The 144,179-nt window shown below is 42.6% G+C and overlaps 2 protein-coding genes across 2 annotated transcripts in view; one reads left to right on the forward strand and one right to left on the reverse strand.

Moving 5' to 3' along the window:
* The first annotated feature begins 12,383 nt into the window (after window positions 1–12,383).
* Window positions 12,384–119,173, forward strand: Ino80 (INO80 complex ATPase subunit). Its single transcript, XM_038330648.1, has 36 exons — window positions 12,384–12,418; window positions 24,561–24,746; window positions 25,261–25,430; window positions 25,528–25,595; window positions 27,369–27,527; window positions 30,626–30,746; window positions 31,869–32,083; window positions 34,942–34,995; window positions 36,466–36,669; window positions 37,720–37,915; window positions 38,892–38,959; window positions 40,886–41,095; window positions 41,766–41,846; window positions 42,765–42,860; window positions 52,030–52,089; window positions 53,073–53,215; window positions 54,468–54,552; window positions 55,869–55,986; window positions 57,522–57,607; window positions 58,786–58,953; window positions 59,134–59,267; window positions 60,244–60,311; window positions 61,923–62,016; window positions 62,952–63,123; window positions 69,596–69,736; window positions 75,569–75,794; window positions 80,970–81,097; window positions 91,568–91,662; window positions 100,899–100,971; window positions 109,064–109,222; window positions 110,068–110,170; window positions 110,869–110,957; window positions 113,276–113,431; window positions 113,677–113,836; window positions 115,607–115,822; window positions 118,479–119,173. The coding sequence occupies exons 2-36, from the start codon at window positions 24,604–24,606 to the stop codon at window positions 118,694–118,696; spliced, it is 4,677 nt and encodes a 1,558-aa protein (XP_038186576.1). The 5' UTR covers window positions 12,384–12,418; window positions 24,561–24,603; the 3' UTR covers window positions 118,697–119,173.
* A 22,280-nt stretch (window positions 119,174–141,453) lies between these two features.
* The window catches only part of Chac1 (ChaC glutathione specific gamma-glutamylcyclotransferase 1), a 3,814-nt gene continuing 1,088 nt past the window's right edge, over window positions 141,454–144,179 (reverse strand). Inside the window, exons 2-3 of the mRNA XM_038331111.2 lie at window positions 143,952–143,987; window positions 141,454–142,598 (exon numbers count right to left, since the gene is read on the reverse strand). Of these exons, the coding sequence (XP_038187039.1) occupies window positions 142,197–142,598; window positions 143,952–143,987 (438 nt within the window). The 3' untranslated portion in view covers window positions 141,454–142,196. The remainder of the gene's footprint in view (window positions 142,599–143,951; window positions 143,988–144,179) is intronic.

Below are 144,179 nucleotides of genomic sequence, written 5' to 3' on the forward strand. Positions count from 1 at the left end.
GGGAAGGCCAGTCCCACAAGGTGGTGGATGACCAGAGGCCTCGACGGGTCCTCCATGCCTCCGCAAGTCCCCTAAGGTCTTAGAGGGTCACCTTGGCAGGTTGGAGATCATGGCGGGTGAGAGACAGACAGATACATCATGCAGAGAGAGTTTAGGTATAGAGTTTATTTAGTGGGTTATGGAGGGAAAGGGAAAGGGGGAATGGGAGAAGGAGAGAGAGAGGCAGAGAAAGAGAGAAAGAGAGAGATAGAGGAGGGGAGAGAGAGAGAGAGGAGAGAGAGAGAGAGCAGAAACTACCTCTTCAGGAGAGAGATGAAAAGAAAGCACAGGCTGGAGGAGGCGGGATATCTACTTCTCTCAGCAGAAGGTGGGGTGGGATTGGGCAGTGCTTGTCTCTTAAAGGGACAGGTACCCAAGTGACAGACCAGGCCAGCAGATCATATCACTAATGTTTAGTGTGTTAGGGCTGACAGGTTCACAGAGGCTGCCTTGAGAGCCTAATAGGCAAGTTCTCCATCTTCTGCAGCTATTCAGTCATAGATATTCATGGGTTCTTCAAAGCTTCCCCAGCTTATCAGATATCCTACCAGAAACAGGGGAAGCCAAGAGGTCAGTATGGTGATGAAGTGTTGTAGGAGGGCCACTAGTTTGTTTTCCGGCCACCTGCAGCTCAGACCCAAAATAATCACACAGAAACTGTATTAATTAAATCACTGCTTGGCCTATCAGTTCTAGCTTCTTATTGACTAGCTCTTACATATTAATTTAACCCATTTCAATTAATCTGTGTATTGCCACGTGGCTGTGGCTTACTGGGTAACGTTCCATCCAGTGTCTGTCTGTGGCTACATGGCTTCTCCTTGACTCTGCCTTTTTTCTCCCAGCATTCAATTTAGTTTCCCCCACCTAACTCTGTTCCCCTATAGCTCTGCTATAGGCCCAAAGCAGTTCCTTTATTAACTAATGATATTCACAGCATACGGAGGGGAATCCCACATAAATGAAGCAACCAGTTTCAGAAAATACCATTAATTAGATGTCTTGTTTTAGGCAGGGTATAGATCACCCTTAGATTTATCTGTGTATACACAGGTTTAAGCAACAATGTAAATGTAAACAGAAACCATTAAGGCTAGTTTTCAAGAAAATGACAAATATGTAGCTAAGTACAATTAAGTACACATTCCCCCTCATGAGGCAAGTCAGTTGTCTTTTGCCTTTTAAAAATATTTTTTATTTATTTTTATTTACATGTATATAAGTATATGCCCTGTGGTGTCCTTGAAGGCTAGCTGGAGTTACAGGGAGTGTTGGCTGAGGAACCTGCCTGACTCTATTTTGAAAGCAGGAGTCATTATGCTGTACTGTTAAAATTAACTTTCTAGTTGCTGTTAAGAGCTGAGTTGCTGGTTTTCTTTCTTTTTTTTTTTTTTTTTGGTTTTTCGAGACAGGGTTTCCCTGTAGTTTCTAGAGCCTGTCCTGGAGCTAGCTCTTATAGACCAGGCTGGCCTCGAACTCAGAGATCCACCTGCCTCTGCCTCCCGAGTGCTGGGATTAAAGGCATGCGCCACCACCGCCCGGCCCTGAGTTGCTGTTTTTAAGTCTGTTTCCTGGAACCCAGCCTTCCACAACTCATGACCTTGACCTGTTTTGTTTGCCCTCCCTGAATCCTTGATAATCACATGGTGATCACATGATGCTTTCTGAGATTTTTCTTTTTTTTGCATCTTCTCATTGCCCCATTGTGTCTCTTCTTGAAACCTACTTGGCAACTACTTTTACTCCTTAAAAGGGGTCCAAGAAATGGATTCGCTGCTACTCTCTTTAAGCCAATTTAGGAGGCAGTCACTGGCCAGCTCTTAAGTGTACCCCAATAAAAATCAAGCTTGCTTCAAATTTGGTTTAAACTGTGGTAGTGGTCTTATTCTCGATTGCTTAAACTGTGGTAGTAGTCTTATTTGATTGGTGGGTTTAAAATTTTCTAGAGGCCCCTGAGAGATTCAGACCACTCACCCAAATTCTTTTTTCTAATCTATTTATTTATTATGTATACAGTATTCTCAGTATTCTGCCTCCATGTATGCCTGCAAGCCAGAAGAGGGCACCAGATTTCATTACAGATGGCTGTGAGCCACCATGTAGTTGCTGGGAACTGAACTCAGGACATTTGGAAGGGCAGGCAATGCTCTTAACCACTGAGCCATCTCTCCAGCCCTACCCAACCAAATTCTAAATCCAGACCTTTGCTCTAAAACTCCAGGTTGACTCAGGAGGTATGTACCTTGAGACGTTCCAAGGCTCCAGTTCTGAGGCTGCCTTTGGTTCAGGGCTATCTAAGTGAACTTCCATGCTGAGAAATGCAGCAAGCATCTACAGAGGACTCTCGGTGAGTCATAGTCTGGTTCTGTTTTATGAGATCCCGATCTGGGATGTGGAGGATGCTAAATATTCTCCCATCCAGAGCAAAAAAGAGAGGTGTCGCACTGGTTTTATGTTGTCTTTGTCTTGTCTTTGTATGCCTTGTCTTTGGCTTTGTTTTACTTTTTCTATTCTGTCTTTTGTACCTTCTATGCTAATTGGCTTATCTTAGGCTTGGGTGACTGAACTGATGGGCAGTATGGGTAATAAGACTAGCAAGCACAACAGCCCTCCAACCTGTGTTCTAAAGAATTTTGATAAACTTAACCCCTCATAGTTAAGGAGGATTATGATTATCCTGTCACCAAGAGTCACTCCCTCCCAGAGTTCTCTTGATTCTCAGAGAGCCTGGGCAGTGGTGAATGTCACCCTCGGTATGCCTGGCCACCCATATCAGATTGGATACATCTTATTTTGAGCTGAAGCAATGCTTAACCCATCCCCCTGGAGGAAGGTCCGTATGGTCCTCAATGGTTAAGGTGACCAAGCTCTGGTTGTTGACCCTTCCAGAGCCTGAAATAACAAGGCCCCTATGAAACCTGTTCTGTAGGACTCACAGGAGGAATACCTCTTCCCTCTGAACCATCTTTATCCCCTCTCCCTTCCTAGCTGCTCCAGTCCCCCACCACCACAGCCTCACTCTACCCCATCTGTCCCTACCCCTACTCCACTATCTTCCTTCTTTGTCTCCACCTCTCTTCTCCCTACATAGCTCTTCCCTACCTCCCCATCTTTTCCCCTCCCCACACCCACCAGGGAGTCCCTTATGGCCCTCCCAACTCCTCCTCCAATTTGGGTTCTAGGGTGGTTCCTCCTTCAGTCCTCACTCTCCTACACCTTTCTCCACCACAGATCTCTACAACTGGAAGAACCAGAAACCTCCTTTCCTAGGAAACACCCTGATATTGTCTTGCCATGCAAAAAAATTTCCTTATCCACCAGGGCCCATGGATTGGACAAAAGAAGTGCAACAAATAGTCTTTAGCTAGATGGATGGCGGGTACTTGGGATGAACTAACCTAACTGACCAATCCCTACATAATAACACAGACTTCAGCATAACCAAATATTCTTTAAAAGGTTCTGATAATGGAAATGACAGGTGTGCTAAAATGAGAAGGGGAAGGGAAATTTCATTAATCACTTCAACTGAACTTAACATACCCAGAGTAATCTCGTCTGTAATTAATAATGTGGAACATAACCTCTAGGTCCATGTAGCACCAAAAAGCCAACGAAAAAAACTCCTTCTGTGTCAGAGGAGATCCCTCTATTCCTTGGCTCTTAAAAAGACATTTGTATGGAATAGGGGTTTCTTATGAAAAGTATACAAGGATAATGGAAGAAAAAACTGGAATATGCCCCCACTATTGTTCTAAAAGCTGTGGTCGATGGTCCCATTGATAATGTCCTTTTCCTCCCCTGTCTATGTTTTGATTGCATTGATGTCCATTCTTATTGTAATTACATTTCTTATCACACCCTCCCCATTGGTAAACAATTGCCCTTATGATGTACTTTTTTTCTGTGTAACTAATACTCATTCTGCACCCCCAGCAGGACATAGAGTTTATGTTAGATAAGATATGTTACACCATTTTACTCAGAAAATCTTTACAATTTGTTAGTAGAATTACAAGAGCTCTTCTGAGAATTGTGAAGATGCCTTACATCTATTAGATCTCACTGTAGGGTGATATGACAGCCTTTCTGCTACTTGTCCCAGGACTTGTTGGACTAAAAGAAAGGTTTCTGAAGTAATCTTTCTAATTTCAAAAACTAATAGTATTATAGCAAAAACATAAAATAAATCAAGAAATGGGAGAAGATGTCACACAAATCTAATTTGTCTTCATAATAAAACAACTGGAGTCAGATATAAGGGAGAGCAGCTAGATACTAGTTCTTACCTCCATGAAATCCTCAGACTGAGCTCTGCCTGAGCTCCTATTTCCTCCTGCCTTATATTCCTTTCTCTGCCCTGCCATACCCTTCTCCATCTCCCTAGTGCCGGGATTAAAGGTGTGAGCCACCACTGCCTGGCCTGTATGACTAACTAGTGTGGTTAGCCCTGTACTCTGATCTTTAGGCAAGCTTCATTTGTTAAAGCACAAACAAAATGAACTGAGAACAACTGTTCTACAAAATAGAGCTACTAAAGAATTCCTGTTACTTAAACATACTCTTGGGTGTCAGCAATTTACTGGAATGTGCTGTTTTAATCTCTGATTTCTCTCCTACTATTGACAACCAAATTTATGACCAACATAAAAAATAGACAAATAGGCAAAATCTCTCAGACAAATTTTGACTGATCAATATGGCTAAGATGTCTTTCCTCCTTCATTGGCCTTCTAATACTATTTCTATTAGTTATCATAATTGGACCCTATGCCCTTCAATGTATCACCAAATTGATCACCCATCAGATAAACAATTTTAGAATCACAAATGCTTGATGATATTATTAAGACATCCCCTATCAAAGATTTGACAGGGAAACATAAGTCAAAGGGGGAATTAGGAACCTGCCTGACTCCATTTTGAAAGCAGATGTCATTATGCTGTGTTGTTAAAAATAAGTTACTTTATTTCCCTTTACTTTTCTTTCTGTTTTATTTTTTGTTTGTTTGTTTGTTTTGAGAGAGAGGGTTTCTCTGTGTAGCCTTGGCTGCTTAGCTGTACTGGAACTTGCTCTATAGACCAGACTGGCTTCAAACTCACAGAGATCGCCTGCCTCTGCCTTCTCAGTGCTGGGATTGAAGGCATGTGTCACCACTGCCCAGCAAAAATAAGTTCCTATTTACTGTAAGATCTGAGCTGTTTTGACTTGCTTTTCAGGCTTTATTTGGGGTGCCAGCCCCCAATAATGACACAGAGACTTATTATTTAATTATGAAAGGTTGGCCTTAGCTTAGGCTTGTTTCCAACTAGCTCTTATAACTTAAATTAACCTGTTTCTATTAATCTTTGTTTTGCTACGTGGATCTTTACCCTCCTCCAGTCTGTACTTCTGGCTCCGGCTGTGTCTAGATGGCTTCTCCATGGCTAAGTCCGGTCAGTTAGTTGCTGACTCTGTCCTGATTCAAGGTTAACTTTATTAACAGTCTCGGACAAATATTCCGCAACACGGAGTTGCTATTTTTAAGTTTGTTTCCTAGAACCTGGCATCTCCCAATTGTGGTAGTTTGAATGTAATTGGCCCCCATAAGCTCATAGGGAGTGGCACTATTAAGAAATGTGTGTACCACCATGCCCGATTTCACTTTGAAAAGTTTAAACAGAGACAGGAAACCTCAAGTCTGTCCACATGGACAGAAGAGAGCTTCAATACTGGAGATTTTCTCTTTTTCTCTCTCTTGTTTTTCCACCACACCTGACTAAATTATTCCTTAAATACACCAATATTGTTCTTTTTTAATAGTTGTTACCCAGGTTCATTTTTCCCATGAGGCAGGATTATGCCTTTGTTAATGAGGGTAGGCGAGGACTTGACGTTTTTGTGACTCTGTGCTGCCCCCTTTGAGTGACCTTTAGAGTTCCCCTCTTCTATGCGGATGAACCTAATGGCCAGCTGTAAATAATGGCAGTCTCTCTCTGTTATAGGAATGGAGCCCAACTGAGTCAGTCTTGCTGGATAGACATTAGCATCCATTTTAGCACCTAAAGCTCTGCAACAGGCCTGGTTAGTGCGCTATTTATCTATGGAGTATTTTGGACACAGTTTCCTTAATTAAATTTTATTTTGTGTGACTTAATATCCCCTAAGCAAATATAAATAACTTATAGCACCAATTCTGTCACTTTGATGGTGGCAAACCATGTTACTTATATCCCCAAATGGAACATTGCCACATAGTTCCTTTAAGAATACCTATGCAGGGCTGGAGAGATGGCTCAGAGGTTAAGAGCACTGCCTGCTCTTCCAAAGGTCCTGAGTTCAATTCCCAGCAACCACATGGTGGCTCACAACCATCTGTAATGGGGTCTGGTGCCCTCTTCTGGCCTGAAGGCATACACACAGATAGAATATTGTATACATAATAAATAAATAAATATTTTAAAAAAAAGAATACCTATGCATAGATTTTAACTATCAACTCTCAGTGCTAGTAGATTTTAGTTAACATTTTTTACAGGTTTTATAAACTTCAACCATATCCAACAAAATAAACTTATAAATCTTCAAGTACAGAATGTTCACATAAACCAAATCTAATTTTTGGCTGTTCTGCTTTGTGTTCTTCTCTCTGTCACAGAGTCAGGTGGCTCAGACTGACAGAGGAAACTTAAATAAGTATGCCTGGGTCTAAGGAAGGGAGAGCAATAACCCAAGTCTAGAGCTAGCTTTCCAATAAAATAGAACAGCAGAAAACTATTTTAATGTTCACACCAAAAAGACAACTTACCTCCTGCTAACCCAAATCTAGTGACCAGAGAACTTAGAGATAAATTCTGAGCCCTAGTCATAAAAGCAGGCTTGACAGTGTAGTGCCTGGTGGCTGGCAGAAAGAGAAAGTAAAACTATTTTAACAAACTTACAGACACACTAGAAAACACGGACAGACAACACTTTCCAACAGTGAGCAGAAACAACTTTCATGAGAAACAGACGAAACTTCAACCAGAACCAGGTGGGCGGGTGACATCTCCCTACATGCCTTAGACAGGAAAATAATGGGTTCACTTTGAACCCCCTCCACATTCCAGACGGGGATCCCACAAACAGAACCTGACTAAGACTCACTTGGAGGCCTCTGTATTTGCTTCCTTCATTTCTCAGCATGTAGTTTACTCCAATAGTCTGTGAAATGAAGGCAGCTTTGGAGCCTAGGAATGTCTGAAGGTATATGCCTCCTGTAGTAGCCTTAGCCTTGGAGTTCTGGAGTAAAGGCTCAGCTTTAGAATCTGTGTGGGTGGTCTGAATCTCACTGGGGCCTCCAGAAAAAGCTACCAATTGAGAATAAGACCATCACCACAATTTGAAGCAAGCTTTAATTAAATAGTGGCCAAGTTGATAGGTTCTCTGGACAGGTACCTCACTGGTTTCACAGAAAAATGACCGACTCAGGGTTTGCAGCAACTTAAGTATTTCTCATCAGGTCCAATTAGGGGCAAGCTTACATCCTGACATATTTCCTGCCTGGGAGTCTCCCACCCACATGTGATCAAGCATATCTGGTGCAAACAAACTTTAGAGGAGTGAAAACCTGTGACTTGTTTTCTCCCATAAGCAATAGCCTTCACTATTTCAGGAACTATCTGTTCTTGGGCAAGGGGCTGGTAGATCAGAGAGGCATTTTTTTTTTCTTTCATGGATCTCTTAGGCACAGCAATTAAAACTTAAAATGTACCTTTGGTATTCACACCAGGACTGTTACACAGAGAAAGCCTGTCTTGAAAAACCAAAGGAAAAAAAAAAGCATCCTTTAAGTCTAGCATAATATACCAATAGAAGTCTTCCAAAAGGGTGTTTAAGAGAATATAAGGTCTAGGGGTGGGAGGAATGGACAAGAATCCTTCACTATTCGACCTATATTCCTGACACAAACCTTTTTTCATAACTCAGCATTTGCACTAGAAAGATGGGGATGTTATATGAAAAATGGCTTGGTCTTATAACTTCTTTTAAACTTAAAAGACCACCAGGAGTGACTACATTCTTCTGAAGAGTATTGTGAGGCTATGTATTTCATGGCCTTCCTTTAGGATTACCCAAACAATCAAGGTAGTTTGGGTATTTCGTGACTTCCATCCACTTTATGGCCTCTCTTACCTGGTCCAAGTTGTCTCCTTGTCCCGCTCCCCATCCCTTATAGACTCAAGAGTTTTGTTTAGCAGTAATTTCTGCAGGGTAAAGGCAAGTTCAGGTCACACTCCTACCCCTACTCAGCCTGGTGAAATGTTACCTAAATTATTTTGAGAGCAAGTCAAGTAGAGGAACTGGGCATTCAGGCATATATCGAAAGTTATGCATCCCAGACACTACCGGAGGCTAGGTTAAGGCCTCCCCGTCTCCTCATAGTCATATAGTATTATTACTAACGTGTACGACTGTGTATGCATGCATGTCACAGCACACATATGAAAGTCAGAAGACAACTTTCAGAAGTCTGCTTTCTTCTTCTCTCGCCCATTCAGGCTTGCATGCCAAGTGTTTCTCCCACGGAAACACCTCACTTTTTGAAATTATGAGAAGAGTGTTTATGACAGAATTAGCCGTCTCATATTAACGTGTTCACCACTGTCATTTGTACCACAGCTCCTGTGGGGATAACGGAGACTATTTAAAATATCTAAACCTTTTTTTTTTCCTTTTTGAGACAGGGTTTCTCTGTTGCAGCCTTGGCTGTCCTGGAACTAGCTCTGTAGACCAGGCTGGCCTCGAACTCCGAGGTTCACTTGCCTCTGCCTTCCTGAGTGCTGGGATTAAAGTTGTGTGACACCACACCCAGCAACATTTTTTTAACTCAGCATCTCACTATATAGCCCTAACTGATTTAAAACTCAGAGAGCCTTTCACCTCCTGAGTGCTAGAATTAAATACATGCACCATCACACCTAATTACATTACTTGCGTGTGTAAAAGGGTGTTAAATACCATGGAGCTGGAGTAACAGGTGGTTTTGAGTTGTCTGATACTGGTTCTGGGAGTTGAATTCCAGTCTGCTTACAAAAGCAGCAAGTGCTCTTGACCACCGAGTCATCTTCGTAGCCCAATAGAGGGCAAATGATATCTAAGAGAACGGTTGGATTTCTCATTTTTCATCAGAAATTCCTCCTTCTATTGGTTTGAATAGCAGAGTTAACCTTGTTTTTCCAATTCTTTTAGATTCTTCAGCTTGACTTTGTTTTTGTTTGTATAGTGTATTGTATGTACGTGGATGCTTGAATCACATGGAGTGAACAAACATATCTCGATGATCCTCCATTTTGTGTGTATGACTTTTTGCATGCATGTATGTGTATTATACATGTCTAGTCCCCTGGAGGCCCAAAATACGCTGGAACTGGAGTTATAGATGATTGTGAGCCATCCTGTGGGTGCGGTGAACTCAGCCCATGTCCTCTTTAAGAGCTCTTTTACTGATGCGCCATCTCTCCAGCCCATAAACGCGCTCTTAAACCACCACCCACCTTTTGTAGTCTTCAGTTCATCATCAGGAGCACTCTGGCTGTTAAAACTGGTGTTTATCTTTTTTTGGGGGGGGGCGGAGAGACTCTCAAATTCGGCATCTAGACAGCACCAGTAGGTCAGACAGAATACTCCAATTTTTTTATTATTTTTTATTAATTAGTTAATTAATTCATTTTTTTTTGTTTTTCAAGACAGGGTTTCTCTGTGTAGCTTTGGGGCCTGTCCTGGAATGCACTCTGTAGATCAGGCTGGCCTCTGCCTCCCAAGTGCTGGGATTAAAGATGCGCGGCACCGTTGCCTGGCAATACTCCCAATTTTATATGAAGGATCATTCAGAGGCTTTTGATTAACTTCCAATGCTTTATCAAGACTCTGTAATTCAGCAATACCTCACCCCTCCCTTAAGTTTTATGAATAGGTATTTTCTGTACTTTTCAAAGGCCAATCCACAGGCAGCTATTGTAAAGTTTTTCCAGCCCGATAAGCCTCTCTGCCAGTTCAGTAATCCAAATCAGACCAAATCAAACTGAATTAGAAAAAGCCCAGGTCTCATACAGTATATGCACTGTGGGTACAGATTCATTTACCTCTGGTCTAGAACGATTCAGCTGACATACCCTTGGGCTTCCGTAGTAGCATAATGTTCAGGAGTGCTTGAATATTAGCCCAAATGTAGTGCTAGGCAGCTGAAATGGAGGCAAACATTTTTCATGTGGGATGAATTATCTTGACATGGGTATTCCTGTTACAATTAAATTGATCACAAGTAGGAAATAATAGCAATATCTATTTGTAGATATATCTATCCACACACGCGCATCGGCGGCACCGTGACAACTGGGAGGGACCATTCTTTCTAGTTTTCATGATCGATTCTCTCTGCAGTTGAGCTCGTGGCAGGGAAGCCACTGGCGGACTTTCAGCATTTGCGGTTAATTAATTTGGTTCCAAGCAGGGTAAGATCAGGATTTTTTTGCCTCTAGAAACACGATTTTTTTTTTTGCATCTGTACTGAGCAGGCTATTTCTTGCAGAACAAGTCTTCTTGGAGGTTTTTTTTCCACTTGTCTTTTTTTTCCAAAGATGATATATAGGCTTCCCTTTCTACTCACTTTGATTTTTACAGAATCATTCTTGTAATTTTTAAAAATTTCATGTGTGTGTGTGTGTGTGTGTGTGTGTATAGCACAAGCTCGTGCTACAGCATGTATGTGGAGGTCAAAAACCAATAAGGAGTCAGCTCGCTCCTTGTACCACGTGGATTCAGGAGTCGAGCTCAAGTTGTCAAAATTGGCACCAAGTGCTTTTATCCACTTCACTGTCTCGCTGGACCCTCTTACAAAATAACTGTTACTGTTACACTGTATAATTTAAAGTCTCATTCACGGGAAATGTTCTCCTGAATTTAAGGCAAACTGAGGTCAAGAAACATCCCAGCAGGGAAGGCAGAGGCAGGCGGTTCTCTATGCGTTCAAAGCCAGCCTGCTCTACAGACCTGTCCTGTCTCCCAGGACAGCCAGAGCTACACAGAGAAACCCTATCTTAAAAAAGACAAATTTCTTCCTTTTTCTAGTCTTTCATTTTATAAACAGCTCAGTCCCAAAGGATGCGCCCTGGGCCGAATTGGAGTCGCTCGATGTAGAGTACAAATAATATTAATTCAGTAACTTATTCTTGCAGAAAACCAAAGAGTGGAGTCCAACAATTCTTTAACGTCTCCAAACCGAGTGTCTATCAAATACAGATGGGAAGAGAGCTGGTCATGGTGGTGTAATTTCAGCGCTCGGGAGGCTGAGGCAGTAGACTCTCCCCGAGCCTGATGCCATCCTGGGCGACGGAGCGAGATTGTCTCAAATCAACCCAGAGAAAATAACAACGAAACACACACACACACACCCTCCCCCCAAAAAAACTCTGCGGCCGCTAGTGTGGTGGCGACTCACCCCACTAGGGAAATGGAAAGGGCATGGAAGGTTCAAGCGCCCCTGCGCCCAGGGTGAGCACTGCCGTCAGGAAGGCGACCCGGCGACGTCCCCAAGGCCAACAGCCTCTTGGCAACTACAAGGACACGCCCAAGCTAATTTCCAGGTCCGCCCACTACCTGGAGAAAACTTCCCGAGGAACGTCAGGTAGCCCCTCCCGGCGGCTGCCCGCAAGAACAAAATTATTCCCAGGATCTTGGGCGGGTTCCATTGACGTTACTTCCGGGAAAAGTAACCTTTCTTCGGCGGTTGCAGGGCCGCTGAGCTCTCGCGACATTTGCTCCCGCGAGATGTGCTTGCTCACTCCAGCGATGACATCCTCCTCCTCCCCGTCGCCTTTCGGCAATCTTCGCCAGTCCCAGCCCCGACCAATCTGCACTCAGATAGTATAGATGAGGGTCTCCCCCAGAACTTCGGTCCGCGAGGGGCGTCAGGCGGCAGCGGCGGGGTTCAAGCTGCACGAGGACGACCGTAGCGGCACTGTGGGTGGACACGGGCTGGCGACTAGCAGTGAGCGTGGGCGGGGCGGGGGTAAGCCGGCCGAGTAGCTGCTCGATTGTTCTGGCCTGGCTATGGCGCCTCTCCTCCCCCCCGCCATGGCTCCCCGTGTCCCTGCTCCGCTCCTCTCAGTGAGTGAAAGTGGCCGCCGCCGCCGCCGGCCCAGCGCCCGCAGCCGCCTCAGCGCCGCCGCCATCTTGGGGTCCCAGGAGCCGCCGAGGGAGCGAGCTAGGAGCGTTCCCGTCCAACGCAGTCACCGTCCCTCGGCCTCAGAGAGCGAACCGCAGCTCCACAGTCGGCGGGGCGACCCCCCCCCTCCGGACCCCGCCCGCACCCCGCCCCCCCTCCGCCGCCGCCGCGGCGGCGGGGCCCCTCGGCCCGAGGTGAGGTTTGAGTAGACGTGGGCGGGTGAACGGAGGGGGTGTAGTGTAGGCCCCTATGCGCCCCTCTCTGCGGGCGACGACTGGGCCGCGTCTTAAAGGGGCCGTCGCCCCCGGCCCTTGGATTTGTTGGGGTTAGTAGAGAGGATGGGTGTGGACACTCCCCATAGGGTTGGGACCTCAGGGACCTGGGGCCTCGACTTTTTTCTCGTACCTCTGGAGCCCTGGGGTCATGGGTGACCTCAGCTACTCGAGGAAGCCCGTGGAGCACCCACACGTGGGGAGTGTTAGACCAGGTGCACGTGGGACCCGGTGGGGCGGTGTCGGGCTAACACGTGTGTGGGTTTGGAGGTGGGGAGGGGCAGGGCGGAGGCTTGTTGGGCTGGCCTGTGAACCGGGTGAGGGTTCTACCTGTCAATTTAGATCAATGAGATCTATGGGCTTGATAGTATGAGTATCAGTTTGTGGGGAGCGAGCCGCGGTACGGGTGAATGGTGCAAGTTGCTGGCTCGTGTTAGATAGGGACAGGCTAACACGTGCACAGACTTAAGAAATGTGTCTGTGACATCCCCTCTTGGCTTTGGAGGCTTTGGCTGTGCGGCTAAGCAAGTGTCATCTTATTTTGACAATTCCTTCTTGAGCTTGCTGATGAAAAGTACTACTTCCGTAATCACGGAAGATGGAAGCCCCCTACAGTTTAGAAGTTGGATAGAACCGAAGAAGGCATTTAGCTATTTTAGTGAAGAGCCAACTGTGCTCAGGATTCTTTGATTTACGTTTTTGTGCATGTTAGGAATAGGGGAAGGAATTTGGAGGTTGAACTCTAAAACGTCGCTGGTGATGAGCCTAGTTTTTTCAGGTAGTAACTCCTTGATTTACGTTCCTAATTTTCGTTGTGGGTTACTGATGCTGGTTCCTCCCACTTCCCTTCCTTCCGGTCTTGTCTTTTTTTTTCTTATGTTTGTTTTTGATCAGTGTGGCCTGGATCTTGAGATCTTCCTGCCTCAGCCTCCATGGGACTGAGGTTGTACAACTTCCATACTCCTCCCATAATAACCTTTTTGAGATTTGATCGCAGTTTAGGTTAATTAGACACAGTTGAGATATTTTCAGTATACGTAACTGTTACCGCTCTTCAATCAGGCGCTTCAAAAGGAAGGTCTAGGAGCCTCTTAAGTATCTCTCCTTGTTTCCTCTTTCCACAGCACAACAGTCTGTTTCTGTCTTACTTTGTTTTTCCTTTTTGAGACAGCGTCTTACTATATAGCTCTGGCTGCTCTGCAACTCACAGATACCAGTCTGCCTAAGCCTCCTGAGTGCTGGGGTTAAAGGCATGCAACACTATGCCCGGCAGATTTGCCTATTTTATATAAAGGGATGCTAATGCATGTATCCACTTTTTACTAGCTGCTTTCATGTAACATTTTCAAGGTTCATATATGGTATAGCATGTAAATTCTGCTTTTTTATTGCTGTTAATCTTTTTTAAAAAAAGTTATATGTATATGTGTGTGAGCCTGAGTGTATGTGTATACCCATGTGTGTGCAGGAGCCCATGGAGGTCAGTTAGTAGAAAGTATCAGATCCTTTGGAACTGGAATTACAGGTGGTTGTGAGCCACATGTGGGTGCGGGGAACCAAACCTTGGTCCTGTGCAAGAGCTGTGAGCACTGTAACCTGCTGAGCCCTCTCAACTTTGTGTTCCGTCTCACTGTGTAGCCGAGGGTAGTCTTGAACTCACAATCCTCTTGCCTCTGTCTACCGATAAAGGCTTGGACTATCTGGTTTTGTTTTATGCTGGAAATTTCACAAGCTCCATTTTCCTATAAAACAACAATTTGAGATTGTTAAATTGGTTTTTCTTGGCCCTGGCTTCTGCATCATTGTATTTACCAACCTTAGGCTGACACCATCAAAAAGCAGAACTTGAATTTGCTTTGGACCCAGCGCTGTGATGAATCCAGGATAATGAAGTAGTGTGTAGGGACACTGTGTTGGGGGCTGCCTCACCCTCTCTCACAGACCCTGTTCTCTCCCACTGTCATCTGAGCTTGTTCACCTTTATCTGCTTCTGTGATCTGTAGTTGAGTCTTTCTTTGGTGGTCATGTTGTCCCAAGCACAAACAGAATTTTTCCCTTGTTACCCTTCCCTAAATAGCTGTTCACCTCCTACTTATATGTTACATTTATACATAACCTATGGTGACTTAAAGTATATGAAAATGTGAATGGGTTATGTTTGGTGTGGGAGAGCGCTGGAACCAGCCCCCAGGATACTGAATACACACTGCAATCATGAGTATTTTGGAACTGCATATACGACCATGCCTTTGCCACATAGCCGAGGAGTGTAGTTTATACCATTGTATACGAATAAGCCCATGTTTACACATGACAGAAATAGCTCAAGGTCTCACTTCCCAGAATGTTTCTTTGTCATTATGTGATACATGTATGTACCTAGTAAAATCTCCATATCTATTAGAATTCGTTGTTTTTTCTTTCTTTTTTTTGTGGAGGGTGAAACATGGTCTCCTACTGTTGTAGTGCAAGCCTAGCCTTGTTGTGTGGGCTGTGGCAGCCTCACGTTTTTAGCAGTCCCAGGAGTGAGCCACCCTGCCTGGCTTCTGTCTATATTCTAAAATAAATTTGTTTTTAAGAGATTGAATTCCATTGTTTTAGTTTACTGTGCTCCTTCTTCTACATCAGTGGTTTTCAGCCTTTGGAATGCTGCCACCCTTTCATGGGTGACCCCAACCATAAAACTATTTTCATTGCTTCTTCATAACTACTATTATGAATCATAATATGAGTATATGTGTTTTCCAATGGTCTCTGATGATCCTGAAGGGGTCCCAAATCACAGATCGAGAACTACTGTTCTACATCTTGAAGAATTCAAACCAAGTTATGTGTGTGTGTGTGTATAAACTTTTATTTAGTGTGTTTGTGTGCACATGCCACATCACACGTATGGAAGTCATGGAACAATTTGCACAACTTGTGGAGGTCATCCTCACTGCCAGTGTGAGTTCCAGAGATCACACTCAGGTCATCCAGTTTTGGAGACAAGTGTCTTCATCCATTTAACCATCTTGCCTGTTCTCATACTAGTTTTTGAACATTTTTTTAAAAATAAGGAATGTAACTAGAAAGAATTCTGTGACTGGGCTGGGCTGTACCTCAGCAGTAGAGTGCATGCTTTCAGGGCCTTCGACTTGATCGAAGTACCACCTCCTGCCACAATAGTTGTAATAATAATGACAAAATAACACACACTTACAATCCGTACACACACACACACACACACACACACACAAATATGAGCCTGAAGCTAAGAAAAAAACTTTTTAAATGATTTATTTATTCTTATTTAATGTGCATTGGTGTTTTGCCTGCATGTATATCTGTGTGAAGGTGTCAGATCCCCTGGAACTAGAGTTAGAAACAGTTGTGGGCTGCCATGTGGGTGCTGGGAATTGAATCTGGGTCCTCTGGAAGAGCAGTCCTCTTAACTGCTGAACAATCTCTCCAGCCCTGAGAATTAGAAGTTTTAATTTTAAGCTTGAAGTCATCCTGGGTTACGTAGGGAGTTCAGTAAGCACTTACACCCACTGAGCCATCTTTTATCCTGACGACAAGCCCTCACCCCCCCCCCCCCAAGGTTTCTCTGTAGCTTTGGTGCCTGTCCTGGAACTAGCTCTTGTAGACCAGGCTGGCCTTGAACTCACAGAGATCCACCTGCCTCTGCCTCTGCCTCTTGAGTGCTGGGATTAAAGGCGTGCGCCACCGCCGCCCAGCTCTGAAGGCAAGTCTTAAAGTTGGCTAGTAAGTCTCAGAATTTTGCTGCTAGAATTCAGAGGACAAGAAGAACTTAGGCATTACTATTAAAAACCTGTTAACCAGTTAGTGCTGGGAATGTGTGTAGTTTGGAAGGGTGCACAAAACCCTGGGTTTGATCCTCAGCAATCCCTGTACTGGGCATGGTACTGCTTGCTGTAAAGCAGCCAGATTGAGTTATTTCCAACCCTGTCTCTAAAATTAAGTAAATGAACTGGGTGTGTTGGCACATCCTTATAATCCAAGCACTTGGGAGGCAGAGGCAGGTAGATGTCTGAGTTTGAGGCCAATTTAGTCTGCAGAGCCAGTCCCAGTATAGCCAGGGCTACACAGAGAAACCCTGTCTCAAAAAAAAAAAAAAAAAAAAAGAAAGAAAGAAAGAAAGAAAGAAAGAAAGAAAGAAAGAAAGAAAAGAGAAGTAAATGAATGACTATATGAGCTAGTTAACATGATCAGTGCTTTATCTCAGTGTTTAGACTTGGTTGGTTTTTATCTGTTTTACAGATGCCAAAATAAAACTCAGTAAAATCAGTTAGCCAGTAAGTGGCAGTGTTCTCTTTCATTCCCAGAAACATTTGAAGAGCATTTTTGTTTGTTTGAAGTCAGTTCACTTGTAGGCCAGGCTGGCCCTGGAGACTAACCTTGAATTCTTGGTCCTCCTGCCACCACCTCTGAAGTGGTAAGATTACTGACATGTGCCACCACCCTCAAAACAAAAAAAGCAGTAAGAACTCACTGAAAACTTTTGGTTTCTTTATAAATACATTTCCATAAACTGGCTGTGGCGGCACACAGTTATAATCCCAGCTCTTGGCAGGTGGAGCGGGAGGAACAGAAATTGAAGGTCATCCTCTACTGAGAACCAGTAACAGTTTAGTGAGAACTTGATAGTGTGGTGTAGATAGGGCCTAGTGTTGTTTCTAGGTGGTAGGGTGCTTATCTAGCATCCATAAAGTTCTGGATTTGATCCATAGCAGCACATAAACTGGGTGTGGCAGTACACACCTGTAATCTCTTCACTTGGGAGGCAGCAGGTGGACTAAAATTTCAAGGTCATGGTGAGTTCAGGGCCAGCATGCCCCAAAATAAGTAAAAGTTTTTTCAATGGAAGACTTGGGTTTGACAGCTGGGTATAGCAATAAGTGCTCGTAATTCCAGTTCCTAGTGAGCTGAGGTGGGTGGGTGGGTGGGGAGTTGCTTAGAGTTGGAGGCTGACTTGGACTTCAAAATGAATTCAAGGCCAGCCAGGGTTGCACACTGAAACCTTGTAGAGGTCTCAGGTTCAAATCCCTGTAACCACACGACAGCTCATAGCTGTCTCAGAACTCTAGTTCCGGAGGATCTGACAGCCTCTTCTGGCCTCTACGGCCACCAGGCAGGCATGTGATGCAGACATACATGCAGGCACCAACATGCACGTAAATATAAATCTTAAAACAACAATATTAATTTCAGTACTTGGGAGGTAGTAGTAGGCTCTTCTGTTCCAGGCCATCATTTTTACGGCTGGTTGCGTGTTTTCATTTTGATGGCTTGGCTTGGATTCAGATTGTGGAGATCTTTTAAATGGCAGTATCAAGAGTCACCTTGATTAAATTCATTGTGCAAGTTTTATACAAAGTTCATCCTGAAAGGGCTTCTGTGGCAGCAGTGGATGTGCACCATACTGGTTAAAAGGCAGCTGGATGAGAACTCTGGGACAGAAGATTGATGCTTTACCACTGTAAAAATTGAAACAAATTTCTACTCTTCCAAAACAAGCAAACCACACAAAATAAAGCCGAAACTCAATAACAACAAAACCTGCTGGATATGATGATGAGCCTTATTCCAGGACATAGGCAGCCTGGTCTGTATAGCAAGCTTGGGGCCAGGCAGGATAAGTAAGAAACAGTCTCAAAAACAAAACAAAAAACAAACATAGGAACAAAACCAACCAAGCAAAATGAAATAAAGACTTCAGTATGTTCTCATTTACTGAGCAAGTTATTTAGCGACTTTGTATATGTATGACCAAGCCTCATGTTGTAGCCTATGCTTATTTGCAGACTGAGCATTGCACATTTCCCTCATGAATGCTGCTTGGGATTATAAACTGAGATTGCAAATGTATATCACCAAAGCCCAGCCACTATGAACATTTGAGCTTCTAATCTGTAAAATGGGAATTATAATTTCTACTTCTGAAACTAAATCATGTAGGAAGAGGGAACAACTGATACAGCATGGGATTTTCTGAGATATTTAGATTTAGAATGCCTCCCCCTTTCCTTGACAGAGTTTAGCTGTATAACGGCCTTGACTGTTCTGGAATTATCTCTGTAGACGAGGCTAGCCTCAGACTCAGAGAACCTCCTGAGTGCCGGAATTAAAGCCATCTGCCATTACTACCCAGTGAGACAGGGTTTCTTTGTGTAACATTGGCTGCCCTGGAACTAGCTCCATAGACCAAGTTGACTTTGAACTCATAGACATCTGCCTGCCTCTTCCTCCTAGTGCTGGGATTAAAGACCTGGGCCACCACTGCCCGCTATATTTTTTTAAAATTTCTTTCCCAGATATATTCTTTTTTTTTTTTTCCGAGACAGTGTTTCTCTGTGGCTTTGGAGCCTGTCCTGGAACTAGCTCTCGTAGACCAGGCTGGCCTCGAACCCAGATATATTCTTACTTCCTTTAAAAGAACAAGTGAATTGCTTCCAGTTTTGCATGTGATAACTTTTCTGCTCAGTAGTTAGTTACTGAGTAGAATAAAATGTAGATAAATCTTGGAAGTCTGTGTGTGGAAACAGAAAATAGATAATAAACATCTGTAGGATTAAAATAAAAGTATAGGCACAGTGATCAGTTTATCCCTAAGAATGTTGTACAGATATGTTGCCAAAAAGGCCAATAAAGGTAATTCCCTGCTGGGCAGTGGTGGCACACGCTTTAATCCCACCACTGGGGAGGCAAACACAGGTGGATGTCTGTGAGTTTGAGACTAACCTGCTCTACAGAGTGGGTTCCAGGACAGCCAGCGCTGTTACACCGAGAACCCGCCTTGGAGAAGAAAGGAGTTCCCAAGGAGAGTGTGAAAAGAGAAGCAGAGCCCGTGAGAGGCCTGGAGGCTATGCTCGCTGTGCAAGTCCGTCAGCATGAGCTCTAGTTCTAGTCTGCAGTAGGAGGAGAGAACCTATTCCCAGAAGTTGTGCTTTCACATCTGCATGTAGATGTGTGCACACACAATAAATAAAATTTAAGGAAGAACTGAGCGGTGATGGCACACACCTTTAATCCCAGCTCTTGGGAGGCAGAGGCCAATAGAGCTTTGTGAGTTTGAGGCCAGCCTGGTCTACAGAGCATTTCAGGACATGAGTGCAGGTGGAAGGAGAGACCAGCTTTGAAAGTTGCCCCTTGGCCTTCATACTCTTGCCGTGAGCACAGGAGCATGTACACACACATGAAATAGATGCCATAAAATTTAAAAAGCTGATAGTCCTTTAAACTTGCTAGAGTAGAAAGTTATTTAGGCTTAAAAATAGGCCTGATACAGTCTTAAGGATTATAAAGCCAGAGAATTGTTTTGGTTTGGTTTTTTGAGAGAGTTTTTCTAGCTTTGGAGCCTGTCCTGGAACTTCGCTCTGTAGACCAGGCTGGCCTGGAACTCACAGTGCTGGGATTAAAGGTGTGCACCACCACCGCCCGGCTAAAGCCAGAGATTTATGATCCAATCCTATTTCAGATCTGGTCAATTAACTATTTATTGATATTTTGTATCTAATGGTTTGTGGAAGTGTATTCCATTCACCCAGTCACTGTCTGCCTGTGAGTGTCTTTTCCTTTTCTCAGCAGCAGTTTGTGGAGCACTGCTGTACTCAAGGAGCACTACAGTCTGTTGTAATGTAAATTAGTCTATTGTATACCTATTCCTCCAGAATGCTTAATATATAAATACAGATTATTATACTTAGAAACATTAATAAGATACATAGTCTTTCTTGCCAGGTGGTGGTGGAGCTTGACTTTAATCCCAACACTCAGGAGGCAGAGGCAGGCAGATCTCTGTGAGTTTGAGACCAGCCTGGTTTTACAGAGTGAGTTCCAGGACAGCCAAGGCTGGTACACAGTGAAACCCTGTCTCACAAAAAAAACCCAAAAAACAAAACAACAACAAAAAAAGACAAAACCCAACCCCACAAAACATACTCTTGTTTTAATTAATATATATATATTTATATTAAAGAATGTTTATATATGATGCATGCTCTCTCTCACATCCATACTATTAGTTGAGAAAGTTACAAAAGACATTCATGTAGCACACCTAGTGCTTGATCTTATTTGTTTCCTGATTTTTTTGTTTTTCAAGACAGCATTTCTCTGTGTAATAGCCCTATCTCTCCTGGAACTAGCTCTGTAGACCAGGCTGGCCTTGAACTCACAGAGCTCTTCCTGCCTCTGCCTTCCTGGTGCTGGGATTAAAGACATGCACCACCACTGCCTGGCTGTTTTTGATTTTTAAAGACAGGGTTTCTCTGTATAGCTCTGGCTGCCCTGGAACTCACTCTGTAGACCAGGCTGGTCTTGAACTCAGAGATCCACCTGCCTCTGCCTCCTGAGTGCTGATATTAAAGTTGTGTGCCACCACTACCCAGCTATTGCCTAGATCTTTTATCTTCAGTAGAAATAAAAAGGTTTATGTGGTGTTTTAAATGAGACTGGTCCCCATAGCTTCATATTTATATTTGAATATTTAGTTCCCAGTTTGTGGACTATTTAGGGAGGATTAGAAGGTGTGACCTTGTTTGAGGATGTGTATACTGGTTGGGGCTTTAAGATTTCAAAAGCTCACTCTAGACCCAGTCTTAATCTCCTTCTGCTCCTGCCTGTGGGTCAGAATATAGGTGCTCAGTTACTGCTCTAGCAGTGTGCTTACTTCACTCTATGCTCCCTGCTATGCTGACTATGGACTAACCTGAAATTGTAAACGCCCAATTAAATGCTTGCTTTTATTAGTTGCTTTGGTCATTGTGTCTCTTTGTAGCAACAGAACAGCAACTAAGACTGCTTGGAGAAATGACACAGTATAGAGTTGACACAGGAAACGTATATAATAAAAGATAAGAGACCCATAGATAAGAAGGGGTAATAGCTATCAACAGTGAGTTGTTCCAGCTTTGGCTATTTTGAACTCTTTCCATTGGTTACTGTGCTCCTTTGATGTACCCTGTAAATTTGGACTTGTTGCAGCTGCCGTTTTTAGCTTGTTTTGTTTTTTCAATAGTGACATTCTTTAATTTTTTTTAAATTCACATTTATTTATTTGTGTGTGTGGAGTGCATATGTGGAAGACAAGACAACTGTGGAAGTTGGTTCTTGTCTGCTGTGTGGCTGCTGAGGATTGAACTCAAATCATCAGGCTTGTGGCAAACTTTTTTAATCAGCTGAGCCATCTGGCAAGTACTGGGTTTTAGTTTGTTTTTTTGAGGCAGGTTTCCATGTACCTTAGCCTGGCCTTTAACTCACTGTGTTGCTGAGTATAGCCTTACACTTTTCTTTTTATTACTTTTATTTTATGTACATTGATGTTTTAGCTGCATGTAAGTTTATGTGAAGATGTCATCCCCTGGAATGGGAATTATAGACAGTTGTGAGCTGCCATGTGGGTGCTGGGAATTGAACGCTAGTCCTTTAGAAGAGCAGCCAGCGCTCATAACTGCTGAGCCATCTCTCTCCAGACCCACCCTTGCACTTCTGATCCTCCTTTCTCTACTTTTCCGGTTCTGGGACTACAGGCATATGGTACTGTGCTTTGTTTTATGCAGTGCTGGGGACTGAGTAGAATTTGTATGTGCAAGGCAAACACGGTACCGCCTGAATATCTTGGCTGAGATGCTGGTGGTTTTAATGCTATTCCTTTCAGGCATGCCTGATGCTCAAGGTTTATTTTGACGATTCATCCAAATTAAAAAGTACTTGGAAAAGTCATGTCCTGTGTAGACATTTTTCTTGTTACATACTTTTTAAAACAGTGCAGTCTGCAAATATTTGTGTAGCATTTGTAGTATGTTATGTTAGATAACTAACTAACACAGTAAACAGGATATATGAGGATCATAACAGATTATGTGCCATTTTAATGTGAGCGCATCCATAGCTATGGTTTTTGCAGGGCTTCTAAAATCAATATCCTGTGTACCATTAGGACTGACTATATTTCATTTTGAGAAATAGCATGCAGGTTTCATTAAAGAAGAAAAAGGATTAAGGAAATATATAATCACAATATACTTATGGGGTGGCAGTATATTCTTTTCTTTGCCACTTTAGCAATTTGTGGAAGGGATGACCTTTTTTAGCCAAGACTTCCTTCAGTTCACTTTTAAAATGCAGGTATTATTTTTTAATCTCAGTAACCTTATGCTCTGAATAAACTTAACCTTGTTAAATTGCTGGACTGTTTCCATGTTATAGTGACCCCTTAGGCTGAGCAAAGTGTTTCTGGCCCTCATGGTTGAGTGCCCTACCTTTTTTTTTACTAGGGCAAGCTAGTTTTTCTCCTTGTACTTGCTCCTTAGTTTGGTGTGTAGTACATAATTATCTCTTCCTAATCAAGTGCTTTGTGACTTTATTTCCCAGAATAAGGTAGCCAAATAATTTATAGTTCAAACCTGAATGCTTTGGAAAGTGAAGAGAGAAGACATAAATCAAATTAGTGAGAGATAGATGAGCCTAGTGGTGGGACGTGTTGTTTTTGCTGTTTTGTAGGAGGGGCTAGAAGTAAAGAACTGGGGCTTTAGAGTCACTGATGAGATCCAAATTCTGTTTAACTTAGCTGTTTAAACTAAAATGAAAGTAACTTTCTTTAGTTTTGTTTTTAGAGACAGGTTTCTCTGTAGACTTGGCTGTCCTGGAACTTGATCTGTAGACCAGGCTGGCCTTGAACTCACAGTTGAACTCTATCTGCCTCTATATGCCACACTGTCTGGCTGAGAGTAACATTTTTTGTTGTTGTTGTTGGGATGTTTGAGTGTTAGAGAAAGAGTTTCCTGTAGCCTCCACTATGACATCGAACTAGCAATATACGCGAGTTTGACTTGAATTTTTGATCCTCCTTCCTGTACCTCCCTTCATGTGCTGTGCTGGGATTATAGGTACGCACTACTGTGAAATGACAGAATTTGTAGTATTATACAGATTTAATGAGCTAGTTTGTTTTGTTTATTTTAAATTGAGATGTGTGTGTGTGTGTGTCCCCACTTGTATATATACTACAAGTGCCATAAGGCGTTTGTGAAGTTACTTACAGACAGTTGTAACTAGTGCTGGAAACTGAACCCAGGTCCTCTGTAAGAGCAGCCAGTGCTCTTAAGTGCTGAGCTGTCTCCAGCCCGTTTTATTTTTCAAGTTTTTGATACTGGGTTCCAACCTAGGGCCTCTCACAGGCCAAGAAAGGTCTGTAACTCTGAACTAGCAATGCACATAAAAATTCACACAGTAGTAGACTTTTCTAAGTATGTATGTGTGCAATGCACATAAGTAGACTTAACATGGACATGGACTATTATGAGAAGCTGAAGTATAGTCAGAGTATAACCAGGATTATATAAAGCCTCAGAACAGGCCTGTCAGTGGTAAATTGCTAGTTTTTCCATCCTTAGAAATGGCAATGTAAGTCGATATAAACACTGAAGAGCTTGTCACTTTAAGATCGGAATGGATTTGATGGGATTTTTAGAAGGTATTCCTCCTTGGAGTCTTTCCACTTCTGGGAAGTTTACACTTTTCTTTAATCTGTGACCCCCTGCTTAAGAAGAAAGATGGCTGGGCATTAATTCTTGCTCTCAAGAGGTAGAGGCAGGTGGACCTACTTGAGTTGGAGGAGAGATTTTGTAGAGAACTCTAATAATATATATATTTCCCTGGCAGTTAGGATACCTCATATATATGAGTGAATATTAGTATAAGAAGAAGGTGATGTGGAAAACATTTACTGTGCTCTGCAAGGTCCTCACAAGTCAGCTCCCCATTTGGATACTTGGAATTCATTCTTGTAATTGTTAATGGAAGTGAGTGTACATGTAGGGATTGTTTGAGAAAGTGTTTATAAATTGTATTGCAGTTGATGATAGTGTTTCTACACTTCACCTTTGCACTAGAAGGCAGTGTCTAATGAACTTTCTATAATTTGTTGTGGTCTCCGGGTCTTGTGTTCGAGAGAGCTTGATTTCTGTTTATGGAAGGCAAGGGCAAGGACGCAGAAGGAGAAGAGGAATAGTCTTTCATTTTTTTCTTTTTCTTTTTTATACATATCTTTATTCTGCAGCTGTGCAGTCGGAGGTCCTCGTGCATGAAGACAGATTTGTTCTATGGCCTCGGAGTTGGGTGCCGGGGACGATGGCAGCTGCACTGAGCTGGCAAAGCCCCTATATCTTCAGTACCTGGAGAGGGCCTTGCGGTTGGACCATTTTCTGCGACAAACATCGGCCATCTTCAACAGGAATATCTCTAGGTTTGCTATTTTATCTTAGTGCTTTATTACAGTTCTGATTACTGTTTCTAAGATGTAAGGTTAAATTATGTATGATTTTTATTTTTAGTATTTTCTTTTTCTTTCAAATAAAACAGTCAACTTTTTCAAGACTATTTGTTTAAGTGTTCATTTATAATAACCTTAATTTAATGAGTTAGTCTTCCTTCAGTCCGTCCGTCCATCCATCCTTTCGGATCCCAGGCTGACCTAGAATTCACAGATCTCTCTGCCTCTACCGCTGGAGCACCAGCTTTTCTGACCACTTAGCTCTCTCTCACACATCACACACACACACACACACACACACTCGTGTGTGTGTATATATTTGAGATAGGGTCTCACATAGCCCATACTGGTCTCAAATGACCTTGAACTCATGATCCTCCTGACCCCACCAGGTTCTAGGTTTATAGGCATGTGCTACCACACTTGGCTCAAAATATGTTTTGTTGGATAATCTTTAATTAGAGACGTATTATTCTCCAATTTTTAGTGATGACAGTGAAGATGGATTGGATGACAATAATCCCTTATTGCCTGAGTCTGGGGATCCCTTAATACAAGTGAAAGAAGAACCTCCAAATTCATTGCTTGGTGAAACTTCTGGGGCAAGCAATTCTGGATTATTGAACCCATACTCACTGAATGGAGTTCTGCAGTCAGGTCAGTGTGGAGTGGGATTCCTCTGGACCTTGAGTTCTCTTGGGGGCAGTCATCCTTTCATTTTTTTTTTTTTTATTCTTTATGTTTCTTTATCCAGAATCAAAATCTGACAAGGGGAATTTATATAACTTCTCTAAGTTGAAGAAAAGCAGAAAGTGGCTAAAGGTAAGAGATAAGACAGAATATTTCCAGTCCAAATAACCTACTAAGATTACAATTATAAGGGAAGTCACCAGTCCATTTAGGCATATTAACAGATGTTTTCAGAGACAGTTTTTTTTTTTTTTATATTGGAGTTTCTTTTTTTGAGGAGAACTTGGTGAAAGAATTTTAGTAGACTTTTATTAAATATGAAACACTAAGAAAAGAAATTGATCAGAAAACTACTCCCTTCGTTGACTCACCTTGTAATTAGGAATGTCAGTTTACTTTTTGTGAATTTTTGAGTAGTTCATCAAACGTCCTGAGTGCATCCATGTGCCAAGTACTATTACTGGCATATGACGAGTCTCTTGCTCTGTGTCATTTACATTCTATGTGAGGGAGGTAGTGAGTAAGAGTGCAAACAAGTAAATAACTATAAATTCTTTAAAAGACAGCATTTCAGCAGAATTCTGACTAGTCAGAGTGAGCCATGAGAATGTCTAAGGTAAGAGCCATTGATCATATGAGACATACACAAGAATCTTTCACAAAGAAGCATTTGGTGTTTCTGGGAAAAGAGGCTAGTGTGGCACAGTGAATGGGATAGTGGAAGTGAGATTAGAACCTGCCGTGTGTGGACTGCATTCCGTTGTTAGTGATGCACTTACTCGGGTCACAGTCATAGGCAGTTAGAATGACATAGTGTTTATACCACTACTGGGAATGGCTAGAGTGAACAGAGGGCAATAATTCTATTCCTTACTTTTGCTATGACCTCAAAATAATGTAAATCCTTTAATATCACCACCATGTCCTTTAAAACTCAGGTGTTTAAAGTCTGACCTACTTTCTATCAGAAAGATTTTAGGAAGTCAGAAATACAGAAACCTTCATACTTAACTATCACATTTTAAAGAACTGAGATATGACTCTGGAGTTCAGAATGCTTGTTGCTCTTGCCAAGGACCTGGGTTCTGTCCCATATGGTGTCTCACTACCATCTATAACTCAAGTTGCAGGGGATCTGATCCCTTCTGACCTCTGCAGGCACCAAGTGTGCACAGAGTTCGTGTAAGTGCATGCAGACAAAACACACATAAATATATACAAAAGATAAAAATTGAGGTATAAGTCACTGACCATAAAATCTAAGCTTTTAAACTATGAAACTCAGTAACTTTTAATATGTTCACAAACTTCTTGGCAATTATCATTGTCTAGTTTCAGAACATTTCATCATTATGTGAAGAAACTCTTTGCTCATTAGCAGCTATTCCCATCCTTAGTCCCTGCTGGCTGCTAATCTTTTTCTTTCTCTGTTGATTTGCCCATTCTGGGCTTTTGTAGCTGGCTTTTCTTACTTTGTGTAAGAAGACTTTGATGGTTTATTATGTGGTGGTACATATAGTAATTTATGGTATGTTTTATTACTTTGTTTCTTCTTATGCCTCATCATCTGAATGTACCACATTTTGTTTACCCATTCATGAACTACTAGATATTTGAGTTGTTTCTCCCCTCCTAACTATCACACCTTGTTTTGTCCTTGTTCCCTTAAGTGCTGTATTCCTTTTCTTTATTTCTATACCCTAAATTTTTTTGTTTGCCTTGTTATATGCAACATTTAGGTGATTTGTTTTCTTTTTTTGTCAAATTGATAAAGAGTAGTGTAAGAATTCGAAATGACTGTACTCTGGCTGTTTTGGCCATTGTTCTAGCATCTGGGAAAAATGATTGGATTGCTTAAGAAATTGCTTCCAGCAAAAGTTATATTCAATTTTCACCCTTTTCTAGAGCATTCTTTTAAGTGATGAGTCCAGTGAGGCAGATTCTCAGAGTGAAGACGATGATGAAGAAGAAGAACTCAATCTCAGCAGAGAAGAACTTCACAACATGCTTCGATTACACAAATATAAGAAACTTCACCAAAATAAATATAGTAAAGATAAGGAGGTGAGAGCTTCAAGAGATCACTCACACCACATTAATTTATATGAAATAATAATTGTTAATAGCTTTATTGTGATAGGATTCACATAACAAAAATCTAGCTATTGAGTGTCTTTGGAATTTACTTACAGTGTTGTTTCTATCATCAGTGTCTCAGGTGTATGCCACTTTCCTCACTTTAGAAGGAACCCTTTACCTCTTAGCTTCTGCTCTTCCTTGGTGCCAGGCAGCCACCAGTCTACCTTCTTTTTTGATACTTATTTGTATTTTATGTTTATTTACATACATATTTTATTTATATTTATTGAGACTTGCTTAGAGGGGTGACCTTGAACTCCCATCTCCACCTTCCAAGTGGTGGCATGTGCCACTACATACAACTGTGGTGTTTTATTTTTGGTTCATGTTAGAGATTGAATCCAGGGCCTCATACATGCATGTTCTTTGTAAATGTGTCCATTCCAGATGTTTCATACAAATGGAATTAAATCAGATAACATGGTACTTTTTACCCAGCGTCTCACTTGGTGTAATGCTTACAAGGTTTGTTTCTATTTGTACCATGTATTACTACCCCATTCGTTTTTATTGCCAAATAGTTTTACTTATTTATAGAACATGGTGTTTTTGTTTTCCACTTGATGAGCTAATTTTTCCCATTTTGGGTACTTTTGTATACAACTATGAAGGTTTTGTGTGGGTATATTTTTTAATTTCTCTGGGTTATACTTAGAATAGGCGTTGCTAGGTCATGTGATAACTATGCTTAACTTTGTAAGATTATTAGTGTATCTTCACCAATATAATTACTTGTTGATATTTTCTGTCTGGAAAAAACTTTTCTTCATAGACCAATATTACTGTGATGATAGTTTCCACTCTACACTGTTTCCCCCAAAACAGTGTTTCTCTGTGTAGCCCTGGCTGTCTAGAAACTTGCTCTATAGACCAGGCTGGCCTTATATTTAGAGATTGAGCTGTGTCTGCTTCCCAAGTGCTGGGATTAAAGGTTTACACCACCACCACCTGGCTGATGATGTGGGGGGTCTTTTTGAGACAGTGTTTCTCTGTGTAATTTTTAGAGCATGTCCTGGATCTTGCTCTGTAGACCAGGCTAGCCTCAAACTCCCAGAGATCCACCTACCTCTACCTCCCAAGTGCTGGGATTAAAGGTGTGTGCCACCACCACCTGGCTGATGATGGTTTTAGTGACAACTATTTGACAACTGTTACCAAAACATTGTGATTTTTGCCAAAATATAGCCTATTGTATATAATGAACACTAGTATATTTGGAGACCTAATGATTTTCCAACAATATTAAGGTAATACACATAAACCTACAAACCACAAACCTATGGGAATAAATAGCAGTGGAACATCTTAACTTTTTTGTTGTTTTTGTTTTGAGATCGGGTTTCTCTGTGTAGCCCTGGCTATCCTGGAAACTCACTCTGTAGACCAGGCTGGCTTTGTACTCAAAGAGATCCTCCTGGCTCTGCCTCCTGAGTGCGCCACTACTGCCTGGCAATATCTGTCAATTTTGATTCTGACACCTGATGCCATACCATGTGGTGTACTCCATATTTTCATTCATTTCTCTTTTTCTTTTTTTGAGGCAGGTCTCACTCTGTAGCCCAAATGGGCCTTGAATTCTTGGGAGTCTGCCTCAGCCATATGTGTTAAGATTACAGTCATGATCTGCTTTGATTTTTTTAAATTGAAATAAAAAATATATTCATAGGATTGTAAATGTACAGTTTGATGCATGCACACTTAATTTTGACAGTTGACAGAGGGCTTTATTTTAGTCCTCCATGTTCTTTCATTTATAATTCTCAGAAAGCGATTCAACAGATTTTAATTTATATGGGAATGAAGATTTGAGAGATAGTTGAAACGAAATGTTTGGATGCATTTACTACTACATGGATGGAAAAAAAATGAGATGAGATCATTCAGGTTAATTGTAAAATAATAGGTAGTGTCCTTAATAATAAACTCTTGGTGAAAGAGAGGGGAGTTTAAAAGGTGAAAGGGCTGAGATGACAAGTTGGGGACTATTTGTCGAGCCTAACATGGTCACATATGCCTTTAATTCCAGCACATGCAATCAGCACAGAGGCAGGAGGGTCATCTGCAGGTGTGAGGCCAGTAAGTCTACAAGATGTGTTTCAGGCAGCCAGCACTATATTGTGAGACCTTGTTACCATAAATAAAAACAGTTCAAAACAAAAACATTTGCAACAAATCTAAGGGTAAAAGCCTGAATAGTTAATATCAGGAACCTAGTAAGTCTGAGGACCTGTTGGTAGTGGAAATATGGCTGATCTCTTAGTGATAGATTTCTCTTGTTTTGTTTTTACATTTCCTTATTTAGTTTGTGTGTGGCGTGTGTATGCACAGCATCTGTATGGATGTGATTGATGTCAGAGGACGGCGTCACAGTGTCTTCCACCCTTAGGTTTCCAGGGATTGAACCTGGGCAATGCCTTCATCGCTATCTTCTTTCCAGCCCTTGATGAATTTCTAAAGAGAAACAACTCTTTTTGCTTTGTTTTCATTTTTGTTATTACTGTGTTTTTGCTTTTTTTTCTGTTTTATTTAAGACAGAGTCGTGTGTAGTTAAGGCTGGCCTGGAGTTCATGATCTCCTTGCCTCCACTTTGCTTTTCTCTTTAAGCCAGATTTGGAATTACTAGCTTAAAGAGAAATGCCTTTTGTAAATAATTTTGTACCACATGTGTGTCTGTGCAGTGGTGCATGTTTGCAGGTACAGTATTGGAGTCAGGAGTTCAAAGCCAGGCTGGGCTACCTGAGCTCCTGTTGAAGAAATAGAAAATAAAATAAAAGGTGATAGAAATTCAGTTTCCTGAAGGTTTTCCTTCCCAAATTCTTTCCAGCAGTCTGTCTTATGCATAGCATTTGAACCCGTTTGGCTTCTAAGTTAAAGTCTCTTTGATGTACTAATTTCTTATTGGCCTCTGTGGGAAACAATATTTAGGAGCTATGATTTCCTCTGGCTTAGCTGTCTTTAATTAATGACTTCAAGGCTGTGCTGTGGGATGCAGGCAGGTCCGTCACAGTGTTTGCCTGCTTCAGTTGCAGCAGTACCAGTACTACAGTGCAGGCCTGCTCTCTACACATGACCCTTTCTATGAGCAACAGCGCCATTTGCTTGGACCCAAGAAAAAGAAATTCAAGGAAGACAAGAAGCTTAAAGGTAAGCATTTATCCCATATTTATTCTTTCTTTAATTTCAGAATTGTGTGTGGTGCATTTAAACTTTAGATGTAGTAGAAGATTACTTTATCTGAAAAACTGTAGTCTCTTTTTCTGATTAGTGGCATTAGTAACCTTATTTCATATTTGTTTTGTTGTGTTTTCTAGAAATAGAAAGACTTGAGAGCTGTAGATTTTAAATACATACCAATAATCCCAGCACTTGGTGGGTAGAATCAGGAGAGTTGGGAGACCAAAATCGTTGTTGGCTGCATAGAGTCTGGGTCCAGCTGGGGGTACCTGGGACTTTGTGTTGCAACCTCCTCCTTCCCTTCCAACCCAAGAAAGAAAGACTGCATCTATAGGTTGTTAGTCAAAGGTTTAGGCAAAATGTTTTCTTTTTTTTCTATAAACTCTGCCATTGTTGGGAGTATTCTGGGGTGAGAAAAAGTTGGTTATGCATAGGGAGTGAGAGAAGTAAGAGAAAGTGGCTTCGCCTCCTGACGGGCCTCTGTAGCATTTGCGTGTTTGTCAGGAAATGTCTTCTCCTACTGACATTGTGCAGTTGGACAGCAGGAAGGACATAGGAAGAAAGTTTGAAAGTATCTGTAAGGCAGATTTGTTTCTCTGAAGATAGGAATTCTGCTCAAAGAGCATATTTTTAGTCTTCCCCTCTTTTTACCACCCTCCTTTTCTTATCCTTCATTCTTCCAATATAAATTAAGTATTTGAGCCATTTATGATGTTTTTTCTCAAAAAATTTATTGTTCTATTGATGCATTTTTTTCCTGCTATTTTCTTCAGTTGTCTTGCATTTCAGCCAAATAGAAGTGTAGGTTTCCATGCTGTGGCTGTCACTTGTGGCCAGTGATGTTTTATAAACCTTCCACAGTACAGAGTGCAGTAGTCATTTGGCTTCTGAGTTTTAGTCCATTTTTCATGTGAGCAGAAGCAATGTCCAATGTTCTTTTTGATTAGTGAGATCTTCCTCTTGGAGTATTTATTGACTTGACAAGAGGAAGAAACATGGCAGCCTCTGGTAGAATGAAGAAGTCTCCTGAGGGGTTTAGAGTGGTGACGGTGGAGAGAAGTGCAGCCTTGTAAGCATTTCTTTACTTTACAGCCAAGTTGAAAAAAGTAAAGAAAAAAAGACGGAGAGATGAAGAGCTTTCCTCTGAAGAATCCCCACGCCACCACCACCACCAGACCAAAGTCTTCGCTAAGTTCTCTCATGATGCACCTCCCCCTGGCACCAAGAAGAAACACTTATCCATTGAGCAGCTTAATGCTCGCCGCAGGAAAGTATGGCTCAGCATTGTGAAGAAGGAACTACCAAAGGTAAGTGAGTGAAAGGGAGGGATGGGAACGAAGTAGCATGGGCAGAGAGGGAGTTTTGTTTGGTGTAGGATCAACTTTTGGACATTTAGTGATGTTCGTGATATATCTTATAACCCCCAAAATTAAACAAAGTAAATAAAACTGACAAATATGGGGGCTGGAGAGATGACTCAGTAGTTAAAGGTACTGGCTACTCTTCCAGAGGACCTGTGTTCAATTCCCAGCAGTCACATGGCAGCTCACAACTGTCTGTAGGTCCAGTTCCAAGGAATCAAACATTCTTATACAGACATACTTGCCAGCAAAATACTAATGTACATGAAATAAAAACAAATAAATTGTCAAAAAGTTTTAAAAAACCCACTGACCAATATGTGGGTGAATATTAGTGATGAGAGGAAGAGGGTCAGATGTAACAGGAACAAGTCAAGCAGATGTCTTTACCGTGTTATAAATAACACACGCACACATATCTAGGGGTGGAGGCTAAGCATGTCTCTCCATGATTTTATACTCAAGGGATATGTAGTAAAAGAAAACATGCATTTTGTAAAGCTAAAGACAAAAAAAAGTGTACAGAGCTGGTGAGTGGCTCAGTGAGTAAAGGCTCTCACCACCAAGCCTGTCAACCTCAGCTTGATGTCTGGAATAGAGAAGAGGCCAATTCTTGCACATTGTCCTCTGACCTCCACATGTGCACCTTGGCATGTGTGTACATGCACACACACAAATGTTAGATATAAAGTTTTTTTTTTTTTTTTCGAGACAGGGTTTCCCTGTAGTTTCTAGAACCTGTCCTGGAACTAGCTCTTGTAGACCAGGCTGGCCTTGAACTTAGATATAAAGTTTTAAAGACATCTAACCAAAGAGTGGAGTTGACAATGTCATGTGGATAGTGAGCAGATTAGCAATTTTAAAATTACATGTGTATACTACACTTCAACAGTCGAAGAAAACATATTACAGATGAGAGCTGCTTTCTCACTGTCAGGGAGTGACGTTATAAATAAGGAAAAGGGAAAACTGAAAGCTGACTAGGATTAGAGATCTTCATATGAATTCATAGACTCACATAGCTAACTGCAGAAGTAGAAGTGATTGTGTTTGCATAAAAAAGCTGACAGGAAGAGCCTTCCCTAAGCATTCAAATAAATATCACTAATGTTTTTGTTTTGGTTCTGGGAATTAAAGCTTAGGGTCTTATATAAGCTAAGTATAACTGCTCTGTCACTGAACTATATGCCAAAGCTTTTTGTTTGTGGGGTTTTTGTTGTTGTTTGGTTGGGGTTTTTTGTTTTGTTTTGTTTTTGTGACAGCATTTCTCTGTGTAGTCCTGGAACTTAGTTTGTTGTAGACCAGGCTGGCCTTGAACTCAGAAATCTGCCTGACTCTGCCTCCTGAGTGCTGGGATTAAAGGCGTGCGCCACCACCTGGCTTCTTGTTTTCTTGACTTTCCTTCCTAGTTGGTTTAGTGTTTCTAGAAAAGAATCCCTCTGTATGAGCACAGTGCAGTCATAACACAGGAGCTCTCCCAGGCTGCCTGACAGTGTGCTTTGTAGTCCATTATAACGTTTCGTCACTTTCTCCTGGTTCAACTCAGGATTCAATTTGGGGACTACATGTTGCATTTAGTTGTTAGAGCTCTTTCATCTGAGTGTTTGAACTTTTGTCCTTTGTGACATTGTTGTTTTTGAAGAGGATAGGCCTGGGCCTGGTGTTTCTGCATGGGTAGATTTGGGTTATGCATTTGCATGACTATCACAGTAACAATGTAACATTTCAGGTTACATACATTTCTGTCCACTGCTGGTAATAATAGTTTTGAATTTGTCTTAACTACTTATTGTTACTACTCATTTGCTTATTTTGTTTTTTCAAAACAGGGTTTCTTTGTGTAACCCTGGCTGTCTTGGAACTTGATTTGTAGACCAGGCTGGCTTGGAACTCAGTGATCTGCCTGCCTCTGTCTTTCAAGTACTGGCATTAAAGAGGTTGGGCCGTGATACCTTGTGAAGCATTGTTTTTCAGTGGAAGAGGAAGACTTGGAGCTGGAATTGTGGGCTGCTTATTAGCTTTGCCTTGTAATTTTTTTTTATTGAATACGAGGCTTGGGTGATGGCAAACATATGAATAGTAGTGGAAGAAGTTTTCTATTGCTGGAGGTAGAGATAGAGTGTTCTTCATAACGATCCCCTGTCTCAATGTCCTGCTACCTCAGCTTTACAGATTGGCTCTGGAAAGCAGCATGTTTGAATCAAGGTAGAGTTGAGGTTTGCATTTATTACAGTGCCCTAGTCCATTCCTTATAAATCCTTTCTAAAAGTATACACATTCTATCAAGGGCAAGAGAAATGGCTCAGTGGGTAACTGCTTGCTGCAGTAGTGTAAGGACCTGATAGTCCCATGTCAAAAGCAAGCATCATGGCATGTGCCTATAATCCTAACACATGGGTGACTGTGACAGGTAGCTTGTTGACCACTCAGTCTAGCTGAATCTGTGAGTTCACTGAGAGACCCTGTCTCAAAAAACACGTAGCACGGTGATGAGGAAAGCACCCACCATCTTCTGCTGGTCTCTACGTACATGTGCAGACATGTGCTCATTCATACACATACACATGCATATGCCATGTATATGCAAAGCAAACTAAAGGCAAGGCAGCTGCAACAGTAGCTTCTTCCTGCAATATTAATAGTTTCCTGTTATGCCAGTGTCTCTGGATGACTTTTGGAAGTAATTTAATTTGTCTTGTATCTTATTTTTCACATCTTATTTTTCATTCCTTCAGGAATTAAATAAAGGCTACATACAGTCTTATTAGAAATGAATCTTAAGTATTAACTTTCAAATGTTCTAGGCCAACAAGCAGAAGTCTTCAGCTCGAAACTTATTTCTCACCAATAGCCGAAAGGTAACATTTTCTGTTTTCTATTTTACCTAGCATGTGTTCTCCTTTGGGCCTATTCTTATTATTACTGTGTGTTATCTACTGATCATGAATCAGGTAGCAAATAAGAAAATTTCTAGGTAGTCTCATTCTGTTTAATAAGTAAAATTGTTCTTTGTCATATTTCTGATTCTCTGAACTTTCTGTGTTAAATCAATCTCTTGTTCTTGGGCAGATCATAGAATCTTTAAGATCTGTGCTCAGTCTTTCTATTTAAGCAATGATGGGGGCTGAGAGATGGCTCAGTGGGTAAAGTACTTGCTGCCAAGCCTGACAGCATTAGTTCAGTCCCTGGACCATTAGTGGAAGTAAAGAGCTGACTGCCCACAGTTGTCCTGGGATGGCCACACATGTGCACCAATACACACCCATCACATAGACAATAATGTAGCGAAAAAAACTCTGAGAGAAAAATAACAGTTTGATGGAAGAATCAGACAAAGTAACATTTTTAGTCTGATTTCTCCATACTAGGCTCCCAGCCCCTCTTTCCTCATCTATAAAATAGAGATATGGTAACTATTACTGCTTTCATAGTGTTTTAATGAATAAAGGATGCATTAGTACCTCAAGGTAAGATATACCACGTAAAAAAAAAAAAAAAAAAAAAGCAGTGATGGCTATTATTATAATCACTGTGGTAATAACACTCTGTAACTGCTCAGTAAAATTCAGGTCCATTCCTGGGGATTATGTGAAGAAATATGTTTGAGCACCAAGGACAAGTAGATCATTTAGTTTGATTGGAGTTATTCATAGGTACATGGACAATTTACAGACAGGACACAACGAAAAGCCACACCCTCTGCTTGCCCCACCCCTGAATGCTGCCTCGGTAGCCAGCTCAGTAGCTGCTTCTTCCCTCATTCGTGTGCTGTCTTGTAATTTCTCCCCACCTTTCACATGGGAACATTAATTAACAGATCCACTCTTATGAGGGTCTCCATCCAATAAATACATCAAGGGCCATTTCTTACCTAAATTACAGTGTTCTACAATAGTAAGTATATTTTGTTTCATTTAAAGTGGTAGATGTGAATAGGTTTCTTAATTAGGAGATTTAACCTCAGGGGTCTGGACCTTAGTTATGCTTGAGTAATCCTTTCTCTTAATTTTTCACTCCCTTCTTTTCTTCTCTTTTTTCCTTCTTTTTCATTTACAATTTTTTATGTTTATGTGTTCATTAGCAATATTTACCTTTTTAAAAGTAAAAACATTTTAAAAGAATTATACATAGGCTTATATAAAGATTTGATAAATTCTGCTGACTACATATAATTAATAATGATTAGTTCAGGGGCATTATCTCTTTAGTAGGACTGTAGATATTAAAAAATATGGGGAGCATTAGCTTAAAGTCCAGGCTAATTTCTGGACTTAGGAATTAGGTTTCCTGGAATTAGATCCCTGTTATAATAACGATACTGTTTGCAGCTTGCCCACCAGTGCATGAAGGAGGTGCGCCGAGCTGCCTTGCAAGCACAGAAGAACTGTAAGGAGACTTTGCCTCGTGCTCGCCGCCTAACCAAGGAGATGCTTCTTTACTGGAAGAAGTATGAGAAGGTGGAGAAAGAGCACCGCAAGCGAGCAGAGAAGGAAGCTTTGGAGCAACGGAAGTTGGATGAGGAAATGCGGGAGGTGAGGCAAAAGCAAATTCTAAAATCCTTCTTACTACCAAAGCACTAAGAATTGTGTTTGTTGCTTTGTACCCTTGAGACAGTGCTCTAACTTTCTTGGAACTGGTAATATAAACCACACTGTCTTCAAGCTCTCACAAATAGACTTGCCTCTGACTTCTGAATGTCTGGCTCTTTTCTCTGTTCTCATTTGTTTGGTTTAATTTCATCATCATCAATCATCACTTTGGTTTTTCAAGACAGGTTTCTCTGTGTAGCCCTGGTTGTCCTGAACTCACATTACAGACCTGGCTCGTCTTGAACTCAGAGATCCCCTGCCTTTGCCTCCCAAGTGCTGGAATCAAAGGCATGCACTACCATCTCCTAGCTTATTTTGATTTCTTTAAAAAAAAAAATTGTATTTTGTGATAGTAGATGTTTTGCCTTCATGGATCTGCACACCACACATATGCATACTGAGGCCAGAGAAGGGCTTTAGATCCCCTGGAACTGGAATTATAGAATACATTCATAGAAACAGTGAAAAGTGACCAATCTAATTTTCTGAGACCCATCCATTTTTCCAGCTACCATTTTAAACTTTAGCCACTACTATTGCTAAATGTGATATAAATGTGATCTCTCAACTAGTTTAGACTTTGTATATATAGGAATAAATAGAGAATGAGGAATTGTATTGTCATTGATAAAACAGTTGGAGTGAATAGAAGAAAAGTTAGGGTTCAGAAAACATAAGAATCAGAGGATTGGATGATGCTTTTTCAGGTGTGGCTCCTAGTCTTTCTCCGAGTGGAGCTTTGGAGCCTCTTCTGAATCCTTGCTCGTGCTTTTCAGTTTTCACTCTCTCCCTTTTTCTTTCCTCTTCCTTCTTTGTATTTATATTTTTTGTGTGCTTATGTATTGTTCATCAGCGATATTTGCCTATTTTAAAAAGTAAAAACTTTAAAAGAATTATACACAGACTTATATAAAGACTCGATAAATTCTGTTGACTACATATAATTTATGACTTGAATGTTTTACCTTCAATTCCCCCCGACACACACTTTAGGCCAAGAGGCAGCAGCGAAAACTCAACTTCCTAATCACTCAGACAGAGTTGTATGCTCATTTCATGAGTCGAAAACGTGATATGGGTCATGATGGAATCCAGGAAGAAATTCTAAGGAAACTGGAAGATAGTTCTACCCAGAGACAAATTGACATTGGTGGTGGAGTAATGGTTAACATCACCCAGGAAGATTATGGTGAGTCCTGAGTCACGAGGTAGGGGATGCAGATGGCCTCCGTTTTTCATGTCAAGGTTGCATATGTTGCAAATCTTAAAAGTTTTATTCTGATTCATAGATAATACTGATCAGAAAAGGGAAATTTATTTAGGAGGACGTATGTGTGTTTTTGCAAAGGAATCCTATAAAATGACTTAATGAGTTTTCAATAGAGGCTTGGAGAGGTAGAATGTTTGTCTAGCCTTCATAAATCCCTGGGTTAAATACCCGGCACCACATAAACCAGGCATGGCAGTGCAATCATGTGATCTCAGCACTTTGGAGGGTTAGGCAAGAAGATCAGAAGTTTGAGATCATCTTCAGTTACATAGTAAAACGATTTTCACAATATAGTGATAGAGATCATATTGACTAGAAATGTAGGAGAAGGGAAGTATTTGAAAGTATCTTGAGTGTTAGCACATGTACAGATAGATTCAACTGCTTAAGTTGTTTCATTTGAATCTGCTTGATTTTTGCTTGTCCTAGCAATTGGTGTCAATTTATAAAAGAAAACACTAGGCTTGAGAGATGTTCGATCTTAACTTGCAGGTGGGTTTTGTGTACGGGCTTTCACTGTTGGAGACCAGGAACATCCACAACTACTTTATACTTCTAGATTATTTTGATTGTTTGTTTTGTTCCAGCTTTTTTGAGACAGGGTCTCACTATATAGCTCTGGCTGTCCTTGAACTCACTATGTAGACCAGGCTGGCCTAGAAACTACAGAGATCTGCCTGCCTCTGCCTCCTGAGTGCTGGTATTGAAGGTGTTCCCTACTAAGCCTGACTTGCTTCAAGATTCTTATCTCTGGAAAAGACTTTAGCCTTTCCCCCCTCTTAGTCCTTTGTTAGCCTTGGGATAATATAATGAACTGGGGATCCACTTATGTGTGGGATAAATTGTGTCTTTGAGGGAGACAAAGTGTGGTAATCTACATGTTTTCTCTTTTCAGACAGTAACCATTTCAAAGCCCAGGCCCTGAAGAATGCTGAAAATGCTTATCATATTCACCAAGCTCGAGTAAGTCTTTAAGTGAGAAGGCAGACTGGGCACGGTAACCTTGTGATCCCAGCACTCAGGAGGTAGAGTCAGGTTGATCTTTATGAGTTTGAGGCTAGCTTGTTGTATAACATCAGTCCCACATCAAGCAAGAATACAGAGTGAAACCCTGTCTCAGGAAAAAAAAAAAAAGAATGAAAAGGCCCAGGCAATGCCCCACAGTTTTTCTTTTTCATGTTCTTCCTTCTTTATTTTATTCTTTAGTTCATTGTTTTCAGTTAAACAAATCAGTTAACACTCAAGCCTGGGCCTGGTGTGTGTGTGTTTCTGTGTGACTCTGATCACATGTCTTTCTTTCCTTCAAAAACAGATGGTTATTGGCCACCATGTGGGTACTGATAATTGAACTAAGTCCTCTGAAGAACAGCCAGTGCTATTAACCACTGAGCCATCCGTCAGTCCCATCTCTGCTTCAGAATAGTACTAATACTTGGGGTGGCAGAATAATAATACTTAGTTTTATAGAATTTTTATTATTAAAGTTGAAAGGGTTACAGTTAAGCTACAAACTCTGTTTTGTTGTTTTGTCTCCTCTTAAGTAATCTTGGGTTGTTCAATGAAAAAGACTATCACGAGTCTTATGCCTTGAGGAAACCAAGTTACTGGTTTCTTTTACTCAAGTAAATTTCTTCTTTTATTATTCCCGAGCTAGTCTTTTTTAAAAAAGTTTTGTTCTTATTCTATGTGTATGACTGTTTTGCTTGCATGTGTATGTGTGTGTGTTGTGTGTGTGTGTGTGCACTGCGTGCATGCCCGGTGTCCACAGAGGCCAGAAGAGAGTAGCAGGTCTACTGGAACTGGAGTAAGGATAGTTGTGAGCCTACATGTGGATGCTGGGAACTGAACCCAGGTCCTCTGCAAAACAGCCAATCCTCTCTGAGTCATCTCTCCATCCCTTTAGGACCTAGTGATCTTTAATAGAATTAGTAAGAAACTACATTTGTGTTGAAATAAATAAAGAAAATGCAGTTTAGTATGCTGCAGCGAGCCTTTTGGTTACTTTGCTGGGGTTAAGAAGAGACACAAGTGCTGGGTGTGGTAGTGCACATCTTTAATTCCATAACTCTGAGGCAGAGGTGTGAGGATCTTTAAGTTTGAAGCCAGCCTGGTTAAGTTCCAGGACAGCCAGTGCTATGTGGAGAGACTCTGTCTCTAAAAGACCAAACAAAAAAAGAATAAATACATACCACCTCACACAATTACCCAAATTAAACTTTGTATTGAAGCATGTTTTGCCTTTTATTTTTTATTTGATATATTCATTGTATAAAGTGATACATTTCATGACATTTTTATTCAAGTATATCTTGAACTTTATCATCATCAGCATAGTCTCCTATGTGTTCAATCCCCACATCAAAACTTTACAAAAGCTGGGTGACCTTGGTGCATAGTTTAAGTCCTAGCTCTCAGGAGGGAGAGGCAGGTGGATCTCTGTGAGTTCAAGGCCAGCCTAGCCTGGGCTACAGAGGAAGTTCCAGGACAGTCAGGGCTACACAGAGAAACCTTGTCTCGAAAAACAAAATAACAAACTTTTAACAAAATCTTTGAATTAGCAAGTAACTTAATATAGATTGGTAAACTAATAAAAACATTTTAATATAAATGTTTCATTAACTTAGTAAGATATTAGAAAGTTTATTCTATTTTTAGTATAAAATATGTTAATGAATTTTTAAAATTTTTATTTTATGTGCATTGGTGTTTTGCTATGGGTGTCTGGTCCCATGGATCTGGAGTTTTGCAGCCAGTTGTGAGCTGCATGTGGGTGCTAGGAATTGATCCGGGGTTTTCTGGAAGAGTTGTCAGTGCTCTTAACCCCTCAGCCGTTTCTCCAGCTCGTGTTTAAATTTTATTCTTACATTTTCTTGACTTTTTATTTTCCAGACAAGGTCATTTGATGAAGATGCAAAAGAAAGTCGGGCAGCTGCCCTCAGGGCAGCAGACAAGTCTGGCTCTGGGTTTGGGGAGAGTTACAGCCTTGCGAATCCATCCATCCGGGCTGGTGAAGATATTCCACAACCCACTATTTTCAATGGCAAATTGAAAGGTTACCAGCTGAAAGGCATGAACTGGTTAGCCAATCTCTATGAACAGGTAAATTTTAGAAACATGTCAAACCTATTCTTTTTACTTTACTATTTAGTTTTCTTTTGATTAATATAATTATGAAGTGAGTTTACCTTTAAGGTTTTTTGTTTTGTTTGTTTAGATTTACTTGTTTATATTTTGTGTGTATAAATGTTTACCTTTATTGTAAGTACAGCACAGGCATACAGTGCCTATCGAGGTCAAAAGAGGGAATCCAATCCCCTAGAACTGGGTGTGAGCCATGTGGGTGATAGAAACTGAAGTTGAGTCCTCTCCAAGAGCAGCAAGTACTCTTACGCACTGAGCCATCTCTCCAGTCCCAAAACTTCATCTATATGCAAGAGTCTGAAGGGTTTCTCTGTATTTCTGGCTTGGAATCCTGTATATAGCATGCCTTAGGTAGTCTTGGTAAGCCTCATTATTTGCTTGATGTGGGCTAGATTAGGTAAAGACCTGGCCTTAGTCTTCTAATATATCATGAATCACACATATAAATGTAATGTTGGCAAAAGAAGTCATTGCAGTCCTGATTTCAGAGTCTTGGTACTGAGTATCTCTAGTCAATCTTGGTTGATCTGATCCACCATCTTTGTTAGATCTTTTGGCACTGAATAGAATGAATCCTATGCGCTGAGATCAGGTGATGACCGTCTATCTCTCTCTCCATGTCTCCCAGGGTATTAATGGAATTCTTGCTGATGAAATGGGTCTTGGTAAAACTGTACAGAGCATTGCCCTCCTGGCCCATCTTGCTGAGGTGAGTAGATGGAATTGTCAGTATCTTCCTCTCCTGAATTTAGGTTCATTTTCTATCAACAGTGAGCCACTTAAAAGCAGTGTTACGCTTGGTAGCTTATCAAAATAACGGAACTTGTTGCTATATCTGAAGGCCTTTTGTAACGGACAGAATGGAATAACATTAGTTCTCAATGGGGCCAGGATGATGTTTGAGCAAGTATAATTAGAATTCTTGTCTCTCACTTCCTTTTAAGAGCTACCAGTGTAGTGGCAAAGACGTTGTTGTTAGATCACAAGAACTGGTCCTGGATTCCATCTCAACACTGCTCTTTCTAGCAATGTCATGTAGGCACCCACTTAACCTCTTTTGAAGTGATTTCACTTTAAATCTCTGAGTCCTCGTTTTCTACCTTCATTGAATCACAGGTTATATATACCGTATAAGAATCTTAAAAATTAAATGGGAAATGTGTAATAACATACATTGAAAAGATTAATACTCTTCTAATTAACTAACAGTGATATTATGCTAACAGTAGAAAATAATAAAAGCTAGTGCATACATCATACATGTTTTATGAAAAAAATACAGCCTAGAAATCACAAGAGAGTCATTGCTTAGTACTTTATCTCTTTGTGCTCTTATTATACTAATGCTTCTTCTTTTCTATTTTCTTATTTATTTATTTGTGTATTTTGGTTTCTCAAGACTGGGTTTTCCAGTGTAGCCCTGTCTGTCTTGGAAATAGCTCTGTAGGTCAGGCTGGCCTCAACTAACATTTCTTCTTATTGAATACGTTTGTGTGGACACTTGGGAGATAGGCACGATTTCTCTTGTTACTATGTTTCCTATTTTTAAATTTCTCATGTCACTGATTGTTTGGGTTTGAGTATCTTCGGTTTTCCTACAGCTGGCTGACCCAGTTTTCTGTTGCAGAGAGAAAACATTTGGGGACCTTTCTTAATAATTTCACCTGCTTCTACACTTAATAATTGGCACCAGGAGTTTACAAGATTTGTTCCTAAATTTAAGGTAAAGAAGCTCTTGTTCTTTAAGATAAGGTTTCTGACCCTTCTTTTACTGCCTTACTAATTGTTTTTGGTTCCATTGTTGTAATAAACACTGTGACTAAAGCAGCACAGGGAGAAAAGGGCTTATTTCAGCTCGCAGCTTGTATTCCTTCATTCAAGGAATTCTGAACAGGAACTCAAGTAGGCAGGAACCTGAAGGCAGGAGCTGAGAAACAGGCGTTGAGAAAGTGCTGCTTGCTCCCTACGAGTGGCTTGCTCCACATGACTTGTCTTGCTCCCCATGACTTATTCAGCTTGCTTTCACTCAGTACCACCTGCCCAGGTGTGGCACCACCTCCTGTGGGATGGGACCTCCCACATCAATCAAGACAATGCCTTACAGACTTGCTTATAATCCATCTTTTTCATTTTTTGAAACAGAGTCTGTATATGTAGCCTTGGCTGTCATGGATCTCTCTATGTAGACCAGGTTGACTTTGAACTCACAGAGATCCACTGCTCCCTGCCTCCATAATGCTGGGATTAAAGGCGTGTGCTGCCATACCTGGTCTCCTGGCCAATCTTACGGAGCCATTTTTCTCACATGTGGTTCCCTCTTTCCCTCCTGATTGTTAGCATTAAAGGTGTATGCCTGTGCTTCTGGCTCTTTTTTTTTCTTTCTAAACTGTCCTAGCTCTGTGGGTATGTGCAAAGAAATGTGTTGGATCTTCTAGAGCTAGAATTACAGGTGCTTATGAGCTGCCTGATGTATGTGCTGGGAATCAAACTTAGGAGCCATCTTTTTAGCCCCTTTATGTTTGTTTTGATACAGTCTTATGTGTCACACGCTGTCCTCGAACTTGTTATGTATTCAGTATTTTATAAGTGTATGCCACCATACCAGGTTTATGAAGTGTTGGAATCAGTCACATGCTAGATAGTCCATCCGAATTGAAATTGAATTGAAATACCGCCCCAGTCCTTTATATCTGTATTTATTGATTTTGTATGTTTTATTAATGGTTTTCTTTTGTTTTTTAGAGACAGAGTCATACTCTACACCCAGTACTTCAGGCTTTCTTTTTAAACCCCACTATGTAGTCCAGGCTGGCTTTGAACTTGTAGTAGGCAGTTAGTATGCCCCAGCTCCTAGCTGCTGGGATTATAGGTGCGCCTTCACACCTGGCTTATTCTTTAGGTTTTGTTAAGATATGGTCTGGTGTAACTGGACTGACTTTGATCTTGTTGTGTCGCTGTGGATGACTTTGAACTCCTGATCTTCTTGCCTTAACCTCCCAGGTCCTACGAGTATGAGTCTTTATCCCCAGCTTCCTTATGTTCATTTCTCAGAAATGTGATTTAGGAAAGTAACAAGCTTATAAACCTTTATAATAAATAGGTGAGAAATTCAGTCTAATGTAAGTTATTTGTGCCACTTTTCTATATTAATTGATGGTCTGTTAAGATGATAGAAAATATCTATCTTGTTTCAAAGTAGATTTTGGCAAATTTTATATTGTATTTTAATCTATTTATAATAATTCATATTTCTTAATAACTCTAAAATTAGTCTTGATCCATCTTATAATATCTAAAGTAGATAATATGAATATTGATTTAACTATTCAGAGAGGAAAAGTTGAGATTGACTGAGCCAGGGATGTTGTTCAATTGGTATAATGCTTGGTTCCTCTAATGAAGCCACAGATTGGATCCACAGCATTGCATAAAACTGGTGGTGGTGTACCTGGGCGGTGGTGGTGCATGCCTTTAATCCCAGCACAAGGGAGGCAGAGGCAGGCGGATCTCTGTGAGTTCGAGGTCAGCCTGGTCTACAAGAGCTAGTTCCAGGACAGGCTCCAAGGCTAGAGAGAAACCCTGTCTTGAAAAACCAAACTGGTGGTAGTGGTAGCCAAACCAGTGATCTTAGTACATGGAAGGTAGGAGCAGAAGGGTTAAAGCAGATCATCCTCAGATATAGAGCCAGGTTTAGGCCAGCATGAAACTGTCTTAAAGAAAATAAAGAGGTTGTTGCAATAGGTTAGTGTGACATAGACACAGTGTAAATAGTTTTTGTGCTGGACATGGTGGCTCAGACCTCTAATTTCATGTGAATAATACATGTGAGGCATAGTAGAAAGATCAAGAATTCAAGGCTGGCCTTGGCTGCATAGAGAATTCATGACTAACCTGGGCTACATGAGACCCTTTTTCAAAACCCCTCTCCCCAAAACAAAAAACAAAACTGTGTGTGTGTGTGTAATATGGTAGGAATATAGAAAAAATGAGCAGGATTAGCTATATTATTTGTAGTTTGAATGGGCGGGTAATGAATTAGCTGTGTTCTGTCTCTAAAAGGATGCATGAACATGAAGTTGCATAGTAATAAGGACTTTTATGGCTTATGAATAAATAAATAATATCTCTGATTTGAGTCCTTCATTATTTTGATGGACTCCGTACATTACTTCAGGGAGAAGGACGGAGATAAGTGGCAAATATTTTTTATGTCTTTAGGCTTTGTAACATAGATGAACATAACTGGAATTTCTTATCATTGAGCAGTTTATGGCTATGGTCCTTGCTACTGAGTTGTTGATGTAAAAAGTGTTTTTTTTTTTGTTGTTGTTGTTGTTGTTTGTTTTTTGGTTTTTTTTCAAGACGGGTTTTTTTTTGTGTGTGTAACCTTGGCTGTCCTGGAATTAGCTTTGTAGGTAGACCAAGATGACCTCGAACTCACAGAGATATCTCCCTCCCAAGTACTGGGATCAAAGGTGTGCAACACCACCATCTGGCATGTAGAAAGTGTTTTAAAGGGATATCAGGCCTGAGAAGATGATTCAGTGGCTAAAAGCACTGGGTGCTCTACCAAAGGACCCAGAATTGTTTATATAGAAGGTCACAATTGTCTTAAATCCATTCTCATGAGCTCTAACACCCTCTTCGGGACTCTGCAGGCACTGCATGCATGTGGTCCATGGATACACATGCAATAAATACCCACATATAAAATCCAAAATAGAAGCTATCAGAAAAGTAACTTAATTTTCATACTTATTTTCAGCCCCCTATGAACATTGGCTTGATTGAAATTTTTTATGAATTGTTGGGCATATGACAAATGGAAATGAGTTTTTGACTTGTCTTCTTTTAAATTTATGGCTAGATACGTGTTGAATACAATGTCAAAAAGTCTTTAATTTCTACCCAGACACTGGGGTTTTGTGCAGCTCCTCCTCCGGCCAAAAGATGGCAGTGTGGGATTACTTTAAATCTTCATATCTTTGCTTTAATAGCTAGAACTAAGCTTTCATGTGCATATTCAGTTTCCATCTTGTTTGTTTATTGAAATTTGGGGGGAAGATTGGTACAGGGTTCTCTGTAGCCCTGGAACGTGCTCTATAGACCAGGCTGACCTTGAACTCAGATCTGCTGCCTCCCAAGGCGCGCATCACCACTGTCCAGCTTGAATTTAGTTTTTTTTTGTGACATTTGAATTTAATTTTAGCACTAGTGTAGGGGTGGTAAAATAGAATCTGTGGGCCATGTCTTGAGTGTCCCCTGTTGGATTTTCGCTTCCATTTTTTTGTATTATAATATTATAAAATACATACCAAAGACAATTATCACATGTACTTACTCATAGGTGGGTTTTAAACATAAAGCAAAGAAACTTTGCTACAAACCAGCCTACAAACCACAATCCCAAAGAACTTAGACAACAATTGAGGACACTAAGAGAGATTTACATAGATCTAATTTACGTGGCAAGTAGAAAAAGACACGATCTCCTGAGTAAATTGGGAGCATGGGGACCAAAGGGGAGGGGAGAGGCAGAGAGGGGAGCAGAGAAAAATGTAAAGCTCAATAAAAATCAATTTAAAAAATACATACCATAAACATTTACCATTTTACCAAGAGAGTGGTATATACTTATCCTCTCGGTACTCAGGAGGTTGGGGCAGAAGGATTGCCATAAATTCAAAGCCACCCTGATCTTAGTTGCACATTCCTGGCCAGCCAGGACTGCATAGCAAGACTCAGTGTGAAAAAGTCAAACAGTCATAGAGAAAGTGCCTTGTTCAGGGTAGGTAGGATGGCTCAAGCAGTGGAGGCACTGCCACCAAACATGGAGACCTGAATACAGTCACCAGTACCAGATGGCAGGGGAGAGCACCAAATTCTGCATGTTGTTCTTTGACTTCTGCCTGTGTTTTATGATACATGAGTATGTACACGTGCACATATGCACATTCACATACACGTTAAATAAGTATAATATTGAAAAGTACAGTCAGTGTTGTGTGGCTATCCCTGCTCTCATCCCTACTGTCTTCACCCTACCCTTAAACTATATGGCCATGATGAGAGGTAGTGTTGGACACCTTTAATCCTAGCACTCAGGAGGCAAAGACAGGTGGATCTCTGAGTTTGAGGCCAGCCTGATCTACAGTTTTAGGATAGCCAGAGCTACACAGAGAAACTCTGTCTTGAAAAACCAAAAAAGGCAGGGTGAACCACCCCAAAACCGTTATGTACATGAAGTAGTAATTCTCTGTTCCCATTTGTCACCAGCCTCTGGAAAACACAACCTCCATTTATTTATTTATTCATTCATTCATTCATTCATTCAGTCAGTCAGTCAGTCTTCATTGGTGTTTTCCCTGTATGTATATCTGTGTGAGGGTGTCAGAAGCCCAGGGATTGGGGTTACAGACAGATTAGAGCTATTGGGGTTCTGGGAATTGAACCAGGGTCCTCTGGAAGATCAGTCAGTGCTTTTAACCACTGAGCCATGTCTCCAGCCCCCAAATCTGCTTTCTATAGAAAATATTTGCCAAATACTTCATATAACTCAAAACCATACAGTATGTGCCCTTACATTTTGGCTTCTTTCAAAGGTTCATCCTTTTTTTTTTTTTTTTTTTTTGTAGCTGAAGATTCCTTTGTATATTTTATTTTGACTCTTGCTCATCTGGTGATGGATTTTAGCGTGGTTTTCTCTTTTTAGCTGCTGTAAACATTTATGTACACTTTTGTTTGAACACGTGTCTTGTTTTCATTATTTAAGGCATATGCCTGAAACAGATTACTGGGTTATACTATAGTTCTAGTTATTCAGAAACCCATTTTTATGTGATATGTGAGCTAAGATTAGATTGAACAGTGTTAGATTATTGATTAAAAAATACTTGATAATATAGGACACGGAATTCAAATATGCATCTTTTGGAAGCCAACCACACTGGCTTATGTATTATTTATGAATTTATTTATACTCTCAAACAGCATAGTTGTTTTGACAGACCATTTGGACTCAAAGCTTAGAATTATACAAGAATTGCTGGCCCTAGTGCAGTCCTTGTTTTTATTGCCGTTTCCCCTTAGATTGTTGAAAACATGTTTACTTCTCTGTTAGATAGAGGTTCTACTCAGGTTTATAGCTAGATTATGTGAAATCCATAGATCTGTGATGTTGATCTGGAAACTCAGTATATTTGGTGTAGGTGTCTGCAAATGTTTGGTCAGTGGTGACACACACCTTTAATCCCATTACTTGGGAAGCAGAGACAGGTAGATCTCAGTGAGTTCAAGGCCAGCCTGGTCTACAAAGTGAGTTCCAGGATAGCCCCGGCTACACAGAGAAACCCTGTCTTCAAAAAAACCAAAGTATGGAAAGGCTCTTACTAGGATCTCTGTTCCCCCCAATTTCTTTATTTTTTTTTTTTTTATAAAAGGTGGTTAGCATTTTTAAGTAGTTATTTGCATAATTTTTCATTCTTGAAGCTTGTCCCTCTCCCTTACCTCCCCACCCCCCCCCACCCCCCGTTTTATTGTTTCTGTCCTGTCTTCATCATTTCTGTGCTTCTAAACTTTCAGGTGTTGTGATCTGGAGCTCAGGTTGTTGATCTTCATTTTATGGACATGCATGTTTGAGGGCATCACTGATTTCTTTTTTCTTTTATTTATGTTTTTGTTTGTTTGCTTGATTGTTTATATATTAGACTTTTCAAGACGGTTTCTCTGTAGCTTTGGAACCTGTCCTGGAACTAGCTCTTGTAGACCAGGCTGACCTTGAACTCACAAGAGATCTGCCTGCCCCTGCTTCCCAAGTGCTGGGATTAAAATGTATGCCACTACCGCCTGCTTTTTTTTTTTTTTTTTTTTTTTTTTTTTTTTTTTTTTTTTTTTTTGCATCATTGATTTCTAACATGGCTTTAGTCATCCATGTTTGTTTGAGACATGGTTTGTTTGAGACAGGATCTCACAGTATATCTCAGGCTATCCTGAAAAAAAAAAGATCTACTTGCCTCTGCCTCCCAAGTGCTGGGATCAAGGTGTGTACCACCATACCTTTACATATATGTTAAAACTATATCTAACTTCTACTGTAGTTCTTTGGTTCATGAATTCTTTAAAAGTATAGTTCACTTTCACATAAGGGAGACCTTTTTATGTGTGTTTCCTGTTAACTGCTCTGTAACTTAAGTCCATTGTGGCAAGGAGACATGTAATTTTACAATGTGGCATATGGTCAGTTTTTATATGTCCTGGCTGTGTTTGAGAATTGTAGGAATTATGCAGTTGTTCAGTTTAGTATTGTGTTTTAATAGGTCAGGAAACCAAGTTTGATGGCTTGTTTAGCTTCTCTCTCTTCACATACATCTGCCTGATTTATCTACTAAGAGAGAAAGATGTGTATTTAAATGTGCGATTACTTAACTTATTTTACCCTCCTGCTGAACTGAACCTTTTATTATAATTATTTGGTGTTTTCTTTGTTTGTTTGTTTGTTTGTTTGTTTGTTTGTTTGTTTTTTGAGACAGGGTTTCTCTTTATAGCTGTCCTGGAACTCACTCTGTACACTCTACTGACCTCAAACTCGAAGATCCTCCTAAGTACTGGGATTAAAGACATGTGTCACCATGCCCTGAGTACTTTATTATAAAGTTGTTTTTTTTAAGACCTTTTGACTAAAAATAATTTTTCTGAGATATACATACATACATACATACAAATATACATATATATGTATATGTATATATAGTGTTACAGATGTTTGTGAACCACCATGTGGGCGCTAGGAACTGAAGCTGGATCTTCAAGAGTAGCAAGTTCTGTGGACCACTGTTTAGCCCTCTGCAATCCTCATGATTGTTAGATTACGGGTGTGTGATCACATCACTTTATTATTTGTGTATAATTTTGCCTGTATGGGGCTTCAGTGTGTGTGTAAGTCAGAGGACCACTTTTAGGTACTGCTTTTCTCTTTCCTCTTGGACTGCAAATGTTGAATTCATGTGATCAGTCTTGAATAGCAAGAACTTTACTCCCTGGGCCATCTCAGTGGCTGCCAGTTTATTTTATTTATTTTTTAGTAGAAAACCTAGAGAAAGCACCATGTATTCTTATGGTGTCTATTTGAAATAGGGTATGGCTGGGTGATCTCTGATGACCTCAAACTCATGTTTCTTCAGCCTCTTCCTGCTCAGTGTTGGGGTTACAGATCCCCAACATCTGGACACTTTAACATTGGTAAAAGTCTAATCCTCATCTACTCATAGTCTCCGTCTTAACTTTGAGTTTATTTCATGTTGGCTTTCAGTATTTTCTTACGTTTGGTTGTTACTGCTCAATCCTGTGTCAGATTGTATAGTAAAATTTCTGCAGTTAATTGTACATGTTGTACTTTTTTCTTCAACATAGGATTTGCATGTATTTGGGGGCAGGGAAGTATTTTGTTGTTGTTGTTGTTGTTTAATTTTCTTTAGATAATATCACTTATAGCCCAGGCTGACCTCAAATTCACTCTGTAATTGAGAATGACTAGTTCTGATTCTCCTGCCTCCACTTCCCATGGCCTAACCTCATGTATGCTAGACAAGCAGTCTTACCACCTGAGCTGTGTGCCCAGCCCTTGTCTTGTCTACATCTGTCTGTGTCTGTTTGTTTATGTCATTTTTTTTCTACTAGTATTGTTGCCCCTCTGGCACATAAGTAATTCAGTTTTTTTTTTTTATTTAATCAGAACATGAAGTAATTCAAGGATTTTAATACTCGTGCATAATCCTTGAGTTATAGTTTAGAGCCAGGAGTGTGGGTAGTTACCAGAATACTCTTTTTTTTTTTTCTCTTTTTATTCTTAGCCCTACCTCTCTTTTTAAAATACTTTTATTAATTTATGAATTTTATTTTAGTTTGGTTTGGTTTTGGCTTTTTGAGACAGGGACTTTTTGTGTGTAGCCTTGGTTGTTCTGGAACGAGCTCTGTAAACCAGGCTGGGCTCAAACTCACAGAGATCCTCCTGCCTTACCTCCTGAGTGCCAGGATTAAACATGTGCCCCCACCACCACCCAGCTATTAATTTCATTTTATGTGTGTTTTATCTGCATGTCTTTGTGTACTCTCGGAGGTCAGAGAAATCATTGGATCCCTTGAGAGTGGAGTTATAGATGTTTGTGAGCCACCATGTAGGTGATGGAAATTGAACCTAAGTTCTCCACAATAGTAACAAGTGCTCTTAACCATGGAACTGTCTCTAGCTCCTCTAAATTTCTTTTGTAAAATTCTCTGCTAAGCTTTTTATTCTCTTAGCTGAAACTTTTAGAGAGTATCAGTGCTACAAAGCGAAAGCACCACGTGCTGCTAGGTTTTACCACTCTTTCTTCTCCTTAATTCTGTAATTTTCCAATGCTTCAGTATCTCTTACCTTGGACTTAACATAGTGAAGGGAACCCTGATGGCTCTTTGGCCTGGAGAGGGAGTGAGTGGAGGTATGGGTGGAAGGGAGGGGAGGGAAGGAGGAGGAGGAGGGGAAAAGATGGAAATTTTTAATAAAAAAGAAAAAAAGAAAGAAAAAAAAGATAATTGTATATGTGTTTCTGTTTGGTTAGCAGGAGAATGGATCAAACAACGCCCCTTTTATTAATTTTTTTTTTTTTTTTTTTTTTTTGGTTTTCGAGACAGGGTTTCCCTGTAGTTTCTAGAGCCTGTCCTGGAACTAGCTCTTGTAGACCAGGCTGGCCTCGAACTCAGAGATCCGCCTGCCTCTGCCTCCCGAGTGCTGGGATTAAAGGCGTGCGCCACCACCGCCCGGCCTTATTAATTTTTTTAATTAGTCAATCAGAATAACCTTATTGATAATGTTTACAGTTTATTCTCCAAAATGGATATATTGATTCATTTTCCAGGTGCTACCATATTGGGGAAATCCTCATGATAGAAAAGTCATCCGGAGATTCTGGAGTCAGGTAACTTCTGTTTTACACAATACGCATACTCTATCTCTTTCCCTCCCCTTTCCTCCCCCCACCTTTTTTCTTTTCTCTCAAATCTCTTTGATTTGAGTAAGTCCTCATGTATATAAGATCTATAGTACATTTCTGGATATGTGGCAAATATATTTTCTTTATATACGTTGTTTTTCCTATACAGGCCTTCGTTTTTTCTTCTAGTCCAGTATGAAAAGAGATCTTTTTAAGATTTACTTTTTAAAAGTTTTATGTGTACATGTGTGACTGTATGTGTACCACATACATGCAGGATCCCAAAGAGGCCAGAAGAGAAGCCATCAGATCAGATGCTCTGGAACTGGAGTTATAGGTGGTTATAAGTCACTGTACAAGATCAGCAAGGGTTTTAAGCACTGAGCCATCTCTTCAGTCCCATGTTCCCTTTTCTTTCATGAACTGGATATTCGCTGTTACCTTGATTATAATAAAGGAAATGCTTTGAAAACCTTGGACATTTGCAGTTTACCTCACTGGACATCATCCAGTCACATAGATGGAAGAACATCTATTCTTCATCTTGTTTTTTAATGCACTGTTCATACTTCATTACCTTTTTAAAGACAATATCTCACTATGTGGCCCTAGCTGGCCCAGAACTTGCTATGTAGACCAGGCTGACCTCAAAATCAGAGATCTGTCTGCCTCTGCCTCCAAGTGCCAGGATTAAAGGTTGCACTTGTACACCATGCTTCCATCATTACCTGATTGAAAATTGTAATGTGGACTGGAGAGATGACTCAGGAGGTGCTGAACAATCTTGATAGTGTGTGTTCAGTCCCTTGACCCAACAGTGGAAGGAAAGAGCCAACTCTGGAAAATTGTCCTTTGAGCTCCGCATATATATGTGCTTACTCATATTTCTGCACATACCTACACTAAAAATATTTGTTTGAAAACCTTTACATATATCACTTTTCATATTTCCCCGCTTACATTTGTAGAAGACCTTGTACACTCAGGATGCCCCCTTCCATGTGGTCATCACTAGCTACCAGCTGGTAGTACAGGATGTCAAGTATTTCCAACGGGTCAAGTGGCAATACATGGTACTGGATGAAGCTCAGGCGCTGAAGAGTAGCTCCAGGTAACTTGCATATTAGAAACTAGCCGTCATAGGTGGGAGTCTGCGTACAGAATCAGCAAGGCCAGAAATATTAGGATATAGCATAGTGTGGTCTATGCCTCAGTAGTTTGCCTGACCAGGATGCAGAAATTCTTATTTATATATTTTTCCCTGAGACTCAGATATCATGCTTAGATTATGTAGATTTTTTTCAACCTTAATCTTCTCAGTTAGTTGTGACTTTTGTTGCTAAGGAAAATTCTGTACGAGAATGGGTCTGGCCTTTTCTCTGAGAGATTATTTTATGTGAGCATTTCCCCCCTGCAAGCAGAGTGTTACTCCAGGGGGATGGGAGATTTTTTTTCTGTTTTTTTTTTTTTTTTTTTTTAAATCACTTTCCCCATCCTTGCATGGTCATTAGCCTTCAAAGAGCTTTTTTATTGTAAGTAACGTATGTAAAGTGATTCTCAAACTGAAATAGAACAGTGCTTGGCTATATAATTTTACTTGGTGCCATTTAGCATTGGATTTTCTGTGTTTCTCTTGGTGCACCTATAGAACTTTCTCTTAAAGGTCCAAGTCACAGACAGATGGAAAGTCCCAGCCTGTGGAGGGCATTTGTTTATGTACTCACTGAAGGAGGTCCTGCCTGTGGCTGAGAGGATTGAAGACTTGAGTTATATCTAGCCCTTGCATTGCTCTGCCAGCTGAGCTGGAAAGGCACAGACTAATACTTTTGACACCCTGTGTTTCAGATAAGTGGTTTCTAAGTAGATACCTTAGGTTTTTTTGTTTTTGTTTTTGTTTTTGGTTTTTTTTATACTCAAGAACAACAGGAAACAATAAAGATAGAAAGGTCACCCACTTTACCTTTTGTTTCTTTGTGTTTTTTTTTTTTTTTTTTTTTTTGACTGGGTTCTCTGTATAACAGTTCTGACTGTCCTGGAACTCGCTCTGTGGACCAGACTGGTCTCAGACTTACAGAAATCTTCCTGCCTCTGCCTCCCAAGTGCTGGGATTAAAGGCCTGTGCCCCCACTGCCCAGCTGGGATTTTTTTTTTCTTTCTAAGCATTAATACCATTGGTATTGAGTCTCAGTTCTACTAGGATTTTTATCTTCATCTTTGTTAAGATATATTTTTGTTGTGTGCATGATATGTTATATTATTGTTAAGTACTGTTTGGAAATCATTTTTTAGAACTATTGGATCTTAGGATAATTACAGAAAGACTTATTGCCAACTTGGAATTTGTAACTCATTTTCTTGAACAGTGTTCGTTGGAAGATTCTCTTACAGTTCCAGTGTCGGAATCGGCTTTTGTTAACTGGAACCCCCATTCAGAATACCATGGCAGAGGTAGGCACTAGTCAGCGTCACAGTTTATGTCTTCTTAGTACTTCTGTACCCATGTTGAACTTCTTCCGTTTTTTACAAATTATCTTCACCATCATACAAGACATTGATCGCAGCTTCTAAGTGTCCTGTAGGCGCCATTCTTCTTTTCTTACTATCTATTGATTGCAGTGTCCCCTTTGTTTCCTTACTAAATATGCCCATCTTATACAGGTAAGTTTTTACTCTAGAATTGGAAGCTAATATTCTCTAACACTGAAGGGCTTGGTTCTTCCTTTAGGATTCATCATAGTTTACATTTTGTAAGCAATACATTCACTCTTAACAACTGCTTTTTTTGCCTATGCAAAATGGAAGCAGTCATAAAAAGGGTAGAAATGAATGACTCTGGCTATGTTCCCTTATTTTTTTTTCATGAAAATACATAGTCAATCAGTTAACCTCACAGGCTGTAATTTTCTGGCTCCTTCTCCAGGGTTATTTGCAGTGAACACTGTGTCAGTTGTGGAATCAGCTGTTGATTGTCATCTTTAAAACTGTCATCTATAGCTGGGCAGTGGTGGCGCACGCCTTTAATCCCAGCACTCCAGAGGCAGGAGGATCTCTGTGGGTTTGAGACCAGCCTGGTCTACAAGAGCTAGTTCCAAGCCGGGTGGTAGTGGCGCACGCCTTTAATCCCAGCACTCGGGAGGCAGAGGCAGGCAGATCTCTGTGAGTTCGAGACCAGCCTGTTCTACAAGAGCTAGCTCCAGGACAGGCTCTAAAGCTGCAGAGAAACCCTATCTTGAAAAACCAAAAAAAAAAAAAAAAATAAGCTAGTTCCAGGACAGGCTCCAAAGCTACAGAGAAAACCTGTCTTGAAAAACAAAACAAAACTATCATCTATATTACTACAAAAACTACGCAGTGTTTGTATTATGAACCTTTTAGTTTTCAATCAATTTAAAAAGATCATAACGTGGGGGCTGGAGAAATGGCTCAGAGGTTAAGAACATTGTCTGTTCTTCAGGAGGTCCTGAGCTCAACTCCCAGTAACTCACAACCATCTGTAATAGGGTCTTGTGCCCTCTTCTGGCCTTCAGGCATATACACAGACAGAATATTGGATACATAAATAAATAGTTTAAAAAAATCATAACGTTTTGTTGCAAAACCTAATTGTAATTGAATGGGATCATTGAGCAAGCATTTAGACTTATTTATTTCTGTGCCTCACACACATGCATTCGTTTGTTACTTCACTCTCCAAACTTAATATAGCATCACATAGTGTCATTTTATGACACAGTATCTTTTAATATTTTTTTCTTTGTTTCAAGCTCTGGGCTCTGCTACATTTCATTATGCCAACATTATTTGATTCACATGAAGAATTTAATGAATGGTTTTCCAAGGACATTGAAAGTCATGCTGAAAACAAATCTGCTATTGATGAGAGTAAGTACTGTTATGCCTTTTCTCTTTTTTGTGAAGAGTTTTAAGACTCTAACCCAGGTTTCACGCTACAGCCTAGACTGGTCTGGAATTCGCTATGTAGTCTGGCCTCAAACTTAGACATTTCCTGTTTCAGTTTCCTGATTCTGGGATTACAGGTATGAGCTACCACACCTGGCTCTGAACTTTGTTTTCAGTCTATTAGCATGGGCAACTATGTACTTAGAATTTATTTTTTCTTTTAATTTTACTTATTAGTAGGTGGGAGGGTGCATGCCACAGTGAGTTCGTGGAGGTCAGAGGGTTGCTGTAGAGAGGTTCTCTTTGTTTACCTTTGTATGGTTCTGAGATTCAAACTCGGGTCATCAGGCTTGCTTGGCAATCATCTTCACCCACTGAGCCATTTTTGAGCCCCAGGATTTGCTTCTATTGCAGACATTTTATCCTTGTTTGTCAATAGTTTTTTATTATTTACCTAATATTAAAACATGCCAAGTTGCTTATTACGAAGATATAACTTGACATCTATTAATTGTAAGAAATTCAATAGGGTCTAGAGAGATGGCTTAGTGTTGAAGAGCACTAACTACTTTTCCAGGATCCAGGTTTAATTTCCATAACCTACATACATGGCAGTTCCCAGCTATATGTAATTCTAGCCACTTGGGATATGATACCTTCTCCTAACCACATTAAGCCCTGTGTATGCACATGGTGATTAGACTTGCATACAATAAAATAAATTCTTTAAATGATTTTTAAGAAGTTGTTAATTTTTTTTTCATTTCTTTAAAGATAATTTTGGGGAAACACTAGGTCCTAGTTTGCTTTCTGTTGCAGTTTGGGGAGGAAACTTATATTTGGGTTACACATCCCAGTCTTAGACCATCATAGAACAGGAGCAGAAGCAGGAAGCTTGAAGCAGGAACTGAAGCAGAGACCATGGAAGAAAACTGCTTTCTGGATTGCTTCCATGCATTGTTCAACCTGCTTTTTTGTATTACCCAGGACCATCTGCCCAGGGATGGCATGCCCACAGTTAGCTGGGTCTTCCTGGAGCCAGCCTGGTCTATAGCACCAGTTCCAGGACAGCCAGGACTACATAGTGAGACCCAGTCTTGGAAGAATAAAAAGCTCAAACACACACAAAGGAAAGAAAAAAAAGAAACAAAATTGCCTCCCCCCCTTGACTTGCCCACAGTCATGTTTGATGGGAAAGAATTCCTCAGTTGACGGCCTCTCTTTGTGTGTCAAGTTGACAAAAAATAACTGGTACACACTGGGAGTCCCTTTTGACTTTCATTAGGTCTTGTGAAAATCTTATTATTGATACAGTTTTCCAGATATACTCTGAAAGTTGTTTCTAATGGAAATAGAGTCTCTGCAAGGTGCTTGTTTTTCTACTTTGGAAGTTTGGTTCTTTCAAAAAATTATTGAGCCCAATAGCACTTTGGAGGCTTTGGTGGGAGGAACATGATGTTTATTTTGACTATCTTAAATCAGTGTACAGTGCTTTATTTGTGGACTTCCTGTTTCAGATCAACTCTCTCGCTTACACATGATCTTGAAACCATTTATGCTGAGAAGAATCAAAAAAGATGTAGAAAATGAATTGTCTGACAAGGTAAGAAATAAAATCTTTAATGAGTTTGAACCTCAGGTACCAATTTAGGGTTCTTGGCAGGAAATTGCCTTGGTATATATTTAGTTGAAAGATAATCAATTTGATTGAGATCTTTGAATTTGAATGGTATAGAGGACCTAAGCAAGCCAAGTAACATTCTTTTCCTTTTGTTAACACCCACCCCTAAATTGGGTTTGTTTTGTTTTGTTTTGTTTTGTTTTGTTTTTTATAGGTTCTTACACTGTAAGCCAGGCTTGCCTGGAACTAATGTAGTACTTCAAACTCTGAACTTCTGCCGTACCCTTTTGGTTGCCTGTAGAGATTATATGGGTTAACGATCATGTCTGGCTACATTTTTATCAATGGAGTGTTTGAAACATTACAAAAATAAAATAATGTCATGACTCCACTTGTGCCCATGGTACAGCATCAGTAGTGATCAGCTTATGGTCATTCCTAACATTTGGTAGATGTTAAAACAAGTCTTACAATTATTTTATTTAAAAATAGTTTTATGGGCTGGAGAGATGGCTCAGCGGTTAAGAGCACTGGCTACTCTTACAGAGTTCCTGGGTTCAATTCCTGGCACTCACATGACAGCTCACAACTGTCTAACTCCAGTTCCAGGGAATCTGACGTCTCACAGATTATAGACAGGGAAAATACCAGTGCACATTAAATAAATGGATCTCTTTTTTAAAAATCCATGCATATCTTTCTGTGATTTTTTTTTTTTTTGAGACAAGGTCTCACTGTACACCAGACTGAGGCTTAAATCGTGGACCACCAAGCCTTGTAGAGTTGGTCTTTTTAAGTCGGGTATTATTATCTTTAGGCAACTGCATGAATAATAATACTGTTAGCCAATTTAGTGATTCAAAGAAGAGATCACATTCCCTTTGATATACCATATATGTGCTTGGTGTAGACTGAGTAGTCTTTTTGACAATCAGTACTTGAAAATATGGATGTGGATGTGGGGTCTCTGGAAGTATGTTTTCGTAGAGTGCAGTGAAGGGTGATGAGTGGTGCTGTTAGGAGTGGAAAAGAGGATTCAGAGAGGGCATCTAGTGTGTGTGACAGAAGAGGTGGCTCATGGAAACATTTAAGGCTATACTGATTTTTTTTTTCACCTGATAGGTACAATTATGAATGTTTTTGTTGATTTTTTTCTTTAGATTGAAATTCTGATGTACTGTCAGTTGACTAGCCGACAAAAGCTCTTATATCAGGCACTAAAGAATAAAATTTCCATTGAAGACTTACTGCAGTCTTCTATGGGCTCCACTCAGCAAGCACAGAACACCACCAGCAGCCTCATGAATCTAGTCATGCAGTTCAGGAAGGTAAGGCTTAGGTCATTTGCTTTGTTGTTTTTCTTAACATACTTCAATGGAGAGGGCCCTAGGCTTGATGCCAGATAGGCCTCTTGAGCTGAAAATGGGAAGGCAATATCCATGAAGTTCATCAATCAGCAATGATACCTGCAAATGACAATGTTGTCCTACCATTTCCCTTCATCTTAGGTGTGTAATCACCCAGAGTTATTTGAACGGCAAGAAACTTGGTCTCCATTTCATATTTCCCTAAAGCCATATGAAATTTCAAAATTTATCTATCGTCATGGACAGATCAGGGTCTTCAACCATTCACGAGATAGGTGAGCAAATATTGATGTCTGTTGATGCTGAGTGCTTTTATAATTTGGCTCGATGGCCACATTTATTATTTAGTAGTGCTGGGGATTGAATCCAAGGCCTTATGCTTATTAAGTGGATGATCTACTATAAAGCTATATCCTTAGTGGAATAGATAAATTTAGTGTTGAATATGTGAGTTTCCAATAAGGAGATATTTTAACAAATGGTGAACAATTATTGAGGACACTTAGGGTGGAAGTTGGAGTGCTACAAAGGCTTCCATTAGATGGTTTTAAGTGCCTTAGCTATTTCTATTAACTTTCTAAATCAGGAATGCATACCTGTTTTCAAATGTGTATTTGCACCAAAAATCAACAGTATATTTACTTAAGTGTACTTAAGTTACGTTAAAGTGACTTGAAGTCACACTTAATGCAGAACTGAGTTTATTGGTTTTTAAATAAACTTATTCTCTTGATAAGAGTCTAGAGTAATAAATTTGGTAAGGTTGAATTAGTCGTTAAACTAATATGCTAGAGACCAGTTCATTCAGAAAATTGGTGTGTGGTCCATTTTATATCTCTAAGTTAGGATAATTCTGAATTCCAGACTGTTTATTGTGCTCTTAAATGGATATCTGTGTGCCAGCAGTTGAGAGTTATGAACATTGTTAAAGCTTTGTTATAAAAATATTTACCAATGTGACCTAATAAAACTAAAATTGAAGCTTTTTTTAAACAGATTTGAGCAAGAGTTGTACTTTTTGTTTAGGCTAGAATTGAGAGTCTGTGAAGTGAGGAGAGCTTTACATTAGTGTAACAGTTTTGTATTTTCTGACATTTGTTTCACGAGTTGCATAGTCATATGATAAGAAACTTCTTACATGTAGAAATATTCTTAAATTTTGATTTTCCTTAATTTGGAGCTTCCAGTTTAGTTAACTTCTCAGTATTTGTACTTCCCTTCAGATTTATTTTTTAATTACTTGCTTTACAGGTGGTTAAAGGTTCTACTTTCTCCATTTGCACCAGACTATATCCAGCAGTCTCTCTTTCACAGAAAAGGTAGGAGTTTTGATCATTGGAAGAAGAGTTGGGTTTTTACCAAAATGTTCTTTGTTTTGCTTGTGACTGTAGTGGTTTTGACTTTTATTTTCTAATGTCTTAATAAATTGGTAAACTAGTGGCTAGAAAGGTAGTTTAGACTATGGAACATTAGTGTTTGCCACACTAGTGTGGGGCTAGAGTGTAGATCCCTAGAGCCCAGGTAAACGCTAGGTAGGTGTGGTGGCCCTGCTGGAATCCTAGCATAAAGATGGGAGAGACAAGATCCCTAAAGCAACTAGTCATATCAGTGAGTACCATGTTCAGCCAGAGACCTTGCCTCAGTAAATAGAAAGGGACCAAGGAAGATGGCCAGTGTTTGCCCACACCCACATGAACTTGTGTGCACACATTTACATACCTTTCACAAACAAAAGGAAAAAAAAGATTTACAAGTTAGTCATCTTCATCTATAATTTTTGTAATTTTTATTTTATTTTATTGTTTTTTTGAGACAGTTTCTCTACATAGCTCTGACTGTCCTGGAATTCACTATGTAGAAGAGGCAGCCTTTATCTCAGTAATAAGCCTGCCTCTGCCTTCTGTGTGTTGATCAGAGGCATGCGTCATTATGCAGGCCTAGTTTCTGTCATTTGTAGACAGAGCAGGAAGCAATACAAAGTATTCATAGTGACTTCTGTCTACATTTTGTTTGTTTGCTTTTCTAGACAGGGTTTCTCTGTGTCTTGGAACTAGTTCTTGTATGCCAGGCTGGCTTTGAACTCACAGAGATCAGCCTGTCTCTGCCTCCTAAGTGCTGGGATTAAAGGCATGTGTTACCACCACCCAACTTTCTATCTACAGTTTATATCTACCTATCTCTTAGGAATTTCTCATCCTTAAAGCTAGGTCCAGTGGCTCACCCCTATAATCTCAGTACTCAGGAGACCAAATCCATGAATTTGAAGCTTGTCTGGCCTACTATGAGAACTTCTTCCGGGGGCGGGGGGGGGGGGGGGGGGGGGGGGGGCTGGGCATGGTAGAGTGCTTGCCTAACATAAACAAAGCCCTTGGTTCAATCCCTAGCACCTAATAAACAAGGCTTGGTGGCATATACCTACAACCTCTTCTTTCAGGAGAGGGAGCAGGAAGATCAGAAGTTCAGAGTAATCCTTGAGTATATAACAAGTTCGAAAACACTCTGGGCTACATGAGAGCTTGTCTTAAAACAAAGAGTTTCTTCCGCTTGAAATTTGACATTAATGCTTTTATTAATGGGAATTCCATTCTTCCTTCTTATCCTAAGCTGCTTGAACTTGAGCATTGTCCAAAATATTAAGGTGAAAGTTCCGAACCTTTCTCTTTTGTCCTTTTCTTTTTATTCAAATCATAGAAATTAACCAAAGGCCAAAACCCCCAAAGTTGGCTGATGAGCTATCTTCACTCTGTCTCCTATGTTCTGCACTTCACAGGTACAGCTTCTGTCTGTGCCTGTAGTATACAAATAATGACATCCTGACTATATCAAAATCTTTACAATGTGGTTTTATGAATTAAACAGGTCAGCAGGATAAGTTGAATATTGGCTTTTGGTTTGCGAGCAGGCTCAGCATTGTTCTTTGATTTTTCCAGGTATTAATGAAGGAAGCTGTTTTTCTTTCCTTCGATTTATTGATGTCTCGCCAGCAGAAATGGCAAACCTCATGCTTCAGGGACTTTTGGCCAGGTGAGAAGTTTGCTTACAGTTTGATAGAAGAGCAACTGGGAATAGGCAGGGACAAAAGTGCAATACTGTGACATTAAATATTTAATATTATACCTTGAGCCTCTATTTTTTCCCCATCAATAATTTTTTTATGAGCTTGGAATACAGCTCATAGTGATAGTACATGCCTGTAATCCCAGCATGTGGCTGGCTGAGGCAGGGGATCAGGTGTTGGAAGCAGCCTGTGCTGTATGAAACCTTGTCCCATCTTCTAGCAAAAAAGAAATATTATAATTTTTTGGTTTTTTTTCTTTCATGTGTGTGTATTCATCTAGTTATGCTTACTATTACCTTAAACATTCTGGGAAATTTAGCTTTGTTTTTATTCTTTGCAAAATGGCTTTTACTGATTTATATTATGTTGTTTTTATTGTATTTAATTTTTTTTTTTATGTTCATTGGTGTTTTGCCTGCATGTATGTCTGTGTGAGAGTGGGTCTGAAGTTACAGACAGGTGTAAACTGCCATGTGGCTGCTAGGAACTGAACCCAGGTCCTGGAACAGCAGCCAGTGCTCCTAACTGCTGAGCCATCTCTCTAGCCCCTTTTATGTTGTTTTTAATGTAATAGATAACTCATTAGAAATGACTATCTTCTTGATAAGATGATTTTTTTTTATGGTAAGAGTTTTTGAAGTAGAGATAAATGTTTCTGAGTATTTTTCGTATTTATTTGCTTTTTATTATAGCTATATAGAGCATTTTACTTTAAAAAAGCAAATCATGTCAAGGAATCTATAGAACAAAAGTATGCAATGGCTTTATCTGCAGGTAAGAAAGAATCGTTTCCAAATGCTTAAGATTTACAAACAATGTGTGATAATGAGATAGGTCCTCATTGTGAACTACCAAATTTCATAGGAGCATTGAGTAAGCACATCTCTGTGGTTTGTTTCAGGTGGTTAGCTCTTTTCCTGTCTCTGAAAGCTTCCTACAGGCTCCATCAGCTGCGTTCTTGGGGAGATCCAGACAGGGAGAGCCACCAGAGATATCTGAGAAATAAGGATTTTCTTCTTGGAGTCGATTTTCCACTTTCCTTCCCTAACCTTTGCAGCTGCCCTTTGTTAAAGGTAAGCCGTTATCTGCACAAATTGTCTACTTAGTACCTTTAGCTTCCTTCTCTTTGCATTAGTAAAATTAAAGTTAAATGGTGTCCTCAAGAACCCTAATGTTTACCCAGGCAGTGGTGGCTCTAGAGGCAAAGGCTGGCAGATCTCTACAGGAGAAGTTCCAGGACAACCTTGTCTCTGAAGCGAACAAACAAGAACCCCAGTGTTTTGAGGGGCTTGTACAATGTATTGAGTTACACTTAAATTGTGTGTTTATATTTCATGTGTAAACGTTTCGTATATAACTTGGTTGTGGTGAAGACCTGCTTGGCTTGCTCTCTTTTAATTTTTCCTTTATGCTTTATGTGTATGGAAATTTTGCCTACATGTACGTCTGTGCAATGTGGGAGGCTGAGACAAAAGAATTATAAGTTCAGAGCCAGCGTGGACAACTTAGTGTGAGACCCAGGCTCCAAATAAAAAGTAAAAACAGGCCTGTCACTGTTTAATGGCGTACTAATGAGAACCTTTGGGTTCCGCCACAAGACCCTCTTCAGTGTTCAGATTGGATACTACAACAAGTGAAAGGGAATTTCTCCTGGCTTCTTCTTTCTAGCCTCAAAACTTTTTTCTTACAGGAGCCTTGTAGCAATTAAAAAAAATATTTACAAGAGTTACCTCTCATTAGTCAAAAGCATATTCCTAGGGTAAGCGATAGGGAGCTGAGCCATTGCCATGGTAACACAAGGTTCCAAGGTTTACAGGAGTAAGACTGACCAGACTAAGGGTGGGGGAGGTGAGACGCATACTGCCCAGTGACAGACTTTGAGACATAGGTCTGTTGGCAGACTGACAAGAAAAAAGAATTGCCATGCCTTTTTTGGATGCTTTGCGTTGCAACTGGGCATCTGTGACTCTGATTGTGTATAGCTATAGTTTTAAACTTATGGTCTATTTACAAAAAGCCTTTAGTGTAGCGTGACACTTGCTCTGAGGTGGAAGTGAGCTAATTGTGTGCAGTTAGTCTGAGCCAAAAGGAACAAAGCAGGCCTTTAAGTGTCCACAGTCATTGTGGGACAGATATATCTAGTATGAAATATGTCCTAGTATATTTTCTATGTATCAAATGATGAAAGTCATCTTCCTGACATTCCACAGGTATATGCCCATAAATTAGGTGAAATCGTTAGGTTACGTATACACATCACATGGAAATGGTATGGTAATGATGAGATATCATAGCTGTTATTGCTCAAGTGAAATTACAGATGAAAGAAAAAGTTTGCATAGTCAATGACCCACAAACCCTGCCCGTCAGGTTCCCTCCATCTGAGAATTCTCTGGTGGGTTGACATCTGAATTATCAATTGCAATAAGCTGTAATTGCATCATGACCCACAGTAGCTTGTTATAAACGCTCCTGAGAGCATACCATTTGCCCAGGACTTGTTTTTGCGTAGGAATTACTTGTTGGTGTTCCAGGTATAACAGTTAAAAAAATGTATGAAGCACATTCTATCTGAGGGTTTTAAAATTTGGTCATGACTGGCAAGAATGTGCTAGCTGTTCATGATGGCAATAATCCCAATACTTTGCATGCAAATGGAGACAGGAGTTCAAGTTCGTCCTTTGCTACATAGTAAATGAGGCTAGCCTGTGCAACATAAGACCCTTTCTCAACAAAGAAAAAAAGTTAAAAGTGTCTGATAAATATATACGTATATAGCAGAATTTTCATATACAAACTCATTATATCTTTATATGTAGTTTGCCTTTATTTCCTTTTTGTCATCTTCTCCCACTCCACTTGCTCCCTTTTTTCCCGTTTTCTTCAGATATATTTGTGAGGCAGATCCAGATTCAGTGGAGATGTTGTAATACAGGGCCAGCTGTGGGCTCAGTAGAAAAGGTACTTGCCACCAACCACTGGGAACCTGAGTTTAATCCAGAGAACCTGAGTGTAATCCGCAGGATACACATGATGGAAGGGAAGAGCTAAATACAGCTAGTTGTCCAATACTCACACAGAAAAATAACATTTAATTGCAAAAAACAAGATGGAGGACCAGTTGTGGAGTGTCAGGCTCTGGCATATACACACTCACACATATATACCAATTGATAGATAGGTAAGTAGACACACACACATACACACCAAACATGCAGATAGGTAGGTAGGTAGGTAGATAAACAATAATAGAATAGTACTTTCTTGGCCTCTGTAAGTCAGAATTCAGATACATATTCAATGTAGGTAAAAATGAGTTTTCCTGTTAGACTTGGTGGGGAGAAGCAGAGGAAGAAACTTCCCACTGTCCATGTTTAGTAATACCTATTGGAAAAATGGAAAAACAAAAAGGTTGGCTTCAACTATCAACTGTGCGTTCTGAGAGTACTTCCCCAAATCTCTTTATTAGGTAGTGATGTGTACTGGAGAATATAAATCTTGTACATCAGGGTCTTAAAAAAATCGTTTGCTTAAAGATTAAACTTAGAGCTATAGGAAATACTGTTTTGAGGTAAAACCTTTTTTAAAGCTATATCCAGTTGAAGACCTTGTAAGAAATGATGACTTTCATAAAGCAAGAGTCATTATTAATTTTTGTTAATATTATCCTTGTGAACAGATATCATAGTAATCTACTTAGCCATAGTATATGTTCAAAGTTTGTTTTGTTTTTGTTTGAAACTGGGTTTCTCTGTATATAGCCTTAACTGTCCTGGAACTTCCTCTGTAGACCAGGCTGGCCTGGAACTCAAGGATGTGCCTTCCTCTGTCTCCCAAGTGCTGTATCTAAAGCCATGTGCCTCCATGCCCAGGAAAAATTGTATTTTTTTAAATGTGTTGTCTTTTACAGTGTGTGTGTGTGTGTGTGTGTGTGTGTGTGTGTGTGTAGGCAGACAGGATATGTCATGTTACACACGTGGATGTCAAAGTATCATTTCTGTTTTTCCAACATGTTTGTTTTGGGGATCTAACTCAGATCATCAGCTTTCCCAGCAAGTGCCTTTACCTGCTGAGTGGTCTTTCTAGTCCTAATTTAAGCAATTTTTAAATGTTTATCTATTTATTTATTACGTATACACTGTTCTGCCTGCGTGCCAGTAGAGAGCACCAGATTTCATTATGGATAGCTTTGAGCCACCATGTAGTTGCTGGGAACGGAACTCAGTACCTCAGGAAGAGCAGCCAGTGCTCTTAACCTGAGCCATCTCTCCAACCACCCTCTCTAGCCCTTTTAAGAGCTTTACCTACTCAATTCTTGTAAGATGAGTGACTCATAGAAGTTGGGGCAGTTTTAGATTTTTCAATTTAAAATTCACAGAATGGAGCTGGGCATGGAGCTTCACTCCTTTAATCCCAGTACTTTAGAGACAGGCAAGAAGATCTCTGAGTTTGAGGCTAGCCTCCCCTACAGAATTGAGTTCCAGACCAGCCAGGACTACATTATGAGACCCTATCTTCAAAAAAGAATAGGTAATAAGAAGATATGTAAAATTATCTTAGCATAAAATTGACTATTTTGAGCCATGTAGTGGTGGCCACACTCATTTTTAATCCCAGTACTCAGGAGGCAGAGGCAGGCGGATCTGAGTTTCAGTCCTGCCTGGTCCAAAGAGTTCCAGAACAGCTAGGGCTACTCAACCACCCTCTACCAAAAAAAAGTTTGGAAAAGAGTGACCTGTGTTGTCACTTGACTTTTAAATGCCTAAGGAACTTTAACTGACTGTTGTTGAAGAATTCTTCAAGCAGGTTTTCAAAAAGTCTTCGGAATGTCACTTTTCAGCTATGGTATTTGTGTCTCTGTCACTTCCTGAGGTCATGACAGCTGTCAGTATTCCTTGAAGAAAGCTGTGATCGTTTTACTCACTAAAGACATTTGTGAAAATAGAATTCATTATTCCAGCAGGTGACTTACAAATAGTACACCCTTTTAAGCAAACCATGGAGAACAAGGCGTGGCCTTTGTTAACTGGACACTTGTGCATCTGTGAGAAGGTGTGGTTTCTGTGCTGTGGAGAGAGTGTGCAGCTTTGACTCTTGATGGTCTACCTATCTTCACTTGAGGCTTGCGTGATGCCAAGAGAATATATAGAAAAGCTTTGCTTTATTACTGTGTACATACTGTGGTTCCGGCAGCAAGGTCTGCTCATGCTGCAGAGTGCTGAGGCATTCAAGAGCATGAACATGGAACAACAGAATAGCAAAAACTGGAACCTGTTAAAAACAAGTAACACTGTCCCATTGGTAATACTACTTTTTTCTTTAAATAAAATTTTGGCCAAATGGACTGAAGAAGTGATGTTGCTGTTTGTGGCATGATTAATAAAAGCCCAGAAATTAAGAGTTCAACTTGAAGGTCGGAAAAGCAAAACAGCCAGCCATTGGCTCTTATTTCTACCTCAGTCTGAAATGGTGATCCTGCCTCCAGGAATCTCAGAATGAGACTGAGCTGAGACCCGTCTCCTCCCATTTTATATTCCTCTCTAGTGCTGGCTGCACCACTACTGCCCAGTTTCTATGGCAAACTAGTGTGGCTACTTGGATTAAAGGTGTGTGTCACCACTGCCTGTCTGTGAGGCTGATCAGTGTGGCTGTTTTGCTCTCTGAACTTCAGGCAAGCTTTATTTTAAAATACAAATGAAATATCACTACAGTTGTTCATTCCTACGCTGATTCTACCCTCCTTCTCTGCGTCCCTTGCATTTAATTCTAGCGTAAGTAATGAGTAAAGTATTTGAGGAGTGTCAGGGTTTCTGTAAAGCAAAGTTACATACTGAGTATGTAAAAAACTAATGAGTTTTTAAAAATAGATATAAATTATTTTGACTTAAGAACTTCCAATAAATATATATATGTATATATAAAAATATATATGTGGCAGTATGTTCTCATTGGGAAATTGAGTCCAGGAATAGCATTACTACTAGACAGACTTTGCAGAAAGGCACTGATAGCATCTTTATTTGTTTTTGGTTTTTGGTTTTTTTTTTTTTTTTTTTGGTGGGGGGTTGTTTGTTTTTCCTTTCAGGATTCCTCTGTGTAGCCCTGGCTGTCTTGGAACTTGTTCTGTAGTAAATAGTCCCACATGGGTGAATGAGACTGACCGCATATGTTACTGAGCAAAGAAGTCCTGAAGTGTTGTTACTGTTGTATTCTTGGGTTTTGTTTTTGTGACCTTATATCAGGGTATAAATTGTCTTGTGTATTATCTTCATCCAAATCATTTAAGATAACCAGCCTATCTACAAAAAAAATGTAGTAAAACAAGTAAATGACATGATCAAAAATGAACAGCCAGTGATAAAATGACTGACTTGTATGCTGTCATACTCCTGGATGAACCATGTTTTGGTGTAGAGGCTATAGTGGCAATGAGGCCTGCTATTTCATATTACAGTATCCATTGGAGAACTGGGAACTAAAGGCTTAGACTGGAAAGCTTGTTAGGATATGATTTTTAATATCACCTTCCAAATACCTTCACTTTCTTCCTTACCTTAAAATGTATAGGTTTGAGACTAGTTGATGACTGTCGCTTCTAACTTTTGTATGTACTTTCACACCTGAATTTAAAATACCTTTTCCCCTTAATCCAGGGGAAAACCTGAGTAGGTTTTATCTTAACCAAATCCCTTAACTGGAAGAATGTGGCAGAAAGGTTCATGTGAAAGAGACCTTTGACAATTAGGCAGGGAAAATCCACAAGCCAAGGAATGAAGACAACCTCATAAAATACTTTTTTTTTTTTTCTTTTTCTTATTTGGTTTTTCAAGACAAAGTTTATCTGTGTTACAGCTCTGGCTGGTACACAGTTCACTTTGTGTACCAGGCTGTCCTCACACAGAGGACACAGAGATCTGCCTGCCTCTGCCTCCCGAGTTTTAAAATTAAAGGCATGCACCACCACTGCCCAGCCAGTTTTTTGATATAATAAAGAAATATAATAATTTTTTTTGGATGGAACCCAGGACCTTGTTTGTGGTAGGCAAGCACTCAAACTCTGCGCTTTAGTCCCTGATACAGTAAGTGAGGAATTTACATTATTTTGAAATGTAGTTCAGGTTAGCCTAGAATTATGTAGCCAAGAACCGTATGACACTGCCTCAAAAAGAACCAGCTTTGCTTGAACTACACAACACCGTTAGCACCTGTTTCTATAGTGTCTTAAGGGGAAATTTAGAAGAAACTAACCTTAATCATTGTGGTTTGAGTTTGCATCCATAGTCATAAAAACCAACTATCCACCTAGCACAAATGTCTCTTGTGGAAGTAGAATTAGAAATGTCACTTGGTTTTGTATACTAAGAAAACCACAGTTTGAAATTAACATGGGCCTCAACCATACATTACATACTTGGTTCTGATTAATGTTTGTTTATTTAGAATTAATAGTATTGGCCTGGAAAAAAAGTTTTATTAAGTTGAATATTCAACATGTGACATGTTTTCTGCTTTGCTTCATTAACACTTTTTTTGTTTTGTTTTAAGTCTCTTGTTTTCAGCAGCCACTGTAAAGCAGTGAGTGGCTACTCCGACCAGGTCGTCCATCAACGGAGATCAGCTACCTCCTCACTTCGTTGCTGCCTGCTCACTGAGCTGCCATCTTTTTTATGTGTGGCCAGTCCACGAGTAAGTCCCACGGGAGGGAAGAAATAAAATAGATAATGCTGTTTAAAAACAAAAAGAACTAGTACTTGGGGTAGTTGTTCGGTTCTTGAAAAACTTAACCAGTTCTGGTTTGTTAAAAGAAAGGAGCTGGCTGGCATGGCTATCTACTTGTGATCCCAGGACATTGCGGGGGGGGGGGCGGGGGGGGAGGCCACGGGGACATGGGACACACTTACGGGTTCAAGGCAAAACTGAATTACATAGTAGACCTATTTCAAAAGAAAATTTAAAAACAGGAGAGCATCCATGATTCTGTCCTTGAAATGTATAGAATTTAGAGTTATGGTGTGTTGGGTGGTGGTTGCTACTTTTGATTAAGTCAGGCTATAAATCGTAATAGAACAAACCATCTGTCAGAAAGATCAGCATCCAACAGCAGGGCCAGGAGAAAAGGAAGCCGTTTGTCACCTGCTTTGAGTTTGTTTTAAGGTTGTCATAGGATGGTGGCTCGGTAGAAGAATTCAGCTGACCTTATCTCGGTTTCCCAGTCCGGTGTTTTCTCACTGCCTCAGCGGCCTTGCTGGGACTGTGGCTCCCAGGTGTGCTCCATCTGCACAGTGGCTGCTGGGGATCACTCACTATTCAGGAGTTAAGCTTTTCTTTCCCAGGGGCCATGGTAGGGATGTGGTATTTCTGTTGTTGTTTCAGTTTTGAGCATATCTCTTTATCTTCCCATGGCCTGTTTATTCAAACAGTACTCTCAGGATTGCTGACCAACAGCTCTGAGAGGCTTCCTTTGGTTCTCTAGGTTGGGCACTCTGCCTCCCTCTTCCAGTTCCTTTCTTTTCCCCATTAATCGTGGCTGGACAACATTTCTCCCTATTTTGTGAAGAAGTATGTGAAGGGAGAAAGGCAGAATAGCGATGTGACCAAATTTAAGTGTTTAGAGAAGAGAACACCTTTCTGTTTGCCCAGCATGCTGGTTTTTGTTTTTTGGGGTTTTTTGTTGTTGTTGTTGTTGTTGTTTTGCTCCTGGGATAACTGCGTTAGCTAAGCAGCTCTTTCCCTTTTATCTTGTTCCTCCACTCATCCCAAATGTTCTATTTTCACAGTTCTTCCAAAAAGAAACTTTTATGTCTTAGCTGGAAGCATTTGTCTACCGTTACTTTTATCAGTTTGCATACTTTATTAAATGTACCAAAAGAGAACTGACAAAGGTCTAAAGAAAGATGAAGTCCTGAGTCCCGTGGGCTGCTGCGCACCTAGATTCCTGTCTGGTCCTGCGCTGTGTGACCTTAATTCCCATGCCATTCTCAGCCCTGCTTGCTGTATATTTATGGAAGAAGTATTTGGAATCTGTATGTATCCTGTTACTTCAGAGCATTCTTAGAACCTAAGTTGTTGAGGGAAATGTATTTTGTATAAAAGTATCTAAAGCTGGGTACCGTGGAAACAGCCTGCAGGCTTCACTGTTGCATGGTTGGTTTCATTCTCTTTTAACCTGATCTCTGTACCAAGATCCTAAGAGAGGAAGCTTAGGTTTCTGGGAGAGGAATGCCAAAACTATTCCTAGTGTGTCAGAGCCAATAAAAGCCACTAAATCATGATGTATGTAAATTGTCTTTATGCACTTAAGAAATATGTGTTAGCTCTCAAGACTCCCTAAATCTTTATGACCAGCTTTACTTAAAAGGTCTTCCCAAAATTAGAAATTTAAACCAAATATATATATATATATATATAAAAACAATCCTGGCCTGAAGCTTAGTCCCTATCATTCTAATGTTTGGTTGGTTAAGGCAAGAGTTGTGAGTTCAAGTCAAGCCTTGTCTCACAAGGAAAGGAGAGAAAAGCAAAGAAAATAGTGTTTTTACTGGGCTAGCTGAAGTCTGAGCTGCCATGTCTATCCAATGGTGCTCTTCCTCTAAAGAATAATTAATGTTGCTTGAAGGAAATTGTAATAGCTATAAATCTGTGGTGGTTATCAGGGTATAGTAGAAAACTGACCACCCTCTTTTGCTACGTAGTCTCTTTCCTCATATTTGCAGAGCTTTCTCATATAGCATGTACTGAACCTGAAAGTAGTAATTACACCATGATTTTGAGGACATGAGGCTTCTAGCCGTTTCTGAATAATTTATACACATAAAATTAGCTTCACCTTTCATATCAGTCTTGGGACTGATAAAGTGATATTTCATAAGATGCCTTCCATTCTACTGATCTTAAACATTTGATGAGGAAAGAGAAATTGATTTCCTTGGAGCCTTGACTGGCCTACCACTTCTAGAAGTCATTTCCCTGCTGTGCTGGGGTAGCTGCCACTAAGGAAGGAGCTGTTTGTCAGTAGCTGAGAAATAGTTCTACAAGGTTAGTAGAGTAAGGAAGATCCTGGGCATTCGTCATACCAAAACCCAGAAATGTTTGGAGCAGTCACGCTCCCATAGCCAGAGCAGTAACACACATGTCAGGAAGGACGCCCCAAGTGCTTGACAAAGCAGCTCCTCAAACTACAGTAATTAGGGTGTTAATGAAGCAAAGCATGGGATTAGCATGTGGGACTTGCAAGGGATACAGCCTTTTGACATTGTGATATGATGCTGTCATGTACAAAAGAGTTGGGCTTTATTTGTAGCTATCCGTGAATGCTCCTGGCCTGCAAGCACAGGTTGAATATGCTTGGACTAGACGCAGGATGCATGTCCATTGTGGGGAGGGAAGGATGCTGCTATTCTACACCATCAGGTTTTGTAGAATGAGTACAAGCTGTCTAGAATGGAGCTAATTTATAAACAGGATTTATTCTAAGTAGAAGTGAACTCTTTTGCTCTTTTAGACCTCAGAAGTATACTACTCACAGACTATGGTATTCTCTAAATCCATGTATATCTTGAAAAACTTTAAAAAAAATCGTGTCTTGGGTTCAATTCCCTGCACCACATGGTGACTCATACTGATCACTGTAGTTCCAAAGACTTTGACACTCTAGACCTCCATGGATATTAGGCACACACATTGTGCATATGCATACATGTTGGGGAAAAAAAGTGTTTAAGAAAGAATTATGCCTTATATTCAGCACTGGACTTGGAAGGATGTTGACAACATTGAAAGTTTATAACTGAAAACATTTTGGTTTTTAAAGGAATGCCTAGGTACGAGTCCTTAGCAGGAGAACATTCTGCCTGTGTTACTGATCTTTCACTGTCCTTCATTCTAAGCATCTAGTTTCTGACTTTCTGTCTTAAGATTATGACACAAAGTCTTGACTCCATTCTGAGTTCTGTTTTGTACTAGAAAATAAGGGGAAATTAGAGGATTTGTCTCTAAGTGTAGAATATTCAAAATTAGTCTCCTCTATCTGGTATGGTGGCTCAAGCCTGTAATTCCAGAACTCAGGAAGCTAAGGCAGGAGGATTATGAGTTCCAGGATAGCTAGACTACATGAGAGACCCACCTCACCAGAAAAAAAAAAAAGTCTCAGGTTGTAACTCAGTGAAAGAGCCCTTATATGAGCAATTCTATAGGCTCAGTCCCCATTCAAGGATGGTGATGTGCTCTGGAGGGAAAGTTGAGTATTTAGTGTTTTACACGTTTAGGACTGCATGCTATTTGAGCATATGTAGAATCTTCCCTTAAGGTTGAAGCCACTGCTTTAATCACTTTTGGGGGGGGGGGGGCGGAGGAGGTGTTTCGAGACAGGGTTTCTCAGTGTGTAACGGTCCCCACTGTCCTATAACTCGCTCTATAGACCAGATTGGCCTTGAACTCACTGAAATCTGCCTGCCTCTGCCTCCCAAGTGCTGGGATTAAAGGTGTGTGCCACCACCCAGCTGCTTTAATCATTTTTATAGAAGTGTAGCTGTTAGAAATTTTGAGGTAGTGTGACTCACATCGTACATGGGAGATGCCTGCTCTGGCCGAAAGTCTGCTGGATTGCTGAGTAGATAAGCCATTTTAGAGAGAGATAGTTTTTGTAAACCTGCTTTGTAAGTATTCATGGAAAAATAAAGTGAACGAGAAGGAAAATAACAAGAGAAAATATTCTGAAGGAAGCAAAAGTAGTAAGACTTTGTAGTACTTGTCTGCATAAACTGGTTTAACCATTAGCAAGTTTGAGAGCTTGGGCCTTTTACTGTGGCCTTAGGTAGTTTTGCTACTGAACTGTAGATGGCACTGCTCCCTAACAAATTCAGTTCCTCTCCATCTTCAGCTAGTGCTATTTATTTTCTGGCTATTGATAAATGAGGCTGACCTGGTTACTCAGTGGCTCTTAGCAGGAGCACCTGCAAACCCATGTTCAGCTAGCAGCATTGTCTAGGCTTGGCTTCATAGGCTGGGGTGTTTGTTTAACCAAGATCAAAATAGGTTCCCCCTCCTCTAGATATGCATCTGTCATCTGCTCCCATCAAGGTTCTTCAGCATATCCAGACTTGAGGATTGCAGCTTCAAAGGATGATTCATATGAAAATAAGCAGTCAGTAGCAAAACAGATTTCCTAAGTACTTATTTTCCAGGAAATAATAGAACTGCCTAATTAGGTACAGTAAATGCTCTGTGTTCTGATCTCTCCCACAGCTTGGTTCTAGAAACTCTTTACTCTTTATACCAACTTTCTCCCCATCTCTGTCTACTTTAAGCTTCGTCTGTGTAATTTACTGCTTATAGTGAGTGAGCTTTTACCATTTTTATCATCTTGGACTTGGTCACCTCAGCCTTTCCTTGTTAACAAGAGGCTGTGTTCAGCAGTCTTTCTGTGAAAAAGGATGAACCTGTGTTTCTAAGTTGGCACAGTGCCCTTTCTCCATTGGGAAGGCCTCATTTTAGTTTCATTAGGTTGTACTATACGATGACATAAGAGTTTTGTGCAGTCTCTGTCTTAGCCAGGAAATGCATCTGCTCCTTGCTGGTGATTGTTTCTCTCTATCCTTTATGTTCCATAGTCCTCCAGCATGGCTTGAAAGAAGGCTTCCCTTCTTTTCCATCAGGGAGTTGTCCATGAGAAATAGTGATAAAGTTTTGCCACGAAAACGTTACCAGATTGCTTCAGGTATAGCCAGGTAGTGGTGGCGCATACCTTTAATCCCAGCACTCAGGAGGCAGAGGCAGGTAGATCTCTGTGAGTTTGAGAACAGCCTAGTCTACAGAGGGAGTTCCAGGACAGCCAGGGCTACATAGTGAGACCATGTCTCAAAAAACAAAGATAGCATTAGGTATGTCAGACCAGTACTGTAGTTCTTTGATGATGTCTGTCCATCTCCGACTTCCTTTCTGGCATCACATTGTGATGTGGCTCATAGTTCTTTGTCAAGGACAACATCTAGTCGTGAGTGTGAGCAGTAAATGTATATTGAGACTAGAATGCTATCACATTAGCATCCTAGTCTATCTGCACGCTCCAGTTTCTTTTTGTATCTTGTGATTATAGGCTTGTGTTATTAGAGATTACTGTTTTATCCAGAGAAATTCTCTTGAGTCAATCCTTGGCATCATCTTATTTTATTGGTTGAGGAAATTTAAAGCTAGCAACCTGAGGTTAACCTAATTGCTCTGATTTCAGAGTTCTGGGCCTAGGGATGAAGCTCAGTAGAGTTCAGTATTGGTAGAGTGCTTGCTTAGTATTCACAAGCCTGAAATTTGCCTATCCCACACTAGGTAGTGAAGGTAATAGGATCAGTTGTTCAAGGTCATCCTTGACTTCTTGACAATTTGGAGGCTGTCCTGGGCTACATGAGATCCTGTCTCAGAAGCAAAGAAAAGGAAAGAAAGGAAGGAAGGTTGAATTTCCCCCAAGACTTGATGTGTATGAAAAAATGCAGAAGTATTTGATCATCTGTGGATTTTGCCCTGCAGGTCACCGCAGTGCCGTTGGATTCTTACTGTAATGACAGAAGTGCAGAGTATGAGAGACGAGTTCTGAAGGAAGGAGGGAGTCTTGCTGCCAAGCAGTGTTTGTTGAATGGGGCTCCTGAGCTTGCTACAGATTGGCTAAATCGCAGGTCGCAGTTCTTCCCAGAGCCAGCTGGAGGGCTGTGGAGCATCAGGCCCCAGAATGGCTGGTCTTTCATCAGAATTCCAGGTAAGTTTTCTGCTCCCTTGGGGCATGATCCCAGCTATGGCAAGAGAAGAATGGAGGGAAAGGCCCATGTGATAATTTCCAATGTTTGGTATTCAGAGTACATGAGGTTCTCTCTCTCTCTCTCTCTCTCTCTCTCTCTCTCTCTCTCTCTCTCTCCCTCCCTCCCTCCCTCTCTCCCTCCCTCCCCCCTTCCACCTGTTATTTATAGATAAAAATACAAGTATCTTGTGTCTTGGGTGGAAAGCTGGGAAGAGAAATGTTTCTAGGTTTGTTCTTGAGCTCTCTCCTTTGATAATAAAGTAATACCACTTTTTGTTTTCAAGGGGTGGAGGTTAGGGTGCTCATGGGTAGAGTATCTAGCACCAAGGCCTGGGCTCCACCCACCTCAGAGCCCCCCTCCTTATTGGCGCACGTGTACACACACACACACACACACACACACACACACACACACACACAGAGTTTAGGGAAGGCCTCAGATCGAATGAGTACAGTTGTCTTGTGCCATTGCTAGTGGAATGAATGAGAATGTCGTCACTCCCAGAGAGCCTAGTTTAAGTAGCACAAACAGTGTCCTGCACAAGGCCTAGAGATCTAAATGATAACAAGAGGAAAAACAGTATGTTTTGTGCCAAAACACTAGCAGATTCCCAGACCCCCTGGTGTCAAGGTCCAGGGTTGAAAGGAAACTGGGTTTTCATCTTTGCTTTAGTGAGGCTGCACTTGAGGAAGTTGCACACAGGGTCCACAGACTGATGCACTTTCCACCTGCTGCAGAGTGTAGCTCAGAGCTACCATGTTAGCTTGATTGTACAGATTCTTTGATATCTTGATTGTATTCTTGTTGAAATTTAACGGAAGCATACTAGGGACTGCTCTCAAGGGGAGCATCTGCTGTAAGTGACAGCAGGATTCCTATGTAGAGGTCTGCTTTTTGTTTCTTGTCTGACAGCTTTGTGTCATCCTATTTGATAGCCCTTTAGAATGCTTTGACTGTGTGTGAAATCTGTATTGCATATTGCATATGGAAAGTTAAGGGGAAAATCCAGGAGTAAAGCAGGACAGAATGGACACCACAGACATTCAGGGAGGGAAGAAGCAAGATATACCATATTTCTTTTCCTTCATTCTGGCTCTTTAGTTCCCAGTATAGGAGTAGAAGGCTTATTGCTGGCGCTGTGGGAATCTCTTGTGGCTTTTCCTGTTCTTTGAAAGAAAAATGGACCTTGTTTAAATAGCAGGAAGTGTCTGAGTTCTTTTCGCATCGATAAAAAGCACCAGCCTCACTGGCTGTTTACTGTGAGAACCGACAAGCTCCTCACTGACCCCATTGTGCTCTGTGGAGTAGCTGGGGCGGGGTAGGGCTGGGGAGAGGGTATCATTTGAACCTCTCTGTGTTTTATCTCTTTCTTCTATACTTTTACATTTTTTTGTTTCTCTGGGAAAGGTGGAATCTTTTGCGTTCTTTGAAATACCAAAATTTCCTGAGTTTCATACCTTGATTGCTTCTGCAGGCTTCAGCCTTTCAGAGGTCTTCTTTCCTTGGAGAAGAGAGATATTTATAGTCTTTCTGTCCTGTCCTTGTCCTAAGCTGTGGAGAGTAGAACTTGTATTTAAATGTAAATACCATAGAATTGCTGGGAAGATTATGAGAGAGGATAGATAGGTCTGGTTGTTCCAGTAGTTGAGGTCCTATTTTTAAGAATGGGTTGAGGCTGGGTTTGGCTAGACAGAATCTGCTTGATTCCTTGAGAATTAGTCTTCTCCTGGCTCTGTTCCCCACTTAGCCACAGATGGTGTTTTTGTACAACATACCTTAGTTGCTCTTAAAAATTGAGTAATGTATGCCAGTCCCCAAAGATACCAGTGCATGCCAGGCAGTGGTGGCACACGCCTTTAATCCCAGCATTTGGGACGCAGAGGCAGGTGGATCTCTATGAGTTCGAGGCCAGCCTGGTCTACAAGCACTAATTCCAGGACAGGCTCCATAGCTACAGAGTAACGCTGTCTCAAAAAGAAAGATACCAGTGCACTAAGGACAAATGCTAGACATTGATTTGATCTGTCTAGCACACTCACTTGAGAACTCAGAAATATTTTTGTTTGCTTAACCGTTTTATCCTCTTGGTTTAAGTCCGTTTCTTTGGGGACTTTGCTTTCAAAATAGTTTGAACGGGTCCATTGGTCTAAGAATGTATCTTACCGCCGGGCGGTGGTGGCGCACGCCTTTAATGCCAGCACTTGGGAGGCAGAGGTAGACGGATCTCTGTGAGTTCGAGGCCAGCCTGGTCTACAAGAGCTAGTTCCAGGACAGGCTCCAAAGCCACAGAGAAACTCTGTCTCGAAAAACCAAAAAAAAAAAAGAATGTAGCTTACCAATAAACCTCTTACGTTGCATGTATGAGCCCTATGTTTGACCCCCAACACCACAAAAACAAAGACAACCCAGTTCTAGTACACCTTCCTCCACCTCCCTCAACTACACAGTGGCAAACTGGCAGTACTTGCTGCTTCTGTGTGTTTGAGTTCATCTTTGTGTGTGTGTCTTTACCTCTGCACTTTTCTAATCTTAACATCATTTCATTCTAGTTAGCAAACTAAAGAAACTCTGGAAAGTGGGAAAGTGTGAAGACTACTTAATCATGGTTTTGAAGTCAGTTAATAAGGGACTAGAGATAGCTCCCAGCTTAAGAGAATTCACTGCTCCTACAGAGGACCCAGGTTTAGTTCCCAGCACCCACATGGTGGCTTACAAAGTCCAAATCACCAGTTTTTATATTTCTGATGCTCTCCTCTTACCTTTGTTTGTAGCAGGACACATGCATGGTATACATATATACATGCAAGCTAATACTCTTGCTGTCTTAGGCTTACTATTGCTGTGATGAAACACCACGACGAAAGTAACTTGGGAGGACGGTTTATTGGCTTATGCTTCCACAACACTGTTCATCATTTGAAGAAGTCAGAATAGGAACTGAAGCAGGGAAGGAATCTAGAGACTGGAGTTAATGCAGAGGCCATGGAAGGCTGCTGCTTACTGGCTTGTTCAGCCTATTTTTATATAGAACCCAGTACCACCAGCCCAGGGATTTCACCATCCACAATAGGCTGGCCACCACTAATTATGAAAATGTCTTATAGCCAAATCTTATAGAGGCATTTTTTCAACTGAAGTTCTCTGCCTTCCTATATCTCTTCCTTGTGTTAAGTTGGCATAAAACCAGCCAGCACATATACACAGAAGTAAACAAATCTTTTATTACAGAGTCAGTTGGTGCTTCTCAGAGTCTAGACACCATACAGATTTGTGTGTGCTCTGCTGGTAATGTGTTCTGAAGGGAGAGAGGACATAGCAGGCTGTGAAAATAGGAAAGCTTAGCTAGCCTACTCAGTTACTAAAAATTGTATGGCTTAAGAAAAAGCTATCAAAATAAGGAGACTCCTGACAATCCAGTAAAGAAGGGATTTTGAGGAGAAGTGAACTTCTTGGATTGTTCAGAAAACATTGCTGTCTGATCAGACTTAGAATTCCCACTGGCCTCCTTGTCTGGTGCCAGAGAGAAAGCTCAGCACTCGTTCTTGTCCTGCTGCAGTCATTTGATTGTGCTGGAAAGGAGACAGCAAAGAGAAGAGCATTTCAGTAATCTAAACAGGAGCAAACAAAGAGGCTGAACAAAGGTGTAGAGCACAGCAGCGAGGAGGGGAGGGGAGGAGAGGGCAGTGTGTCCTGGCAGCATTCCGAAGGTGGGAAGAGGGTGCAGTGCAGAGGAGTAAACATCCAGGACCCGTAGCTTTGTAGCAGAAACAGAGCAGCTGGTGATTTGTTATGGTGCTGTCAGCACATCCGTTCTTGTTCAGTGTAGACAATAATTGTGTACTTGGCAAATAGTGGCAAGAATGACAGTTGGGAATTCTTGGACTACTGTCAGTACTTGGTCTTTGCAGTTCTGAAGAGCAGTTCAACCCCAGAAACTAAGGATAGACAGTTTGACTTAATAGTCTTTTCTTTTACTTTTGGGAGGTAGTTGCCAGCGTAAAATTCTCTTTATTGTTTCTCTTCTTTTTGATGTGTGTTTCCCCAGCCACTTCCATATACACTCTTATACAACCCCTCAAGCCTCCTTTCTTCCCCTCTTAATCAACAATTGTTCAGAGCATGTTTATGAATGGTCTGCAAACAGGAAACGCTCCTTCCTGGAATATGATGTGAGTAGATGGTACTCAATGGATGCCATGAAAACCTGTGAGTTAAGTGTGCTTAGTATGGGAAGAGGAGAGAGAAACCCGAGTTAGTGAGCATTTCACAGAAGCCTAAAGTTTGTTATCTCTGAAAACCTGGGAGTAGGGCTCATTGAAAGAGCATATGACCCTGGAATTGATAGCCAGTTATTGGAGAGTGTCAAGGGTGAACACATTTATTTGCATTTCTTGGTGTTTACATTATCACCAGACATCTGCCCTTGTCTCTGTCTATTCTCATGCTTTTAGGACATAATCTCTGTTTTAGCTACTATTTTGTGATAAATGCAACTTATAAAAGAAAGCATTTAAGTAAGGGCCTACAGTTTTAGATGGTGAGTCCATGATCCACCTGGGACGGAACATGGCAACAGGAAGACAAGCATACTGCTGGGGCAGTACTTGAGAGTCTACATCTTACCTGCAAGTTGGAATCAGAGAGAGAAGGGACAGCTTGATGTGGCCTTTGGGAACCTCAGACCCCATCCCCAGTGACACCTCCTCCAACAAGGCCACACCTGCTAATCTCCAAACAGTTCTACTGACACAGAACCAAGCATTCATCTAAGTTTCATTCAAACCAGCATAAGCACTGAATTAGAAGCAACAGATTTCTAGAGTAAACAAAGGAGTGGGGTTTTGAGGTTACTTACAGCACACAGCATACTTGTCACTGGTAGATTGCCTTGTGTACTTGGTGTCCCCTTGGAATGTGGACTAAACACCTAATCGGCACTGTCACCTGAGAGGCTGTCTTCAGCTCTTTCCTGGTCAGGATTTAGCAGGGTTTTCCATTCTACCTCTCGAGCACTTTTCTGCTCTCATGAAGACAAGTATCCTGATTGCAGAAACTTTGACCATATACAGCTTTGCAGTGGGTGATTTGTTGTTTCAATTTAATAGTTTCCTCCCCCACCCCTTTTTTCTTCCCAGGCAAGGAGAGCCTCATCACAGACAGTGGAAAACTGTATGCCCTTGATATCCTGTTGACTCGACTCAAGTCTCAAGGACATAGAGTCCTTATCTACTCTCAGATGACCAGGATGATAGACCTGCTGGAGGTAGGAGAAGGAATCTTGGGGAGCTAGGCATCCTTGATATTTAATTTGGATAGGAATCTGATGTCCCTATCATATCAGCCTTAATTACTGGGAACACCCAAACCCTTCTTTGTGGTTTTACATTCTGTAGAAAGAGCAAAGTGCCCCATCCCCCAATAATTGGAGGACTTCTGTTCTCTTCCCTTAGCCAATGAAATACAGTACTCTTCTTTTACAAGAGAAGAAATTCCACAATTTTAAGGCAAATCCAGTCTGGGAAGTCTGATTTCTGTATAGAAGTCAAGATTGGGGATTCAGTTTTTTGTTTTTGTTTTTTTATGTTTAAAAACCCGGGGAACAGCTATTGAAGCAGATTAATTTAGTGCATCTTGACTATATGTTGCAGACATTGGAATGGGGTCTGAGAATTAGGATATTTAAAATTCCTGAGGTAATATTACTGTACAGTCATGGTTTACCACTGGGTTAGCCATGAAAGACAACTGTGTCTCATTACTTACAGGGTTAAGTTCTATTTTATTTCTTCTGAATGATGACTTATTTATGACTTATTTATAAACATATAAGGAAAAGAACAAGAACAAATAGTCACAAACCACCAGAGTTAAGTCTTACAGGAAAGTTAGGAAAGGCTAAGCTATGTGGTGATCAGAACTGTGTAAATGGCTCACATTTTTTCTTGGGTTTAATAGATGAAAAGCTGTATATTCTAGCCTCCTACTTCAAGGAGTAGTATTGAATAGAAGTTGTCCCTATTCAAGAATAAGGGTATCAGGAACATGGCAGTACAAAAGGAATGAAGATAGCAAAAGGGAAGGTTGGGCTAGTGAGATGACTCAGTTCATAAGACACCACCAAGCCTGATGGCAAGTTCAGTTCCCACAGCCATGTGGTTGAGAGATTCGGTTCCTACAGATTGTCCTCTGACCTCTGTGCATCTATGCATGCGCATATATTCATATACACACAAACAAATAATAAAACATTATTTTAAAAAGGAGCTGGACGTTTTGAGTTCTTTGGACGCCAAAGTTGGCTTGAGAGATTTTGCAGGGTGTGCTCTTATCCATTTTGTGGGCAGACTCCTTTTAATAATTTGGCAATTTCTTTTTAGCAAGAGATGTAATAAGCAACATCTGGGGTCAATTTTGTCTAGATCTTGATTTCATGCAGTGCTTAGATTTGTGGTACTTTTAACATGATGAACTTTCTGATTTGTTCCATGACATCACCTATTTATAAGTGATGGGAAAGTCCTAACAAGTTTGAGCATAAGAGAGGTGATTAAGCCACTGTTGTAAATGTTTTCTTTTGATTAGTTGACCTTTGCCCCAGTTTCCCATTTCCCCACATGCAACTCGGAAAGTAGGACTGGGGCTTTATGTATGTTAGGTCAGTGATAGCCTCAGCCATGATTGGCCGTTAAATCTTAAATACTGTAAGGCTCTAATAGCAGCAGTTCAACTAAAAGACCAAGTGATGCCAGTAGCCAAAACAAACCAGTCCTACAGTGAGGCTCTTCTTGGTTCTTGTGTACTTGCCTCGTCCTGAGGATTTAGGGAAAGTACAGGTGAAACAGTGATTAAGAATTACAAAGAGCACTGGCAGCTCTTCTAGAGGACCCAGGTTCAATTCCAAGCACCTACATGGCAGCTCACAACTGTCTCTGACTCCAGGCCCAAAGGATCCAATACCCTCTCTGACCTGCACCAACACCCCACAAATAAAATTCACACACATATATGCAGGCAAAACCCCAGACATAATTTTTTTTAATTACTGAAAGAACAATACACAATGGGCTTAGTAAAGGTGACAAGAATCTTTCTTTTTCTATTGCTATGTCAGAATTATATAGCATCTTAAAAGTTGATTCCTATTCAGAGAAGTTCCAAGGATCATGAGAGAGTAACCTCAAAGTTAGCTGTGACAGACTAAGATGAATATGCTTGGTTAGTCTGTTATGGCCCTGAATTTTGGAGTAGACTTAGTGGGTTATACTTACCAACAAAGCAGATGAGAACTTTAAAATGCAGGTGGAGAATTATAAATTAAGAAAAAGCAAATTCACAACCTGAGTTTCACAGCTGAGCCATTTTCTGCACTCCACACAAAACTCTTCTACTGCCATCTTTTTTTTTGTGGGGGAAGGATGCCCATCTCTTTGATATTTTCATAGTTACAGAAAGCTTTTAATTTTTATAGACAGCTTACATTATGTCGGGGTTTTCTCTTTAGAGATTCATTCCTGTTACATAAGCAACTGAGTCTGAATTTAAAAGAAATACACCACTCAATTTTCAGTGCAGTGTAAAAAAAGTACTTGTAGCAAGTCGGTCAACACTTGGCTATACGGCATAATTAATAAGACAAAGCTAATATTTTAAAACAGTAGAATATAGAATAAAATCCAGATAAACCATAGCTAATTGCGACATCTGAGACCACTGGGTTCTGTAACTTGTCCAGGCAAGCCATCCAAGTACAGTGCCTCACTAGAGAAGGATTCATCTTAAACAGAGACTGTCATCTGAGCACTGGCTTCTTTAAAACTCCAGATTACCTTTGGGAACTGTGATTTTGAATGTACTAGGAAGCAGGCATGTTCTTAACTGTCCCTACAGAATAAAAGCAAATTTGATTCACCATCAGCTGAATTTTTATAAGTCTTAAGAGTGATAGGGGCAGTGTTTTAACTTGCAGCCTCACTGTTTAAAATCTGTGTGGGGCCTAGGGGTATGACTCTGACTTCTGTGGGTAAAAAGTATATGCTGTACAAGCATGAGGACCTGAGTTTAAATCTCTAGCGCCCATATAAAAAGTGACAATCTGTGTGGACAGATAGGCATGGGTGTGCACCCCTCCCCCATCACTACCACCAGATCTCTGTTGGGAGAGGGGTAGCTGAGACAGGAGAATGTCTGGGGCTTGCTAGCTGCCATCCTAGCTCCAGGTTCAGGAAGAGACCCTACCAAGGGAATAAACTGAATAGAATAGGGCAGGACACCTGATGTACTCCATCGCCCACTGCACACAGATGAGTGGATCCACACATGCATGTTCATGGGAAGCACACATATAAAATAAATAAATAAAATCTATAAATAAATACATTTATTTTCATGGCATTTGTGAGCAAGGCATTATGCTAAACAGCAGTGTGTCTAGTGGAATAGACTTTGTATACACAAATAACTTCCAAATGAATCCTGATCCTAATGCCAAAATGAATCATTAGCAAAACTAAGGATAGCTAGAGGAAATGTGCTTATTTGTAACTCAGTCACTTTTGCAGAAGGTTACATAGAGAGTAATATCTGAACTGAACTTAAATCAGATTTTAAACATCAGGAAGAAAGGAAATTCAAAAGCAAAGAAACCTGACTTAAAAAGGCAATGATATGAAAGTGTAGGCGTGGGGAGGTAGTCCACTGTGACTGGACAATACAGTATAGGAGAAAAGAAAGACAAGGCTTATGTTGAACCCCGTGAGAGTCTTATGAAAGAATCTGCTCTGAAGTGATCTGTATTTTGTAAGGGAAATAGGAAGTAGAGCCATCATCTCTCATTCTCTTGGTGCAGTATGCTTAGGCTACAGAGAAACTTTAACAGACGTAGAGTGGAGTCTGACTTTTTCCTGGTGATATACCCCAAAGATGAAGTAATTCCCCCCCCCCAAAAAAAAAATTATGCCATGTCTGGGAGTTTTTGATTCAACACTTAACCTTTCTCTCGCTTTGCTTTAGCAAAGTTGAAGTTGGGTTAAAATGAACATCAAAGGCAATTTTGAAATAAACCTTAGGATGGATGGGGCCCTGTCCCATTTCCCTTACCCTCCTAGCAGTGAGTTTCCCTTTCACCTGGGAAGCAATAGAAGAGGGAGCATTGAACCAATCTGTGTGAGTCTGAATTCTAGCCATAGGTCTCTTTGTAAACTTTATTGAACACCTACTGTAAAGTGGAAATAACTATAATAGCACCTATCCTAAAGGCCATCCTGAGGATTAGATGAGCTGAACCAGGTAAAATACATAAAACACTGACTGTGCTTAGTGGTTGCTCAGAAAATCCCAGCCATCAGCAGCACACCTCTGCTTCTGCAAGGGTCACCTGATTCCTTGGTATTGTGCTACTATGTATCTGTATATCTGTTTTCACCTGTGGATTTGGGGTATACATTAGTTTCATCTTTGAAACTTTACTTAAGGTATAGTTAACAAATAGAAGTCATATTTAAGGTAGTGTTTTTATATTTCTACTTTTGTCTCCTTTGGTTCTGTGTATATATGTATATGTACATGCATATTCTCTATAAAAAATACATATAACATCTATATACACACATACATAAAAATCATATGTGTGTATTTAAGGAGCAGTCAAATTTCTTTAATATACTTGACAATCCTGAACGTGTATATAATGTATCTTGGTCTGATCCACCGTCAACTCCTTTCCCTCCCCAGCACAACCTGCTCCCGCATGCACCCTCTTTCTGTGATAACCTTTGGAGTTAGTGCTGCTACTGGACTGTTGGCTTGGTCTTGTGCAGGTAGCCACAGCAGCAGTGCGTTCTCAGTACACTGGCCATGTCATGCCCAGAAGGCAGCGTTTCAGCCCTCCTCCCCATCTCCTAGCTCTTACTTCTTTCTGCTTCCTTTTCTATGATGTTGTCTGAGCCTTGGCAGGGTAGAGGTGAGTTGATACAGATATCCCATTTAGAACCAAGCATACTGAAGTCACTTATTCTCATCTCTTTATCAGTTGTGAATTGCTGCATTACTGTTACAAAAGGAAGTTTCTCTGGCCAAGGTTAAGAGTGGTATTAATCTATAGTTATAAATGTAAGTATTTAGAAGACAATTTGAGAACATGTCCTTTAGCAAAATAATAGGGCAAAACCTCCAGAACAATGTACTTTTAACCAAGTTTATAATACCAGGCATGGATTACCTCCTGTGGATCAGTCTTGGTTACCAATCAGAACCTTGGTTGTCATCATACTGTTTTTGTACCAGTAGGCATCTTTCCTAGCAGGCCAATATTGTAGCATTCAGGGCTCACGTCTGGATAGTATAATTGGTGGCTTTTCTCTGCCACTATGAAAAGCTAACCAACAAAGAAGAGGTTTTCAGATCAGTCCCAGCTTAATTTCTCTATGTCCTGCAACCAAAGTGTGCTGTGTCTTCAGTAGTAGAGTCTTACTATGTATTTATTGTGTACAATGGCAAATAGCCTTCCTTGTTTGGGTGACTTCTGGAACTTCCCTGAGCAGTAAAATCTGTAGGGCAGTAGCCCTCTCATGGCACTGAGATTTAATGATTAACTTATAAAATAATAGATTTTCATAAGGGTTTTTCATCTTTGGATCAATCTACTTCATTCTTCCTCTCCTCTTATTCTCTTCCCACTTAAATATTTGACCCTCTCCTTGTACTTCATAGAATATGTGTCCTATTGCTAGAGAGATGGCTCAGCGGTTATGAGTACTGGCTGCTCTTCCAGAGCAGAGTTTCAGCTCTAATATTGAGGCCCTTGATCTATTTGGAGTTGAGTTTTGTGCAGAATTAAAAGATAAGGACTTGCTTTCATTCATTTGTCTACATGTAGATAGCCAGTTTTCTCCAATGTTTACTGTTTGTATTTTTGCCAAAAATCAGGCATCTATAGTTGTATAGCCTTGGCACTCAAACTTCTCTTCTATTCCCTTGATCTGTGAGTCAGTTTTTACGCCAGTTCTGTGCTGCTTTCAGTGCTACGGCTCTGTACTGTGACTTGACATTAGGTATGGTAATCGCTCCAACAGTATTTATTTTGCTCAAGATGCTTTGGATATCTAGAATCTCTTGAGCTTCCATATGAAATTTAGCATTTTCTATTTCTTGTGAAGAATGCCACTGGAATTTTGATGGAAAATGTATTAAATCTGTAGACTGCTTTTGGTAAGACAGCATTGTTCACAGTATTTATTGGTTTCTTCCCATCTATGAGCATGGAAAGTCTTTCCATCTTCCAATGCCTTCCTAAGAGTGTTTAAAATTTTCATTATACAGGTTGGAAAGATAGTTAAGAACACACATTGCTCTTTTGGGGAACCCAAGTTCAGTTCCCAACACCCACATCAGGCAGCTCTCTATGAGTTCGACAAGAGCTAGTTCCAGGTCTACAAGAGCTAGTTCCAGGACAAGGCTCCAAAAGCTACAGAGGAATTCTGTCTCAAAACACCAAAAAAAAAAAAAAAAGGTTCATTTACATATATGTATGTGTTCCACATGCATGCCTGGAGTCGGGGAAGTCAGAGGAGGGCTTTGGATCCCCCTGAATCTGGAGTTAAAGATGGTTGTGAGCTACCCTGTGGGTGCTGGGAGTCAAACCTGGTCCTCTTCCAAGAGCAACAAGTGTTCTTAGCTGCTGAGCCATCTCTCCAGCCCCCTAGAACCTTTTCTATACCTTTCAAGGTAAGAGTGTAATTCCTGTCCCTTGAGTCCATTTATCTGTCACATTTATTGGTTTTCAAGTATCAAACCATGTCTGTATCTCTGGAAGAAACCCAACTTGGTCATGGTGAATGATATTTTTTATGTGTTTTTAAATTCAGTTTGCTAGTATTTTGTTGAATGTTTTTAAGATTTATTTGTTTATTATGTATACAGTGTTCTGCCTGCATGTATGCCTGCGGGCCAGAAGAGTGCACCAGACCTCATTACAGATGGTTGTGAGCCACCATGTGGTTGCTGGGAATTGAACTCAGGACCTCTGGAAGAGCAGCCAGTGCTCTTAACCTCTGAGCCATCTCTCCAGCCCATTTGTTGAATTTTTTATTCTAAGTTCAAGGAAATTGGTCTGTAATTTTTTATTATTTTTCTTGTATCAGGTATCAGGGTAATATTAGCTTTATAAAAAAAAGTTTTGTGATGTCCCTTTCCTGTTTTATGAAATAGTTTGAGATGCACTGGTTTTAGTTCTTTGGAGCTGTGGTAAAATTCACTAGTAAATCCATTATAACAAAAATACTTAATTACTGCTTCGATCTCATTGCTTATTATAGAAGGCTTTGTTTTGTGGTGGTATTGTTGTTGTTTTGGGGTTTTAGAGACAGAGGTTCAGCCCTGACTGTCCTGGACCTAACTCTGTAGACCAGACTGGCTTCGATCGCACAGAGATCTGCCTGCTTCTCCCTCTCAAGTTCTGGGATTGAAGGCATGGGCCCTAACCCCTGGGCTAGGTTAGTTTAGCTGAGGGTTTGTCAGTTGTATCTTTTCAAAGAACCAATTGATTCTTTGTAATTTTTTCCCATTTTATTAATTTCTAGTCTTAATGATTTCTTTCTGTCTACTGATTTGGAATTTGCTCTTCTTTTTCCAGGGCCCTAAGGTACATCATTAAATTATTTCTCTGAGAACTCTCTGATTTCTTAATGTAAGCACTTAAAGCTATAAACTTTTCTCCTAGGACTACTTGTATTAAATCTGTGTTTTCATGTGGCCTTCATTTCCATCTGATTCTAAGAACTTTTTATTTCCTTTGTAAAAGGAAATAACTGGCTTCTCATTTTCAAATTGGATTTTAAATATTTTTGTTTTTATGTGTATGTGGCACTAGGGGATATGTGCACTGAGTGAAGTTGCCCAGTTGCCAGAGAAAAGTATCAGATCCCTTAGGACAGGAATTATAGGCCCTCATTGTGAACCTCTAGGAGCTGGGAACCAAACGCAGGTCCTCTGCATGAGCAGTAAGTACTCTCAGTCTTCGTTGGTTTGTTTAATCTCCTTGAGTTTGTATATTCACTAGGATTTAATTTGCTATCGACTTGTAGTCTTACTCCATTGTAATCACATACTATACAAAAAATATTTTAGTTTTCCTTTGTTTTGTGAGACTTACTTTGTGTCCAAATATATGATCTATTTAGAGAAAGTTACTCCATGGGAAAAGTCATTACTGCCACAGGAAACCAGTGTAAATATTTGTGGTATGTAGGATTTACTGGCCTTTTGGTTTTGGTTGTTGTTGTGGTTGTTGTTGTTGTTGTACTGGGATTGAAATAGTCTCAGCTGCAGCCCTAGTTCTCTTTCAGTTTCTATTATAAACAGTCTCGTTGGGCTCTGAGGTCTTACACTAAACCTGCCTGCCCTTCCAAGTAGCTGGATTACAGCGCTGTTCCACAAGGTCTGGCTGACTAGTCTTTTAGTAGGGAAAAATTATGTTAGAACCTATGTGTAGTTGTACCTTAGCTGTGATTGTTAATTATTTATTCTAAGACTCCCCAGAACCCGAGACATACACACAGTTTTTTCTCTACATGCCTTAGATAGTTTATCAAGTAAGAATTTATTAGTAGCTAATAATAAAGTAAAATGTAATATAGTATATCAGAGTTAATTAAAAATTAGTATTCTGCCTGGTATGCAGCAAGCCTTTAATCCTAGCACTTAGAGGCAGAGGCAGGTAGATCTCTTTACACTGAGGGGCAGTCTGGTCTATAAAAAGGTCCAGGGTTTTATATATATAGTAATATCTGATCTCAAAAAAAAAAAAATTCTGGCCAGGCGGTGGTGGCGCACGCCTTTAATCCCAGCACTCGGGAGGCAGAGGCAGGCGGATCTCTGAGTTCGAGGCCAGCCTGGTCTACAAGAGCTAGTTCCAGGACAGGCTCTAGAAACTTCAGGGAAACCCTGTCTCGAAAAACCAAAAAAAAAAAAAAAAAAATCCTGGCAAGTGCATGTTTTTAATCCCAGCATTTGGGTGGCAAAGCCAGGTGGAGGGGGCACTTTATTAATGAGTTGTTTCTTGTTTTCTGTTTCATATCTTCAAACCGCAGCTTTACTGTGGGTATATTGAAGCAAGGAAAGTGAAACCACAACTTGAAGGACTGCGGTTACTTTTTGCGGAGTGTACATGTCCGTGCCTTCCTGCCTGCCTAAGGCCTCATGTTGCCCAGGCTGGTCTTGAATTTACTGTGTAGCTGAGGTGGTTCTTTTTTGTTTGGTTGGTTTTTTGTTTTTCCAAGACAGGATTTCTCTAGTTTTTGGAGCCTGTCCTGGAACTCACTCTTGTAGACCAGGTTAGCCTTGAACTCACAGAGCTCCCTGGGCCTCTGCCTTCTGAATGTTGGGATTAAAGGTGTGCACCACCACACCCAGCACTGACGTGGTTCTTAAAACTCCTGATCTTTGTCTCTTCTCCCAAGGACTGGGAATACAAGCCTGTACCACCTTACCTGTCTGTTTATAAATAGATTTGAACATGAACTTTTCTACAGTGAACTTTTCGTAGTGTGGTCTTGGTTAACAAAAGGGAAAATAAACATAAGTTTGATCTTCTCTAAGGAACCACAACTTTGGGACAAAGAAAACATTCTTCCAGTTGGGTCTCTTAAAATCTTCTCTCTATTCTTAAAATTGTGATTCCTCTCACAGGTGATGTGAAGAACATACTCAGTTTAGGGAAATTACTTTGTCATCTGTTTTGCTCTGATACTGAGACTATAAATTCAAGAACTTGAATCCTCAGGGATTTGCCAAGGGTGGGGCCAAGGGACACTGGTATAAATATTAATTATGGAAAGGAAACTGGTTCTGTTCACAGCTATGAAAAAATACATGTGGGAAGTAGAAAAAGACAAGGATCTCCTGAGTAAATGGCGAGCATGAGGAGAGAGTTGAAGAGGAGGGGAGAGGCAGGAGGGAAGCAGAGAAAAAATGTAGAGTTCAATAAAAAAAATCAATTAAAAAAAAAGAAAACTGTTATGCTCTGAAATAATGAGCTAATGGTATAGAATGAAATGTTTACTGGAATTTGTTTTAAAATATTCAAATATATTATTTATTAAGTTATACCATGCTAGTTTTAGGTTAGCTGGAGCTTTCTTATGAGTTCTTCTCAAAGAACAAAGCAAAATTTTATTTAACTATATTTGGGAGTGTGTCGGTGTGTGTGTTATTGAGAAAAGTCTTACTATCATATTCACCGTGTAGACCAAACCGACTTGAATTCAAGGAGATTTACCTTGCTCTACTGCCATACTCGGCTGTTTTCATTTCTGAGAATGGTTTGACAGGGACCAGTTGCTGACAGAAATACTGTCCTGAACTTCAGGACCTCTACTCTGAATAACCTTGGACACTTCAGTGTCTTTTGAAAAATTATTTCAGGATAAGTAACTACAAATCAGAGTTGGAAAAATAGAAAAGAAAAAAACACATGCGTAGTGACTGAAAAGCTGTTTTTGTTTGGGGGAGGTTTTTATAAAGCCTACAGAAATCTGTAGTGGATTACTTTTTAAATTGAATTGAATTTCATAAAGTAGCAATAAACTCACCTGCTGCCCTTTTATAGTCATTCCTGCCCATTCTGTGTATAATGAGTTGAGTACATTATATTATATCTGGATACAATGGGCAAAAGCTTGAGAATTAGAATGCAGTGATTGGCATCAGACTTACTGTGTTCTTTTGTCTTGGTTGACAGGAATATATGGTTTACAGGAAGCATACCTACATGAGGCTGGATGGTTCATCCAAGATCTCAGAGAGACGAGACATGGTTGCTGATTTTCAGACCAGGTAACATTTAATGGGAATTACAGAAATTCTTTTGATTTTCCCTGTAGTGCTTTAAATGATGTTGTTTGTGTTTGGAAAAGCCTTTCCACAGGCGCATTAAGAATTCGAATCAGACCAGATTTAACCAAATTAAAATGCCCGTGTTTAATTGTACTCTCGGGTGGCCAGGAGAGCATGGGAGTGGGAGAACAAACCCGACAACCACGTGTTCCTTTCTCCATGGCAAGCCTAAATAGCCTGTGGGAGTGGTCCTGACCCTCCCCAGGGGAAGGGACGTGGCTTGGCAGGCTGTCCAGGCCAGGTGCTTCCAGTCAGTTTGTTTCCAGCCAGTGTACCTTAGACTATTAAGCAGTCGATAGCTTGCCTACCTTTTGTGTATGTATATTGATGCATTGTTCCTGTATGTGTTTGAAGGTCAGAGATCAACATTACATGACCTCCTCATCAGTTTGGTCTCCAAGGACTCCCTGAACCTGGAGGTTACTGACAAGTAGCTAGATAGCGAGATCTAGGTATCCTCTTGTCTCCACCTCTCTGTGTGCAGCACCACAGCAGCTAGTGCCTACTATTCTCAGAGTTTGCTAAGATCAGAGAAAGAATGTGAATATTAATATGAAACATGATGTGGCTATGTGGCCTTGACAGGCTAGAACTGGCTCTGTAGACCAGGCTGGCCTGGAGTTTGCAGTAATCCTTTGCCTCTTCCTGAGTACTAACTAGGATTACAGGCATGGATTACCATGCATAGCCATTTTTTTTCTCATGTCAATACCTACTATTTTAGAAAGTAAAGGTCTATCTTTTTTTGTCTTGTTTTTTGAGACAGGATTTCTCTGTTGCTTTGTAGTGAGTTCTAGAACTCACTGTGTAGGTGAGGCTGGCCTCAAACTCACAAAAATCTGCCTTTCTCTGTTCCCCAAGTGCTAGGATTGAAGGCGTGTGTCACCACTGCCTGGCTTCCTTTTCTTTTTTAAGGTTGAAAATAGAGGCAGGATCATCAGTAGTTTATGCTGACCTTACCTCTTGATATCCCGTCTCCATCTTTTAGTTCTGGAACTACAGGCATTGCTACTTACAGCAATAGAAAGATTTTTGAAATCGGGCAGTGATGGCACATGCCTTTAATCCTGGTATTCGGGAGGCAGAGGCAGGTGGATCTCTGAGTTCAAGGCCAGTGTGATCTACAAGAGTTCAGGACAGGCTCCAAAACTACAAAAAAAAACCCTGTCTCGAAAAACAAAACAAAACAAAAAAAAGACTTCTGAATATGAATGATGACCCCCAATGAAGAGGATATCAGTGTCTATGAAGAAAAACGTTACAAAGTTACATGTTAGGCTAAAGGCATAGCTCATTGTTAGAGTGCTCACTTAGCATGTGCAAGACAAGTGCCGACTGTAAATGGAGACTATACTTTTGTTTCCTGGCCACCCAGACCCAAATAATCACACAAAAACTATATTAATTACAATACTGTTTAGCCAACAGCTCAGGCGTATTCCTAGCTAGCTCTTATATCTTAACCCATTTCCATTAGTCTGTGTATCACCATGAGGCTGTGGCTCCTTGGGCAGCTACATGGCGTCTCCCTGACTCTGCTTTCTTTCTTCCTCTGTCTCTGTTTGGATTTCCCTGCTATAGGCCAAAGAAGCTTCTTTATTCACCAATGGTAATAAAACATCCACAGCATACAAAAGGGGAATCCCGTATCAGTCAACAGTAGCTCCATCTCAGAGTTTTCTTAGAGCTGATTTTGAATTTGTGTTTGTGTTCCATTTCCTATAAGCTTTCTGGTATTACAGATACAGAACAGTATGACAAATTGCAGTGGAGTTCAGTCTGTCCTCTTCGTAGCGCTCAGCACAGGACCTCTCCCAGCTGCTAATGAGCCTGTGAACTTCAACTACAACATGTTACATTTGGGGGGTTTGCAAGAACCATTCATGTCCTATGTGCTGCTTCTCAATGTGCTAAGCAGAGTCTGGCTCTACTCAGAGAGAAAGCCATGTTTTTCTGCAGATAGGTCTGTTAAACCCATTGATAGCATTGTTTCTTACATTCAGAGAACTGAGAAATGTGGTAGAGGGGCTGGAGATGGCACAGTGGTTGAGAGCACTGGATACTCTTCCAGAGGATTGGGTTCAGTTCCCATCCCCCACACGGTGACTCACTACAGCCTATAATTCCAGTTTCAAAGAATCTGACACTCTCTTCTGGCCTCTTGGGGCACTATACACAGACTTACATACAGGCTAACCATGTTTTTTTTGTTTATTTATTTGTTTTTCGGGACAGGGTTTCTCTGCCCTGGTGTCCTGGAACTCATTATGTAGACCAGGCTGGCCTCAAACTCAGAGATCTGCCTGCCTCTGCCTCCTGAGTGCTGGATTAAAGGTATGCGCCATCACATCCAGCTTAAGGCTAATCACATTTTTAAGAAATGAAAAAAAAAAATTAAGAGAAATAATTTAGACCTTACAGTATAAATAAGAATGCTTCTGACTTTCTAGTCTTTAGTTACATGTCCAGTTAGTATTTATCTTTTTAATTCCTGGGAAGAAAATTAAGCACCTAGCTATTTATGTTTATTCATTTCTTTTATTTCAGTTTTGTTTATTTATTGTTCTTCTTTGTTTGCTTTCTTGAGACAGGTCTCATATAGCCCATGCCTTTGAATGGCTGGTTCTTTTGTTTCATTTGAGGCAGGGTCTCTACCTGTAGCCTAAATTGGAATGAGATTTGACATCTGGTGACCAAGTTTACAGCTATTATAGCTGATCAAATTCTAGGAGTAGTGAGAGGTAGAAAGAGAGAACCTAAACTTGGAGGCCATAAGTCAATGTCAGGCACCTTCCTCTGTCGTTCTTAAATTTTTAATTTTTATTTGTTTGTTTGTTTATGCGATAGGGTCTCTCGTTGAGCCAGGAGCTTGCTCTTGGTACTTGTTAAGCCCTGGGATCTACCTGTCTGTCCTGGGAGTACAGAGGTGTTATCACCTCCGTGTCCTCATTCTAGCTCAGCTGTCTCTTCAGCCATTTCTGTCAGTGTTAAGGTTTTTGTTTGTTTTGTTTTGTTCTGGCTTCTTTTTTGTTTGTTTTGTTTGTTTGTTTGTTTGTTTGTTTGTTTTTTAAGATCTTGATATGAAGCCCAGGCTGGCCCAGAACTCACAGTAATCCTCCTGCCTCAGCCTTCCTGGTGCTAAAATTATGGGTATGAAGGATCATATTCAGCTCATCTCTTAATTAACTTAGTTAGAATAGTTCATTAAGCAGGTCCAGGAGTGCCAGTAGTTTTAAAACTCTCCTGTAGGGGCTGAAGATGGCTCAGCCTATTAAAGAGTTCTTACTGTTTTTTGCAGAGGATCTAGGTGTGATTTCCAGCAATCACATGGTAGCTTACAGCTAGCTGTCCTTCACGCCATACTGTTCCAGGACACCCAGTGCTCTCTTCTGGCCTCTAAGGGCAGCAGGCATACGCATAGTAGTGCATTATCAAGTTTCCCACATAAGATGTTCTTATAGGTCTGAGTGGCATCTTAAAATTGAGGGGAAAAAAGTGTTTTTCAAAGCAAAAGGCATGCTTTGCCAAATATTTTCATTATTAGTGAAAAGACATCAAAAGAAAAAAAAATGCAGTTTCAACTCAAGCCCTGTGGCTCAAAGGTCAGCCAGAGTAAACAAGAACTCCTATAAAAAGCCATTTACATTCCCTTCATACAAGGCTTATTTATGAGGGATCCTTCCAGGAAAAAGTCTGGCTGAGACTAAAGACTGTTTGGCCAGGATGTCCTGGCAGCGTTCAGAACATGTGACCAGTATGTGATCCTAGGAGCCATTCACAAGGTCTTTCCTCTGTGATGAGTTGGCCTTTGCCCCCTTTCCTTCTACCCCCGACCTTTACCAGCAGGTGTCTGAGCAGTCATAGTAACCCTTTGGGCAGCGTGGGGAAGTGGCTGTAGCATGGACTCTGTTGGTTCACTCTTCGGGGTGAGAGCGTTGCGATGCTGCAGCGTCCTCTTACATCGAGTGCTTGTTCAGTCATTGACGAAGCTTCACTCCCATCGCTCATGCTCAGTGCTACTCAGGCATTTGGTGCAAGGAGGACTTAGTGGGATGTTAAAGAGTGGGATTGAGGCCAAGGTGCTCCTGTGCAGCATGGGGTGTCCTGTGCTCCCTATGGACCCTGTGCCCTACTCCACCAATGTGACTTCTCTGCAGCCCCTAGAGGGTAGTCAGACTGCACTGTTGCCTTCTGGGAGTTTGTCTTATCTAATCAGAACTCTTAAAACATTAGTTTGAATTAACATCCCTAAATATATTAAGTAAAACAGAACTTCTCAGTAGCTGTAGATATTTTGTTTATAATAATCTGACATATAGTCTAGAATAGAAACTCCTTTAGTAATTACAGCGCAAGATTTGTGTAATCCTTATTTTCTATGATTAAATTACATTAATTACAGCCAGACTTTGGCTTTATTAAATATGTCTCACCAGAAGTTGTATTTTCAGTACAGAAAAGAAGTGTTTTCTCTCTGGCACGGTAGTAAACGCTTACAGTTTCAGCCTTTCAGGAGCAGAGGCAATTCGTGGCAGGTCTGAGGTCAGCCAGGACTCCAGAGCACGACATGGTCAAGAAAATTTTTTTTCTGCAGCTGTAGATCTAAATTTTTGTGTTAATTTATTTTAGTTATATTACTTCTCTGTGTGTGTTGGGTTTCCTTTTTATGTTTACTGCATCTGTGTGTGATTTCTGCAACCCTCCAGAACCTATGAGCAGTGTGTAATCTTCTTAGTCTTCCCAGCTGCCTTCTGCCTTCCTGGCACATACCTAGTTACTCTCCCTGAAGTCCACCTGGTGTTCACATGCTAGGCTTCTTCAGGAATTACACGCTGAAAGCCCTCGGCATTTGGTAGATATCACACAGGTATTAGAACAGGAGAGGAAGTTATATGGAGCCAGAGCAGGCTCAGTGCTCAAGTGAAATATAGGACATTCTTTAGATACTAGCTGGGCCCTAAATCCTTGTTAATTGTTCTTCCCTGGACCTGTGAGCATCCAAATTTCTATTTACATTAGCCTATCTCCATGGGAAATGCACTTGTAAATTGGCAGGTGCCTTGCAGTTTTTGTTGTTGTTTGCTTTATATTTTAATCTTAAAATTGATGTTGTAAATTAAGTAAACTTCTGAAATATTATAATGGATGATTAATTCGAAGACTAAAAGGGAAAGCAAAAGCCTGATATAGTGGCCACACCTATGATCCCAGCATTCTGAGTCAAGAGTATTACTGAGTCGAAGGACAGCCTGGGCTACATAGTAAGAATCTATATCAAATAAGGTAAATGAAGCCATCAAGTTTTTTTGGGGGGGTGGGGGGCTTCGAAACACTGTTTCTTTGTGTGGCCCTGACTGTCCTGTAGCTCAACTCTATAGACCAGGCTGGCCTCAAACACATAGAGATCTGCCTGCCTCTGCCTCCCAAGTGCTGGGACTAAAAGCATGCCCCACCAGAACTGACAAGTATATTCCTTTTTTCTTTTGGTTTTTCAAAGACAGGGTTTTACTGTCTAGCCCTGGCTGTCCTAGAAACTCACTCTGTAGACAAAGCTGGCTGGGAACTCACAGAGATTCACCTGCCTCTGCTTCCTGAGTCCTGGGGTTAAAGGTGTGTACCACTGCCACCGCTGCCATTGCCACCCTGCGAGTGTATTCTTTCTTCTTTTTTTCTTTTTCGTTTTTCTTTTTTTTTCTTTTTTTGTTTTTTCAAGACAGTTTCTCTGCAGCTTTTTTAGAGCCTGTCCTGGAACTAGCTCTTGTAGACCAGGCTGGCCTCGAACTCACAGAGATCCGCCTGCCTCTGCCTCCCGAGTGCTGGGATTAAAGGCGTGCGCCACCACCGCCCGGCTCTTTTTCGTTTTCAAAACTGTTTTTCTGTGTAACATCACTGGTATCCTATTACAGAGATCCACCTCCTGCCTCTGCCTCCTTTGTGCTGAGATTAAAGGTGTGCACCACCAACCACCTGGCAAGTACAGTCCTTTTTTTTTGTTGTTTGGGTTTTTTTTTTTTTTTTTTTTTTTTTTTGAGACAGGGCTTCTCTGTAGCTTTGGAGCCTGTCCTGGAACTAGCTCTTATAGACCAGGCTGACCTCGAGCTCACAGAGATCTGCCTGCCTCTGCCTCCCAAGTCTGGCTTCCTTCTTAATAAATATATTGAGACACTGTTACAGAAAAAAGGGAAAGGTAATGAAGTAAAATTCAAGGATAAACTGGTAAAACTTTTCTGGGAGTACAGAGGTTTTGAGTCTTGACATACTAGGGGCCCTAGATATGCTTTGATGTCCATGTGTGCCTCCAGAAAAGTTAGGTTTTCTGAATGGTGGTAATAGGCCTGTCTAGTTCAGTGGTTAACCACAGTTCACCAACAATCATGTCTGTGACTGTGTCCTCAGTCAGTCACTTTAACTGTGTTTGGAGTGTCCTAATTTTTGTAGTCCATGAAGCAGTTTTAGATATCAGATGACTTTACCAAGAAGAATAGCCTAAACGGGTGGGATCTCTGTCAGCAGGTGGGGTTCTTTTTCTTCTTTTTTAGGGGTCTTGGGCTGCCAGGGTGGTGGTGGCGACTGTCTTCCTGTATAGAACAGGCTGGCCTCGAACTCTTAGAGATCCTTCTGTTTCAAGTATGTGCCACCACATTGTTTTACTGAAACCCTTGGATTAAAACTCAATTTATTCTGTGATTTAGTGCCTTTGTATCTAGAACGTCATAGTTATACTTACCTTATATCAGTGTACTAGAATGTTCTCTGGCTGCTCTGTTTAGTGCAGTCCAGGTGTGTCAAACTGACATTCCAAAGATGAGTATGGGCCTGGACAGATGACTCAGGGCTTAAGAGCACTCGCTGCTCTTCCAGAGGACCTGGGTTCCGTTCCCAGCATCCACTAGACAACTCACAACCATTTATAACATTAGTTCCATGGGGTCAGTACCCTCTTGTGGTGTGCAAGCATATATAACAAAAATAAGTCTTTTTGAAAAAGATGAGAGTATTGACTGCTGTTTGAAGACATTCATGTGAACTGGATTTCCAGTTGTGCTTCTTACTGCATGCAGAGAAATTAACAGCTCGATTTAGAGAACTCGTATGTTTTCACTAGCATAATCCTTTTAATAGATTGTTAGAATCGTTCTGGAAAGTAACCTGAGGTGAGAACATGGAAATGAAAGGTTATCTTGGGCTACGCTTAGGTTATCTGGAAAAACTAGGCTGCAGATAAACACCTGCTTGTTTATAAAATAAATCTTAGCATGAAAGGCCCTCATGATCTGGCTTGGACCTTTTTTGTTGCCTAATAAGTGAGGTAGCATCTGCTGCTTTGTAATTGTTTCTTCAAAAGGACTTAGAATGTAAAAGGAATCAAATTGTATCTACTTGTTTCTGTGTGAGTACTGAGTTGGCCTTTTCTAAACGTGCATCCATCCTAAATGTCTTCCCTAGGTTAGTCCTAAGTCAACTTAGTTCACAGAAGTCATGACCAGACCAAAATTTCTGGGGTGTACTTATTATTCTGAGTTAGGTCATCTTAAAGTTTGTGTTATGAGGGTCAATGGATAACGGCACTTGTTCGCCAAGCCTAACGTAATGGCCAGAATCCCAATCCTGTAAGCTGTCCTCTGACCTCCATTTATTTGATGTGGCACACATGAGCCTGTGTGTGCGTGCTCGCTCATTTGGTCACGCATGTATGCAGTCTCTCCCCCTCTCTCTCATACGCACTCAGAGAGAGAATAATCTTTCAAACTATTAGGATTATGTTCTGATTTATTTGCCTCTGCGTGATCTAGGAACACTTTAGCCAGTTAAAATTGGGGACTAATGGCATGGCTCATGGCTAAAAAAGCTCCTGACAAGCAGGCCTGGTCACCTGAGTTTGTTCTGTTCCCTGGAACTAGGGTGGAATGAGAGAATTGACTTCTGAAAGCTATCTTCTGACTTCCGCGCGCACATGCATGTGGCACGTGCACATGTCATACATGCACAGTCTCTCCATTGATAATAATAAGTAATTTTTAAGTAGGGCTGTCAGTTCCAGCACTCAAGAGACAGAGGCAGAGAAATCTCTGTGAGTTTGAGAAGAGCCTGGTCTACATAGTTTCAGGACAGCCAGGGCTACATAGAGAGACCTTGTCTCAAAAAAATTAAAAAATAGGGCCAATGGGAGGCTGGGAAATTGTTCAGTCAATAAAGTACTTTCTATTCAAGCATGAGAACCTGAGTTCAGACCCTGGTGTGAAAGCACTTATTCTGGGAGACCAGGGATCATCGAATCCCTGCAGCTTGCTATCCAGATAGCCTAGCCTGTCCGTGAACTTCAGGTTTACTGAGAAAGCCTGTTTCACAAAATATGGAGGGAAAAAAGATAAAAGACACCCAATGTGAACTCTGACCTCCAAATGTAGGCACATGTATATATACAAATATATAAGCAGAAACAAACCAAAACCAGGCTGGGCATGGTTGCATATACCTTCCAGTACTCAGGCAGAAGCAGGGGAATCCATGAATTCAAAGCCAACCTGATCTACATAGCAAGTTCCAGGCCAGCCTTGAATACATAGTTAGAACCTTGTCTCAAGGGAAAAGTGCTAATGGGAATGCTAGGTTTAGTGGTGCATTCCTGATGATGGACTTTAATGATGGACGCCAGAGGACCAAAAAAATCTAAGATCATTCTCAGCTACATAGCAAGTTCAAGGCTAGCCAGGGATACAAAAAGTATCTCAAAAAAAAAAAAAAAGAGAAAATTTTTAGACTCAAAGTGTAGCTCAGAGGTAGAGATTACAGAGCATGTACAAGTTTCTAGGTTTGGTGCTCTGGAGCACCACAAGAAAGAAGGCAAACCAGTGTATGTGTAATGTGGTATAGCCAGAGGTCTCTTTCTATAGTGACAAATATCTGTTATATTTGCTTCATGTTTTTACTTTTATTAGTTATCAGTCAGATATTAGTGTGGCAGCAAAAACTTACGTTCAAATTGGAAGATGGTTTCCATGATTTGAATTTTAAAGAGAGAACACCTTTGCACAGTGTCTCAAGAAAGCATCTGTCAGGTGCTGTAGTCTTCAGCGCTCTTTCTAGCCCTAGATTCTGCTTTTAGAAACTCCTCTCTATTTCCACGTTGCATTATTCCTTTTTCTTCTAACATGTTCTTCCCCCCTTTTCTTTAGGAATGACATCTTTGTGTTTCTATTAAGCACACGAGCTGGAGGACTGGGTATCAATCTCACGGCCGCAGATACTGTAAGTGACGCAAGAGAGCGTGGTGCATTGGGTATGCAGGGCTCTCCTGTAAACTCATTCACACGCATTTTAACTTTTCTCTTGTTTTTTCCTATCCATTCTCTTTGAATGCTTTCTTTACATATTAATTCAGTAGAAGATTAAGGAATTGCTTCTTACTGTGTGTCAGGTACTTTGCTGACTGTTGGGGATATCGCAGTGAAAATAAACAGGGTGTGGGGGTGACCGAGCAATCCAGATAGATTTGTTTGAGGAACTGTAACTAAACAAATCAGAACAATTGCTTTGTGACTAAAACATGTGGGTTTATTACTGGGAAAGGTAATGCTTTTGTGTTGTGAACTTCAGGAGCTGTTTAGATAGCAACGACCATTATAATTAAAAAAATAATAAACTAAGCCAGGCAGTGGTAGTGCACAGCCTTAATACTCAGTGCTTGGAAGGGAAATGCAGATGGATCTCTGCATTCGAGGCCAGCCTGGTCTATAGAGTTAGTTCCAGGACAGCCAAGATTACACAGAGAAACCCTATCTTGAAACCTGCTCCCATAAAATAATAAGGTAAAATAAATTGTATTCTAGCAAAATTTCCATCCTTTCAAATGCCCAGTCTCCTGGTATGACAACTTCAGCCTCTGAAAGAAGAGAACTTCCCTGTGAATCTCAGCATTATTCCATAGATTGAAATGTAGCAATACTAGTAACATTTAGATTGAAAACTGCGTAAGTAGGAAACATTTTATAAAAGTATGACTCTAAAATTGGCACATGATGTAGTCTCTGAAATATGTGCATTAGGAAGGTGCAGGTTCATGAGATCATGGAGAAATGAGGGGCAAGATGGTGAAGTGGTGTGAGGAAGCTGAAATTAGATTTGTGTCTGTCTCCACTCCTAAGTTAGACCCACTCTTTCTCTTTAATGACCTTAGTGTCCTCAAACTGTGTGCCTTAGAGAATGAAAATAAAATACTGTGGGAGTGCTAATTATCAACCATAAGATTCAAATTTGCCTTGCTTGCTCCCAAGTGGGACGGGACCTGAGGGCCTGAGGACTGTTGGCATTGCTGTGTGGAGTACACCAACCAGGCTGACTGTGGTGACGTGTGTTGTCCATGTGGTTACTCTGTGGTTGTTCACACCTGTCCTGTTACGTGACGGAAATTTGCCCTTGTCCTTGTTTTCCTTGGTCTTTTTTTGTTAAGATGCCATATAGTACCAACAGTTACACATTCCTCACTTTTTCCTAGCTGATCTTTCGAGCACATCACAGTCCCTAGCCATATACCGCTTGTTCCAAGTCCATTCTTGGCTCTGCTGACACTCTAGTACAGTTTTTTTGAAACCTTCTTTACTTAATGTGCTACTTAAAGCTCCTATCCATGACTTGCAAGCATCCTCACTTAGAGCCTGTATCTGCCCTGCCCGCCTGATTGCCAGATCCCTTCCCCTATGAGAAGTGGATAAATTTAGAGTGCCCGTTACTATACTACACTACTGTAATACAGTAATGGTTTTACTGTTAAAGTTGTTACCTGAGACTCGTCATGTTCTGAGCTACCTTTTCCACCTAGTAAACCTCTGATTATATTTCAGATTCCTCATCCAATATCACATTCCTTCCTAGTCCTTTCCCTTTACTCAATCATGTTATCTTGTAAGTAATTATTGTACATGCTAGGTGTAACCTACCTCATCAGTAGAAAGGAAGCCTTTTTTATATCTTAGCCAATTTCTACAGCTGTCCATTCAGTCATTTAACAAATGATTAGTGTATCGGGCAAGGGCCTGGCACTGTTGTGGGCACTAAGAATTCAACATTCAATAAAATGAAATTTATTTTTCTCCATAATTACATTGCTAGTTGTGGTAGTTGATACAGTATAAACAGAAAATTAATTTAAATTTTATGATTAAAAAATATAACAGTGAAAGGGGGAGAAGGACCCAGGTTGCTGTTTTGTATGGGATGTTAGAGCCTCTCTCGTGGGTGACATGTAAGCCAGGATCTGAAGAGAGCGGGAAAGTGAGTCAAGAGTTAGTCTGGCAAAAAGAAAAGACTTCAGGCAGAGGAGGTAAGTGTGGGGCCCTGGACTAAGAGCCTGGTTGTCATGATCAAGCAGCAGCAAGATGTAGAGAGTGAGTAGAACACAAGTAGTGGAGGAGGAGTGCAGAGTGTGCCACACGAGCACATCATGCATGCTTGATGGGTCACAGCAAGACCGATCGAAGAGTACAAGAATTTGAACAGAGGATTAGCATGGACTAGCTTGGGTATTTTATTTTATTTTATTTTAGGCGCGATTTCACTATATTGTTGAGACTAGTGTCACACTAGGGCTCAAATGGTTCCCCTTTGCCTCACCCTCCCAGTGTGCTGGAACTATAGTCAAGTACGTGGCTCAGCTTGGGTTTTAAACATGTCCCCCTAACTTGTAGAGTAGGGTGGGAGTAACATACAGAACATCATAGTGGGAAAGATAGAAGTGGGACAAACAAGAGTCTCAGCCTTCAGGTGACAGTGCTCAGAGGAAAGGCTACACCTGGAGACATATTTTGGAATCATTACATTCTGGGTGATATTTAAGACTGTGGTGCTAGATGAGATCCCTGCAGAAGTTCAGCATAATTAACTTTGTAAAAATGTATTCCTGGGCTGGAGAAATGGCTCAGCAGTCAAGAGAAGACTTGAGATTGATTCCCAGCACCCACATAGCTGTTCACATGTCTGTAAGTCCAGTTCCAGGAGATATGATGCCTTCTTCTGACCTCTGCAGGCACCAGGCATGGCATGCACGTGGTACATGGACACACGTACATACAAAACATTAATACACTTAAATAAGTCTAAAAAATTTTTAAGAAAGCATATATTCCTTTCTTCGCTTGACTGTTTTCAGTTGGTCTGTGACAGGACTACTCAACCCTTTGACTTCTGTGGGCCAAACCAAAGTCTTGTTAGTAGTGTTCATCTTATCTGCTACCACAAAGCAGCAAAAGGCCCGCATAGGACTTCCAACCACAAAGTGTCTCTTTTTAAATTATTAAGTTGGCACCAAGTTTGTAGTCATTATAATAAGTAAATAACATACCCACATAATAAACTTTTTTAATAAAGTAAAAGTAAATAGAGTAACATAAAGTAGTGGAACATTTGACACCATTTAAGAAACCAATGTGCCGGGCGGTGGTGGCGCACGCCTTTAATCCCAGCACTCGGGAGGCAGAGGCAGGCAGATCTCTGTGAGTTCGAGGCCAGCCTGGTCTACAAGAGCTAGTTCCAGGACAGGCTCTAGAAACTACAGGGAAACCCTGTCTCGAAAAAAACCAAAAAAAAAAAAAAAAAAAAAAGGGGGGGGGGGGAAAGAAACCAATGCATCTTTTCTGGTTTGATGAGGAAGTTGAATGAGTTCCTGGGCTGCTCATCAGGTATTTCATTTCTAATTTATTTGATCATACATGGTGTGCCTCATTGGGGAAAGACTTGATGTCTTAATGATTGCAGAAGTGATTGCAAGCATGTGTATGTAAACACTGGGAACTATCTAGACTACTTAATTAGTGAAAACATGGTTTTAGCAGATGATTTTTACCATGTTCTTTATGGATTAAGGATATCTTTATGTTTGACTCTGTTTAGGGGGCCATTGTTATAATAAACTACCAAGATTTATTTTTCTGTCTGACTTGTTTCAGGTGTTTACATGTAGAGAGAGGAGGAGCTTTTTATTTCTTAGTAGTAACATGGTATGCCCTATGCCCAATGGAGTTAGCTTTTAGTTCTCCCAGGGGACTGGACTAATGTGTTCTCTTGGAAGAAAAAGCCCCAGTCCCACTTCCAGTTGTTAGCCTAAATTCTCTGGCTCCTGTAGAGTTTTCCCTGTTTCCTATTCACTCCCTCATTCCTTGGCCTATATAATCTAATCCAAAAGCACCATGCCAACTCTCACCAGGCCTCCCACATGTCTGTTTGGGGTTTACAGCTTCATGAAGGTCCTGTTCATAGATTTCACCTTAGTCATTGCTGGGCCACACATTCTGCATCACAGTCTTTCCTCATCCTAGCTGAGTCATCTCTGGTCCTTTAATTGTTCTTTGTTTGTCTCTAGACTGTCTCGCTGAGCACCAGAAACCTGAAATACAGGTGTCATCTGTGTCTCAACTTGAGCACTCAGTTGCGCACCCCGCCCCACCACACACACCCAGCACACCCACCAGGTCATATCATGGTGACCCCAGTGTTCATCTATCTTGTTTTGTGTTTCATTCTTTTCTCTCTTATTCTTGCTTTAACCTATTAATTTATATATATGCTTTACTGTTTTTCCTGTGATTTTTTTTTCTTTTCTAAACAGTATTCTGTTTTATTCTGTTCTCTTCCCAAATGCATCTTTTATTTTCTTAAGCTTTAGTTTTCTGTTTATGAGCCCTGAAGAGCCCAAGTTGAATCGGGGTTTGATTGTCACTGAGATGTCTAGGGAAAATGCAAATGCTAAACTAAGGCAATCTTATGATTCATGGTGTAGACTTGTCTACTGTGAAGTCATGCTGAACCACTGCCAGGCTTTAACATTTCCAAGATACTCTTTTTAGTTGTGATTTTATCACGTGTGTGTGTGTGTCATTTTTACATATGTTAGATAATCCGAATGTTGAAATATTTTATTTTGTATATGGGTGTTTTGATTGTATGTGTGTCTGTGCACCACTTGCGCTGGTGTCAGAAGAGGCTGTCAAATTCCCTGGAACTAGAGTTATACAAGGTTGTGAGCTGTTGTTTGCTGTGGGCTCTGGGAATTGAACCCATGTCCTTTGGAAGAGCATCTTTTACAGCTGAGCCATCTGGCCTATCTGAATCTCCTTTTTATTAAATCTATATTTCCTTAGTTTGCTCTTCCTGAAAATATTTTTAATAATTTATTTGTTTGTATTTTTGTACAAATTTTGCCTGCATGTATATCTGTGTAAGGGTGTCAGATCCCCTGGAACTGGAGTTATAGACTGTTGTGAACTGTCATGTGGGTTCTGGGAACTGAACCCAAAACCTCTGGAAGAGCAGCCAATGCTCTTAACCCCTGAGCCATCTCTCCAGCCCCTTCTCCCTGGAAATTTTAAATGGCTTTTCTAAGATAGGTATCATAGTGTATGCTTTGGAGGCAGAGGCAAAGGATCTTTTAAAGTTCAAAACTAGTCTTTTGTCTACATAGTGAATTCTAGGCCTACCAGGCTATATAGGAAGACCATGTCTCAAAATAAAGAAATAAAGGAACTGAGGATGTTGGTACCTGGTAGAGTATTTGCCTGGCTGCTAGCATATAAGGAAGTTTGGTCCTCTGTATGATGGTAGATAGATGGAAAGGGGGAGGAGTGAGTGGATGTGTAGATAGGTAGATTTTCTAAAAATCTTTAGGTTCAGTTTAAAATTCTAGTACGTCTTCTGGTAAGTTTGTATTCCACTACAAGTGGCAGACATGTATTTCCACATCATGTCTATAGACATTAATTTCATTGGTCAACATTTTATATTTTCTTCCCCTAAGGATTAACCTATGCCAAAATTGAGGAATAATACTTCATATATAAAAGCAAAACCAGACAGGTGTGGTGACATGCATCTTTAATCCCACTTCATGGAAGACAGAGACAGGGAGGGGATCACAAGAGTTTTCAGTGACCCTCAAAGCTGTCCTGGACTACATAGAAAGACCTTGTCTGAAGAAAATCAAATGAAATATCAAAACAAAAAGGACATCATACAAAAGAGTCAGTGAAGTGTTTAAGTAATACATCCAAAGGCATTAAAATGCTGATGCCATAGCCAGGCATAGTAGTGTACACTTATAATCCTAGCACCAGTGAGGCGGAAGCCAAAAGATCACTGTAAGCCAAGGGTAGCCTTGTCTACGTAGTGACATATCAAAAAATAAAAGCAGGAAGTTGGAGAGATGGCTCGGTGATTAAGAGCATGTACTGTTCTTCTAGAGGATCCTGATTCTATTCTCAGCCCCTATATGACAGGTCATAGCCATCTGTAACCTTGTTTCCAGGAGATCCAGCACTCAGTACACAAATAAATTGCTTATGAATAATATTTCACAATTGGGAAGTAGAGGCCAAAGGATCAGTATTCAAGGTCAACCTTAGCTACGTAACAAGTTCAAGGCTAGTTTGAGTTCCATGAGATGGGGTCTCATAGAACCCCAAACCAAAGAAACAGTATTGTGCAACAGAAAAGGCAACACAGAGAAAGAGTCCTTAAAATAGTGTTATAGGAGGCCTTGCAGGTGCTGCTACCTGGTTGTCATCTGCTCTGGGCCACGCTCAGCCCCCTTGTTGGCCATGCTCAGCCCCATTGTGTTTTTGGCATCACCGGCAGTGGTGAGCCTCAAAATGCAAATCCTTTGAACTAGAGCTGATCATTTACTCCTTGTAGAAAATTGACTTGGATTGATACTGGATAAGCAGCTGTTTGCAGATGAAGTAACAGGTTGATAACAGAAAACTTTATTGATGAGCTCCATAGAAGATTCAGTTCTGAGGATTCCCACTTTCACAGAATTATCCAGATTCCATGAGCCAGGGTGGTGACTTCATACTGTATAGTGACATTGCGGCAAGTCCATACATTGGGGGGAATTTGAAAGCGAGGTAGTCCTGGCATCTTGTCCATGAAAAGTGCTGATCCAAACATAAACAATGCTCTCCCTTTCATATGCACTGCTGAGGCTGAAGGATTGGATAGTAAGCCTGTGTGCGGTCCTTAGGAAGGAGAGAAATAGCATGAGCATTAAGTTGGAGCCAAGTAGTGGTGACACATGCCCTTAACCCCAGCACTCAAGAGACAGAAGTGGGTGGATCTCAGCGTGATGGAGGCCAGTTTTGTCTACACAGTGAGTTCCAGGACAGGTAGAGCTACATAATAGACCTTGACTCAAAAAGTAAAAGTTAAAAAAAAATGACTTAGGATTGAGTTTTAGGGTCACCTAATTTTATTGGTTGTCTTTTGTACTGCAGACTAGAAGTAGCTTTGGGGGACCCCTTTAAATATTTCATTTTAGGATTCGTGGAATAGGAAGTGATGTTGATGAGAAAGCTAGGAGAACTGTGTGAGTCTCTTTGCAGGGAATCCTGTAGGCATTTCATTGGTTCGGGTTTTTTTTTGGGGGGGGGGGGTGTTGTTTTGGTTTTTCGAGACAAGGTTTCTCTGTAGCTTTGGAACCTGTCCTGGCTAGAACTAGCTCTTGTAGACCAAGCTGGCCTCGAACTCAGAGATCCGCCTGCCTCTGCCTCCCAAGTGCTGGGATTAAAGGTGTGTGCCACCACTGCCCAGCTTGTTTGTTTTTCGAGACAGGGTTTCTCTGTCGCTTTGGAGCCTATCCTGGAACTTGATCTGTTGACCAGGCTGGCCTGGAACTCACAGAGATCCGCCTGCCTCTGCCTGAGTGCTGGGATTAAAGGCATATGCCACTACCGACCAACAATATTAACTATATTACTGGGTTTTTATTTAAGAGACTTTATTGCTGTTTTGTCCAACCTAGTCTTTTTATTTTATTGGTATTTATTGAACTCTACATTTTTCTCTGCTCCCATCCCCACTTTAGTCCTTTTTCTACTTTCTACTTCCCATGTAGATTATGTAAGTCTTAGTATCCACATTCTAACCTAGTCTTAAACTCATAAGCTCAAGTGATCCTTCCATGTAAGCTTCCCAAGTATCATTTTTAATCGTGTGTGTGTGTGTGTGTGTGTACATGCCCATGAAAACTAGAGATGTCAGATGACCTAGAACTGGAGTTAGAGGAGGCTATTAGCCTCCTGCTGGGTACTGGGAATAAAACCCAGGTACTCATCCTCTTAATCACTGAACCATCTCTCCAGGCCAGCTGTGGACAGACCAGGAGCGTGCCTGTTTTTCCAAGAGCAACAAACATACAGCTTGGTCTTCTAAGGACTTACTTTCTTATCATTACATAAATGATTGGGGCGGGGGGGAACCTCTGACCTGGCTAGCATCAGTGTTTACAGACAGATGAGTGACTGCCCTGTTCTCAGAGTACATCAGTCTTTGTTGTATTCTCTTCTGGCCTATGCAGGTGATTTTCTACGATAGTGACTGGAACCCCACTGTAGACCAACAGGCCATGGATAGGGCCCACCGCTTGGGGCAGACAAAGCAGGTCACTGTGTACCGGCTGATCTGTAAAGGCACAATCGAGGAGCGCATTCTGCAGAGAGCCAAGGAAAAAAGTGAGGTAAGTAAGCAGGAAGGGAGGGATCATGCTGCAGGGAGTAGAAGCCAGCCACAGTAACTGGATTGAGACTGTTTAAGATTCTTGTCTTTCATTAGTCATGGTAAGCATTGGAGCCTATATACAGGCTGATCGTGTGTGCACTGACACCACAGAGGGCCTGTGTATGGCATGCTGTTTTAAAGGAGGAAGGCTAACATTTCAGAGTCTGCCTCAGTTTGCCTCCTCTTGCCTGTGTGCCAGAATAGTGATACATTTTGAGTTATTTTTAACTGACAATTAATAATCCCGAGCCAAAAAATAAAATCAATAATTGTCCTTTTTTTTTTTTTTTTTTTTTTTTTTTTTTTTTTTTTTTTTTTTGGTTTTTTGAGACAGGGTTTCTCTGTAGCTTTGGAGCCTGTCCTGGAACTAGCTCTTGTAGACCAGGCTGGTCTCGAACTCACAGAGATCCGCCTGCCTCTGCCTCCCGAGTGCTGGGATTAAAGGCGTGCGCCACCGCCGCCCGGCAATAATTGTCCTTTTTTAAAAAATTTACTTAAATTTATTTTATGTGAATTGGTGTGAAAGGATCATATACCCTGGAACTGGAGTTACAGATGGTTGTGAGCTGCCATGTGGGTACTGGGAATTGAAACTAGGTCCTCTGGAAGAGCAGCCAGTGTTCTTAACTGCTGAGCCATCTCTCCAGCCTCTTTTGGGGACAAATGTTGTGGAGGGATCAGCCAAGTGAACAAGAAATAGTAAAGCCAGTACCTCCCTTGGGAGTTGGTTCAGAGGGGTGATTCTGGATGTTTGCTGTATGGGAGTGAATACCTGGAGATGACATTTTAATCCACTTTGTGTAGATTCAGCGAATGGTGATTTCTGGCGGGAACTTCAAACCAGATACCTTGAAACCCAAAGAGGTGGTTAGCCTTCTTCTAGATGATGAGGAGCTGGAGAAAAAACGTACGTACTCTGGCGGCTCGTGTTCTGTCCTCCCCAGACCCAGTGAAGAGATGAGCACTGTGTATGCCAAAGCCAGAATTTATTTTTATTTTAAATTATGTGTACGTTTATATTTATGAATTTAAATACATGTGTGTGCGTGCATGCGCATGCCATGGCACATGCGTGTTAGGATATTGTCCCCTTCCACTCTATGGGTTCTAGGTTCAAATTCAGGTTTGACAACAGGTGCTTTTACCTGGTGAGCCCTCTCACTGGCCCAGAGAAACATTTTATATAGAATTTCAACAGCAAGCTGCTCTAACCATAAAGACCTTTCACCTAGAGTTTCTAGATTTTGAGACTATTCAATTTTAGATTTGTCCTGTGAGTTCCTGTGAGCACTTCCACAACCCCACATCTAAAAATATAAGCTCTTTTTGTTTGTTTTTTTTAGACAGGGTTTCTCTATATATTCCTGGCTGTCCTGGAGCTCTCTTTGTAGATCAGTCTGGTCTCAAACTCAGAGTTCTGCTTGTCCCAGGGATCTCATTTCTGCCTCCCAAGTGCTGAATTAAAGACATGCAGCAATACCAGTGTTTTTCTTAAACCACACAAAATTATAACTTAGGAACCACTAGAGGATATGCCCCTATGTTTCAGAAGCTAAAGATTATGAATCACAAAGGCTTTTTAGTGATTTTATGTTTCCTTGGTAGTGAGACTACGACAGGAGGAGAAACGGCAGCAGGAAGAGACCAACCGAGTGAAAGAACGAAAACGCAAGCGGGAGAAATATGCAGAGAAGGTATCTCCAGACTGGGGTTGGATAGGGACTGACAGGGCCTGGAATAAGTTTCAGAAGTACAAAAAAGGCCACATGTGTGAATGCATATTTGTACATACATGGTAAACCGTGGTCTGCATGTGGAGGTCAGAGAACTTGTGAGAGTTGGTTTTCTTCCTTCATCATGTGGGTTCTGAGGTTTAATATCAGATCCTCCAGATTGGCGAACAAGTGCTTCTCTATCTGCTGAGCCAGCTCACTAACCCCATCTGTGTGAACTGAAACGTTTCTTTGCTGATGGACATTTGGTGAGGTAAAAGACAGCAAATGCAGTTCTAGCTTGCTCTTTTTCACAGACCCTAGTGTTGCTCACAGTTGGACTGGGACCCATCTGTCAGTGATAACTGTGATAGCTAAGGCGATGTTACTAGATTTTATAGAACTTTGTTTTTATTTTTTGAGATGGGGTCTTTCTACATAGCCCTGACTGGCCTGGGGGACTCACTGTGGAGACCAGGTTGGCCTGGAACTCACAAAATCCTCTTGCCCCAGCCTCAGGAATGCTGGGATTAAAGACTTGTGTTACTTCTTTCATAGAATCTTTTGAAAAGACTGGCCCTGCATGGTAACACCCACCTTTAATCACAGCTCTTGGGAGACAGAGGTAGGCAGAATATCTCTGAGTTCCAGGCCAGCCATAGCCACACAGGGAGACTGACTCCAAAATAAAAGGCAGTGGCTGAAGAAAAAAAGAAAAAAGAAAGGGGGGGGGGCTAGAGAGATGGCTCAGCAGTTAAGAGCACCACCTGCTCTTCCAGAGATCCTGAGTTCAATTCCCAACAACCACATGGTGGCTCACAACCATCTGTAATGAGGTCTGGTGCCCTCTTCTGGCCTTCAGGCATACACACAGACAGAATATTGTATACATAATAAATAAATAAATAAATAAATAAATAAATAAATAAATAAATAAATAAATAAATATTAATAAAATGAAAGGCTGTGGCTGGATCCCTTTGGTCATAGGCCTTTGGTAGTCAGCAGCCTAGAGCTGCTGTATTATAGCCCCTTTTAATGAAGAGTCAGTTTCAGCCTAGGGACACTTTGTACTTGCTTCTTTTATAGAGTTGGAAAATCCAAAAAATGAAAGATAATGTCCTCCTGGCCAGAACTGTCATCTCTGCCCCTTCCCAAGCAGGCTTTTTTCTCACTCTGTTCTCATATCTAACCCATTATTTGCCACTACTTAAAATAAAAATACCTTTAACATTCAAGGGGTGTGGCTTAGTGTTAGAGCATTTGGGTATCATCCCTGTGCCTTTAAAAAGGTGTGAATGAAGAAGGGAGGACAACCTGTCACAGAATAAAAGGTGGCTTTCACAATAGGGCATTACAGAAATTAGCAATTTTTTTTTGTGTGTGTGAATGTTAGGTGTGTATTCGTGTGCACATGCCACACTCTGGGTGGGACTGTCAGAGGACAACTTTATAGAGTTGGTTCTCTCCTTCTGCCTTTATATGGATTCTGGAGTTTGAGCTGGGATCCAAGGTTTAAAAGGCGATCCACCTCTACCTGAGCCATTTTTCCTGTTGTAGATTAACAATTTAGATCAGATGTCAGTTTGCTCCAAGTGTAGAATAGAAAGTACCCAATGACAGCATGAACTACACAGTGTTGTACACTCTTCACCCTGTATTAGATGTAGACAACATGACTCCAGAAAAGGGCCTAGTAACCTGAGTTTGATCTCAGGAGCCCATGTGGTGGGAGGGAAGAACCAGTTCCCACAAGTTGTCCTCTGACGTCCACATGAATGCAGCACATGCACATCCACACATAAGTAAGTAATAAATGAATGAGTAGATACGTGAGCCCAGTAGAGGGTGTGGAGAGACACGGTATACCTTCCTCCTCCTTGGTGAGTTCTTACTTCCTTTAAGATACGGTGATTTAGGGCTTGAGATGTGCCTCTTTGCTGGAGTACTTGCCTATATGTGTACTTGCTTCAATCCTCAGAATACACATAACCTATACACACAGAAAAGAAATTGAGACAAAATGGTGATGCTTTCAAGAAGATGGAGGAACTTTGAGGCCAGTCTGAGCTGTAGACCGAGAGCCTGTCTCAAGCCAGTGCAGTGGTGTGTGCCTGTAGTCCCAGCACTTGGATGACTGAGATAGGATGATGAGATCAGACCAGGAGACATAGCAAGTAGCAGGCTGTCTGGAGCCAATAGCAAGACGATGCCTGTAATCATCTTATTTCCTAATCTCACTTTACCCTTTGAGCTAAATATTCATGTTTTTATGTATTTTCTGACTTTTGTATTCCCAGAAGAAAAAGGAAGATGAATTGGATGGGAAAAGGAGAAAAGAGGGTGTGAACCTCGTGATCCCATTTGTCCCTTCTGCTGACAACTCCAACCTCTCTGCTGATGGTGATGACTCTTTCATAAGTGTAGACTCTGCCATGCCCAGCCCTTTCAGTGAGGTGAGGCTCCTTCTGGATGTCTTCATCACAGCAGTGGGACTGCATCCTGACCTCGCGACAGGGACATGATGCTAAGCCGCTGGGTACTGTTCACTTCCAGCCTTGTGGGAGAGGATTGCATAAGGACAGACTGGTTCTCAGAACCCAAGGCAGGACCGAGAAATACATGCATGTCCCCTAAGCTTGTCGCTTGAGCGTGAGGCCTGTAGCCAGTGAGACTATTATCTCAACCTTTTTGCTTCTAGATCTCAATCAGCAGTGAGCTGCACACTGGCTCCATCCCCCCTGATGAAAGCAGCAGTGACATGTTGGTTATTGTGGATGACCCAGCTTCCTCAGCTCCTCAGTCTCGAGCCACCAATTCTCCTGCTTCCATAACAGGCTCTGTCTCGGACACTGTGAATGGTAAGTGACGCTGCCATCTCATGCAGCCCCAGCCTGCTCCACTACTTTTCTTTTTTAATTACCTTTTTGTTTTGTTTTTTTAGACAGGGTCTCTCACATAGCTCTAGCACTCACTATGTAGGCCACGCTGGCCTTTAAATTCATAAGCGCTCTGCATGCCCTGACTCCCAAATCCTGGGATTAAAGACATGTATCACCACATCGACACATTTTGGTTTTGTTTGAGACAGGGTTTCTTTTTTTTTTTTTTTTTTTTTTTTTTTTTTAATATTTATTTAATTATTATGTATACAGTATTCTGTCTGTGTGTATGCCTGCAGGCCAGAAGAGGGCATCAGACCCCATTACAGATGGTTGTGAGCCACCATGTGGTTGCTGGGAATTGAACTCAGGACCTTTGGAAGAGCAGGCAATGCTCTTAACCTCTGAGCCATCTCTCCAGCCCTGAGACAGGGTTTCTCTGTAGCTTTGGAGCCTATCCTTGAACTAGTTCTTATAGACCAGGCTGGCCTCAAACTCACAGAGACCCACCTTCCTCTGCCTTCCGAGTGCTGGGATTAAAGGCCACCATCTGGTAGGCACATTTTTATTTATTGTGTGTATGCACACATGTGGAGACCAAAGGACAGGTTATGAGAGTTGGTTCTCTCTTCCACCACTCTGGTCCTAGGGATCAAATCAGGCCATTAGGCTTGGTATCCAGTCCTTTGCCATCTTATGCACCCAGATACAGAAATTTTATTTCTTCTTCCAAGAGTAAAGTGGAACAAAAGAGTGTGTGTGTGTGTGTGTGTGTGTGTGTGTGTGTGTGTGTGTGTGTTCGTGTTCCAGTGTAGAATGTGAGAGCATACATAGGTGTATATGCATGTGGAAGTCAAAGGCTGACAGCGGGTATCTTTCCTGATTGTGTGTAGAAGACATAGTTTGGATTTACCTGTGTCTGCCTGCCCATCCCCAGTACACATGCTGCCACACTTTTATAGGTACTAGAGATCCAAACTCAGGTCTCAAAGATTGCACGGCGGCCTTTACCAATGGAGCCATCTCCCAAACCCCTATTTTTGCTAGTTGTTTAATTAAGTTAGCTGTGGGGCATTTCTTTTCTGTTGTATAAGGCCCAGTGTTATTACTGTTTCTTGAGGAAGCTGAATTTTAAATTTTAAAGCCTGAAACAATAGGACTGAACATAGTGGTGTAAGGAGGGTAAGGTGGGAAGATCTTGAAGTCAAGGCCAGTCTCAGCTACATAGTGAGACCCTGTCTGAAAATTTAAATTAAAAAAACAAAAACAACCTTAGAAGTAGGACTGGCTATGTGGTTTGGTTGTAGAGTGTATGTATAGTATACCCAAGGCCTAGATTCAGTACCCAGGAAAAAATGTAAGAAATAGAAGCCCAAGGCAGAAACACTTTAATTTCCCACAGCAAGTCATTGGGTACAATAATAAGAAAATAACCATGGCGGAAGCCACTCCTTAGAAGGAAAGACAGCTTGAAGAGCATAGCTGTGTTAAAAGACAATCCCAGATGTCCTCAGATATCAGCCAGCGAGGCACCGTATCCTGTGCCTGTAGTCCCAGAACTCAAGAGACTAAGATTGGGAGATTACTTGAGATCAGGAGGTTGAGGGCAGCCTGAGCAACATTAGGAAATCTTGTTTCAAACAAAACAGAATACCTTGAGAGCCAGCATTAGCATTCCCTGTCAAGGGAATATTTGTTAAAGTTTTAAGAGATTTATTTTTTTTCCTTCTTGGCTATTTGTTTCCACAGGAATTTCCATTCAGGAAGTGCCAGCTGCAGGACGTGGTCACTCAGCTCGAAGCCGAGGCCGCCCCAAGGGTTCAGGAAGCACAGCCAAAGGAGCAGGGAAAGGCCGAAGCCGCAAGTCCACAGCAGGCAGTGCTGCTGCGATGGCAGGAGCCAAAGCAGGGGCTGCAGCGGCTTCTGCAGCTGCTTATGCCGCATACGGGTACAACGTGTCTAAAGGTGAGGAGGCCAGGATGGCTGCAAACAGCAATCAAAGACTGTCCAAGAATCTGTTTAGCATCCTACAAGGTAGAGTGTGCAGGATACTCCAGGCCAAAATCCCGGAGCCCAGCTTCAAACTGAGCAGTTCTGACTCACCCCTTGCCCTCTTGCCTAGATAAATTGTTGTCTTTGGAGGAGAAGTAGCTATGGCCAGAGTGAGCCGAATTGGGGGCCGCACTTAAAACATTCCGTTTTCCTGCCTTTTCTTTCTTTAACTCTAGGTTTGTTTTTTCTGAGACATTTATTTTTAGTAATCCAAACAAGGATAGTTAACATGCATGCAGCTACCTGAGCTGTCATCTTAGGCAGCAAACACCTGGTGCACATAGGAGTAAAGCAATGGAGCATGTAGATCCTGCCCTTGAGTCTAACAAGCCAGCAGAGGAGCGTTTCGTGGATGGCTTATAAATAGTATCAGGCAGTTATACAGATAAGTACAAAGAGGCTAGCTTCCTGTGGTTACAGGTCAGAGGGAGAGGAACCATGGACTGCCGTAAGGATTGTGGCTGTCATTCAGAATTGCAGGAGGACGTGAGTGAGAAAGGGTTTGGGCAACCATAAGAGTTGGCAACCACCCTGGCATGTTGAGGGTCACTGAGCTTACCAACCAGGTTGTGCTGAGGAGGAGCAATGAAAGTCAAGGTTGGGAAGACATGGCAAGATGTGATGGGCAGGAGCTTAACAGGTGTGTGAGAAGGGCTGGTGGCAACTGGAGAGCGTGGCTGCTGTGGTGGAGACCGACAGGGTGACTGCAGACAGAATGCGACCGTCCATTCACAGCGCTGCCTCCACGCCCTATGCGAAGCCTGACCTCAGCTATGGTGGCATACAGCCGTTGTCTCAGCACCCAGAGGCGAGTTCTAAACAAGCCAGATCTACACAGTGACACCCTGCTGTAAACAAAAATGTCGTGTGGGCTTAGTGTGGCTTGTAGGTTTTTGTGGGGAACTTGTTAGATTTTAAGGTAGAGTCGTGTGTACCTAAAACTGGCCTTGTTCTCAATGATACAGACTGTGGTGACCTTGAACTTCTGATGGCTCGGGGTTGTTACAGCAGAGAAAGGCATACTTGTATAGATAGGAAGTGCTTGGCCTGTTGTGAGTGCTCAGTGAAAGTGGATTCACCTCCTTTCTCCCACTGCAGGAGCCTTAGCATTCATTTATTGGTTTACTAAGAAAATAAGTACAGTAGCTTATGCTGCTCTTTCTTAACCTTTTGGTAGCTTATTTGTGTCCTTGGAAACAGCAGTCACTGTAATAATCAAAGCTGCTATGGCAGGGCTAATCCATGACTGGGGCAATGTCAGGCACATCAGAACAGCAAGCAGGAGGGATACCGGAGGTAGACTAAGGAGATAGACTGGCCCAGAAATGTCTTCAGGGACTGCCAAGTAGGAGTGAAAAATGAGAAAGATTGGTTTAGAAGTGAACTATACCACTGTTCAGTGTGGGTGAACAGATAATACAGAAGAAGCATAACCAGGCATAGTGGTGCACGCCTGTAGTTCCCTGCTTGGGAGGTACAGGCAGGAGAATCGAGAATTTGGAGTTATCCTCTGCTTCATACTAAATTTGACAAGACCAGCTCAGGCTTTTGAAAAAAAGAAAAGCAAATAAACGGAACAAACATACTAGACAATGTTGAGGTATGAGAAGGAGGTACTTTTGTCTCCTGTTTGGGAAGGACAGTCACCAAAAATGAGAGGTTAACCCAGGTCCTTGACATAACAGAGCTTGGAGAACAGAGGTAGCCTTGGCTAGTGCTAGGGAATTGACTGGGTATCGACACAAGATAGGCTGGATCACCTTATATCCCCTGAAATAAATAAGACACACACCTCTAATCCCAGTACTCAGGAGGCAGAAACAGGCAGTTCTCTTAGTTCCAGGACAGCCAGGATTGTTACCCTTTCTTGAAAAACAAACAAAGACAGCTAAACTAAGGTGCTCTCCAGAAGAAGACAAGAAAACATTAGTGCCTAGTGAGTTAGAGCTCTTGTCCTTCAACCAGGCCTTCCACACTGGACACCTGGCCTCTCCTCTGGGTGAGGTAATGCAGGTAGGGCTGAGTGTGCCAACATCTCTTAACAACCCAGCCATCATGCCAGGCAGTGGTGGTGCACACCTTTAATTCCAGCACTCGGGAGACAGACGCAGGTGGATCCCTGTGAATTTGAGGCCGGCTTGGTCTATAGAGCAAGTTCCAGAACAGGCTACAAAGCTACAGAGAAACCCTGTCTCAAAAAAAAAAAAAAAAAAAAAAAAACAAACCAGCTGTCTTACAGAAAGGCAATAACAGGAAAAACCCAGCAAATAACCTCAAAGATGCCGGGCGGTGGTGGCGCACGCCTTTAATCCCAGCACTCGGGAGGCAGAGGCAGACGGATCTCTGAGTTCGAGGCGAGCCTGGTCTATAAGAGCTAGTTCCAGGACAGGCTCTAAAGCTACAGAGAAACCCTGTCAAGTAAATAACCTCAAAGATGTCGGCAACGAGCAGCAGAGGGGGTTCCCACCCCTTCCCTCCAACCCACACTTAGACCAGTACTGCAGACTGCCAGGGCAGATCACGGACAATTGCCACTAAGGATCATTGTGATTTTCTCCATCCCCCACAGGAATCTCCGCAAGCAGTCCTCTGCAGACATCCATTGTCCGACCTACTGGCCTTGCAGACTTTGGACCTTCAAGCACCTCTTCTCCCTTAAGTTCCCCTTTGAACAAAGGAAATAATATTCCTGGGACTCCTAAGAGCCTCCACATGACCAGCAGCCTAGCCTCAGACTCGCTGATCCGGAAACAGAGCAAAGGCACCAACCCTGCTGGAGGACGGTAACCATCTCTGCCCTCTAGCTTCCTTCAACCAAACCAGGGGCTACAGTCCCAGGCCACAGGCGGTCTTTGGATGGTTACCCAGTGTGGCGTCTTGCGTCCTCTTTGGAGAGTGGAAAAGACCAGTTACAGCAGACGAGGACAGGCAGGTGGTCGGGTGAGCACTTTGATCACCTAGTTCCAAAGGAGTGTCCTGGGTTCGGCCCCACAGCATCCCAGATGAACTCTGCGGCCGAGTCTTAACCTCTTTGTGGGGAGGGCCTGGCATAGACCCCTTTTAGATGCTCAGGCACACTGTCTCCATCCCCATCCCACTCCAGCTCTGGCCATGCCCCTCATGAAGGCTCCACCGGTGCTGTGAAGAGCCTTCCATAGTGGAGACCTCTCTAAAGGTTATGATTTCTTACAGGGCTAGACAGGGAGGAAATGGTTCCCTGGTACCCACAGCCTTGAGCTTTCCTGGGTCTCTAAACTCTGTTTGCTGAAGAGAAGGTGGTTGCTATACGGATAATAGCGGCTGAAGGAAGCAGACCCACAGGCAGTTTTCCTAGATTCTTCCACTGTCCAACATGTTCACACCAGGGAAGCATTAGGTCCCACCAGCAACAGTAGCAACAGCCCCCCCACCCCCCACTCAAGGGGCTTCCCAGAAGCCAGTCAAGAGACCAGGAACCACCTCAATCAGCAGGACACCCTCACCGCCCTTCTGCAGATGCCCCTTTGTCCGTCCTGAATGCACAGTCTCCCTGGCTTTGCCCGCCAGCCCCCTGCTTGGCTGTATGCACTGTCTGTATTGCACTGAGAAAGAAGGGACAGCAGGAGTGAGATGGGGAGGGAGCAAGCTCTCAGCACCAACCCTCCCAGCCCCGCCCCACTTGCCTGAGCTTGCTGCCCTCTGAGAGGGGAAAGGGGCGACTGGGAGGGCTTTCCACCTGATGTCCCTGGTGGAAACAGGTGCTTCTGGGTGGGCCAGCCTCTAATTTGCACACCTGAAAATCGCGGAATTGAGTTTAGATAGAATGATTTTTTTAAACTTTTTTTTTTTTTTTTTTGGAGTAGGTGTAGGGGAAATCATTTAATTTAAATCATATAGATTCCCCTGCCCAAACCCTGACTCCTGTGTACAGATGCTCTTTAGAGGGGATCAGAAAAATGCCAAGCCTTTTTCTCTTTGAATGTGCTGTCTATTTTTATAGCTGAACTTGTACATATGTATAAAGAGAGACACATCTTTCTTTTACTAACTGGATTTAAAAAAATCTTAAATAAAATGGAGTGAGATAATTTTATGTAAATTAAAGTGTCTGTGGTCTTTGCAGCTGCTTTTCTAGAACCCAAAGAAGCCCCACCCTTGGAGATATGACAGGGTCAGAAGAATGCAGATCTCCTCCGATCAAAGGGATAGGGTAGTGGGACATTGTGCACTGTGTGTTTGCTCAAGAGCAATGTTGAACTCGGCATGCAGTATCGGCCCTGGAAATGTGGGTTCCTTGCGATTCAGGACCTAACTGGACAGTGTGACCCAACCTGGACCAGGCAGAGTTAGACAGTAGTAATCTGAATATAAACAGTATCCCAAAGTTTGGTACTTGTAAGAATTGTGAAAGAAACAGTAAAATGAGTTCCTGGGGACTCCAAAACAATGTTTTTTGACAGCTGACTGGTCAGTTGAGAAAAGGGCACTAGCCGCCTGCCTATGGTAGCCGCTGTTTCTGTGGCCAAGCCTACAACACTGAAATGTTCTTGCATCACCTTTGAGTGGGCCTCATGCCATTCTCGGTGACTTGAGCATGGCCTCCCTAGCCTTGGCTCACCCCATGAACTTGATGGAGACAGACGGACTGGCTGTGGCTAGCTGCTGTTCCAGTCCTGAAGACTTCGTTTTCCAGCAGCACGGCTGATGGCCCGGGTCCTGTTTTCTTGCTGGTGAACGTGACCAAGGCCTTATACAGGATACACTGGCATGAGTTCCCCAGTGAACCGTCCCCTGCTCCATCCCTGCTGGGGCTGCTGTGACCTAGTGAGTCAGCTCACCCATCAGATGGAGAGCTCTCCAGTTTGCATCTCCACAAAGCCTCCTGCTCTTGCCAAGATCCACAGTGGCTGTCTCTGGGGACCCGACGGCTGAGCTCCTTGAGCAGCTTCTCTCGCATACAAACACTGCAGTATTCCTTGTGCGCTGGTGCAGTAACTGAAGGCAGACCTAACGTGCCATGATCTCCTTTTCCAGGTTAGAGGATTGGGGTCTTCCATAAAAGGCTTTGAACACAATTGTCTCATACCCACCTATCCACCTTGAAAACATGTCTATTTTATGTGTAAAAGAAAACATCCTAGCTCTCTGGGGGCAGTTTTATCCTTAAAATACAAACAAACAAACAAACAAACAAAAAAAAAACGGCTGAAGAGAGTTCCAGATGGGCTAAAGGTGAATTCCTCAGCAAGTCCAGGAGCCCAGTCCAAGATAAAGGCATGAGCTGTATCGGCACCTCAGCACAGGAGTCAGGCATGAAGGCCCATGTAGGTGGGTTTTCAGATCACGGGTCTGAATGTCCTACCTTGGAAACCAGGTCTGTGCTAGACCTGTTTTGACAGGCTCCATGCCTGGGGCTTTATTAGAAGCTTCTTTGACTGGCTTGTGCCTGGGAGGTTAGGCTGGGCACACACATTATGTGGGCCATGCGGACTGAGCAATGAACTGTGTATCTTGCATGCAAGCCTTGGTCTTCATGGGTGTGTCCATACATAGGGCCTCACGTGCACTCTGCACCACACCATCTGGCCCTTAGAAGCCAAGCTTGTTGGTTCCCTTAAACGTACAGTCGGGAACTTAGACTAGAATCTTAGGATCGGGGCAGTTTTACAGCTGTCCGGATCAGCCCGGCCTACTCAGGCCGCATGAACCCCTCCACTCTGCTTCTAATGCCCGGAAAGGATTCTGCCTGAGAGTTCAGTTATTGAGTAGAAAAAGCAACTGAAACCTGAGTCATCCCTTCAGGATATAATTCTTAATTACACTATGAATCATTTGGGGATCTTTTTTTTTCTTCTTCTTCCTGGTTTTTGTTTTGGTTTATTGAAACAGGTCCTTAGTTAACTCAAACCTGCCTCAAACTCATTATATAGAGGAGGCTGGCCTTGAACTCCTGGTCTTCCTGTCTCTAGCTTCCCTGCCAGCCTACTTTGGGATCTTAAAATGTAGACTCCGCTTCAGGAAAGTGCCCTAAGTCTAAATTTCCAACAAGACCCCAAATGTTGGTGTGTGTCGCCCCACCTGGCTTTGTTGTTAAACTGTTTCTTCCATTACAGTTCTCTCTGGGTTCTACCTGTGCCATGCATTATTGAGTATTTGCGGCCTCTCCCCAAATGCAACCTGTCTGATTGCTGTTATTTCCAGGGTCATCCCTGTAGTCCTAGCATGGTGAAGCCTGTTGCTGTGACCACCAGACTCCTTCAGGGTCAGCTTTCTTAACTGGCACCTGATTCTTCCTCATAGGCATGGAAAAATGTAGCTTCTTGCCCATCCTCCTCTGGGACACTCCAGGGTGATGCAACCCTGCCGTGCAAGTAGCAGTCACGGCTTCCCAGTCCAGCCATCTTCATGTTGATGTTCACGTTACTTAGAAGAGGCCGGGTAGAGAAAGTAGGGCCTCTGACTGTGCCGTTTCCTGCTAGGAGGAAATGATGGGTGCAAAGGACGGTGGCTGTCTGGGAAAGGCCTTAGAAAATGGAGTAGTAGGGACTTGGTATATTTCAGCCCTTGTGAGAATGATGGCCCGCCCGTTGCCGAGAAGGATGTGACAGACAGCCCCAGGACCGGGCTTCTGAACTAAGTGTCAGAAGAAGTGAAAGGAAAGAAGGAAGAAGAGGACATGGTAGAGGCCCACTTCCTGTTTGTTGAGGAGCCTTGAGGATGCTGGGTAACTTGCTCAGCATCAAGCTCCTGGCCCCTTCTTGTGACTCCTTTCTTCCTGGCTTTAGCTAGTTTCTGTTCTTCAAAGCTGAGAGCACCCACTTGATCCCATTTCCTCTCCCCAGTGGCCAGTTGGGTGTACTCCTGCTTCTGGCTGCTGCCACGGTGAGCATCTGACTACTAGATTTGGGGTGTTGTTTCTTTTTTTTTTTTTTTTTCTTTTTTTGATTTTTTTCGAGACAGGGTTTCTCTGCAGCTTTTTTAGAGCCTGTCCTGGAACTAGCTCTTGTAGACCAGGCTGGCCTCAAACTCACAGAGACCCACCTGCCTCTGCCTCCCGAGTGCTGGGATTAAAGGCGTGCGCCACCACCGCCCGGCTGGGGTGTTGTTAATGGTGATGATTCGGTTGGATTTAGGTTTTGTTTTAAGATCTAAGTAGCCCAGGCCACTTCCAAACCCATGGTCTTCCTGCTTCAGCATCCCAAGTACCTACGGATTAAAAGCCTGTGCTTCCACACTGTGGTAAGGGGTTTCTTGCTTGTCAAAATGAAGACAGCAGGCAAAACAATCTAGAATAGGGCAGATTAACCTTAGAAAGGAAAGCAGGTCCATTACTGGCTGCAGAGAGGAGGGCCAGCCAGAGTGAAGGACTTGAGACAGAAAGGATGGCAATGACCTTTTGTGCCCTGCCCTCTTAGACTGAGTGGGGAGGGCTTCTTTACGGCCTGAGCAATGGCCACCAGTGTGAAGACACAGCTGAGTGACCCCGACGGTGGAATGTGAGGAAGATCATCTGCCAGGACTGTCCTGGAGTATTGTCTTTAGGCTTGGCAGGTTGGAAGGGAGGCAGTGTGAGCGCCCGTTGCTGGAAGTCCATGGCGTAGAGTCTGACAAGTAGAGGTACGCCTTAGGGAAGCAGAGGTCAGTGTCGTACATGGATGCATTGTGTAGGGTGGAAAGGAGGCTTTTCCCATTACAGGAAGGCAGTTAAGGAGGCTACCGAGAACATACCAGGAGTCTTTGGTGATGGCTCTCCGTTCTTTTAGCTGGAGAGCCTTGGGGGCAGGGTGCTGAGACGAGACAAGACTTGAAGGATGATATAGCAGAAGAGGCAGCAGGTTCTGGGTGAATTCTCCAGTTCTAGAGCCTCTGGAGAATCTCAGTGTGTAAAACAGCCTGGAGCGGCTCTGATGCAAAGGTTTCCAGATTAGCATCTTGAGAGCTAGGACTGAGAAGTGAGGGATGGAAGAAAAAAACATGGGATAAAAGGGTGTTGGGAACCACCCAAGTGAATAGGTTGTTCAGGTAAAGTCTTGGACTAGGGTGGAAGACTTTGGACTGCAAAAATAGGAGCATTGTGGGGAGAACCAGTGGATCTTTGCTAGTGGTTGGAAGTTAGTAGGGCCTTGGGAACTAATAATTATAGGTTCAAGTCCCTTAAGGATGGGAAGAGGTGGGCAAGGGAGTATTGGTCCAGGCACACAGGAAGCGGTGGAGGCCTGTAGTTTAAAGGTATGGTAGAGTTAGCGAGAGTATCCCACACCCAAAGATGAACTGTGGTTAAGAATCATGTACACGCAGGTAATACTAAATGTGCTGGGTAGGTCACCTTTATATTTGTGACAATAACTAAAAGGCCATGGTATTCAGAGGAGCAAGGAAGAGAACATGGGACAGGAGGAGGAAAGGAAAAAGGAGAACATGATGGAATTATATTTCAGTTTTGAAATAAAAATGCAGGGCAGTGGTGTCACACGCCTTTAATCCCCCCAGCACTCGGGAGGCACAGGCAGGCAGATCTCTGAGTTCAAGGCCAGCCTGGTCGACAGAGCAAGTTCCAGGACAGCCTGGTCTACATAGTGAAACTGTGTCTAGAGAAACCAAAGAAATTAAAAATTAAAATAAGCAACGAACAAGGATTGACAGTGAACAGAAAGTATAAGATCTTCCCGGGAAAGGACAGCGTAGAATAGGGGACGTTACATCCTCTGTGACGGAAGATGACAGAGGCACGGAATGCTCCATCTCATGAGAGGCAGGGGACCATGGGGAAGGACCAGGAAGGAATGGGAAAGGCTGTAGAAGCAGCAATGGAGCAGCCTGTGCAGGTTAGGTAGACGTGTCCTACCTATAACAGGGTGGGGTTCAGCAAATTCAGGCAAAACTCAGTAATTCACGTATGAATTGACAAAGGAGTAGTCTGAGCCTGGACAGTTGCTCTGTGTCTAAGAGCACTGGCTGCTCTTCCATAGGACCTGTATTCAGCTCCCAGCACCCACTTGGCAGCTCACAACTGTCTGTAACTCCAATTCCAGGGGCTCTGACTCCCCCTTCTGGCCTCCAAGGGCACCAAAAATGCATGTTCTACAATATATATACATTCATATTCTACACAGTTGTACATGCAGACAGAAAATGCCATATACATAAAAATTTTGAATAATAAAAAGAAAAAACTTGAGCAGCTACTACAGCATCACCCTGGGTTTGGTGAGATTATGGCAGTAGGGGCTTCACCTCCTAGACCTCCTCGGTTGTCGGTAGTTAGTGCAGCGAGTTCGTCAGGTCTGAGTCCAGTGATTGGGACTGTCAAGAACAGAAGCATCCGTGAAGGGAACTGGCACCTTAGGAACTGGCACCTTTCTGAGCACAGCCTAATTTTCAGTGTCCTTGTTCACCACACAGGAGGCAGGGCTGAGGCTGAGGCCATGACCTGAGGAGACCCTTGCCCCATGTCCCGTCCCATCTGGCCACATTTGAAGCAGGCCCTTCATAGGCCACACTGAAGTGTGGGGACATCACTCCTCTGAGCTCTCTGCTGTGAAGCCTGGTATGTTTGCCTCCAGTTTTTGACATTTAGCCTGATCTCCCTGAGACTCGAGGTTTGAGGTCCTCTTTGTTATTAAAGACTTTGAGGCGCGTGCGGCCAACCTCTAGTGTTCGGTGCTTCTACCTCTGATCCTCCCTGCCAAGGGTTAGCCTATTTCATCAGATCAGCAAGTAAAAAATTAAGGTCCGATTCCCATCAGCCCCCTGAGTAATTTTTCCCATTCCTGCCAGAGGCATGCAGCTGTAGGCTAGTCGTTGGAGATCTTCTGAATTGAGTTGGTGATTCCAGCTGGGATCATGCATAGTGCTACCACAGCACAGAATGGACACTTGATCCCCGTTCTGGGCATGAGGAGTGTTCGCACCTACCTCCTAGCCCCAAGAGAAGAGGCAGATGTCATAGTAGCTTAAATAAGTACCATGCGAGGTCATGCCAGAGGACCAGGTAAGATACTGAAATTCTTAGTCATGGGAGTTGGGGTGAAACACAAAGGATTCCGAACGTCTAGGGACTGTGGGCAGGCGTGGAGTGGTCATGGATGGGAACCTCCTGGAGAGGATGGAGTGGGATTGGCCAAGAGGAACAGTTGACGGGTCAGGTGGACCGGTCTAAAGTGAGAGGCAGTAAAGCTTTGGCTGTGATGGGAAGGTGAGTGAAATGTTAGAGCCGGTTTGGGGAGGAACAGCAAAAGAAGGAAGAGGGCTGTCTGGGAGAGGGGGTGGCCAGAGAGGGGCCTCGGTAGGACGGACACCTAAGGAAGAGGCAGGTGGGAGCTTGTAGACTGGGGTCATTACAGAGAGGGAGGGTTAGTCAGAGGGCAGAGGAGGGAGGAAACTTTTTTTTTTCATTGTTTTACCCAGTGATTGACCACTGCTAGGGGTAGCTGAGGAAATCAGGTGCATAGTGGGTTAAAGAAAATCAGGTGACAGGTGTCACTGGATTCAAGTAGAGCAGGGAGGACAAGACCCTAGATACATTTTTACAGTTCTGGAAACCAAGCTACTTTAGTGTGCTATTTTGGATAGAAATGGCCCACATATATTCTCCTGTGTTTGAATGCCTGGTCCACAGGGAGAGGCACTGTTAGGAGACGTGACCTTGTTGGGGGAAGCATGCCACTGTGGAGCCAGGCTCTGAGGTCTCACATGCTCAAGCTAGGCCTCATGTAGCAGTCTCCTGCCGCCTGCAGATCCAGATGTAGAACTCCTAGCTTCTTCTTCAGGATCATGTCTTCCTGCATGCCGCCGAGCACCTTAAGATGATGGATTTGTCTTAGTTAGGGTTTCTTCTGCTGTGAAGAGACGCCATGACCATGACAACCCTTTATAAGGCTTATATGGCTTACATTTTCAGAGGTTTATTTAGTCCATTATCATCACCATGTGACAAGGAGCTAAGGGACCTACATTTTGACCTGCAGGTAACAGGAAGTAAACTGAGACACCAGGTAGGAGACCTCAAAGCCTCACCCCACTTCCTCCAACAAGGCCACACCTCTTAATAGTGCCACTTCCTTTGAGGGCCATTTCCTTTCAGATCATGACAAGAATAAACCTCTGAAACTGTAAGCCAGCTGCAATTAAATGTTTTCCTTTATAAGAGTTGCCATGATCATGGTGTCTCTTCACAGCAGTAGAAACCCTAACTAAAACATTTAGTTTTAGGAACAATCAGAATGGAAGGGCTTCACAAAAATGGCATGGCCATGGATAACAGCCCTCACCTTTCAATTGCTGGATTGCAGAAGTGTGCCACCTGGCTTTACACACACACACACACACACACACCTAAAAAAAGGAAGGATATTTTTTTCTTACAATTTTATGTGTATGAGTATGTCACATTTGCCTAGTGCCTTCATAGGCCAGAAGAGGGTGCTAGATCCCCTGGAACTAGAGTTAGTGACAGTTGTCAGTTGCTACATGGGTTCTGGGAACCAATCAGGGTCCTCTGGAAGAGCAGCCATTGCTCTTAACCTCTACTTAACAGTATATAGTAATAACATTAGCCACGGGCCTGGGATATGGCTCAGTTAGTGAAATGCTTGCCTAGCATGCACGAAACCCTGGAGTTCATCCCTAGCTCCACATAAAACTAGGTGTGGTCTGCAACAATCGCTAATTTCCAGTACTTGGGGAGTGGAGGCAGGAGGATCAGAAGTTCCAGCTTCATAGTAAAATCAAGAACCAGGCTGAGTTACATGGGACCCTGCCTCAAAAATAAAGTAACAGGGCCAGAGAGGTGGCTCAGCAATTAAGAGTACTGGTTGCTCTTACAGAGGACCTGAATTCAATTCCCAGCACCCCCATGGTGGCTCACAACTGTCTGTGATTCCATGTCCAGAGGACCTGACACTCTCTCCTGGCCTCCATGGGTACTGTACACACATGATACACAGACTTCCCTACAGGTAGAACACCATACACACAAGATAAAAATAACAATAAATAGGTCTTTAAATAATACACTCACACACATAAAATAAAAATAAGTATTTTTAAAAGTAAAATGTCGGGGCTGGAGAGACGGCTCAGAGGTTAAGAGCGCTGCCTGCTCTTCCAAAGGTCCTGAGTTCAATTCCCAGCAACCACATGGTGGCTCACAACCATCTGTAATGGGGTCTGGTGCCCTCTTCTGGCCTTCAGGCATACATGCAGAGAGAATATTGTATACATAATAAATAAATAAAAATAAATTTTAAAAAAAGTAAAATGTCATCTCAATTAAGAAATACTCTTCATAAACAAACACATGAACAAAGGGAGATGAAGCCTTCTGCTCTCCCCAGCTGGACAGTTAGAGTTCCTGCCCTTTCATCTTCTGACTGTCCAATATGAAACTATCCACACGGACTCAGCCAGCCACTCATTTAGATGGGACCAGGATTGGCTGTTTGCTCCCTGGGGACAACAGGGTTCTGGGGTCAGAACAAGACCCAGAAGAATGAGCAGTGTGGTCCCTGGTTTGTGTGGCTTTTAGGAGCTAGCTGTGTGGTCCCAGAAGATATATATTTAGCTGCATCAGATGCTGCTGACTGCGTGGTGACCCACAACTGTGCTGTTGATAAACAAGTCAGCAGCCTTGGGCTGCATCCAGCCCTCCCCTTTGCCTGGGCTTGGGAGTGAGGAGTGGAGAAAGGTCAGGGCCTGGGAAGCCCAGAGAACACTCCAGCCCTGTTCCCTGCTGCCTCCCACTCTGCCTTCTTCCACCACCCAAGTCAAAACTATCTGCCTGCTGAGTGAGTTGACTCACTCACTCACGAAGCATCTGTCCTATTCAACTCTTAGCCACAGCCCTTGAGAGCCTGAGATAGGCCAGGCTCTGAGCTAGACACCAAGGATACAGTAACAAATTGGGAGGCACTGGCTCTTGCCCTCATGGAGTGTCACTCTAGTGAAAGGGATCATAGAGCTCGTGGCATGAAAGTGTTCAACATCCACACAGCGGTTTAAAGTGCAGGGAGTACTTCTCCCTGGTTGTCTCATTCCAAGAACCTGGAGCAGCCATGCTTAGCTGTCTTAGTTCACTGATGAGGACATTGCAGCTCAGAGTGAGGGGGCCAGTGACCGAAAGCTGGTTTGGGCTATTGTCTTGTTTTTTTTTTCTTTTCATTTTGTTTGTTTACTTTTTTAAAACAGTGTTTCATAGGAGGCCCAGCTGATCTAGAACTTGCTATGTAGTCCAGACTAGCCTTGAATTTTGAATTTGTAGCAATCCTCCTGCCTCAGCCTCCTGACTGTTAGAATAACAGGTGTGCATGGACACATCCAGCCAAGACCTACAGCTGGTAAATGGAGCCCTGGTTTGATGTGGGATGACCTTCTGTATATGTGTTAGTTTTATTGGTTGATGAATAAAACTGTTTCGGCCAATGGCTTAGCAGCAGGCAGGTATTCTGAATAGAGATGTAGAGAGTAGGTAGAAAAACTGTTTTCGGCCAATGGCTTAGCAGCAGGCAGGTATTCTGAATAGAGATATAGAGAGTAGGTAGAAAAACTGTTTTCGGCCAATGGCTTAGCAGCAGGCAGGTATTCTGAATAGAGATATAGAGAGAGAGTAGGTAGAGTCCAGCAGGCACCAGCCAGCCAGCTGCCAAGGAAACAAGACATGTAGAAAATGAGTTAAGGCCATGGCCATGTGAAAATACATAGACTAATAGAAATGGGTTAATTTAAGATGTAAGAGCTAGCTAAGAATATGCCTGAGCCACCAGCCAAACAGTGCTGTAATTAATATAGTTTCTGTGTGATTATTTAGGTCTGCAGCTGGGAGACAAAAGTGCCATCTTCTCTCTACATTGGTTGTTTTCTTAGGGAAGTTTATTGGTTAACTGGTTTTAGAAAACAGAGTTTCATTATAGCCCAGGCTGGCCTCAAACTCACAATCCTCCATTCTTAGCCTCTTAAGTGCAGGGATCACGTGCATGAGCCATCATGCTCCCCACTTCTTCCCCCTCCCTCTTACCCATCCTCATTCTATTGAGCCCGGTCTCTCTGTGTTGCCCAGGCTGTCTCATATTCCTTCCTATCTCAGCCTCCTCAATGACAAGAACTAAAGCCATTGTCCACTGCACCCAGTTAGAGCCCTGTCTTTCTGGGACAAGTTTTGGTCCCACTTTTCAGTTTACATTTGAGATGCCCAGAAAGAAAAAGTGCCTTGTCAGAGACACACAGCTTAACTGGGTGGTAGTGGCACACGTCTTTAATCCCAGCACTCAGGAGACAGAAGCAGGCAGATCTCTGTGAGTTCGAGGCCATCCTGGTCTACAGAGCAAGTTTCAGGATAGCCAGGACTACACAGTGGTGTAGGAGGTCCTTCTGTATTTGTGTTGCTTTCATTGGTTAAATAAAGAAACTGCCTTGGCCTTTTGATAGGGCAGCACTTAGATAGGTGAAGTAGACAGAACTGAATGCTGGGAGGAGGAAGGCAGACAGGGAGAGCCGCCATGAAGTGACCAGATCAGAGACACTGAATCTTTCCTGGTAAACCACGACCTCGTGGTGATACACAGATTAACAGAAATGGGTTAGATCAGGATGTGAGAGTTGGCCGAGAAGAGCTTAGATATAATGGGCCAGGCACTAATTAAATTAATACAATTTCTTTGTGGTCATTTCGGGGGTTAAGCTAGCCAGGTGGTGGGACGCAGCCTGCTCCTCCATACTACAACACAGAGAAACCCTGTCTCAAAAAAAAACCAAACTAACCCACCAAATAAGCAACCCAAAATCACAGCTTCAAACAGGAACCTCTAGACTGTTTTTGGACCCTAGAGTCCAAACACCAAGGAGGAGTTGCCTCCAGAGACTGTCTCTCACACCACAGCTGATGTAAAAACATGAGGATTTTATTAATTCTGTCATAACAGGGTCCCTCAGCGGTCGGGAAGCTGAGAGACCCCGAATAGCTGGTACAGGCTACTTTTAAAGGAAAAAGCCACAGAAGTAAGTGGGTGTATAGGGGTTGTTCTTTGACTATTGTGATTGGCTTATTCAAAAGGGCTATTACTAATAATTGGCTGGAGAACAGTTGCCAGATCAGATGAGGTAAGAGGTCACTTTGACCCCGTTTCCCAGGGACTGAGTCAAAACGGATGTGTGTGGGTAATTGTTCAGGAACTGAGTCAACATCTTAAAGGTTCTCTTGCCCCAATTTCCGGAAAACATATGTGCATATGTAGCTGTTAGGTCCTTGGCTCCCAGGGGGAAGGGGGGACATTACTGCTGAGGCTGAGAGGGCTCAGAATTGTCAGAAATGGCTTCAGAATTGTCTTAAAGTTTTACAGTCTCACACCCTTGTTCTGCATTTAAACAGTAGTGCCCAGGTCCAGGGTGAGTCCCCTGGGTAAATCGACTTCTTCACCTCAAAGCCCTACCCAGCCTACCTCGGCTACATAGTCCCTCTTCTGAATGGCAGCCTAGTTTGCCCCTCCAACCCCACCCACTCTGAACAGTGATTGCCTCTTGCTGGGGAGAGGCCTTTCATTCTCCAGTATAAGACATGAACCCCCTGCTATACGCAGGCTCCTCTGGGACATTTCAGGAAAGACATAGTCTGGCACCAAGGGCTCAGTCCGCGGAGGAGATAACAAGAACAGGAAGGAGATGGGTATTCGGTCATAGCTCAGTGGTAGAATTTTTGCCTGGCAGTCTCAAGGTTCGGTATTTCATCCACAGTACCAGATAGATAGGAACCAACAAGAAGGGTGTGAGCAACGGACAAAGAGAAGGGGCGAGTATCAGAGATGCACGTCAAAGCCGAGATCAGACCTTGGCGGTTGAGATTCAAGGACAGCTTCCCAGGGGAGGTGACAGCTAAGTGACAAATCACCCAGACCCACCTGGCGAGGAAAAGATGTTCAGGATGAGAAAACAGAGGTCCAGGTTGCCTCCTAGACTCTGAGTGGTCTACGCTCCTTTGGGAAGCCCTGGGTCAGGAATGAATGGCATAGTATTCCATACCAGCTCAGTACCTGCTCACTCCATCGTGACTCAGTGTCCCTCCCAGGCTGGAGACAGGACTGGTGCTAGCTGTAGGCTCTGTGAAGGAAGAAATCACACTACGGATACATTACTGACCCAAGTCCTCTGCTCCCCCAACACCCGCGGGCTACATAGGAAAAGAGACCTTAGGCTGGGAGAGGAGTTGGGGGAGGGCAGCCTGATGCCACAGTCAGAGTTCAAGGAATGACTAACAAGAGCTGCTCTGGGCCTGCTGGGAGATGCGCTCATTCTGCCATGGGCTCTGCCCCAGCTCAGCTCTCCAACTCTTGGGACTGGTGTACAATAAAGAAACCACCAAAATGGCCTCTCCGTGATTGGGGGAAAGGATTTCTTGTGGATAAGAGAGAGAACATTTGGAGGCATCCGCAAGAGTCCAAAGCAGAGAGAAAAAAGAAGCGAGGAAAAAACAAAGACATGACCAGGGTTAGGGAAATAGAGGTGGGGGTGGGGGTGGAATAACAGGGAAACAGCAAAAATAGAAAAAAAGTAGAGACTAGCAGAGTGGGGAAACCTTGCCATTATAAATGGGAGGCCTGGGACTGGGCGGTGGTGGCGCACTCCTTTAATCCCAACAAACTCAGGAGCAGAGGCCAGTGGATCAGTGGATCTCTGTGAGTTCAAGGCCAGCCTGGTCTATAAAGTGAGTTCCAGGATAGGCTCCAAAGCTACAGAGAATCCTTGCCTCGAAAAATATAAACAAACAAATGAACAAACAAACAAACAAATAAATAAATAAATAAATGGGGAGGTCTGGAACAATCTGGGGGTTAGCATAATGGAGAGGAGCAAGGATGAGAAGAGCCAGGAGGCTTGATGGGCTTTGAGATACTTAGCAGTACTGTGAGAAGGGATTGGGGAAGCCTGCAGGCTAGTGTGGACTTGATGTGTAACTACCAGTAACATCACTTTTGCCAGAGGCAAGGGAAAATGACTCCTTCGGACTGACAGGAGCCTGTTTCACAAGTTCTCAAGGAACACTGGCTTTTATCTAACTGCCAGAGGTCCTTCTGTAGTCCATCTTGAACTGAACCAATTCTAGACCTCGTCAATGAACCTCCCATTTTCAGGGGAAATGGGGCACCCTTTGGACCTGACAGTAAGATACGGTCCTCTTCTAAGAGTACTCGAGTCTCACACAGACTGAAGGAGAGAATCAGGCCCTTGACCATGCCTGGCTGGTCTGCCCTTGCCGTGTCTCCCAGCCCACATTCCTGGGTTTGGCATGACATTCAGACTAAATATGACGGGAGAGGAGGCTCAGAGCCCTTGCCTCAGGGCGAGCCTTCTTTCTATGGGCTCCTTCCTGCCAAGGTGATGAATGACTTTGCGTTCAGACAGCCATTTCCCACATGTCCAGTTAGTGCAGCCGGCCCTAAGCAGGTCATGTTCACACACACTGCTGGGCACAAGACAGAGGTGACAGGATTGCAGAGAAGGACACCAGCCAGCCTGGTACAGGAGCAACGGGACGCCAAGCTGGGTGCTGAAGGGGAAAGAGGTGGGCAAAGGGCGACCAGAGGGCATCCGAGTTGGGAGGAGTGGGAGGTGACATCAGGAAGCTTGGGTTATGAAGTGGGGAGCAGGCCAAGGCCAGGGGGTGGCGGGGAGGGAGCAAGGCCCAGGTTCTAGGGACTTGAAGGCTGACAGTATGCGTGGGTAGATTGGCAGGTAGAACTATGCAGGAAATAAATACACCAACCTCAGAGCTGTCCTGGGCAAAGCACAAATGGCTATCTGGGGTTCTTATTAGCGTATCAAAGCACATACTGGTCTCCAGGCTCACTCAGTACCTGTAGTTCTTCTTACCCCTCCCCCCACCCCTCCCCAAACTTCTCTAGTTCACGGAATTCCCTTCCCCCAGCATTTGTTCCCATATAGCCCTGCCATTTTGACCATATGCTCTCTTGGCTCTCTTTTTTTTCTTCCTCTCTCTTGCTCTCTCCTCTCCCTCTCTTCTCTCATGGCCAGGTCCAGTCTGCTGGCCATGCTTAGTCTACTCCTTTCTCTCCCTGCTCTGGATTTTTCCAGATGCCTCTGGCTGTACGCTCCCTCATCTCTACAATAAAGCCTTTCCCTCAGTCATATCTTGGAGTGGTCATTGTCCTCATGTCAGACAAGAGCTGGGAAGGTAGATGAGTTCAAAGGTCTCAGCCGCAGTCTGGGCAATGGGTAAACAACCGGAAGTGTAGTGAGGGTATAGCAGATACCAAGAGGGTGGAGACATGCTGCGTTCGTGCTACTGTGTGGGGCTAGAGGTCTGTGCCCTAGCTCATGCTGGGGGCAGGTGGGCAGCCAGGTCTGAAGCAGCAAGCAGCCGGCTCGCAGAGAGAGCCCCAAGTGAGCAGTAGTCAAAGCAAGGCCAATAAAGCCCAGTGCCCAGAGGAGCAGACAGGAGGAGGCAGCAGTGTGAGTTCAGTCCCTGTCCAGAGGAGAGGGAGGCCTTGGTAAAGATGGTGCCCCTAGGAAGGGCTGGCGGTTCGGGGAGCCCACCATGGCGGACAATTCAGACAGTTTATAGCCAGCTGCAAGTCTTGATTCCAGCCAGCTGAGACAACACTCGGGTGTTTGGGACCAAGTGTAGAGTAGTTCCAGGTGCTGAGCAAAAGCCACATCACGGTCTCTCACTCAGCAGCTGGTGGGGGTTCGGCATAAGCAGGCAGTTTAACAGAAAGCTACGTTAGCTGGGACGTCTTGACCTCGGGCTCCGAGTGAGCTCAGACATCCTGACCTTTGGTTCCTAGAGTAGAGTTTTGGTAATTTTCTATGGGATTCTCCATCAAGGAGATCAAGTTTTGGTTAAACTTAAAATGGCTTCAACAAGAATACAAGCTGGAGGAAGCTCTGCGCTTTTGGAGTCTGTCAGGTGTACCACCCTCCTCATAACCCAGGACATGCCTGGGGCCTGGTGAAGCCATGAGTGGGCCTGAGGAGGAAGGGCAAACTCTGCATAATCTGCAGGAGGAAGGACAGAGGAGTCGAGCCTTCCCAGGCCCCAGCAGTGTCTGAGCTGGGCCTCTGCCCCTAAGCTGTGGGGTGAAGGCCCGATGGCTATGGCAGGAGAGCTAAGAATAATCTCGGCATGCTGGCTTCGGCTGAGCTCCCTTGATAACGTCTGAATCTGCTAATAATGCTACCCTGTTTGGGACCAGTTGCCTAGGGCCACCATGTTATTAACTGTCTAAACTGGGATACTTGTGAAGACAAAGTCCTAATTTACTGAAGGCTTGACAGAGTAAACTAGGCCCGTTCTGGGCACTCTGGGGTACGTGGTCAGCAACCACTGGCAGGAGGCTGTGCCAGGAGCGCCCGCTCTGGCCCTCGGGGACACCCTCCCATGGTCCTGCCACCCTGGCCCTCGGGGACACCCTCCCATGGTCCTGCCACCCCTAGTTCAGTCTTAGGCACTGAAGCAGGATTCAGGCTTTGGTATACCAGGCCCCTCTGCAGAAGCAGGCTTGGAGTAGGGGAAGTAGTCCCACTTCTGCTTGTCTGCCAGAGCTCCGCTCTCTTCAGAACACAGCTCCCAAAGGAATGGGATCCTGTCTGGAACTCAGTGTGGGCAACACAGAGAAGCTGCCCAAAGGCTGCCAGCTCTGAAATGGTGCAAAGATCAAATGTGGTAACCACCCTCCTCCTGCCAGGACCCTATGGGGAGTGCCTCCCAGTACAATTTGAAGTCTTCGGTCTCCTCCCTTCTGCCTGCCTCACCTTTGTAGCCAACTGCAGAGAGGGAAGGATTCCTGCCACCTTCTGGGTCCTGGCTCTCTATTAGTTTATGGCAGCCTTTGCCTGGATTGCAGGTCACAGTAGGTTCCTGCCAGCTCTTGTCCTGAATGCATCTCTCCACACTGTAAACAACTGGCTTTAAGGAAGACAAAACCAACAAAAAGAACAAAAACAAGAGATCCTTCTGTGAGAGGAAAAGCATGCGAAAACAAAAACACCACCAGAGAACACGACTTCCCTGTTTTTTAAAAAATCACTTCCTCCTTTATCTCACCCCAAAGTAGCTTCTGAGTCCTCAGCTGCTGAAGTCGGCTGACTCCCTGGCAGGTCCAAAGGAAACTCCAATCCCCCAAACCCCGCGAGGCGGTCCAGAAATGCACGCATGGGCTCAACCTGGACTATAGGAGGATTTCTGTCAGCTAATAAAAGCCAGCATTCCTCAGGAACTTGTGCACCTGGTTCCCCTCTACCAAAAGGACTTACTTCCCTTGTCACCTGCAGAAGGAACAAATGGCTGTCTGTGGCCTACTAGCAGAACAAATCGCTCCTTCAGGATCTCAAATATCAGTCAGTACCTGTTCTGTATTTCAGAGTCCATGCTGGCTTCCTAACCCTTCTCACCTGCTCCCCTCCCTAAACTCCCCCAGCTCATGGGCTTCCCTCCCCACAGCTACTCATTCTCCTTATAATTCTCAGTGTTCTCTCTCTCTCTCTCTCTCTCTCTCTCTCTCTCTCTCTCTCTCTCTCTCTCTCTCTCTCTCTCTCTCTCTCTCTGTCTCTGTCTCTCTCTCTGTCTCTCTGTCTCTCTCTCGATAGTCCTGACAATGTTCAATCTATTTCTTTCTCTCTCTGCTCTGGACTCTTCCAGATGCCTCTGCCTGTTCTGCCTCTCTCTCTCATCTACAACAAAAACCTTCTTCCAGGCAGTGGTGGCGCACGCCTTTAATCTGAGCACTTGGGAGGCAGAGGCAGGTGGATCTCAGTGAGTTCAAGATCACCCTGGTCTACAGAGAGTTCCAGGACAGCCAGGAATGTTACGCAGAGAAACCCTGTCTCGATAAACCAAAAAAAGAAGCTAAACAAAACCCTTTCCTTTAACCATACCCACCGTGGGGCAATCATGTTGTCCCAGAACCAGGCAGTTTTGCCCAGTCCCCAAGCATGAGGATGGGCTGTTTGTCCCCCAACAGGGAGGTCCAGGGCCCTGTGGACTGCTGCAGACTCATTAGCCACACTGTAATGGCCGTCTGGAGTGGGCACGGTGGTTTAGGAGAGCCCTGTGTTGTAATTAAAAAACAAAACAAAAACACAAAAAACGCCGGGCGGTGGTGGCGCACGCCTTTAATCCCAGCACTCGGGAGGCAGAGGCAGGCGGATCTCTGTGAGTTCGAGGCCAGCCTGGTCTACAAGAGCTAGTTCCAGGACAGGCTCTAGAAACTACAGGGAAACCCTGTCTCGAAAAACCAAAAAAAAAAAAAAAAAAAAAAAAAAAAAAAAAAAAAAAAAAAAAAAACACAAAAAACGCAGCAAAGAGAAGTGGCACCATGCAACATGGCTCACACAGGAGTTATTGGAAGAGGAGAGAGAAGGGGCAGAGGGGTGGGGGGCAGGTAGACTGGTCATTGGGGACAAGAGGAGGGAGAGAGAGAGAGAGAGAGAGAGAGAGAGAGAGAGAGAGAGAGAGAGAGAGGGAGGGAGGGAGGGAGGGAGGGAGGGAGGGAGGGAGGGAGGGAGGGAGGGAGGGAGGGAGGGAGGGAGGGAGGGAGGGAGGGAGGGAGGTGGGCAAAGCCCATCTTTTAAAGGGGAAACACAGCGAATGTGCACAGGAGGTGGCTCTTAGTGACTACAGCTGAGGAAGGATCCTGTGAGGACCCCAAGGGCAGGCCAGTACAGACGCCTGAATAAGAACACTCTGAAATGGTAAGGTCGGCACCCCGTCTTCCCACGTGCTCAAGTCTCTTCCAGCTGAGGAAAAAAAAACAAAAGGAATTTGTGGTCAAGGCCGGATGTGGCGGCGCACACTTTCAATCACTCAGGAGGCAGAGGCAGGTGGATCTTGGGGAGTTCCAGGCCAGTCAGAGCTCCTTAGTGAGACCTGTCTATAAAGGGGGAAGGGGCCGGAGCGATGGCACTGGCTTCTTCCAGAGGACTAGGGTTCGATTCCCAGTTCATAAAGAGCTGTAACCCCAACTCTAGGGCATCTGGCATCCTCCTTTAGTCTCTACATGCATGTGACGCACAGATACGAGGCAGAGTGCCCACACACAAAAGACAATCTTGTCTTGTTTTGTTTTAAGTCAGGGTTTCTCTGTGTAGCCCTTGGCTGGCTGTCCTGGAACTCTCTCTATATACCAGGCTGGTTTCAAACTCAGAGATCCGCCTGTCTTTGCCTCCTGATACTGGGATTAAAGGCATGCAACACCACACCTGGCTAATATTTTTTAATAAAATAATTTTTAATAAAAAAATTTCAGAGTATGAACCAGAAGTCTCAGGGGGTCCTCAAAGCTTCTTAGGAAATTTATGAAGCATTTTTTTTCCATTTCAACGGGGATATAATGGAGTTCTCCACATGCTACATACGATGAGAATTTGTGACAGAGTGGACACAGAGACAGGTCAGAAGGTTGTGCTGTCAGGCGTCAAAACACAACGATGTCACTCTTGTTCCTAAATTGATTTTGAAAATACAGTTTTCTTCTCCCCAACTTCCTCCTTCTTTCTCCTCTTCTGATGTGTGTGTGTGTGGGGGGGTTACAGGTTTGCTGTTTTTATTTACTTACTTTTGATGCTAGAGTATGGTATCATAGTCTTAGACACCTAATCATATGTTGGGAAAGAAAATAAAGGTGTACATCACCATCAAAAACCAAAAGCAAAGACACCTTTCAGAATTTAGTTCCTTTGGTCTGCTATGTGAGTTGCGCGGACTGAACTCAGGTCGCCAGGTTCAGTGATACTACTATGCCGTCTCTCCAGGCTTCTTGTTCTTATTTTATTTTGACTGTGTTTTAAAGTTCTCAGTTTCTATTTCTTCTTTAAATTTTTTATAATTGTGGAAAGGGAGTGTGTGTGTGTGTTTGTGCGAATGCGCGCACGAGCACATATAGGGAGATCAGAGGACACTTCCATCCAGTCGGTTCTCAACTCTTACATTTACATGGGTTCCAGGGACCCAACTTGAAACATCAGTAATCCTGTAAATGCTTTTACCCGCTGAGCCATCTTGCCGTCCTCAACATCTATTTCTAGTATCCATATCCACTTTTTTGTTAGTTTTGCTTTGTTTTGTTTTTCGACAAACAAAACAGTATTTCTCTACGTAGCCTTGGCTGTCCTGGAGCTCGCTCTGCAGATCAGGCTGGCCTTGAACTCACAGAGGTCCTCCTGCCTCTGCCTCCTGAGTTCTGGGATTAAAGGCGTGCGCCACCACCGCCCAGTGCTCTATATCCACCTTTGTGGTACCCAACAAAATTTTGTTTAAAAGGGGGCCTGAGACTCGGATGCCTCCCACAGCCTCAGTTACTGTCTGCGTCGCTCTCCTTGCAGCTGCCAGAGTTCCTGAGATGTCTGGGACCCCTATACACCCTCACCAATGCTCCATTCCTGAGCTTCCTCCCACCGAGGCCCCTGGAACCCCAGTGTAGAGGGGAGACTTTGAGAGGAAATGGAGTCTGCATTTAATCGGCTTTCTCTTCTTGTCTTCAGTCTTTTTCTCGGCTTCCTCCAACCTAGCACCAAAGCTCTGGTCTCACCCCTGCTCTCAGATCCACTCGTCCATGTGGCTGCCTTGGCTCACGCCACTTTTACTTCCAGCCAGCAGCACTCCCTGCGATCTGACCAGCCAGTCAGTGTTTCTTACCCGCATCCCTTTCCTGCTCACGCTCTGCCAGGGCCCTCCGCTGACTCAGGAGGCATGCACAGCCACAGCCTGGCACAATTCACCTCTCTGGCCAGCCTCTGGGCTGCCACCTGTCTGGCCCCATGCTCCCTCTGTGTGCTAGCCCCATCTGACCTTATCTTCCCCTCAGGCACACAGTGTTCCCTGAATCGCTATCCCCAGAGGTCTGTTTTCGAGCTCCCTCACCCAGTCAAGCTTCCCTGACTGTCCACTGACTTGTTTAGGGACCTGTTTAAGTAGTCACATATCATGTAGAATTGTCATTACCAGTTCTAGACTCCCAATTCCTTGAGGGGGACTCCTTTAAGCTGCATCCCCAACATGTCTAGAACTGTGTGACACGTGGCTTGAAGAACAAGGGCTTTAGCATAAGTAGTAAATGGTAAACCGCAGCCTCCATCACTCTGGAGTCTGAGGCAGGGCGGTTGCAAGTTCAAGGCCTGCCTGACCTACATTGTGAGTTCAAGACCAGCTTGGACAGCTTACTAAGATCCTGTTTCGAAGCAAAAGATAAAGGGGCCTGAGGATGTGGTTCAGTGTAGAGTACTTGTCTAGTATATATATACAAGGGCCTGGGTTCACTTTCCAGTACCCCAAGAAAAAGAATGGTGGTCCATGTGAGCTGACATGCAGCCTTCTCCATCCTTTCTTGCTGCCTTCTAATCCAGGGCAAGTAAAACTGGATCCTGTTTGCCCCAGGGGGCCCAGGGCATGGATGCCAAGAGCTCGCTGACACCAACTGCCTCCTGTAGTGTTGTCCTGACCAGGTTCCCAGAAGAACCTGGCTATAGTCCCATCAATGGCCAAGACACGAAGCCATCAAAACATAGGCACGCAACTCAGTATGGCATTCTTCCCAGGCATTCTGGTCAGAGATGACCCTGCTGGGGACACCCAGACCAGTCAGGGCACTGGCCACAAAAGCAGTAGCAACACACTGCCCACCTGTCCCCATCCACCATTTATAGATAGCATCCCCTAAAGAGATAGTTTAGAGCCAGGTGGTGGTGGTGGTGCATGCATTTAGTCCCAGCACCTGAGAAGCAGAGGCAGTTGGATCTCTGTGAGTTCCAGGCCAGCCTGGCATACAAATCAAGTTTCAGAACAGCTGGGGCTACACAGAGAAACCCTGTCTTGGAAAAGGAGGGGCGGAGAGAGAGAGAGAGAGAGAGAGAGAGAGAGAGAGAGAGAGAGAGAGAGAGAGAGCATTTAGAGGACTGAGCATTTTCCTCCCTGGCACTGGGCAGTGAGGGGAGAGGCTAGATTGGATTCAGACTTTCTTGCGGCAAAGGCCACTCAGCTAGGAGTGGCTCTAGGGGACACACACTCCTGGTCAGGCTGGGAACTGCAACCTGTCCCAGGAGCCAGGGGATGAGAAGGGACATACAGAGGGTAAACAAGGAGTGGAGAAAAGACCACTGTGCTGAGTCTTGACAAGTCAGATCAGAAGGGCCAGCCAACACTGCGTCCCCAGAAGACTAGGCATAAAGGATCAGTTCCAGGCCACGGCAGCCTTCTCTAGGCATTGCTAAGAAGCTGTCATCCTCATACCCCAGTCCAGGTGCCCCTTCAATAAGCAGCCATGATCTGGAGTGGCTTTCAGAAAGAGACAGTGGCTGGCCCTAAAGATGAAGAAAAGTCTAGTGTGAGCACCAAGCAAACCAGCCTCCTTGGGACAGCTGGGAAGGATGGAGCACAGGGTCCCAGGGCAGAGGCAAGCTTGCTGCTCACAGGCTGGCAGGCAGAGCTCTAACATCTGTATACACAAGCCCTGGAAGCGGTGGCACCTGCCCTCCCTGCCCAGGTGCCGGGAGACAGCAGAGGAGTGAGCCTTTTCCCTCCCCACGATCACTCAACCAAGCCCCACACAAAGACAGAACACATTCTGGCAAAGGTAATTAAAGATTGTTTATGGATAATAGTGTAGGACAGACTGAGAAGGGACGAGGACCTCTAGTGATGTTTCCCAGGAATAGACCAACCGGTCTACCAATGATCCAGACAGACAAGCAGACAGACAGAAGGACAGGGGAATGAAACTGAATGGGGAAAGAGGCCCAGTCGGAGCAGCTGTGTCTGTGCGTAGGTTCCAGCACTATCCCGGTTCCCAGGCGGTGAAGAGGGATGCTGGACCTTGGTCCTTGAAGGGCTCCCACTCCTCCTTCTCTGCTGCCCCTCATCCGGCAGACTGGGAACATGGGGAGGTGACATTTCCAGGGCTGGGGAGAGTTAGTCTGAGTGAACAGAAAATCAAGGCTCTTGGAGGCTCCCTGGGGATGTGGAGGAGGCCTGGGTGGTATGGAATTAGCAGCAGCAACAGGGGGATTCTGGTCAGGCACCAGAGGACTAGGGCAGAGCCACCGCACAGCAGGGCCCACGTCCAGGGCAGGCCCCCCACCTGCCCTGCCCACCACACCAACATGGTGCAATAAATAAAAGATTCAAGTACTAAGTCAGCGTCAATCCAGAAGAGTCAGAAGCTAGCAGACAGGCAGGGGCCAGAAGACACAAAGTCCCCAGTCACCCGCCCTGCCTTCTCATATTTCTCTAGCTCCATCCAGTCTGTCTCAAGTGCTACATGTTGATGTTCACCAGTGACCACGGGGACACTCCCTGCAGGGACTCGGCGTCTCAAACCAGTGCCAGAGCCTGCTCGGTGAGGTAAGAGCAGGGCAACATTGTTCCTACGGCGTCCACAATGGCTTCCAGGTGCTCATCCTGTGCCTGAGGCCCACAGAGCTGCATGAAGTCTGCCAAACGCAGTAAGTACTCAAGGTTGTGGCCAGAGAAGCCTCGGCAGGCAAGGATCTGTGTGGCAATGACCTCTTCTGGAGCAGGACCCAGGTAGCCAGGGTTCTGTGGAGTGGCCACATAGGCCAGGGCTGTGAGGGGTTGGTCAGGGGTGTCTTGAGGATAGAAGGTGACTTCCTTAGTGTCGTAGCCTCCAAGCACCGCTTCCCTCACGTTCAGGTACTGAAGGGCCTCCTTCACCTGCTCCCCTCGAACCTCGTATGCCACACCCCAAGTGCAGCCCTAGGAGAAAGCAGAGACGCTCCCAGTCAGTCACACTGTCCATTGCTGGTCCCTCCTTCGCTCCAGAATGTTACCCCAGACACGCTCCACACTGGGCTCTATAAATGAGATGGGGGAATGGGGAGATGGCTCAAGGGGTGGGGTGTTTGCTACCATGCCTGATGACCTGACAACCTAAATTCAGTCCGGGGACATACAAGGTGAAATGAAAGGAGTTACTTCCACGGGTGACCTAACCAGGTGCATACGAGCACACATGCAGATAAACAGTTTTTAAAATTATGTGTATGAGTATTTTGCCTGCATGTAGGTTTGTGAGCCATATGTGTACCTGGTGACCTCAGAGGCCAGAAGAAGCCAGATTCCCTGGAACTGGAGTTACAGATTGTGAGCAACCGTGTAGGTGCCGCGAACCAAATCCAGGCCCTTTGGAAAAGCAGGAAGTGCTTCTAACTACTGAGCCACTTCTCCATGAAATTAAAAAAATAAAGTGGTTGGCTGGCAGCTGAGGAACCCAGAAGCAGTACCCTCCCTCGATGTTTTTTTTTTGGGGGGGGACAAAGTCTCATATAGGCTGGCTTTGTACCCACTATGTAGCCAAAAGTAACTGTGAACTCACAGATAACCACCTGCCTCTGCTTCCTGGGTGCTGGGATTATAGGCAAGAGCCTCCATGCCTGGCTATTTCGCCTCTCTCTCTCTCTCTCTCTCTCTCTCTCTCTGATTTATTGACTTATTTTATGAATATGAGTGCTCTATCTGCATGTAAAACTTGATGCGAGGGGAGGACATCAGATCCCACCATAGATGGTTGTGAGCCACCATGTGGTTGCTGGGAATTGAACTCTGAACCTCTAGAAGAGCAGCCAGGGCTCTTAATTGCTGAGCCATCTCTCCAGCCCCCTATTTCACCTTTCTTAAGGGTTGACATAAGTGGCCTTGCCCCAGACGACCAGCAGGCCTATGTGTATCACTCACCCCAGGAGCTAATGAACTGAGTAGATATTCTGCAGTCTCTCACCACTCCGCGCCTAAATTCAGGCCTGCAGATTTTTGCAGGTGGCAGAGGGAGTTGAGACAGGGTTTTTCTATGTAACAACTCTGGTTGTCCTGGAACCCACTTTGTAGACCAGGCTGGCTTTGAACTCACTGAGATCCTCCTGCCTCTGCCTCCCAAGTGCTGGGATTAAAGGCATACACCACTACCGCCCAGCTCAGGCCTGCATCTTAATAAGATCCTCAGGTGATTCTCCAAGAAGCATCGAGTTAGGCTACACTTCCACTAACCCACGAGTGACCCTCTGCACCCTTGCATATTGGATCCCAGGACTCCCCTCTTGACTGCTCACTTACCTCACGATCTTCAAGGAGGGTCACCACTCGGCCGGGCTAGAAAGGAAAGCAGAATTTTGAAAAAAGACAAATTAGGTATTAGCACTTCCAAAAAGAGCTGTGGATGTACCTTAGTGGCGGGGTGTTTGCCTATCATGCACAAGCCTCAGGCCCAGTCTCCAGCAGTGCACACACACACACACACACACACACACACACACCTGAGCTTTAATCCTGTTGTGACTTGAG

Source organism: Arvicola amphibius, chromosome 5 (assembly GCF_903992535.2).
Source record: "Arvicola amphibius chromosome 5, mArvAmp1.2, whole genome shotgun sequence".
In the NCBI taxonomy this organism is placed as follows: Eukaryota; Metazoa; Chordata; class Mammalia; order Rodentia; family Cricetidae; genus Arvicola; species Arvicola amphibius.

Excerpts from the sequence above, each read along its gene's own strand:
- Ino80 (XM_038330648.1), top strand. The coding sequence starts at position 24,604 with ATGGCCTCGGAGTTGGGTGCCGGGGACGATGGCAGCTGCACTGAGCTG. Across the intron at positions 41,096-41,765 it reads TAGCCAATCTCTATGAACAG|GGTATTAATGGAATTCTTGC; the intron begins GTAAATTTTAGA and ends CATGTCTCCCAG. Across the intron at positions 54,553-55,868 it reads TTCAGAATACCATGGCAGAG|CTCTGGGCTCTGCTACATTT; the intron begins GTAGGCACTAGT and ends CTTTGTTTCAAG.